The sequence below is a fragment of the Saccopteryx bilineata genome, chromosome 2 (assembly GCF_036850765.1).
Source record: "Saccopteryx bilineata isolate mSacBil1 chromosome 2, mSacBil1_pri_phased_curated, whole genome shotgun sequence".
NCBI classification, from domain to species: domain Eukaryota; kingdom Metazoa; phylum Chordata; class Mammalia; order Chiroptera; family Emballonuridae; genus Saccopteryx; species Saccopteryx bilineata.
In genome coordinates, this window is record NC_089491.1 from 255,636,808 (window position 1) to 255,767,616 (window position 130,809).

The 130,809-nt window shown below is 43.1% G+C and overlaps 1 protein-coding gene across 1 annotated transcript; it reads right to left on the minus strand.

Annotated features, from left to right (window-relative positions):
* Window positions 1-30,611: 30,611 nt before the first annotated feature.
* Window positions 30,612-93,925, minus strand: SLC5A1 (solute carrier family 5 member 1). Its single transcript, XM_066260053.1, has 15 exons — window positions 93,636-93,925; window positions 87,311-87,382; window positions 66,416-66,520; window positions 64,576-64,635; window positions 63,297-63,401; window positions 52,623-52,728; window positions 51,412-51,492; window positions 49,547-49,767; window positions 49,178-49,313; window positions 47,614-47,721; window positions 44,534-44,684; window positions 42,918-43,086; window positions 39,406-39,621; window positions 37,060-37,162; window positions 30,612-32,752 (listed from the first exon to the last, which is right to left on the minus strand). Exons 1-15 carry the CDS (start codon window positions 93,768-93,770, stop codon window positions 32,535-32,537), a joined length of 1,986 nt encoding a protein of 661 aa, XP_066116150.1. The 5' UTR covers window positions 93,771-93,925; the 3' UTR covers window positions 30,612-32,534.
* Window positions 93,926-130,809: the final 36,884 nt, after the last annotated feature.

A 130,809-nucleotide genomic window follows, 5' to 3' on the forward strand; every position in this document is an offset into this window, starting at 1 on the left:
TGACAAATAGAAATATTTCCTGGCCCTGGACAGTTGGCTCAGTGGTAGAGCGTACTGGCATGTGGAAGTCCCAGGTTCAATTCCCAGTCAGGGCACACAGGGCACACAGGAGAAGCGACCATCTGCTTCTCCACTTCTCCCCCTTCTCTCTCTTCCCCCTTCTCCTGCAGCAGTGGCTCAAATGGTTTTGAGCAAGTTGGTTCTGGGCGCTGAGGATGTCTCCATGGCCTCGTCTCAGGCACTAAAATAGCTCAGTTACTGAGCAATGGAGCAGCGGCCCTAGATCGGCAGACCATCGCCAAGTAGGGGACTTGCCAGGTGGATCCAGTCAGGGCGCATGTGGGAGCCTCTCTGTCTGGACTTCCCCCCACCCGCCTCTCATTTAATTAAAAAAACAAAAACAAAAAATAAAGATTTCCTAATAGTTGAGGGGAAGTGAGTGAGAAATGCCTGTTGTAAATATTCTCATAAACTTATTAGAAATTTATTAGCTTCTGCTTTAAATAAAGTCATTCCCTACTAAAAGTTAGCATATCAAGCCATGGATTTTTTTTTAAACCACTTTATTAAAATATAAATTACATATCATAAAGTGCACTTTTTTAAGGGTACATTTCAGTGTGAGTATTTTTGTTTTTTGGGGTTTTTTTGTATTTTTCTGAAGCTAGAAACCGGGAGAGACAGTCTACAGACTCCCACATGCGCCCGATTGGGATCCACCAGGCACGCCCACTAGGGGGCTACGCTCTGCCCACCAGGGGGCGATGCTCTGCCCCTCGGGGGGGGGGGTCGCTCTGCTGAGACCAGAGCCACTCTAGCACCTGGGGCAGAGGCCAAGGAGCCATCCCCAGCGCCCAGGTCATCTTTGCTCCAATGGAGCCTCGGCTGCGGGAGGAGAAGAGAGAGACAGAGAGGAAGGAAAGGGGGAGGGGCGGAGAAGCAAATGGGTAGTTCTCCTGTGTGCCCTGGCCAGGAATCGAACCCGGGACCCCTTGCACGCCAGGCCGATGCTCTACCACTGAGCCAACAGGCCAGGGCCTATTTTAGTGTATTTTAAAATAGTCTTAGTTGTGCCTATTACTACAATCTAAGTTTAGATATTAACAACTTATTTATTGGCATTGTTACTTAAATATATATCTTTCTCTGCCTATTTCTGTGTTGTTTTTTTTGACATTGTAGATGTTAATTATCTCTATGTAAGAATATATACAGATTTAAAACACACTGTTATAAAAGGAAATCAACAAATATGTTTTGATAAATTACACAAAAAATACCTACCTAGGATATTGTTATGAAAATTTAAACAAGTGATGTCACGAAAATGGCGCCGTGAGCAGCGCGTCTGACAGATCTCCCCAAAATCACAACAAATTTATCAACTAGAAACAGAAAAATTTATCCTCGGAGCATTCCGGAGTTCCACACAAACTGAAAGCGAAAGGACTGTTATCACTTGAATCTGAGAAACGAGGGTGTAGAGGAAGCTACCGCAGGGACGTTCATTCAAGCCGTTGAGGGAGTGCGCCGGTGGTGAGTCAGCCCACGCTCCGGAGCGGCGAGCAGCCACTGGCGCGCGCCCAGTCCAGTTACAGAGCGAGTACCGCCCACACTCGGGAGCCCCAGAGGGAGTGTGCCTGCAGTGAGTCGGCCCACACTCGGGAGCGGCGAGCAGCCGCCGGCGTGCTCCCAGTCCGGTTGCAGAGCGAGTACCGCCCACACTCGGGAGTGGCGAGCAGCCGCCGGCGCGCGCCCAGTCCAGTTGCAGAGTGAGTACTGCCCACACTCGGGAGCGGTGAGCCGCCGGCGCGCGCCCGGTCCGGTTGCAGAGCGAGCACCGCTAACGTTCCCAGCGGCCCGCGCACTGCGAGTGAGAGACCCCAGCCACCGGTGCCCGGAGCACCCCATTCACGCGCGTGCCCTGAGCAATCCACGCGCCCAGAGTGCCCTACTGGCCCACACACCCAGGGTGCCCCATTATCCTGCGCCCGGTGCGCCCCAGCTGCCAGCAGTGGGGCGAGTGGGAGAGGCGCCAAGGCGGTCTTCCCTACTTGGGAGATTCTCTCTGTGGGCGGGGCACCTCATCCAGTCATTCAAGCTAACAATCAAGCGTTGGGGGAGGGGCGCTCAGGCAGCCTGAAATACCTTCGGGAGCACAGCTGCGGACCCAATCACTAAAATTAGCTTAACCCATGAAATCTGCGCACCCACGGGTTCTAGTTGATAAGATCTCTCTCAGTTCAGTGATCCAAGACAAGAGGCGTGATATTTTTTAGTGCCTCTCGCTAAAGGGGCGGGGGCAACTTCTGATTGATAGAGCCTCCATATTCAGGGATAAACGCTAACAAGAGGGACTTGGCAGATAATAAGATCTATACTACACTAGTCGCAAGCAGAGACTAGTGCCTCTTCTTTCCAGCCAAAACAGGCTACAAAGTGTGGAAAGCCTGGGTTGAGTGGTCCAACTGAATGCTAGGCGCTAAACAGTCACCTTGACAACAATTGACTCCCACCCCTGCCTGATTACACTGGAGGCTCTGACTGCCAGAGCCTTTCCCAAAGCCTTGCGCTGAGTGGGGATAGAGTGGGGATTTCCCAGCTCTTTGAGCCTCTTATTCCCCAGGCAGAAGCAGTTGCAGCCTTATAGCTGCATCACCAGGATGCTAATTCAGGAAGGGGGGACTAGGAGAGAGAATCCAGGAAAGCAAACTCTCTCATCGTTGGACCCTGCAAATGCCAACAAGCCTTGACTACCAGCAAGACTAAAGCCAATTATATGACATTGCCATAGAATCACATCAACTGCAAATCCCTACCTAAGTGTGACACAGGGGCAGAGCCTGGGGTACAGGGTCACCGACCAGGAAGAGGGAGAGAAAAGAAAAAAGAAAAAGTTAACCTCTCAAAATCAAGAAAAATCCACAGACTTTACAACTTGTTCCACTAATTTTTTGTTGTTGTTGTTTGTTTCTTCTATCTTTTTGCCTTTATTATTATTATTGCTATTTCCTCCACCTCGGTCCTTCTATTCTCTGCCCATCTTATGCTTCCCTTTTCTTGAACTACACTACCCATGAGTGTTACATTTTATTTCTCTTCTTCATCCTCACCCTCCTTTAAGGTTATACTCCAAAACACTTAACTCTCACTCTCCTCTCTTTTGTTTTTTTTTTTTAGTTTTGCTTTATTTTGTTTTTTTCTCTTCCTTTTTTTTTTCTTCCTTTGTTTTTCTCTTTTTCTTATTTTTTCCTTTCTATTCGTTTTTTCTTTTCTCATTTTACTTTCCTCCCATTTAATCCTCAATCACGAACAAATTAGTTAATTTGGGACTCAAGGGTTTTTTTTTTGGCTTTATTTTTCTTTTTCGCTTTTGTTTTTGTTTTTTGTTTGTTTGTTTGTTTATTTTTGTGGCATTTTGGGTACTTTTTACGTTGCTTTTTAACTCACTAGCATTCCTCCCAACCCAAGGTCTACATTGTATTTAGTCTTCACTCCACTTAATACAACAGATTTTTACTTATTATTTTTATTTTTTTCTTCATTAGTATTCTTTTTTTTCCTCCTTTTTTCTGGTTCCCTCTTATCCCTCTCATTATATCTCTTAGTTGACCATCACTTTCAAGCAAATCATCTTATGCTTGTCTAAGATTTTCTTCCTTTTTTTTTTTTGCATTTAGTAGGTCCCTACTCCCTTTTTTTGCCCCTTGAACTTTTCACCCCAAATCAGGCCCTCCATTATAGGCAGTTTTTGTTACATTTAGCATAATATAATTCACAGGTCATCACAATATTTCCCTGAGGAGGGGAGAGGAGGGAAAGAGAAGAAAGAAAAAAGGGGGAAATAATAAATTATTACTGTTTTTTTTTTTTGTGGGGTGTTTTACACTTTTTTTTTTTACTTTTTACTTTTTATTAATTCTAATTAGTGCTATCAACAAGACCACCCTCAGATGCCAATAAGAAAGAGGAAATCGAATATTATGGATACAAAAGAAAGAGAGGTAACACAAATAAATGTGGAAAAAATCTATGGAGAAAAGACTTAACATATTGGAAGCCTTGGAGCTAAATGACAGAGAATTTAAAATAGAAATCTTAAAAATACTCAGAGATATACAAGAAAACACAGAAAGGCAATTTAGGGAGATCAGAAAACAACTCAATGAACACAAAGAATATATTACCAAGGAAATTGAAATTATAAAAACAAATCAAACAGAAATGAAAAACTCAATTCACGAGCTTAAAAACGAGGTAACAAGCTTAGCTAACAGAACAGCCCAGATTGAAGATAGGATTAGTGAAATAGAAGACAAACAACTTGAGGCACAACAGAGAGAAGAAGAAAGAGACTTAAAAATAATAAAAAATGAGAAAGCCCTACAGGAATTGTCTGACTCCATCAGAAAGAATAACATAAGAATAATAGGTATATCAGAGGGAGAAGAGAAAGAAAATGGAATGGAGAATATACACAAACAAATAATAGACGAGAACTTCCCAAGCCTGTGGAAAGAACTAAAGCCTCAAATTCAAGAAGCAAACAGAACACCAAGTTTTCTTAACCCCAACAAACCCACTCCAAGGCACATCATAATAAAGATGGCACAAACCAATGACAAAGAAAAAATTCTCAAGGCAGCCAGGGAAAAGAAGAGTACAACATATAAAGGAAAGCCTATTAGATTATCATCAGATTTCTCAGCAGAAACTCTACAAGCTAGAAGAGAGTGGACCCCAATATTTAAAGCCCTGAAAGAGAGGAACTTTCAGCCAAGAATACTATACCCATCAAAGCTATCCTTCAAGTATGAAGGAGATATAAAAACATTCACAAATACAGAAAAGATGAGAGAATTTATCAGCAGAAAGCCCCCACTCCAGGAAATACTAAAGGGGGTTTTCCAACCAGATTCAAAGAACAAAAGAAAACAACACCACAAGTAACAGCTCCACCAAGAACACAATAAAACCAAACTTAAACTATGACAACAAAGGGAAAAAAGGGGGGAGAGGATGGAGATTAACAGTAGCAAAGGACGATGAAGTGCAGAAATACTCATAAGATAGGGTACTACAATGAATATGGTAGGTACCCTTTTCATTACTTAATGGTAACCACCCTTGAAAAAACCACCACAAAAACACTTGACTTAAAAAAGGTAGCAACAGAGGAAAGAAGTATGGAACACAAACAAACAAAAACAAATGATAGAAAAACAAAAGAGAAGAATCAAACTAGATACAAAACTAACAGAAAGCAATTTATAAAATGGCAGTAGGGAACCCACAAGTGTCAATAACTACACTAAATGTAAATGGATTAAACTTACCAATAAAAAGACACAGAGTAGCAGAATGGATTAAAAAAGAAAATCCAGCTATATGTTGCCTACAAGAAACACATCTAAGCAAAAAGGATAAAAACAAATTCAAAGTGAAAGGCTGGAAAACAATACTCTAAACAAACAACACCCAAAAAAAAAGCAGGTGTAGCAATACTCATATCGGATAATGCTGACTACAAGACAGAAAAGGTACTCAGAGACAAAAATGGTCATTTCATAATGATTAAGGGGAAGTTGAATCAAGAAGACATAACAATCCTTAATATATATGCACCAAACCAAGGAGCACCAAAATATATAAGACAGCTACTTATTGACCTTAAAACAAAAACTAACAAAAATGCAATCATACTTGGAGACCTCAATACACCGCTGATGGCTCTAGATCGGTCATCCAAACAGAGAATCAATAAAGATATAGTGGCCTTAAACGAAATACTAGAACACCTGGATATGATAGACATCTACAGGACACTTCATCCCAAAGCAACAGAGTATACATTTTTCTCTAGTGTACATGGAACATTCTCAAGAATTGACCATATGTTGGGCCACAAAGACAATATCAGCAAATTTAGAAAAATTGAAATTGTACCAAGCATATTTTCTGATCATAAAGCCTTGAAACTAGAATTCAACTGCAAAAAAGAGGGGGAAAAACCCACAAAAATGTGGAAACTAAACAACATACTTCTAAAAAATGAATGGGTCAAAGAAGAAATAAGCACAGAGATCAAAAGATATATACAGACAAATGAAAATGAAAATACGACATATCAGAATCTCTGGGATGCAGCAAAAGCAGGAATAAGAGGAAAGTTCATATCACTTCAGGCCTATATGAACAAACAAGAGAGAGCCGAAGTAAACCACTTAACTTCACACCTTAAGGAACTAGAAAAAGAAGAACAAAGACAACCCAAAACCAGCCGAAGAAAGGAGATAATAAAAATCAGAGCAAAAATAAATGAAATAGAGAACAGAAAAATATAGAAAAAATCAATAAAACAAGGAGCTGGTTCTTTGAAAAGATCAACAAAATTGACAAACCCTTGGCAAGACTCACCAAGGAAAAAAGGCACAGGACTCAAATAAATAAAATCCAAAATGAAACAGGAAAGATCACCACAGACATCATAGATATACAAAGAATTATTGTAGAATACTATGAAAAATTATATGCCACCAAATACAACAATCTAGAAGAAATGGATAAATTCCTAGAACAATACAACCTTCCTAGACTGAGTCATGAAGAAGCAGAAAGCCTAAACAGACCAATCAGCAGGGAGGAAATAGAAAAAACTATTAAAAACCTCCCCAAAAATAAAAGTCCAGGCCCAGACGGTTATACTAGTGAATTCTATCAAACATTCAAAGAAGACTTGGTTCCTATTCTACTCAAAGTCTTCCAAAAAATTGAAGAAGAAGCAATACTTCCAAACACATTTTATGAGCCCAACATAACCCTCATACCAAAACCTGGCAGGGATGGCACAAAGAAAGAAAACTACAGACCAATATCTCTAATGAATACAGATGCTAAAATACTAAACAAAATACTGGCAAACCGAATACAACAACATATTAAAAAAATAATACATCATGATCAAGTGGGATTCATCCCAGAATCTCAAGGATGGTTCAACATACGCAAAACGGTTAACGTAATACACCATATCAACGAAACAAAGAACAAAAACCACATGATCTTATCAATAGATGCAGAAAAGGCTTTTGATAAAACACAACACAATTTTATGTTTAAGACTCTGAACAAAATGGGTATAGAAGGAAAATATCTCAACATGATAAAGGCCATATATGATAAACCATCAGCCAACATCATATTAAACGGCATAAAACTGAGGACTTTCTACCTTAAATCAGGAACAAAACAGGGTTGTCCACTCTCTCCACTCTTATTTAACGTGGTGCTACAACTTCTGGCCAGAGCAATCAGACAAGACAAAGAAATAAAAGGCATCCATATCGGAAAAGAAGAAGTAAAGGTATCACTTTTTGCTGATGATATGATCCTATACATCGAAAACCCGAAGGACTCCACAAAAAGATTATTAGAAACAATAAACCAATACAGTAAGGTCGCAGGATACAAAATTAACATACAAAAGTCCATAGCCTTTCTATATGCCAACAATGAAATATTAGAAAACGAACTCAAAAAAATAATCCCCTTCACAATTGCAACAAAAAAAATAAAATACCACTAGGAATAAACATAACAAAGAATGTAAAGGACCTTTATAATGAAAATTACAAAGCATTGTTAAGGGAAATCGAAAAAGATACAATGAGATGGAAAAATATTCCTTGTTCTTGGATAGAAAGAATAAATATAATCAAAATGGCCATATTACCCAAAGCAATATACAAATTTAATGCAATTCCCATCAAAATCCCTATGAGATTTTTTAAAGAAATGGAACAAAAAATCATCAGATTTATATGGAACTATAAAAAACCCCGAATAGCCAAAACAATCCTAAGGAAAAAGAATGAAGCTGGGGGCATTACAATACCTGACTTTAAACTATATTATAGGGCCACGATAATCAAAACAGCATGGTATTGGCAGAAAAATAGACACTCAGACCAATGGAACAGAACAGAAAGCCCAGAAATAAAACCACATATATATGGTCAAATAATCTTTGATAAAGGGGCCAACAACACACAATGGAGAAAAGAAAGCCTCTTCAACAAATGGTGTTGGGAAAACTGGAAAGCCACATGCAAAAGAATGAAACTTGACTACAGCCTGTCCCCGTGTACTAAAATTAATTCAAAATGGATCAAAGACCTAAATATAAGACCTGAAACAATAAAGTACATAGAAGAAGACATAGGTACTAAAATCATGGACCTGGGTTTTAAAGAACATTTTATGAACTTGACTCCAATGGCAAGAGAAGTGAAGGCAAAGATAAATGAATGGGACTACATCAGAATAAAAAGTTTTTGCTCAGCAAGAGAAACTGATATCAAAATAAACAGACAGACAACTAAATGGGAAATGATATTTTCAAACAACAGCTCAGATAAGAGCCTAATATCCAAAATTTACAAAGAACTCATAAAACTCAACAACAAACAAACAAACAATCCAATAAAAAAATGGGAAGAGGACATGAACAGACACTTCTCCCAGGAAGAAATACAAATGGCCAACAGATATATGAAAAGATGCTCAGCTTCATTAGTTATTAGAGAAATGCAAATCAAAACTACAATGAGATACCACCTCACCCCTGTTAGATTAGCTATTATCAACAAGACGGGTAATAGCAAATGTTGGAGAGGCTGTGGAGAAAAAGGAACCCTCATTCACTGTTGGTGGGACTGTAAAGTAGTACAACCCATTATGGAGGAAAGTATGGTGGTTCCTCAAAAAACTGCAAATAGAACTACCTTATGACCCAGCAATCCCTCTACTGGGTATATACCCCAAAACCTCAGAAACATTGATACGTGAAGACACATGTAGCCCCATGTTCATTGCAGCACTGTTCACAGTGGCCAAGACATGGAAACAACCAAAAAGCCCTTCAATAGAAGACTGGATAAAGAAGATGTGGCACATATACACTATGGAATACTACTCAGCCATAAGAAATGATGATATCAGATCATTTACAGCAAAATGGTGGGAACTTGATAACATTATACGGAGTGAAATAAGTAAATCAGAAAAAAACAAGAACTATATGATTCCATACATTGGTGGAACATAAAAACGAGACTAAGAGACATGGACAAGAGTGTGGTGGTTACCAGGGGTGGGGGGAGGGAGGACATGGGAGGGAGGGAGGGAGAGAGTTAGGGGGAGGGGGAGGGGCACAGAGAACTAGATAGAGGGTGGCGGAGGACAATCTGACTTTGGGTGAGGGGTATGCAACATAATTTAATGACAAAATAACCTAGACATGTTTTCTTTGAATATATGTACCCTGATTTATTAATGTCATCCCATTACCATTAATAAAAATTTATTTAAAAAAAAAAAGAAAATGTAAACAATGCTTTGGTCTTTAGAATTAAATATAATACTTTCCAAAGACAACCCATCTCTCCATCTGCCCCATTACTTTCAAAATAGTTGTTAGTTTAAAGCTAATATTAATTTTTTCTAGTCGTTTGTATGTATGTCTAAATATACTCATATTTCTACATAATGCAATCTGACTTTATGCATTGATCCATGACTAACTTTTTTATATATAATTTATCTTGGCGTTCTTTGCCTATTAGTAGGTATAGATATCCCTCCTTTTGAATAGTCACACATTATCCCATAAAATCATTTACCATAATTTGACCATTTTTCCCCTGAGAAACTTTCAAGTTGTTTTCAATTATTTTCACCAAGAATACTTGACCAGAGAGACAAGATGGCACTGGAGTAGGCGAACGTACCAGCATCTACCTCCCAGAACCAATGTGGATTACAAACTAATTTTATGAACTATCAACTGGAAAAACCAACTTTGGACTAAACTAAAAGGACTCTTCAACCCAGGAATGCTGAAGAAGCCACCCAGAGACTGGTAGGAAAAGCGGAAATGCGGAGAGGGCTGCCCAGCTTCTCGGAGCGAACAGCAGCAGGGAGAGACTCGCGTGGCGGGAAGTGAGTTTAGCAGAGGGGAAAGGGCCCTGAGCCCCAGGAGCAAAGCCCCAGCCTGCAGCCCCAGAGCCCAGAAGAAGCATAAGGACAGTATTTAGCTGGAAACAAGTCAGGATACTGTTTGTGAGAGAGTCTGATTTCTCAGACCCAGGATCCTTCTTAAAGGGACCACGCAGAACATCTCTCTCACAAACACTCACCCGGGGCTCCTGGAGACGGAGGGAGAGGGGAGAGAACCACAGTAACAGGAAGAGAGTGCAATCTAGGAGGCATAGGGAGAAACATTTTTGGGAGATAGCCACTCTAACCCCTGGGACGAGTTACTCCCCAAAGCTGAAGTGAATATTTCCCCCGGAAACAGCAATACCAGCAAAGGGAAGCAGGAGAGCAGCCAAACAAGCTCCCCCGCGGCATTCAGAGCAGAGTCGCATAGAAGGAGGGAGCTTTCGGGTCTACGGTAGTGAGTCTTAGGGTCCGAGCTGCAACGCCCCCACCCACACGGCTGAGGGCGCACCGGAGAGCGGGCGGCAGCGGGAGACAAAAGCACGGTTCTGCTGGCAGGGGCGGAAGCCAGCTGGCCACAAGTGGACTCAGGTGTGAGCTCAATCTTGCCCGGCTAGGGAGAAGGGGGCGTGCAAAAGTGGCTAAGCTCAGCTGCCGGCAGCCTGTAATCCAGCCTCCGGGAGAAGGGCGGGAAACCCAGAAAGGGTAGAAACCAGCCCCGGAGCAAGGGCAGAGGAGCACATCCCTGCCCCGCCTGTGCAACCCAGGCTTGCGGTCTGACTTGGTAGCAGGCTCCTCCCGCGGGGGTGGAGCCAAAAGCCCAGAAGAGGCAGAGTTCCGCTACGAAGCTGAGCTTGGGCACGCAGCCTTTCCTGGTGGTAGAGCCAAGGCTAGCAGCTGTTCCTTAAGTGGGATCATCCTGCAAAGGCAGGGCGAAAGCTCGGAAACAGGCAGAGACCCACAGCTGAGCAAAGGTGCTCGCCAGTGCCCTCAGGACCGAGCATAACATCACACATGGGGGCGGGGCAAAGGCCAAGGCCACCAACCCTTGTGCACCCGAGCACGTGATCACAGCCACTCTCGTGAAGAGAAAATGCGGAGGCAGAGAAATACAACACAAATAAACCAAGAGAAATCCCCAGAAAAGAACCTAAGTAAATCAGATATAACCAAATTACCAGATGCAGAGTTTAAAATAACGATTGTTAGGATGCTCAAAGATATTAGAACCACCATAGATGGCCATTACGAAAACCTAAATAAAGAGATAACAAATATAAAAAAGGACATTGAAATAATAAAAAAGAATCAGACAGAAATGACAAATACAATATCTGAAATAAAGAATACAATGGAAGGAATTAAAAGCAGGATGGATGAAGCAGAGAATCGAATCAGTGAGTTAGAGGACACAATAAATAAAGGCATGGAAGCAGAGCAGAAAAAAGAAAAGAGACTCAAAAAGTCTGAGGAAACTCTAAGAGAGCTCTGTGACAACATGAAGAGAAATAACATCCGCATCATAGGGGTTCCTGAAGAAGAAGAGAAAGAACAAGGGATAGAGACTTTGTTCAAACATATTATAGCGGAAAACTTCCCCCAATTAAGGCAGGAAAATATTTCACATGTTCAGGAAGCACAGAGAACTCCATTAAGGAGAAATCCAAAGAAACCAACATCAAGACACATCATAATTAAATTACCAAAGCTAAATGATAAAGAGAAAATATTAAAAGCTGCTAGAGAAAAAAAGACAATCACCTACAAAGGAGCCCCCATAAGGATGACTTCTGACTTCTCAACAGAAACACTTGAGGCCAGAAGGGAATGGCAAGAAATATTCAAAGTAATGCAGAACAAGAACCTACAACCAAGACTACTTTATCCAGCAAGGCTATCATTTAAAATTGAAGGAGAAATAAAAAGCTTTACAGACAAAAAAAAACTAAAGGATTTCACTACAACCAAACCAAGGCTGCAAGAAATGCTAAGGGACCTGTTGTAAACAGATCAAAGGAAAAAAAGAATATAGCAAAAGAGAAAAACAGTTTTAAAGAAAAAAAATGGCAATAAACAATTACATATCAGTAATAACCTTAAATGTTAATGGATTAAATGATCCGATCAAGAGACATAGGGTAGCTTCGTGGATAAGAAAACAGGACCCGGAGATAACGTCAGAGTAATGGCGGGGTAGGAAGCGATACCGATAAATCTCCCCCAAAACTCAACAAGATCTTCAACCAGAAACAGAAAAACCTATACTTGGAGCTTCCAGATGTTTCACAATACACCCAAAGGTATGATTGAGTGAAAAATTGGCTAAATATATAACCAAACCCCGAAGGAAATAGGGAGTAAGAAATGCTCCTCCTTCCTCACTAACCTAAACAGGGCGGCTTTCTCTGGTAACTGTGAATATAGAAACTGAGGTGGGCAAAGGGGGTGAATAGATCCAGGCCGCCGCAGCACAAACGGCCGAACCAGGCTGTGGCACAAAGATCCAAGCCGAGGAAAATCTGATCCTGTGGCAACCCGGGCAATACAAGCTAACACTCGCGCCGAACCCAAACAAAGAAAGACAAGCAGAGCGGCCATTTTACCCGGTCTCCTGGTCGGTGCGCAGTTAGTGGGCGAGAATTTCTTCCTGGGAAAGCCACGCACGGGAGGGAGCAAGAACTAATTCCAATGGTGGAGATTTTCCGTGCTGGAGGGTGTTTCACTCAGAGGGAACCACGGCCGGCCTCATATCCTGGTTTGCGCACTCAGATAGGGAGTGAGCGATTCCTCCGAGTGCCTCGGCAGTGCGCGCCCGTGTTATCGCACAGAGGGGCAGAGTCAGGGGCCTTTGTGTGGGCCAAAGCAGAATCTCGAGCCGCCCCAGCGCCTTGCAAAAGCCGCGCACGGGGACGGAGCGAGACTCAATTCCAACAGTGGAGATTTTCCGTGCTGGAGGGTGTTTCACTCAGAGGGAACCGCGGCCGGCCTCATATCCTGGTTTGCGCGCGCAGATAAGGAGTGAGCAATTCCTCTGAGTGCCTCGGTAGTGCGCGCCCGTGTTATCGCACAGAGGGGCAGAGTCAGGGGCCTTTGTGTGGGCCAAAGCGGAATCTCGGGCCGCCCCAGCGCCTTGCAAAAGCCGCGCACGGGGACGGAGTGAGACTCAATTCCAATGCTACAACTTTTACCTGCGGTTGGGGGTTTCACTCAGAGCGTGAGACTGCTGGCTGGATATCCTGGTCGCAGACAGTGAGTGAGAGTTTCCTCCAAGCGCCTCGGAAGTGGGCGCCCGCTTGTGTTACCGGACAGAGTGGCAGAGCCAGAGGTCTTTGAGTGGGCAGAAAGCCCACCTGATTATGCTAGCAGCTCTGACTGACTGAGCCTTACCCAGAGCCCTGTGCTGAGTGGAAATAGAGTGGGGAGTTGCCAGCTCTTTGAGCCTCCTACTATCCAGGCAGAGGCAGCAGCAACCCCATAGCTGGATTATCAGGCTAATAATTAAGGAAGGAAAGACTAGGAGAAAGGCTCCAGGAACACGGACTCTCTCACTGTCGGAGCCTATAAATGCTATTGAGCTTCGACTGCCAATGAGACTAAAGCACAATACATGACATTGCCATAGAGACTTATCAACTGCAAACCTCTACCTGAGCGTGCCAAAGGGGCAGAACCCGGGGTACAGAGTCACCGACCAGGAAGAGGGAGAGAAAAGAAAAAGCAAGAAGATAACCTCTCAAAATCAAGAATAATCTGCAGACTTTATAACCTATCCCATTTTATTATATTTGTTCGTCTGTTTCTCTTATCTTCATTCTTGATACTTTTTTTCCTCCTCCAATTTGGCCGATTAACTCTCTACCGGTCTTACTCTCTCCTCTCCTTGAACTACACTACCCATAAGTGTTACATCTCCCATTATCTTTTCTCTTCTCTTCCTTTCTCTCTATGAGGGTTGCACTCCAAAACCCTTAACTCTCTCTCTCTCTCTCCTTTCTTTTTTCTTCTTTTAGTGGTTACCTCTTTTTTTCTCTCTCTTTCTTTTCTCCCTCTATATTAGTTTCTTCTTTTCTCCTTTACATCTCCTCTCATTCAAACCTCAATAACAAACAAATTATCTTATCTGGGACTCAAACCTATGTTTGTGGCATTTTGGGGGGTTTTTACTTCACTTTTTTAACTCACTAGCAGTGCTCTCATCCCTGGCTCTCCATATTATCTAGTTCTTGTTCCACTAAATACAATAGTAATTTTTTAATTTGTCCCCCCATTTTTCCGTTTTCCTCTTATTCCTCTCATCATAACTCTTAGACAACCAACACCTAAAAGCAAATCATTTCATTCTTGACCGAAATTTTTTCCTTATTTGCTTTTTGTGGGTCCATACGCTCTTTTTTTTTCTTTTTTCTTTCCTTTTTTTTTTTTTTTTTTTTTCCCCTTTATTACTTTTCCCCAATTCAGGCCCTCCATCACGGCATTGTTTGTTATAATTCACAGTCCACCACAAGATTTTCTCAAAAAAGAGGGGAGAGGAGAGGAGAGGAAAAAAGGAGGGGGGGAATAATTTCCTTTTTTTTAATTTTTATTTTATTTTTCTTTATTTCATTATTAATTTTTTTAAAAAAAAAACAACTCTTTTCGATTTTTTATTTTTTTTATTGTTATTTTTTTAACTTTTTATTCTTTATTAAATCTCATTAATACTATCAACAAAACCACCCTCAGATGCCATTAAGGAAGAGAAAATCGAATATCATGGATACAAAAGAAAGAGAGGCAACACAGCTAGATGAGGAAAAATCTATGGAGAAAAAATTTAATATATTGGAAACCTTGGAGCTAAATGACAGAGAATTCAAGATAGAAATACTAAAAATCCTCCGAGATATACAAGAAAACACAGAAAGGCAATTTAGGGAGCTCAGAAAACAACTCAATGAACACAAAGAATATATGTCCAAGGAAATTGAAACTATAAAAACAAATCAAACAGAGATGAAAAACTCAATTCACGAGCTGAAAAACGAAATAACAAGCTTAGCTAATAGAACAGGTCAGATAGAAGAGAGGATTAGTGAAATAGAAGACAAGCAACTTGAGGCACAACAGAGAGAAGAAGAAAGAGACTCAAAAATTAAAAAAAAATGAGATAGCCCTACAAGAATTATCTGACTCCATCAAAAACAATAACATAAGAATAATAGGTATATCAGAGGGAGAAGAGAGAGAAAATGGAATGGAGAACATACTCAAAAAAATAATAGATGAGAACTTCCCAAGCCTGTGGAAAGAACTAAAGCCTCAAGTTTAAGAAGCAAACAGAACTCCGAGTTTTCCTAACCCCAACAAACCTACTCCAAGGCATATCATAATGAAATTGACACAAACAAACAGCAAAGAAAAAATTCTCAAGGCAGCCAGGGAAAAGAAGAATACAACATATAAAGGAAGGCCCATTAGATTATCATCAGATTTCTCAGCAGAAACTATACAAGCTAGAAGAGAGTGGACCCCAATATTTAAAGTCCTGAAAGAGAGGAACTTTCAGCCACGAATACTATACCCATCAAAGCTATCCTTCAAATACGAAGGAGAAATAAAAACATTCACAGATACAGAAAAGATGAGGGAATTTATCATCAGAAAACCCCCACTCCAGGAATTACTAAAGGGGGATCTCCAATCAGATACAAAGAACAAAAAAAAACAGAGCCACAAGTAAAAGCTCCAAGAAGAACACAATAAAACCAAATTTAAACTGTGACAACAACAAAAAGAAAGAGGGGGAGAAGATGGAGATTAACAGTAGCAAAGGACGATGGAGTGCAAAAGTACTCACAAAATAGTTCGCTACAATGAACAGGGTAGGGACCCTTTTCATTACTCAAAGGTAACCACCATTGAAAAAACCACCACAGAAGCACATGAGATAAAAAAGATAGCAACAGAGGAAAGATGTATGGAATACAACCAAATAAAAACAAAAGATAGAAAAACGAAAGAGAAGGATCAAACAAGACACAAAACTAACAGAAAGCAAGATATAAAATGGCAATAGGGAACTCACAAGTATCAATAATTACACTAAATGTAAACGGATTAAACTCACCAATAAAAAGGCACAGAGTAGCAGAATGGATTAAAAAAGAAAATCCAACTGTATGCTGCCTACAGGAAACTCATCTAAGTAACAAGGATAAAAACAAATTCAAAGTGAAAGGCTAGAAAACAATACTCCAAGCAAATAACATCCAAAAAAAAGCAGGTGTAGCAATACTCATATCGGATAATGCTGACTACAAGACAGGAAAAGTACTCAGAGATAAAAATGGCCATTTCATAATGGCTAAGGGGACACTGAATCAAGAAGACATAACAATTCTTAATATATATGCACCAAACCAAGAAGCACCAAAATATATAAGACAGCTACTTATTGATCTTAAAACAAAAACTGACAAAAATACAATCATACTTGGAGACCTCAATACACCGCTGACGGCTCTAGATCGGTCATCCAAACAGAGAATCAACAAAGACATAGTGGCCTTAAACAAAACACTAGAGCACCTGGATATGATAGACATCTACAGGACATTTCATCCCAAAGTGACTGAGTATACATTCTTCTCCAGTGTACATGGATCATTCTCAAGAATTGACCATATGTTGGGCCACAAAAACAACATCAGCAAATTCAGAAAAATTGAAGTTGTACCAAGCATATTTTCTGATCATAAAGCCTTGAAACTAGAATTCAACTGCAAAAAAGAGGAAAAAATCCCACAAAAATGTGGAAACTAAACAACATACTTCTAAAAAATGAATGGGTCAAAGAAGAAATAAGTGCAGAGATCAAAAGATATATACAGACTAATGAAAATGACAATACGACATATCAGAATCTATGGGATGCAGCAAAAGCAGTGATAAGAGGGAAGTTCATATCACTTCAGGCATATATGAACAAACAAGAGAGAGCCCAAGTGAACCACTTAACTTCCCACCTTAAGGAACTAGAAAAAGAAGAACAAAGACAACCCAAAACCAGCTGAAGAAAGGAGATAATAAAAATCAGAGCAGAAATAAATGAATTAGAGAACAGAAAAACTATAGAAAAAATTAATAGAACAAGGAGCTGGTTCTTAGAAAAGATCAACAAAATTGACAAACCCTTGGCAAGACTTACCAAGGAAAAAAGAAAAAGAACTCATATAAACAAAATCCAAAATGAAAGAGGGGAAATCACCACGGACACCGTAGGTATACAAAGAATTATTGTAGAATACTATGAAAAACTTTATGCCACTAAATTCAACAACCTAGAAGAAATGGATAAATTCCTAGAACAATACAACCTTCCTAGACTGAGTCAAGAAGAAGCAGAAAGCCTAAACAGACCTATCAGTAGAGAAGAAATAGAAAAAACCATTAAAAACCTCCCCAAAAATAAAAGTCCAGGCCCTGACGGCTATACCAGCGAATTTTATCAAACATTCAAAGAAGACTTGGTTCCTATTCTACTCAAAGTCTTCCAAAAAATTGAAGAAGAAGCAATACTTCCAAACACATTTTATGAGGCCAACATAACCCTCATACCAAAACCAGGCAAGGATGGCACAAAAAAATAAAACTACAGACCAATATCTCTAATGAATACAGATGCTAAAATACTAAACAAAATACTAGCAAATCGAATACAACAACATATTAAAAAAATAATACATCATGATCAAGTGGGATTCATCCCAGAATCTCAAGGATGGTTCAACATACGCAAAACGGTTAATGTAATACACCATATCAACAAAACAAAGAACAAAAACCACATGATCTTATCAATAGATGCAGAAAAGGCTTTCGATAAAATACAACACAATTTTATGTTTAAGACTCTGAACAAAATGGGTATAGAAGGAAAATATCTCAACATGATAAAGGCCATATATGATAAACCATCAGCTAACATCATATTAAATGGCACTAAACTGAAGGCTTTCCCCCTTAAATCAGGAACAAGACAGGGTTGTCCACTCTCTCCACTCTTATTTAATGTGGTACTAGAGGTTCTAGCCAGAGCAATCAGACAAGACAAAGAAATAAAAGGCATCCATATCGGAAAAGAAGAAGTAAAGGTATCACTTTTTGCAGATGATATGATCCTATACATCGAAAACCCCAAAGAATCCACAAAAAGACTACTAGAAACAATAAGCCAATACAGTAAGGTCGCAGGATACAAAATTAACATACAGAAGTCAATAGCCTTTCTATATGCCAACAATGGAACAACTGAGAAGGAACTCAAAAGAATAATCCCCTTCACGATTGCAACAAAAAAAATAAAATACTTAGGAATAAACATAACAAAGAATGTAAAGGACTTATATAATGAAAACTATAAACCATTGTTAAGGGAAATTGAAAAAGATATAATGAGATGGAAGAATATACCTTGTTCTTGGCTAAGAAGAATAAATATAATCAAGATGGCTATATTACCCAAAGCAATATACAAATTTAATGCAATTCCCATCAAACTTCCAATGACATTTTTTAAAGAAATAGAGCAAAAAATCATCAGATTTATATGGAACTATAAAAAACCCCGAATAGCCAAAGCAATCCTAAAGAAAAAGAATGAAGCTGGGGGCATAACAATACCTGACTTCAAACTCTATTATAGGGCCACGACAATCAAAACATCATGGTATTGGCAGAAAAATAGACACTCAGACCAATGGAACAGAATAGAAAGTCCAGAAATAAAACCACATATATATAGTCAAATAATTTTTGATAAAGGGGCCAACAACACACAATGGAGAAAAGAAAGCCTCTTCAATAAATGGTGCTGGGAAAACTGGAAAGCCACATGCAAAAGAATGAAACTGGACTACAGTCTCTCCCCCTGTACAAAAATTAACTCAAAATGGATCAAAGATCTAAACATAAGACCTGAAACAATTAAGTACATAGAAGAAGACATAGGTACTCAACTCATGGACCTGGGTTTTAAAGAGCATTTTATGAATTTGACTCCAATGGCAAGAGAAGTGAAGGCAAAAATTAATGAATGGGACTACATCAGACTAAGAAGTTTTTGCTCAGCAAGAGAAACTGATAACAAAATAAACAGAAAGCCAACTAAATGGGAAATGATATTTTCAAACAACAGCTCAGATAAGGGCCTAATATCCAAAATTTACAAAGAACTCATAAAACTCAACAACAAACAAACAAACAATCCAATAAAAAAATGGGAAGAGGATTTGAATAGACACTTCTCCCAGGAAGAAATACAAATGGCCAACAGATATATGAAAAGATGCTCATCTTCTTTAGCTATTAGAGAAATGCAAATCAAAACGGCAATGAGATACCACCTCACACCTGTTCGATTAGCTGTTATTAGCAAGTCAGGTAATAGCAAATGTTGGAGAGGCTGTGGAGAAAAAGGAACCCTCATCCACTGTTGGTGGGAATGTAAAGTAGTACAACCATTATGGAAGAAAGTATGGTGGTTCCTCAGAAAACGGAAAATAGAACTACCTTATGACCCAGCAATTCCTCTACTGGGTATATATCCCCAAAACTCAGAAACATTGATACGTAAAGACACATGCAGCCCCATGTTTATTGCAGCATTGTTCACAGTGGTCAGGACATGGAAACAACCAAAAAGCCCTTCAATAGATGACTGGATAAAGAAGATGTGGCACATATACACTATGGAATACTACTCAGCCATAAGAAATGATGACATCGGAACATTTACAGCAAAATGGTGGGATCTTGATAACATGATACGAAGCGAAATAAGTAAATCAGAAAAAAACAGGAACTGTATTATTCCATACGTAGGTGGGACATAATAGTGAAACTAAGAGACATTGATAAGAGTGTGGTGGTTACGGGGGGGAGGGGGGAATGGGGGAGGGAAAGGGGGAGGGGGAGGGGCACAGAGAGAACAAGATAGAGGGTGACGGAGGACAATCTGACTTTGGGTGGTGGGTATGCAACATAATTGAACGACAAGATAACCTGGACTTGTTATCTTTGAATATATGTATCCTGATTTATTGATGTCACCCCATTAAAAAAATAAAATTATAAAAAAAAAAAAAGAAAACAGGACCCATACATATGCTGTCTACAAGAGACACACCTTAAATCAAAAGATGCACACAGACTGAAGATAAAAGGATGGAAAAAAATATTTCACGCAAATGGAAATGAAAAAAAAGCTGGGGTAGCAATACTTATATCAGACAAAATGGACTTTAGAACAAAGACCATAGTTAGAGATAAAGAAGGTCACTACATAATGATAAAGGGAGCAATACAAAAGGAAGATATTACTATTATAAATATCTACGCACCTAATATAGGAGCACCTAAATATATAAAGCAGACTTTGATAGACTTAAAGGGCGAGATCAACAGCAATACTATAATAGTAGGAGATTTCAATACCCCATTAACATCATTAGATAGGTCCTCAAGAAAGAAAATTAACAAAGAAACAGCAGACTTAAAGGACATATTAGATGAACTCGATTTAATAGATATCTTCAGAACCTTTCACCCTAAAAGAGCAGAATATACATTCTTTTCAAGCGCTCATGGGACATTCTCTAGAATAGACCACATGTTAGGGCACAAAAGCGGGCTCAACAAATTTAAGAAGATTGAAATCATATCGAACACTTTCTCTGATCACAATGGCATTAAACTAGAAATCAACCACAATAGAAAAATTGAAAAACATTCAAACACTTGGAAACTAAATAGCAAGTTATTAAACAATGAATGGGTTAACATTGAGATCAAAGAAGAAATTTAAAAATTCCTAGAAACAAACGATAATGAGCATGCATCAACTCAAAATTTATGGGACACAGCAAAAGCAGTCCTGAGAGGGAAGTTTATAGCATTACAGGCATACCTCAAGAAGCTAGAAAAAGCTCAAATTAACAACTTAACCCTGCATCTAAAAGAACTAGAAAAAGAACAGCAAGTAAAGCCCAGAGCTAGTAGAAGGAAGGAAATAATAAAGATCAGAGCAGAAATAAGTGACATAGAGGCTAAAGAAACAATACAGAGGATCAATGAAACCAGGAGCTGGTTCTTTGAAAAGGTAAACAAGATCGATGAACCTTTAACAAGACTCACCAAGAAAAAAAGAGAGAGGACTCAAATAAATAAAATTAGAAACGAGAGTGGAGAAATAACAACTGACACAACAGAAATACAAAATATTGTAAGAAAATACTATGAAGAACTGTACGCCAAAAAACTAGACAACCTAGATGAAATGGACAAATTCCTTGAACCATATAATCTTCCAAAAATCAATCTGTAAGAATCAGAAAACCTAAACAGATCAATTACAACAAATGAGATTGAAACAGCTATCAAAAAACTCTCAAAAAAAAAAAGTCCTGGGCCTGATGGCTTCACAAGTGAATTCTACCAAATATTCAAAGAAGAACTAACTTCTATCCTTCTCAAGCTATTTCAAAAAATTCAAGAGGAAGGAAGACTTCCAAACTCCTTTTATGAGGCGAGCATAATTCTGATTCCAAAACCAGGCAAAGACAACACAAAAAAAGAAAATTATAGGCCAATATCCCTGATGAACTTAGATGCAAAAATCCTCAATAAAATATTAGCAAACCGGATCCAGCAATATATGGAAAAAATCATACACCATGATCAAGTAGGATTTATTCTTGGGAGGCAAGGCTGGTACAATATTCGCAAATCAATCAATGTGATTCATCACATAAACAAAAGAAAGGAGAAAAACCACATGATAATTTCAATAGATGCAGAAAAAGCATTTGATAAAGTCCAGCACCCATTCATGATCAAAACTCTCAGCAAAGTGGGAATACAGGGAACATACCTCAACATGATAAAGGCCATCTATGACAAACCCACAGCCAACATAATACTCAATGGGCAAAAATTAAAAGCTATCCCCTTAAGATCAGGAACAAGGCAGGGTTGCCCCCTTTCACCACTCTTATTCAACATAGTTCTGGAAGTCCTCGCCACAGCAATCAGACAAGAAAAAGAAATAAAAGGCATCCAAATTGGAAAAGAAGAAGTAAAACTATCATTATTTGCAGATGACATGATATTGTATATAGAAAACCCTAAAGTTTCAGTCAAAAAACTACTAGACCTGATAAAAGAATTTGGCAAGGTGGCAGGATATAAAATCAATACTCAGAAATCAGAGGCATTTTTATACACTAATAATGAACTGTCAGAAAGAGAAATCAGGGAATCAATCCCCTTTACCATTGCAACCAAAAAAATAAAGTACCTAAGAATAAATCTAACCAAGGAAATTAAAGACTTGTACTCAGAAAATTATAAAACATTGATAAAAGAAATCAGGGAAGATACGAATAAGTGGAGGCATATACCGTGCTCATGGTTAGGAAGAATAAACATCATTAAAATGTCTATATTACCCAAAGCAATTTATAAATTCAATGCAATACCAATGAAAATACCAATGACTTACTTCAAAGACATAGAACACATATTCCAAAAATTTATATGGAACCAAAAAAGAACACGAATAGCCTCAGCAATCCTGAAAAGGAAGAAAAAAGCGGGAGGTATCACACTTCCAGATATCAAGTTATATTATAAGGCCATTGTACTCAAAACAGCATGGTACTGGCATAAGAACAGGCACATAGATCAATGGAACAGAACAGAGAACTCAGAAATAAACCCACAGCTCTATGGACAACTGATATTTGACAAAGGAGGTAAGACAATACAATGGAGTAAAGACAGCCTCTTCAACAAATGGTGTTGGGAAAACTGCACAGCTACCTGCAAAAAAATGAAACTAGACCACCAACTTACACCACTCACAAAAATAAACTCAAAATAGATAAAAGACTTGAATATAAGCCATGAAACCATAAGCATTTTAGAAGAAAACATAGGCAGTAAGCTCTCTGACATCTCTCGCAGCAATATATTTGCTGATTTGTCTCCACAGGCAAGTGAAATAAAAGACAGGATAAACAAATGGGACTTTATCAAACTAAAAAGCTTCTGCACAGCTAAAGACAATAAGAACAGAATAAAAAGACAAACTACACAATGGGAGAATATATTTGACATAGCGTCTGATAAGGGGTTAATAACCAAAATTTATAAAGAACTTGTAAAACTTAATACCAGGAAGACAAACAATCCAATCCAAAAATGGGCAAAAGAAATGAATAGACATTTCTCCAAAGAGGACACACAGATGGCCAATAGGCATATGAAAAAATGTTCAACATCATTAATGATTAGAGAAATGCAAATTAAAACCACAATGAGATATCACCTCACACCAGTCAGAATGGCGCTCATCAATAAAACAACACAGAATAAGTGCTGGCGAGGATGTGGAGAAAAGGGAACCCTCCTGCACTGCTGGTGGGAATGCAGACTGGTGCAGCCACTGTGGAAAACAGTATGGAGATACCTCAAGAAATTAAAAATCGAACTGCCTTTTGACCTAGCTATACCACTGTTAGGAATATATCCCAAGAACACCATAGCACTGTTTGAATAGAAGAAATGCACCCCCATGTTTATGGCAGCATTGTTCACAATAGCAAAGATTTGGAAACAGCCCAAGTGTCCATCAGAGGATGAGTGGATTAAAAAGCTTTGGTATATATATACTATGGAATACTACTCAGCCATAAGAAATGATGACATAGGATCTTTTACAACAACATGGATGGGCCTTGATAACATTATACTGAGTGAAAGAAGTAAATCAGAAAAAACTAAGAACTATATGTTTCCACACATAGGTGGGACATAAAGATGAGACTCAGAGACATGAACAACAGCGTTGGGGTTACAGCGTGGGGGGAGGAGAGGGAGGGGTTTGGGGGAGGGGAGGGGCACAAAGATCATGGCTTTTCAGCATTGGCCATATTCCCCCCTTAATCTATAGACAGACAGCAAATATTTACGTATGGTGTTCCCACTATAAAGACTGCTGTCTTAGGGACAAATGCTGACAAACTATTTCAGCAGTTCCTCCTTCTTCAAAGACTTATATGTAAACATAGAGCCCCATGTTTCATAGGACATACTCAAGCTCACTCCAGGCTTCCTGGTGCTTTAGCACAAGGGAATGCCCCCCCCTTTTTTTTTTTTGTATTTTTTCTTTTATTTATTTATTTTTTGTATATTTCTGAGGATGGGGATGGGGAGGCAAGCAGACAGACTCCTGTATGCGCCTGACTGGGATCCACCTGGCATGCCTACCGGGGGGAATGCTCTGCCCATCTGGGATGTTGCTCTGTTGCAACCGGAGTCATTCTAGCAACTGGGGCGGAGGCCATGGGGCCATCCTTAGTGCCCAGGGTGGATTTGCTCCGGTGGAGCCTTGGCTGTGGGCGGGAGGAGAGGGACCGGGAGGGGGGAGAGGGGGAGGGGTGGAGAGGTAGATGGGCGCTTCTCCTGTGTGCTCTGGCCGGGAATCGAACCTGGGAATCCTGCACACCAGGCCAATGACTCCGACGGGTCTACCGTATCATGCTTTTTACTTAAAAAAAAAAAAATTTACATTTCTTTTGAAAGCTGATGAACAGGAGACACCAAATCTACCTTCTTTATTAGATCTAGCTAATAACACTGTTCTGTCTTTTTTCCAAATAGCTCCAGATATATGGAAAAGATTTATATAGGCGGATGGGGATCCTCAAACCCCTCAGCGAGATCTTCTGAGAATGGCTTTTAAGATACCTAGAGGCAGAAAAAGCCCAATAGAGATCAGGGGGAACTACCAGCTTTTAGGATACACCCTTAAAGGCTCCAGCACCCCAAAGGGGTCTCATAGGATGCCATCTGGGTCCTGCTTCAATAGTGGAAAGGAAGGTCATTGAGCTAAAGCCTGCCAGGCTTACACGCCTCTGCTGTGAGGAAACAGGGACACTGGAAGGTGGGCTTCCCCCTCGCTCCTCTAAGGGAGGGTTCAGTCTCTTCCAGGCCTGCTCCAGCCACCTATGACCTAACCTTGCCCAGAATGCTGAGGTTTGACACTGAAGGCTGAAGGTGCCCAGGGCCGTCGACCTCATCTACGACACTGTGGACGAGCCTAGGGTATTTCTTCCAAGAAGCAGGTAAACTGATCTCATTTGCACAAGGGCCACTTAACTATGTTTTGCCTGAATAGTCAGGTTCTTTATTCTTCCCTCAAAGATCTCTGTCGTGGGTGTTGATAGTCCTATTTTCTGCTGCTTTGCTTAATATATAGTGTTTCCTTTATTCCTCCTACCTCAATGCCCCACTCATATTTCAGGCTGGGACCTACTCTTAATTTAGAGCTCTCTTTCCTCCTTTTGCCAACTTGTATTATGAATTTACCTTTGCCACCCAGCTTAGTGTATCCCAAGGTTCTCTTTACCAGGCCACAGTCACAGAGCTCCAGGGAAAAGCAACCTGGTCTCAACTCTCCAGGCAGAGGAGAACAGAAGCTCCATATCCACGCATGCTGCAAATGGCTTTTTCCAGTCTACCTGAATCATTACCAGCTAGAAGCAGCGGTCATTGGGACTTGGACATGAGCTGCAAAGTATAGAATGGTGACAACAATTCCAGTGCCATGCGGACTTTTCCTGTGGGGAACTTTCCTGGACTCCTGCTCCCTGTGACAGCTCCTAACAGACTGAACTGTGGTTGGGTTGCATTTTTCAGGGATTTGGCATGGTGAGGGGGCCAACTTGGACTTGGGGAACATGTTAAGGACACTACTCATTTATGGATTCTTGCTGTATTGGCCAAGAGTTTGCTTAAAGGCTTTTAATCACTGTAAAAAAAATAGAGGACTAGATGAAGAAGATGGGGCACATATACACCATGGTATATTATTCAGCTAGGAGAAATGGTGACATTGGATCACTTATAGCGGAATGGTGGAGTCTTGGTAGCATTGTGCGGAGTGAAATAAGCGAATCAGAAAAAAACAGGAACTGCAGGAATCCATACATTAGTGGGACATAAAAGCGAGACTGAGAGGCATGAACAGGAGTGTGGTGGCTATGGGGGGTGGGGGGAGGGAAGGAGGGAGGGAGAGGGGGAGGGGAGGGGGAGGGGTACAGAGAGAACTGGATGGAGGGTGGCAGAGGACGATCTCTCTTTGGGTGATGGGTATGCAACATAACTAAATGACAAGATAACCTGGAAATGTTTTCTTTGAATGTATGTACCCTGATTTATTGATGTCACCCCATTAAAATAAAAATTTATTTATATAAAAAAAAAAGAAAAGAAAAAAAAAAGTAAAAAGAAAAAAAAATACTACTAAGCCATAAGAAATGATGAAATCTGATCAGTTACAACAACATGGATGGACCTTGATAACATTATACTGAGTGAAATAAATAAATCTGAAAAAACTAAAAAAAAAAAAAAAAAAGAATACTTGACCAACATAATGTATATTCACCTTTAGCACATTGGATAAGTTGTTTTTCGTTTAATGATTGATTCTTACAAATAAAATACTGGGTCATGCAGTATAAACATTTACTTTTCTGATAAAATTTTAAAATTTGTGGTCCAAAAAGGATTCACCAATTTATCCTCTCATCATTACTGTATGAAAGGCACTATTACTCACACACTCACACCCTTAATTAAAGAGTGTATTATAAGTCTAATTTAATACTTGTCAGTTTGATGACTAGAAAATAATTTTATTTTTTGCGGATTTATTTACAATTTTTATAATTTATTTTTGGTATGTTATATTTTCATTTTTATTTGTTTCAAGATATTTTTAAAGTCTCCTTGATTGTTTCATAATAATTGATTCCTCCCCAGACAATATTTCCTCTTACGTATTATCCACAGGTGACAGATACCTCTCTTACTGCTATTCTATCATAAAATTGAAATTTTGCCAGCCTGAGTTTTGTTTCAAGATACTTTTTTTACTTCCCTTTGATTTCATATTTGACCCATTGGTTGTTCAGAAGTGTATGGTTTGATTTCCACATATTTGTGAATTTTCTAATTTTATTCCTGTCACTAATTTTTAGTTTCATGCCATTGTGGTTAGAAAAGATACTTGGTAAACCTTTAAATTTGCTGAAACTTGTTTGGGGCTTAACATGATGTGTCCTAGAGAATGTTTTATATGCATTTGAAAAGAATGTGTACCCTGCTGTTGCTAGATGGAATGTTCTGTATATCTCTGTCAAGTCCATTTGGTGTGAAGTGTTACTTAAGTCCAATATTTCCTAATTGGTTTCTGATCTAGGTGATCTATTTATTATTGAAAATGCATCATTGTACTTCTTTTTTTTTTTTCTGAAGCTGGAAATGGGGAAAGACAGTCAGACTCCCGCATGCGCCCGACCGGGATCCACCCGGCACGCCCACCAGGGGGCGATGCTCTGCCCATCCTGGGTGTCTCTATGTTGCGACCAGAGCTACTCTAGCACCTGAGGCAGAGACCACAGAGCCATCCCCAGTGCTCGGGCCATCCTTGCTCCAATAGAGCCTTAGCTGTGGGAGGGGAAGAGAGAGACAGAGAGGAAGGAGAGGGGGAGGGGTGGAGAAGCAGATGTGCGCCTCTCCTGTGTGCCCTGGCCGGGAATCGAACCCGGGACTTCTGCACGCCAGGCTGACTCTCTACCACTGAGCCAACCAGCCAGGGCCTGTACTTCTTTATTATTGTTGTATTTTTATCTATTACCCCATTCAGATCTGTTTGTATTTGTTTAATATATTTAGGTCCTCCAATGTCCAATGCATATATACTTACTGTTGTTACATCCTCTTAATGAATTGACCCTTTTATTATTATATAATGACCTTCTTTGTTTCTTGTTCCAGTTTTTAACTTAAAGTTTATTTATCTCATGGAAAATATAGCATGATTTTCACTTTGATGGAAAATTTTGAGACTATATGTGTCCTTGAAGCTGAAGTGAATGTCTTGTAAGTAGCACATAGTTGGGTCTTGTTTTTTATCCATTCAGCTACTCTATGCCTTTTGATCAGAGATGTGAAGTGGCTGAATGGATAAAACACAGGGGCATAAATTTAATGTTAATTTAATCCATTTACTTTAAAAGTAAAAACTGCAGGCACACTAGCAGTTGTGAGGGCCCTGGCTACCAGTGTAGTCTACCATGGCCACTGGGTCTTGCCACAGTTGCAAGGAGGTAGAAGCCAGCGCCAAGAGCCAGGTTGGAGCAGGCTGATACACAGCTGAAGGGGCTAGCTGGAGATGAGCCCAGCGGTGCAGTCCAGGGGCAGAAGACAGGGCCAGATCCAACCCACAATCAGCTGCGGAAGCCCTAGCTGTCAACATGCACTTCTGTGGCTTCAGGCTCTTGCCACAGGTGTGTGCATGGCAATGGATGCTGGTGGGCATCAGGCCAGCAGCACGCGAGTACATACCTAGAGGAGTCAGCCCTAAATGCACACATGGTGGTGGGGATCAGCTTCGTAGGCTGGTGTCCTGTACTCTTGCACAGCCACAGAAGACTTGAGTTGACTGCTAGTGCAGATCTTGAGCCCTGGCAGTGACAGGCAGGGGCTGGGTGTTCAGGGAGCCAGCAGGGATTCAGGTAGCTGTCATCAGTGAATATGAATATCTGTGAGGCAAAACTGGTGGAATCTGTAGGAGCCAGTGGCAGCTATGCTGATCATCAGTTTCTTCAGTGTGCAAAGCTGCTGGGATCCTCTGCAGAGAAGGTCACTGGGAACTACAGTTGCTCTCTTTCAGTGTGGCTGAAACTGGTAGCCTCTGCTTTTCTTCTTTGATCTGAAATGTCATGCTTTTGCACGTCTCTGGATGGAATAAAACTAAAGCACATCCTTTGTGCAGTGCCTTAAAGACTGAAGAAGCTGATCCCTCACTCCACTCTCCCTTTCCGAAGAAGGAAGCTCTTTCTAGTTGTGGAGTTCCCTCTTGCCACTGAGCAGTGCCAACTTCGGGGAATGGGATGATGCAGGCAAAATGAAGTTGACCCTCTATCCTTTTTATGCAGTTCCCCAAGTATTGAGATGAATTGCATCAAATCTCGTGTTCTCTGAGTTGTTCTTAAGACTACAAAAACTGGCTGGGTCAGGGATGCAATGTGGGGCTTTCAGAATGAACAACATTCTCCTGCATCCTGCAGAACCATTCAACAATGCTGCCCAATTAACCTCACCCACCCCTCCCTAATCCCATTCCCACCAACTAACCAAGGCAATGGTGCCTCATTCAAACAGTTCAACTTATCTAAATTCAATATGAAGGTTTGAAGGTGAGGTTTTTTTTGGGGGGAGGGGCAGAGGTAATATTAGGAAACCTCTCTCCTCTAACTAAGCATATAGGTGTTTTTCTCCCAAGGTTTGCTTTTGTGACACAGAACAGGCTGCAGAGCATGTTTAAGAAATGATGACTCCAGCACTAGCAAATAATGAGTTCCAGTGAGTTCCAAAGGTAGAAATCTCTCTAAGTAAACCCCAATGCCTGGCTCAGCTACACAAGTAATCCATGCTCCCAAACAGGTCAAGGGCTCCAGGACCAACTTCACTTTGCAAGGTTGGAGGTCTGTCTTTTCATTTTGGGAGTCATCCATATTTAAAGAAGCTTGTTTTGCTTGATAGGGCATGGTTTTTCAGCTCTATAAACTAAATTTTTCTCTTTTTTTTTCTTTTTTCTTTTTTTTTTTTTTGTTTTTTTTTGTTGTTGTTTTTTTCCGAAGCTGGAAACGGGGAGGCAGTCAGACAGACTCTCGCATGCGCCTGACCGGGATCCACCCTGCATGCCCACCAGGGGGCAATGCTCTGCCCATCTTGGGGCGTCGCTGTGCCGCAATCAGAGCCATTCTAGCGCCTGAGGCAGAGGCCACAGAGCCATCCTCAGTGGCCAGGTAAACTTTGCTCCAGTGGAGCCTTGGCTGCAGGAGGGGAAGAGAGAGACAGAGAGGAAGGAGAGGGGAAGGGGTAGGGAAGCAGATGGGCACTTCTCCTGTGTGCCCTGGCCAGGAATCGAACCTGGGACTCCCGCACACCAGGCCAACGCTCTACCACTGAGCCAACTGGCCAGGGCCTATAAACTGAATATTAATAAACAATCACTCTGCCCCCTAACACCCATCTTCTATTTGAAGAAAAGAATAGATCTTCCCTGTACCCTGAAATTATTCTAGTACAGTTTATCACTTACTGGTCCCTGGTTACCCAAATGGCTCAGTCTGTTCTAACAGGATATTGTGCATTGCAGGTAGAACTACTCACCTCGTGCTTACTAGAGAGTTTGAAATTGAAATCATTCCCAGACTTTGCTACATTTTGTTCTAGTTGCTATGTTCTATCCTCATTTGTCTTGATGTCTGCTTCCTAATTCATATCTTACACCAACTAAAGACACAGTCGGTATTTGTCTAGAATCTCTAGAAAACAGGAAATCTTGATGTCGTGATTTTTAAATGTTTATTTTTATCAAAGTAATACATTGTAATTATGGAACCAAATGCAGCTTAATATAATATCCATATGGAATCTTTTATGTATGTTTCTTCCATCCCCTCTTCTAAGCATCACACCCAGAGAAGGTAGGTAGCTACTATAAGCACCAAGGTTCCCTTTTATTTTTTTAAGAAAAAAATTACACAGTTGAGACAAAATAATTTACCTCAATATACATGATGAATCATTGGCAAAGCCAGACACAGAATCCAGGACAATAGAGGTACAAGATACTTTGTGCCCACTCCACTCACCAGCTCTCAATCTTCTCCCTTTATCCTCTCAAAATGCAAAAATACTACACAAACTCCACACAAAACTAAGTACACTGAGCAACGCTAGCCATGTCAAATTCTCCACTTTCCCCTCTTCTCTTCCTAGCTTAAGGGGAATGTAAAGTTCCCATCAGCTAGTGATCTCTGGGTTTCCTTCCACAAGAAGAACAAGCCACTCCTTCACCTGTTGAACCATTTTTACACCCAGGAACCACTCTTAGCTCCCTAGCTCCTCAGAGCCCAGCTGTTTTCCAAGCTAGCCTGAAATCAGTCAGTACTAACATCGTGACCTTTTCTTCACTTTAATGAGATTATATCACAATATAATTAAGATTTCTCAGGTAGAATTAAAAGAATGATAGGTAACTCATTAAATTTAAGTTAAATTTTAAAAATTTCTTCCCCAGTAAACAAACAGGTTCAACAAGAAATACACTCTACTCAGCTAAAAGTGTTGATCACCACCACCCAGAACAGAGACCACCAACCCTAACCTTGATCAATAGATGACCGCCAATCTAGACAACTGGAAAGAGCAAGGGCTGTGGTCATGTGAACTCGTGGGGAGGAGGATCTCGGGCTAATTGTTTCAGTATTTCAGGAGAGTGTGGCTGCTTTAAGATAACGGAAGTCCCCAAGAGGCATATTTGTTCTGTAATGTGACAGAGAGTCAACTCCTAAACCCATATGTCAGCATCCATACCATGAGGAAGAGTGGCCTCTTGAAAATGCATTCCAAGTCACGACAGTCACCACAGTGTATATTTTGTGCAGCCACAGGAAAGGTTAACCAAACACAAAGCATCTGTTTACAAATAATGCCCATATTATTCATTCAGTCCACAAATACTGCTGAGTGGCTAAAACATTCCAGGCACAGAAAATGCCAAAATGAGTGAAATCCCAAATACAAGGAATCCCCAATAGATATTTTTAAGAAGACCAGAAAATGCTCTCTACCCAAGGGTATTTTTTATCCCCACTGACCTTGACATTTGTTGACAGTTTGCTCAATATTATTACTCTTGACTAACCACCTTTGAAAGATTGTCTTGTTGGTGGTAGCTAGCATGTTGTCTTTTCTCTGACCTCCCTAAGTAGTAAAAATGCCTATCTTGTGATAGCAGTTTTCCATCTGGCTTTGTGTTGCTTTAGGGTAAGCATGACTGTCAGGTCCCAGTTCTCTCCTTCATTCAAAGAGCAAATACTCAGGATAGGAACCCTCACAGCACTCATACTCAGCTTCAAGTGTTCATCAGTTTATCAGATTGATATTTTTCTTGTGAAAAAAAATTGACAGGGATATAATGAGGAGTGAAATTTTTCTTTAAAAAAAAAGATGAGGGGGATCAGATAGGGAAAGTGGCAGGAACTAGGGAGGCCACAACTCTGAAAAATATTGAAAGACCACAATGTTGGCAAGCTGCATCCACCTGAGACAAACATGCATTAGATTTCACAGGGCTTCTGTTTCTTAGTCTGCTTTTTTATGAATGAGTGGATTTTTCTTCTGCAGCTTTAATATGTACAGCTGACTATATCACACTGGCCTTAAATACATAGGTTAGCAGCAGCAAATTAGTTCCTTTTATCCAGTTATCCTATAATTATACATGTACACATTTATCAACCAGGAAAATTTACAACTGGATGGTTTCCCTTCAACCTCCCAGAATGGGAGTCAAGGGAGGTGAAGTAAATAGTCTGGCCTTTATGAGAACAGTCTGCAGCAAAAAGTAAGGCTCAGGCAAAATATGCATGGCAGAAGACGGCCACAGCCAGTAGGATGATGCCATTGATGTTCACCACTGTCCTCCACAAAGGCTTCTCAGAGGTGTCTGTCATCTTCAGTTTCATGGCTTCCTCCTCTTCCTTTGTCATCTTGGGGCCCTTCTGCTGATCCAGACCACAAAACAGGTCATAGGCCTTCCTGCAGCATCCTTTTTTCTCCTCAGGAGCTTCTGTATTTGGGGAAAGAAATAAAATAATTGTTAGATACAGAAGCTGGAAGAACTATGAAAGGTTTCGGGGGGGGGGGAGTTACACAATGGAACATCTGCCAGATGTTCTACAGACATTTCCCGATGGTCATATTCACAGGAATGGAAATGGTACAAATGTTCGAGTGATGAAGTCTACATCCTTATGATCATTTAGCATACATTTTATCTTTGTCAGACCAAATACATGTACATTTTGATTTAGAACCATCAGAAGGGAATAACAGGTAATGGGAGACAAGTGTTAACAATGAGCTGGGGAGCTGTGACACTTCTGAAACATAAAAGTGTATCTGTTTGCTACATCACTGAAAAACAATGAAAATTTCATGACTCAGGAGTTCATTGGTTACACCTGGAAATTCACAGGCTTCACAACAGATCTAGCCATATAGTAAGAACTGGTCTAAACAGGCAGCAGTAAGCAACACTTCCAGGGATTAAGATCTAATATTGTACATCAACACTGCTGACTCATACCATCCAACTGTCCTGTCAGTCAAAGTGGGTGCTCACCAAGGTAACTGATTCTCTCCTCTGACTCCACATATGGCATTAAAGATAGACAAATCAGCCTGACCAGGTGGTGGCAGAGTGGGTAGAGCGTTGGACTGGGATGTGGAAGACCCAGGTTCGGGACCCCGAGGTCACCAGCTTGAGCACGGGCTCATCTGGCTTGAGCAAAAAGCTTTCCAGCTTGGACCCAAGGTCGCTGGCTCGAGCAAGGGGTTACTCAGTCTGCTGAAGCTCCGTGATCAAGGCACATATGAGAAAGCAATCAATGAACAACTAAGGTATCGCAACAAAAAACTGATGATTGATGCTTCTCATCTCTCTCCATTCCTGGTTGTCTGTCCCTATCTTTCCCTCTCTCTGACTCTCTCTCTGTCCCTGTAAAAAAAATAAATTAAATAAATTTTTTAAAAAGATAGACAAATCGGAGTTAGAATGCCAGGTTTATAACTCACCAGATATGAAATGAAGCCCACTGTGCTTTCAGTACCAATGTCAGGGACCATGGCTTTCAATGCTACTATTTTTAAGTTACAGAATTTTAGAACTGAAAAGAAACTTCGTAGTGATGAAACACTTACATATGTCAGAACTGGGACCAAAACTCAATTTTATAACCTTATTACTTCACCTCTCCTCTTCTGTATCTGTAAAACTGGACAATATAATGTCTTCTTCATTATAAGATTGAATGAGCCTGACCAGGTGTGGTGCAGTGGATAGAGCATTGGACTGGGACAAGGAGGCCCCAGGTTTGAAACCCCGAGGTCACCAGCTTGAGCTCAGGCTCATCTGGCTTGGGCACAGGCTCACCAGCTTGAGCATGTGATAATGGACATGACCCCATGGTGTCTGGCTTTAGCCCAAAAGTTGCTGGTTTGAAGCCCAAGTTCACTGGCTTGAGCCCAAGGTTGTGGCTTCAACAAGGGGTCACTTGCTCTTCTGTAGTCCCCTGGTCAAGGCACATATGAGAAAGCAGTCAATGAACAACTAAGGAGCCACAATGAAGAACTGATGCTTCTCATCTCTCTCCCTTCCTGTCTGTCTGTCCCCATCTGTCACTCTCTCTGACTCTCTCTCTGTCAAAATAAAAAAAAAGCTGAATGAGAGAGCATCCAGTATGTAGTAGGTGTTAAGAAGTGTTAGAGTGTCACCCCAATAAAGTCAATTAAAAAGACAAATGGGCTCTGGCCGGTTGGCTCAGTGGTAGAGCATAGAACTGGCATGCAGGAGTCCTGGGTTTGATTCCTGGCCAGGGCACACAGGAGAAGCACTCATCTGCTTCTCCACCCATCCCCCTCTCCTTCCTCTCTGTCTCTCTCTTCCCCTCCTGCAGCCAAGGCTTCATTGGAGCAAAGTTGGCCTGGGCGCTGAGGATGGCTCCATGGCCTCTGCCTCAGGCGCTAGAATGGCCCTGGTTGCAACAGAGCAATGCCCCCAGATGGGCAGAGCATCACCCCCTGGTGGGCGTGCCCGGTGGATCCTGGTCGGGCGCATGCGGGAGTCTGTCTGACTGCCTCCCCGTTTCCAACTTCAGAAAAATGAAAAAAAAAGAGAGAGAAATGTTGGTCTCCTTCTAGTTTCTCTTTTCACTTTCACACACATAAGAAAGAAGGAAAAGCCTCCTTGTACCCTTATCTTTGGTCTATTTGACCAAAATAGGAGAATGGGAAAGTTACTTGACCAGTCCAAGTGAAAAACTCATGGTTGTTTGGGCCATTAAAATGTTGGTGGCCTTGAGAAATTTTCTATGTCTCATTTTATTCATTTCTAAAATTAGAAGAAATATACTTGACTATTAATAGAGTATTTGTAATTAAAATACATTATGATCACATCATTATTTGTCATGATGATGGTAGAGGTGGTAGATAATGATATAAGGGTGAATTCTCATACTGCTGTTTCTTAGTGAATGATGAGGATGACATCCATTGTCTATAAAAGCCCTCTAGAGATCTTAGCTTGCTATACTTTAAGGGCAGGGTGTTCAGTATGATTTCACCATGAGTTAATCAGGAAACAATAGAATTCAAGTACTGCAATGAACCTTAGAAGTCACTAAGCCAATTCTCTAGCTGGTGTGGGAGTCCCCTCTAGGCATCCTTGATAGATGTATACTTGCTCATCACCTCTTTCCAGAACAACTCAGAAAATTTTTCTTTAGGTGCATTCATGATGGTATAGTTACAGCCAGTTCTATTGTGGAGTATTATTTAATTCAATGTTTCCAACAGTGCTAAGATATATGCTATCATTTAGAATACTTTTATGTGATGAGCAAGAGCTTTAGAAAAATTAAATAACTTGCACAGGATAGTAAATAGAGAAGTCAGGATTTAATCTCAGTTCTTCCTGAATCCAAACTCCACACTCTATCTCTATACTATCTTGCCTCTTTACTTTGAATTAAAATTGGATGAGCTCTTTCCAACCATGTCTTAACTCGCCCTCTGGTGCAAAATAATAATAATAATAATCTCTGCTTCCACATGAAAACATTCAAAATACTCCTCATGCATGCCCCTTTAAACCTGTGATATTCTCACTCAATGTGGGGACATTTTTGGAGGTGGGAAAAGTATGAGGCATGTTCATTCCTGCTTGCTCAGGGAAAGCTGGAAGGGGCTGCCATTTTCAGCACCAGGGTCAGCTGCCTATGGCTCCAGCCTCCTTCAGTTCAGCACTTGTGAAGGCACAAGTTTCAGAACCAAAAGCTCTTTAGAGATCAGAGCTGGGACTACCAGCAAAGCCTCTCCATCCCAGGCCCTAAATTTGCATGTACTCAAAATGAGGCAATAAGATCTTAGGGCCCTTTCCAGAGCTAGGAGTCTATGATATTCTTGATGGCCAATTCAGAACTCATTCTGTGCACCCTTCAGACGGAGAGGTGAGACCTTTGGCCCAACGCCAGGTAGAAAACATATGACCTTGCTCTGCCATACCTCTGTACACCAAACATCTCCACAACCACTCTCCAGGCAAGGAAGAAAAGATGCAACATAGAAGTTGAGGAAAGCATTTCTCTATGATCAGGATGAGTCTGTGAGCACTAAGATTTATCTCACTGGACTTCCAGAAAATTTTTTCTAAACCTGATGCTGTAAGTTAGTAAAACATAAGACCCCTGAGCCTCTATCCCATCCCCCTGGTGTCATTAGAACTAACTATAGCTTTGATCCTGTCTGCTTTCAGGTCACAGGCTGTCAGAAGAGCTCTGACTCTTTCCTTGTCCCTGGCCATGCCCCAAACCAAGTCAGAGTGGCAAATTCCTCACCACCCTTAAGCACTGAGCACTGTAAACTAGGAGGGGTCATGGAGCTAGAATGATTCTGGACCTCCCTCCTCCTTTTTTTAAAAAAAAAAAACTTTATTTATTCATTTTAGAGAGGAGAGAGAGAGAGTAAGAGAGAGTGAGAGAGAGAAGGGGGAGGAGCAGGAAGCATCAACTCCCATATGTGCCTTGACCAGGCAAGCCCAGGGTTTTGAACCAGCGACCTCAGCATTCCAGGTCGAAGCTTTATCCACTGCGCCACCACAGGTCAGACCTCCCTCCTCCTTTTGACTGAGCTTCAGAGTGAATGTCCCAAACCCATTTACTTATCTCACACACACCCCACCTCACTCCCCATGCTACTCTATGAGAAAAATCTGAGCTTTGATGAAGGCACTTAGTGAAGGCTTTGGCAAAATGGCCTTGCTGTTGTAGGAGTAACTTTTTAGGGCTTGGGAATAGCCTCTGAGTCATATGTCACCTATTTCCATGGTCTCCTCTGGGGCTTCAGAGATGTGCTCTTCTGCATCCAGGTCAATACGCTCCTCTTTGCTGTTACGCAGGCTCCAGCACAGGCGGTAGAGCTGAGGAGAGAGCAGAACAGGTTAGCAAAGAGCCAGACGGTGTCTTGGGCCAAGAAGTTGGGAGAACAAAGAAATATTCATCAAGGGGAAAAAAAAGGAATGTGGCCTCTCATACCAATAAAAATATAGATAACTGTTTCCATCCATAGCATTATATCTAAACACATCAGAAACTTATATGTAAATCACACATATGTAAACACTATCCCCTGTGACATATGCATACTCTGAGACTAAGGGGATGCCTTGAATACAGATATGTTTTGAATGTATGAACTCTTGCTACATATGACAAATGAATTGTTCCTCTTAGCACTGGTTCTGGGAAGCAAGACTAGTTACCCATATGTCCACACCAGCACTATAAGATCATATTTTACTTATTTACTTATTTATTTATTTATTTATTTAGACAGAAGAAGAACAGACAGACTGGAAGGGAGAGAGATGAGAAGCATCAATTCTTTGTTGTGGCACCTTAGTTTCTCAGTGATTGCTTTCTCATATGTGCCTTGACTGGTGGGCTACAGCAGATAGAGTGACCCCTTACTCAAGCCAGCAACCTTCGGTTCAAGTTGGTGAGCCTTGCTCAAACCAGAGGAGCCCATGTTCAAGCTGGCGACCTCAGGGTCTCGAATCTGGGTACTCCGCGTCCCAGTCCAACGCTCTATTCACTGAGCCACCACCTGGTCAGGCAAGATCATATATATATATTTTTTTTTTAACCAAGACAGAGAGACAGTCAGAGAGAGGGATAGATAGGAACAGACAGACAGGAATGAAGAGAGATGAGAAATATGAATCATCAGTTTTTCATTGCAACACCTTAGTTGTTCATTGATTGCTTTCTCATATGTGCCTTGACCATGGACCTTCAGCAGACCGAGTAACCCCTTGCTCGAGCCAGCGACCTTAGGTCTAAGCTGGTGAGCTTTGCTCAAATCGGATGAGCCCACGCTCAAGCTGGCAACCTCAGGGTCTTGAACCTGGGTCCTCTGCATCCCAGTCCAACACTCTATCCACTGCACCACCGCCTGGTCAGGCCAAGATCATATTTTTGTAGTATGTGTTTGTCATATTATGGGGAGTAAATCTGTAGAGTCATGAGCCATTTAAATAGGGAAGCCTCTGTTGACAAGAAACCAGAAACTTGAAGAAATCTGAAGATCAATGACTGTGTTCATCCCAACCATGCCCTCTTTGATGACTACCTTGCTTCCTCTACTGCAAGAGGAAGCATAAAGCCTAAATGTGTTTGGGGCTGCAATGCTTCCAAAGACTGAACTGTCAGGAAGAATCAATATAACAGAAAGCTTGTGACAGATTCAGCAAATAAGCTTGGTAGTTGTGCTTCTATATGAGCAGTTTTTGTTGGACATTAAGGTTACTCACAGCTTTGAAAATCTGATAATGAAGTTGAAGGTCTCTTACAGACTTCTTCAGTTCGTGTATTTATGTATGTCTAATGGGTTAACAAAACCTATTGTCTTTCTCTATGGACACATATGATCTTGGCTTAACTCTAGCTCTGTTACTTGGAAACCTAAAAAAGGTAAAATGCCAGCTGTATTGGGTTACCAAACTATATCGCATCTGGTAAAAATGGCCTATAATTGGTACTCTTCATCTGCATTGAGAGGGCTGTGAATATGCCTTAAACCAAGGGTGACATCTAGAGCAAAAGAAGAAAATTGTTATTTTTGAAGTTTTGAATCAATTGGACTTTGGTATTGTTTGAAATTTCTTGAATTCTATGAGTAACTGTCTAGAGGCTTCATTGGGAAAAAAAATAATCAAGGGTGAATCATACTTCAGATTTCCATTACTGCGATTTTGTAACTAAGTACGTCCCTTGCTGGGAACCTTGGAAGTTCTGACCATGGGACTGCTACAAGAAATATAAGTTCCATTTTGGGACATGAGCCTCTAAGCCAGGGTGGCCCCTGCACCTGCCCATGTGATCTCATACCCTTGAATTCGAGCTGTCACTTGGGGAATGTGATTCAGAGAATATCCCCTGGATGGAAACATAGAGTGCTTGAGGACTACTGCTGAAGGCACGTGCCTGATACCCCACTGGCACACCAAGCTATCTTGTGTCCTTCTGCAAGACACCAATGGCAAGTATGGGCTATTCAGTCACATGAGTGTAAGATGTCTAACTGAGCTGAGGACAACCAAAATGGAGAATGCAGCATGAATGTGAAACATGAGCAGGACAGGTCTCCCAAGTGAATACTCACATGAACATCTGGAATGGGCTTGGTGAAGAGGGAGATGACCACAATGATGATGATAGAAATGACAAAGAGGATGATGGCAAAGTAAAGGTAGTGCACACCACAGATAATTGTGGGACAGTTGCTAGGCTCCATGCAGCTCCCAGTTCCATAAGCAAACTCAGCAATCATACGGGACACCCCAATCAAGAATCCTATGATCAGTCCCCAAAAGGCTCCCTGTGGAAACAAATCTTGGGTTACCAAATGCTGAACACACTTCTAAGGGACAGATGCAAAAGAGTGAAGGTAAGAGAAACAGTAGCTCCAGGCCACGTGAAGCCAGAACATTGGAATGGTGAGGAGTGTTAGATCAGGCTTTCACGGGGTGTAGTGTTATCATGTCTTAGTGATGTGAGTGACCCATGTCTTAGTGATGTGAGTGACCCATGTCTTTTACCTGGGTCGTAAGACAAGGACTCTTAATATAATTGGGTAAAGTGTCTAACAACTGGTTAGAATATCAACCTTGAAGTTTTCCTTCTGAAAATACCCTTTAACTTTAAGAATAATTTGAATATCTCTGCCTGCAGCTCCTATTCCATCAATCTCCAGATTTAGACCCATTTAAATATACAGGGGGTCCTTGAATTGCTACAGTCTCAACATACAACATTTCAAGTTTATAATGCGCACTTCCATAGAAACTTTTAAAAATTGAAATTTAAGTGTTTAGGCTTACCGTTAGCGGCATACTTACAGGTTACGTGGGCAAACTAGTTTGGTTGTGCACTGTGGAAGAATATGCATTATTCTTTTTCTGTGGCTTAGTTGTGTTTTTATGTTATAGATTATGATTTTACAACTGTGTTAGGATAAGTAAGTGACTTAGGCTAGGGTGTGTTTTGACTTACACCGAAATTTGAGTTATGTCACTGTCATAGGAACAGAACTGTGTCCTAACCCAAGGACCCCCATACTTACTTGTAAAAAAGATTGTATTCCTCAAAGGCATAGGGAAAAAAATGGTCTTTCAGGGATAGAGGAGAAAGGAAATTTTTCATCAGCCCCTTTCATAAATTCAAAGTCGCTGTTTTTAACTTGAGAACATAAAATTATATTATGTGTTTATACATTAAATTTGGGGTTTGCATATTAGAAAAAATGGAAGCCTTTAAGAGACTAGGAAGATTGGGGGGGTCATTTTTCAAGTATTTTAACCCATTTTTTTTCATCCCTTCCTTCTTTCTCTCTTGTGAGGCTTTAGCTATAAAACTAGGTAGGTCTGAATCTAGAGGACACGCTTTAAAGGACTAGTGACAAAGTAGAGTTCATAGAAGGGTGGCCTAAAAGAACCTTCATGAGTTTGTCAAGTGTTGATCTGAACAGCACCTTTGTTAGCCATCGGTGCCCCTACACTTTACATTCCAGGTACACTAAATTTTTTAAACATGTCATGTATGTTTATGTCCCAGGTCTTTGCACAGGTCATTCCTTCTACCAGGGGAAGCACGGGCTTCTCTCTTCCTGGTAACCTTGTTCTAGCTTGAATGTCCGCTCTTCTCCCCAGACAGAAGTGAGTGGGCACATTCTTCTTGCTGTGGCTGTAGCACTGTAGACACCTCCAGCTAGCACTGACCATACGTTCATGTCTTAGTCTTCTCATCTTGCCCAGGGAAAGAACCAGTATTCTCTCCCTTTGTGCTGCTAGTGCACAGCCCCGTGTCTGGCATCAGGAAGTGTCTGCTAAATGAATGTATGAACAAGGAGAAAGGAAAAGATGTTCCCCATTCATTCTCTATACATTTATGTGGTCAAAAAAAGATTTCTTGACTTCAATTTGTATGAATAATATTAATAAAACTTATTAAGGCTTTCCTTCACTTCTAGCAATTAGCCTCTTCCTATACGTTTAGTCTTTGTTCTCAAGAGGTGCTTGAAAAGTCTGGGAGCCTTTGACATTTTCCTCAAGACTTAGAGTCACCCCTCAGCAAATACAGTATCAGACTAGTCCTGAAAATTGCTTTGTAGTCTCTATGTGCTACACTCTGAAGCCTCTAGGTCAGGGTTTCTCACCCTCGTCTCTGTGACATTTGCACTAGATAATTTGTTGTTGGGGGTGGGGGGATGTCTTGCATATTATAGAATGTTTAGCAACATCCCTGGGCTTCATCACTAGATACCAGTAGCATTCCCCAAATCATAACAATCAAAAACATTCCCAGACATCACCAAATATACCCTGGAGAAGGGCAAAATTAATCCCCCCAATTGAGAAGGTCTACAGCCTTATTTTTTTTTAAATTTTGGTCCAATGTTGAATTAAATCTGCTTGTGACCCACTGCAATACCCAGCTGAGATAGCCACATGTTCATAACTTGTACTTTAGAAATCTCCCACAGTGAACCAGCCTCTGCCAATCCCTACTGAAACTTATCTCATTGTGTGCCCATTTCTCTAATTTGTCAAGATCACTTTCTGGTTCAGTTCTATTCTCTCAGGGGTCTTTATCTGTGCACTTGGTTTTGTGTCACAATCAAATCTAGACTATATTCCTAATGACAAATGTCGAATGAAGAGAGACACATATGGTGATTTATGCACTTCAAAGCTCTCCTGTGAGATATTTCCCTGGTATGTATTTGTTTCTCTCCTAGTGGGAAAAAGGGGTTGTCTCCAACCAAACATAAGTCACCATTTCCATTGTTTCAGACAATGGGCTACACTGTCAGCACCCCCATCACTTCCCAACCCTCCACAGGTATATAGATGGTTGGATACAGACATTTATGGCACCCTTGTCAGACGCCATGTCCAAAGAAATCCTTTTCATGACGCTACAAAGCCTGCAAAGGCACCCCACTGATGATCCAACTCTTTGCCTAATCTAACCTTAACCTGCCTCTCCAACTGCGTCTTCTATTGTTTGTGCACACAAACTCAACCTAAAGACAGGTGAGATTCCTGTAAGTCGTTCACTCTCTGCCCTACCCTCCCACTTCCATCTCCAAGTTCTGGTCAATGTTTTCTCTGCCTTTAATGCCCTCTCTTCTCTCTCAGTTTCAGCCCATGTTGATGCAGTCTTTCTAATAATCCCTCCTTAATACCATTTTGTGCCATGTTTTACCCCTCAGTTGTCATCTACCTTCTTGATCATGGGCACGTTTATTGGACTCTGGTAAGTGCTGGCTGGAAAGTAGAGCTCACTGAAGAACCACTGGCGATGGCCTGTGCTAGGACTTCCTCTGGAGCTGTTTGCCCAGGAAATGCCATGTGGTTGGGGGAAATCACCAAGATTGGATGAAAAATGTACATCATTAGCTGGGAATCAGTTTGTAATCTGCAGTAAGGAGCAGAGGGGTGCCCAAGATAATGTGAACCCATGATAGAAGCATTCCCATACAAATCCTCAGCAACACATCCACTCCAGTGAGGTCTCTGGGAAATAGAATCCCTTCCACTGAGAATAGGCACATCCAGGTGGAAATTTCTGCACCAGAACGGGTTTTTCTGTTTATACATGGATGATACCTACCTGCTCATTGACTCTCTTGCAGAAAATAGCAAGCAGGAAGACAGCTGCAATGGGTGGTCCCAAGTAACTGGTGATAGACTGGATGTAATCGAAAAGCTGCCCACTTTGTGCTGACTGTACAACGGGCACCCAGGCGATGCTGATGCCAATCAGCACCAGGATGAACAATCTGAAATCAAAGCCCCACAATAGAGTGTCAATAATTTGGAATCCATTTGTAATCTGCAGTAAGGAGCAGAGGGGAGCCCAAGATAATGTGAACCCATATAGTCCATGGTCCCTGGAAGCATTCCCATACACTAGTCCTCTATTTAAACTATCTGATTCATGGATAATCATGATAATGAGTACACTGGCCCATGTAGCAATGCTTTGTGCTTTCCATATCCTGTTGTGTCTACTAGTCAATAAGTATATATAGTTATATATCTAATATATATAACATAACTAGCATACACACACTTTGTATGACCACAGCAAGGAAACATATTTTGAAATTTTATTCTTGAGGCTTTTTTCTTTCATATTCTGCCTCCTCTGGAAAGTCATCTGTACCTTTGAGTAAGTGCAATACACAAAATGCACAAAAATGTGCCTCAATACAATCTCAGGGTCAAGGGTCTGTCCCAGAGCAAAGCAACAAAATGGCTCTCTTCCCGTGTTCCATCCTGAGCCTTATAAGGAACAGAAAAATCCAGTAAACCCCTATCTGAGGAAAAATTAGTCAGGATAAGTGTTGCTTCCTGTGAAGCCAACCAGTAGACTCTTGCCTGGTCAAGTTGCTCCTGGACACATCTCATCACCTAAGAGTGACCTGTCACTTTTCCTTGACTTCCTTTGCCCTAATCTTGATCATGAGACCAATGAGGTAGAGCCCTTACCCTTTCTGCACTCATGAGGAACCTCTCCCTTGACTGACATTGCAAAAACTTGCTCCACCTGCCCAGAAGAGGTTGACCTGCCACAGCCCCATGGAGAGACATAGAACTCCTGCTAGTCCTGTATTTAAACTATCTGATTCATGGATAATCATGATAATGAGTACACTGACCCATGTAGCAATGCTTTGTGTTTTCCATATCCTGTTGTGTCTACTAGTCCACTGACAATAACAAATGTGCACAAGATTGGTGTTTTCAATTTTACAGAGCATGTTCCTCTGAATAATATCACTTGATCCTGCAAACTGTTGCAGCAAAGGGTCAAGGCATCAGAGGCACCTGGACCTCAAAGATGGCCAGTAAGAAGAGCTGCAATGTGGAGGGCTGAGGAAGGCAGCATAGGGCAGTATAAAGAAACTTGGACAAGGACTCAGTTGGCCGTAACTCATTCCTAACTCCACCATTGTCCCAGCTGCCTAGATTTAGGCAGGACAAGCTTCATTTTGCTCATTAAGAAATTTAAGTTTAGATGAGATAATCCCTGATGTCACTTCCCACTCCAAAGGGGTATTGTTTGATAATCTCCAATTTAAAGTAGATGTCATTGGAGGGCAGATATAACTAGCTACAGAGGTCTCTCCCATTCTACCCAGGCCTCTATTTGTCTTCCCTAGCTTCAGGGACCTCTGAGATTATTCAAGCTTCTGGTGCATGGCAGAGTGAAGCTGCACTGACCTTCCTGCAATCATGAGCTCTTTCTCGGTTGCTCTCTTCCGGATCTTGGTGTAGATGTCCATGGTGAAGAGAGTGCTGGCGCTGTTGAAGATGGAGGTCAGGGAGCTCATGAGAGAGGCCAACATGACTGACAGCATCAGGCCTCGCAGCCCTGGAAGAGAAGGAGGTTCTGAGTGGCACACGCAGCATCTTAGCTCTTTCTCACTTGGAATGTGTGAGGACTCATTGTTTGCCTTCTGAAATCATGCCGTGGTTGGCCTTTATTTATCTTTCCAGGAAGACCAGACATTTTAAGAAATGGACTGTGATTTTTTATTCTTTTGTAAACTCATAGCAATCAACAAAGAGGTCGAGACAAAATATATCTGAGGTTAACACTTTGCAGTTGGATGATGATGGTGATGGTGATGATGATGATGATGTATATGTGTGTTTTCATCTGAGGTAAATTTAAAAGATCTCTCACCCAAAAGATTTATGATATAGCAGAAATATTTAAACTAAGATTCAAGAAAGTAAAAAGACAATCTATAGAATTGAAGAAAATTTTTGCGAGTCATATATCTAATATAAATCTAGTATACAGAATATATAAAGAACTCCTACAACTCAATAATAAAAAGGCAATTCATTTACAAATTGTCAAAGGATCAGAATAGACACTTCTCCAAAAAGATAAACAGATAGTTAATAATCACATTTAAAAATGCTCAACATTACAGAAATTCAAATCAAAACTACAATGAGATACCACTTTGTACCCACCAGGGTAGCTATAATAACAATAATAATAAAGACAGATAATAACAAGAGTGGGTGGGTATGTGTGGAAATAGAAACCTTCAGATATTGCTGGCAGTAATGGAAATTGGTAGAGCTACCACAGAAAATAGTTGAACATTGAGTTACCTTATGGCCCATCAATGCCACGCCTAGGTATCTAGCCAAAAAAAATAAAAGTATGTGTCCATACCAAAATTTGTACATAAATGTTTATACCAGTATTATTTATAATAGCCAAAAAGTCAATAGAAACAACACAATGTCCATCAACTGATAAACGGACAAAGAAAATGTAGTATATCCAAACAATAGAATATTATTCATCAACAGAAAGAAATGAAGTACTGATACCTGCTACAACCTGGATGAACTTTGAAAACATTATGCAGAGTGAAAGAAGCCAGACACAAAAGGACAAATATTGTATGATCTCATTTATATGAAATGTCCAGAATAAGCCAATCCATAGGGACAGAAAGGAGATTAGTGGTGGCCTAGGGCCGAGAGGACTGGGGAGAAATATGGAGTGATGCCAAAAGATACAAGATTTCTCTGGAGGATGACAAAAAAAAATTTTTTAATTGATAGTGATGATGAATACTCAACTCTGTGAATATACTAAAAACCAGTAACTCTATACCTTAAGTAAATCATATGGTATATGAATTATAGCTCAGTAAAGTTATCTGGAAAAAGAACAGAAGGCTCTATTTCCAACTGGCCTTAGGTAAGTCATGCCAACCCATAGGTCTCATTTCTTGATGTGTTAAATGTGTATAATACTATACCTGCCCAAATCAGAATAAGGGATTATTGGTTTAAACTTTTCCTAGTCATGAGAAGCATGGTTGGCTATAATCTCTACTACTCTTTGCATAACAAGGAGAGCACAAGTGTGTCCCTGATGAGGCTGGAAGACCAGGCCATGCTGAAAACCTACCATGGAGAGCCCAGTCTCAGAATTAAAAGTAAACTTAGGGTTCACTAGGTCATAAGCCTACCATTTGTCTGATACATGAATCCCAGCCACATTTCCTTCCCAAACCCTCCAGCGACAGGGGAGCCACTACCCCCACAGGGAGTCTGCTCCCTCTTGGACTGTCCTGACTAGTCTAATATCTGCCTCTTGATGGCCTCAGACACAGTCCTGTGTGCCACGCCTCTTTCTGCCATGCACAGTTTGCTCTAGCACCATGTGCAGAGCCACAGTCCTCACCCAGGGTCTGTCTGCTAATCTACCGAAATAGCATAAACACCATACTGAGGCCGGTGTAATCTGAGCCAGCACTCTGAAAGAGCCATGTGACTCTTCCTAATTGCAACCTTAATTAATAAGCAGCCCAGCTAAGTGGAATAGTTAACTATTACTCCCATGTTTATAGAATTTGAATCTAAATGATTTGCCCAAGGTCATGCATCCAGTCTGTGGTTAAAAATATATAAATTTTTTTTAAAAGACCATCCCAAATTCCTCAATTCCAGCCTTGAGCAGAGTTACACAAGCCAGACACTGAGTTGCCGGGTGGCTTGCAAAGTCACTGTCTTTTTGTAGGCCTCAGTTTTCCCAACTGTAAAACGAAGAGGTTTGACTCAGATCTCTGTTTTCTTTTAGTAATAACATTTTATAGAAGTTTATTCTAAATTTTCCTGATCCAAATACCTGGGAATTTGTGATATCCTGAAACCTCCTACCCTACCTAAATCAGAATGTCTTGAGCCAGAATTAGATTTTTCTTCAATATGAAATATAAAAAGTAACCCCAGAGGTCTATACCAAAACTCTAATCTGGGCTCTATATCCTCAAGCTTCTAGGATAACATATTCTCTATAGTGAAGCCCCTTGTGTCCCATCCATCGATTGCCTTAAACATCCTCATTTTAGAGCTAAAATCACTCCTTGCCTTTCTCTCCATGTTTTTCCTTGGGACAGTCTAGAGTCAATTCATTCTCTGGGTAAAACTCCTCTTAGTTCAAGCTATCATGTTCACGTCAATTGGAGAGCTTGCAAAGACCGTCCAGATGAGCGTGGAAAAGTTGTGTTTTTCCCTAACACATTTTCATATCACCTCCTTTCCTGATTAACAAACAAGTGCCCCGTCTAAGAGCCCAACCAAGTCCTACATCTCCTTCCCACTAAGGGAAGACATATTCAGAAACTGGGGACACCTGAAAGGAGGCTTCCCCTACCAACCTCCAGGCTTGGAACAGCTTGTCCCAGGAGGCCCACAGAACCCACCGACAGCCTAAGCCCAGCCAGGCTCCCAAGAAAGAGACCACCAGTGGGGACGAATCTCACCATCGGGCATGAGCTCCACCACCAGAGTCGGGTAGGCGATGTTGGTACAGCCAACCTTGGTTCCGCAATATTTCTCACATTCGGAGGGAACGGTGCAGGCAACTTTTTCTGCAGAGAGATCAGAGCTGTGTCAGCAAGTAGACGTTAGGGCAATACTTCCAGACAAGACATTTCTATCTAAGGCCCAAAAATGGATCCACAAAGAGTGCAGCTCCTGGCTGGATCCTTTGATGATAAACTCTTGCCCTGCTGGTCCTGACCATCTCCAAGCTCTGACTGAGAAGAAAAGACAGTTGCTAGGCAGAGGAGAGGGAAGCAAAAAGTGCTCAGAGTGGGAAGGGACAGGCACATCCTTAGACGTCAGCTAGCTACCCTGCGGCTCAGGAGTAACAATTGTCTTATTTGCCTGAAGATTAGGTGGCTCCTGATTTTGAAGTTTATTTTAAGCAGCTCTCTCAAGTAGGGCTGAATGCCCAGACAATTGAGGGCTGCCGGGTCATACTTCCAAGATGTGGAAAATCTAGGATAAAGATAGAAAGGAAGTGATCCGGAAGGGGACAGGAACATGATCTAGAGACTTGGAGAAAATTCTAGAAACTTTTATAGAATTTAGCTGAACAAATATTAGGTACCTGTTATAGGTATATCATTTAGGGCTGCCCCTTAGAGCACTGATTCACCTCAAATATTTTTGTGTATTATAACCATTACAATGTAAACTAGGAGCATGCAGCAGCCAAAGGAAGCAACTCCTCTGGACTGTCTCATCTTCATTTGGAAGGATTCTCACCAAACTTTCACTTCATGGTGCTCTCTCTTCTCTCCCTTGTTTTTAAATTTCCCATTATGTCATACTCCAGCAAAGTTTTTTCTTTAATGAATGATTGATTTTTAGAAAGAGACAAAGGTGGAGAGAGAAAGAGAGACATCAATTTATTTATTGTTCCACTTATTTATGCATTCATTGGTTGATTCCTCCTTGTGCCCTGACCAGGGATTGAATCTGCAACCTTGGCAAATCAGGACGATGTTCTAACCATCTGAGCTACTCAGCCAGGGATATTCCAAGGAAGTTTTTACCTACGATGGCTGACCCCCCCCCAAAAAAAAAGCAATAGCAATGCTGGATAGGCCACAAAAAAGCCAAAAAGTAATCTGTCACCCTAGAAAGCAAAGTGCTCCTTCAAGGAAATGGTCCAGGAAACAAGGATCGGAGCAGCAGATAATTAAAGACCCGCTGGAGTCCCCTGGCATTAAGGACGCCGTACACACTACTACAGTCCACATGGAACTGAGCAAGAAGTGAGCAAATATTAGCTGGAAGAAGCTACAACTAGAGGCATATCAGGACTTCAGAGAATTTGCAAAGAACAGGAAGGCAACTCTGTGGGTTCTGTGACCTCAAGTTGCTCACTGACTAGGGGGAGATTGATAATGTTTGGTAATGCATGGCATAAAGGAAGAAAGTGGCAGAAAGGAAAGAATTGGGAGCTTCAGGACTTTTGAAGTGACTCAGAGCTAGGAATGGGAGAGAGTGAACACTGAGTCCAGCAGAAGATATCACCTGTGTAGAGGATGCGGCTAATCATTCCAGGCATCACCATGAGAAACATGGGTAACAGCTTCAGGTACCCACACATCACGCAGCCGGCCTTCACATGGGACATGTTTTTGGCTGAGAGGCAGCGCTGCACAATGACCTGCCAGGGAGAGCGTGGTGAGGGAGGGGTGCAGGTCATGACACTTTCTGGCTGCCCCAGCTCCCCTCCCCCACATCCTGCTTCCTTGGCCCAGCACTCCCATGTTACCAAGGCTCCGTGACACCCCCGCAGACCACGTGAGCCTTGCCTCACCTTTCCCAACCCCAGGAGCAGACAGGAGTCCCCGCCGTGCCCTGGGAAGCCCGTCCTCCCCGCCCGCCCAGTGTGGGTACCTGGTCCGTGCACCAGTACCACAGGGCGAGGATGGACAGCCCGAAGATGAGCCCAGGCCATGGCAGGTCTCCCTTGAGGGGGTCTCGGAAGATGTGGAAGGAGTCGGCCCTGGGGGTGTAGCATTCCTCCTTGATGGTGGTGTTTCCATCAGAAACCACGGTTGGAATGGCATTCATGTACTTATCCACGAACGCTTCATACCCTCCCACTTTCTGAAAAGCTGGAAAACATTAGTAACAAAAATCAACATCACAAAACTCTCCACTTTTCACAGCAGTTTCCTCCTGTGGCCGCCTGACACACTGCAGGGACTTGACGACCGGCAGCCGGAGCCCTTGCTGTGTGGCCTTGGCAAGTCACTCTCCCATTCTGGGCCTCAGCTTTCTCACTCATACAGGGGATTGTTAACCCAGCCCAGCCCCCTCCGGGGCGACTGTGAGGCTCCAAAGCAAGAACCTGTGAAAGGACTCCAACCGTGAACATCTTTACAAAGGGAAAGTGTTTGAATTACTAACAGAAAGACCTTGGTTTTGAACCATGTACAAAAACTCTGGGTTTTTTTCCTTCACCCACCCCCTACTGTCAGCAGTGGCCTTTGGGACCTCAGACACAGACCTAGAGACATGTAGACTGGGCTTTACTGCCCCTGGTCCCAGCCTTGCCGTGGGATGTACAGAGAATGGGTGAGGAGTCTCGAGCCCTGTGGCCTATTGACTGTGTCCTTGAATAAGGTATCCCAGTCCTTGCCCTGGAGACCGCCTCCCCCCAAAAAAAAAAACCCCAATGGAAGCTCTTAGATAACAGAGTATAGAAAGTGGATAAGAGGCTTCACAGGACTCACAGAGAATCCAGACCCCATTAAAAATAAAATGAATTTTATATCCTCCCATAACAAGTACCTCTAGATCTAGGGTTTCTAGTCTCATCTTTAGGATTTTATTTATTTATTTATTTATTGTATTTTTTCGAAGCTGGAAACGGGGAGAGACAGTCCGACAGACTCCCGCATGCGCCCGACCGGGATCCACCCGGCATGCCCACCAGGGGGCGATGCTCTGCCTACCAGGGGCGATGCTCTGCCCACCAGGGGGCGTCGCTCTGTCGAGACCAGAGCCACTCTAGCACCTGGGGCAGAGGCCAAGGAGCCATCCCCAGCGCCCAGGCCATCTTTGCTCCAATGGAACCTCGCTGCGGGAGGGGAAGAGAGAGACAGAGAGGAAGGAGAGGGGGAGGGGTGGAGAAGCAGATGGGCGCTTCTCCTGTGTGCCCTCGCCGGGAATCAAACCCGGGACCCCTTGCATGCCAGGCCGACGCTCTACCACTGAGCCAACTGGCCAGGGCCTCGTCTTTAGGATTTTATAGGCAAATAAAATTTTACAAAATTAGAGGGTCTAACATAGACTGGCTGATTTTTCAAGTTTTGTCAAATAAGAACATAAAGTAGAAAATGATCACTTATTATCATCAATTCATAAAAGAAAGGATATTGAATGTCAATATGTAGACAAAATATAATCTGAAATTTAAGACATAACTTTCGAATATATTCAGCCTGATGGTTATTTAGTCTTATCCTTTTTTCTTTTTTCTTTTTTTTTTTTTTTGTCCAGTTTCTCTGTGGGGAGAAGACCATGTCATCACAGGCCTACAGTGGGGACCACTGCCCAGACCATCTAGCAGGGAACGTAGGTGTTGTCTGGGCCAGACCCACCCTGAGTCCTCCAAGGCTGAGGAAGGTGCTGCCTGCACAGCCAAGTGATGGCAAGTCAGGACTGGACCACTCCCCTGGGGAAGGCAGGCAGAGAAGCTGGACTCGATTTTCTCTCCCTGGGCCTCTACCTCAGGCTGCCCCAGCCCCACTTACCAAACCCGGTCAGAATAAAAGATCCCACCAGCATGATCGCGGTCTGCAAGGTGTCTGTGTAAATCACAGCAGCCAGGCCCCCTAAGCAAACAAAGAGACAATATATCTGATCTCACGTAGGAGAGCAACCAGTCAGCCTGCCTCCTGTCTCTACTGCTGCCTCTCTCCCTCTGCACACCTGCAGAGCACGCCCCTCGGTCACCCGCCTGCCCTTCCTTCCCTCCTTCTCTTGTCCTGTTACAGCAGTCTGCCACCCAGCATGATCCAACATCTCTACCCTTCACAGAAATACTGGGAAGGCCTTGAGGAAAAGAGAAATGTTCCTCCCTAATTGAGGAGGAAGAGCTTAAACCAGGAGATGGCTCCTCTGAGGTAAGAAAAAGCATCTTCCACAAGTGAAGGCAGGGAACAGCAAAGAGCTGACATCTCTACAAGATGCCTGGGGACATTACCAAATCAACACATTTAAAGGGCTACTTGTATGTTGACTCTATTCTCAGACCATGTGGCTCCAGCTGAAAAGCAAGTTCTATCATAGACCCTGGCCCCTGACCGGGGCAGAGTCACACCTCTGCACAGGTGTCCCCATTGTTACTCATGTCATCAGCTTTGCCAGTCACCTCTTGAATCTCCTCTAAAATCTCTTTGCTTGTGTTACTTCCTCCCTTCTTCCCCACAGTACCTCTCAGTCCCTGTCACATCAAATCCAAGACCTCTGTCTGGCTTCCAAGGCCCCTGCCCTGTGACCTCATTTGAATTATCTGCCTTTATCGCCCACACACAGCCCATCAACTACATCCCATAGACCACCCTCCTCCTAAACACATCTGCTGCTCACACCCTGCCCTGACCACACATCATGCCCATTTCTGCCTCCTTTCTTTGCTCTCACCTGTCCCTACGCCAGGCACTCCCTCCTCAATTCTCCCAACTTAGCCAAGTTCTCTTCACAACCTGCAAGGCCCTGCCCTGCCTGCCTCCTGGAAGAAGCTGTCTTGACTATTCCAGTCAACACTGGAGGTTTCTGGGGCAACCTCCATAACTTGTTAGGTTCTGTGATTTGGGACCAAGCAAATGCCCCACCCTTGGACTGTTTCCTGGGCATATCTCTCCTCCTTGAAAGAAGAAGCCTTGTTTCCTACTTTCATTCAATCCTGCCCAACTGCCTAACCTCGGGCTGGGCTTGAGCCGAGTCGTGTGAACGGACTCACCTGTGATTGTGTAGATGGCAGTGATTGCCAACAGGAGAAAGATGGCCAAGTACAGATTCAGGCCCAAGGCCAAGTTGATGAATATGGCCCCAGAGAAGATGTCTGCCTGGAAGGAGAGGAAAGGTGAGTTAGGGGTGAGAGATAGCAGTGGCTACAGGGTCAGGAGAAAAACTTGAAGGGTTTAGAAGCTGTCTCCTGGATAGTGTCAATGCTTGTGATTTCTAGGGTCCAATGTTAGCCCAGGTCCCCTGAAATAGAACAATTAAAGATTCATATTTTTATCCCCAGTTAAGAACGTAAAAGACAAATACTACATAATTCCATGTATATAAGTACTGAAAGGGCCAAATTAATAAAATAAAAGACTAGAATGTTGGTTACCAGGTACTGGGGTGAGGGGGAAATGGGGAGTTACTAGTCAATAAGCACAGAGTTTCAGGTAAATAATATAAACAGGTTCTAGACATGTGCTGTACAGCAATAGGCCTAAAGGTCAACAGTAATGTACACTTAAAATCCATCAAGAAGATAGGTCACTTGCTAAATGTTCCTCCCACAATAAAATAATATTAGAAGGATACAAATACCTGAGAGTCATACTCTATTCCTACATTTTCCAATAAGCTTTATATAAGATCACAGCAGTTATTCCATAGAAAGGAAAGGATTCTATGGTCAAAGAGGTCTGTGAAATACTGGATTAAACAAAGTTAAGGCAGTTTCTTGACCACGCAACTCCTCTGAGCCTCTAATGCACTGTGTGTGCTGTGAATCCCCAGGAGGGAAGCATGGTAAATGACCCCTCACAAACTTATTTAACTATGGAACTCTGTTTGCCAAGAAACAACTATTAATACTTTGAGGTTCCTCCCAACACACCTGTGGATTCCCGCTGTAAGCTATTATTCGCTGTTTACACCTTAGTGTGCAGAGTTTTATCAGATCTATTCCAAACAGCAAGTGTGAGCACTAGACAGTCCTGGGGAGGGAAACTCCAGCCCTACCCTGGAGTGGAGAGAAATTTTAACATCATCATAATTTTATCTCTCCTGTCCAGATGGAGTCTACCTTGACCCTAACACAACCAGAACATCACCAAGAACCTCTTGCATGGCCAGCTTGGTGCTAGGTGTTTTTATCTAGATTAGCTCATAGAACTTGAGGGAGAACTACTCCCTGTTCACCCCTGAATTCACCATTTCTTGCTACAGTTCTTGTTCTTCACCTTGCTTCATTTAGTCCCATGAAAAATCTTCTATGTGGCTGGATGGTGCGGTTGCTAACTTAAGCCAAGAGAGAGCGTTGGAGTTGCCCAAAGTGAATTTTCATGGCATCTCCAAAATACTACCAGGAAGGGTAGGATTAAGGGAAAAAGAAGTGACTCATTTTTGTTTTCAAATCTCTGGGTAGGAAAGAAACTAGACTTCCCCTAGATGCAATGCACAAGTTGCTTTATTGCATAAAACCAAATATATTTCAAGACATATAAAAGGCTACCCATGAATATCCCTGGGAAATGGAACCCTTGCATCTCTTCTCTATTCTTACCTTCCCCCTCTGTGGCCCCTTGCTGCTCCTCAGGGACCTTCTGTCACTCAGGTCCCCACCAACCAAATCTCCTATTCCCTGCCTCTTCATTGTCTGAGAGTTTGTCTCACAGACCAATGCCAAGCCTATGTGTTCATGCATGACCACCTCCCCCAAGATGGACCTCCTGAGGACCCTGTGCCTTGGAGTCCCCTACAGATTCTCTAGCCCATGGGAACCTAATGTCATTGTGTTGCTTGGTGAAGGAGAAGAGGCAGAAATAGGAACTAGGGAGACATGTGGTTACTAAGAGATGGGCCCGCCTCCAGCCTCAGGGCTAGTGGTGAAAGGACTTGGATGTTAACCCCAGCACTGCCACTATAGGGCTGAGTGAATGGATAAAACACCGTGCCTCTCCATGTCTCAGTGTTCTCGTCTTTAAAGTGGTGTTGTGACCCTCAGTGGCCGGAAGTAGGAAGGTCCTGCCATGGAGAAGAGAATTTTCTTCCCAGGTCCTAGACCTGTTCCACCCTGCCCTCCGCAGCGGCTGAAAGAGAGGAGAGGCTCCAGCTGCACCTTAGACTTGCTGAGGGTGAAATGGCCGCTCCTTCCTGATTGTCCACACTGGGCCACTTGAAATTGTGATGAGTAATCCTAACACCTGTCCCTCCCCTCACATGCCTTGTACCATCTCATAAAGTAACTTCAACTTAAGGGCCCCATTCACTGATTATTACAGTAAAATGCTGTTAAGTATGCACTTTTTCTGATTCAGTAGATTAGCAAATAAGTACAGTAAGCAAAATACATATGTATTCCAAGGCTCCTACTGCCTTTAAAATGCCCTTGATTGGTTTATTTTCCAGAGAAGTTAATTTGTAATGCTTTATAATAACATGTCATAGTAGACTATGATAGCTTCATTAATATTTGTCTTGCTGTTATTAGTCACAAATAGATAACACATAACTCTTAAAGTAAGCTATAAACAAAGTCTATAAACACTTATGAGAAGTACTGGGTTAATAGAAGTCTTGTTTTTATAATGCTCTATTTCTGGCTAACAGGGCAGATAAAGAATGCTAAGAAAAGCCTTCTCATGAATAGAAAAAAAACCTGAGATAAATTCTTCTTCCCATGAGTCACTCCTGATTTCAGGGATGAATTCCTTCTGCCCTTGGAACCTCGAAAGCCACCAGGTATGCTTGGGGATACCATAGGAAAGCCCATGTTAGCCTGGGTGCTCTGGCATTGGTCTTTGGATCTGCTAGGTGCCCAAACTTTATCCTGCTTCAGAGGGTATTGTTTCCTTCCACATCCAGGTGACTTTACAGTTTACCAGGAGCTTTTAGACATATGCATTGTTTGGATGCTCAAAATAAGGCGATGGAACAGGTAATTTGGCTCCACTTTTCAGGTGAGAGAAACAAAGTCAACGACTTGCTCAAGGGCTAAAATCCAGATTTCCTGTCTCGAAGTCCAGTGACCTTCTCACAACTTTGAAAGGTAAGGACCCTCCTTTCTAGAATAGAGGGCCAGGTCTTTTTTAATCCAAAAAGAACTTTTTTGTTTTAAAATAAAATCATTTATATATGGTATAAAAACAAATAGCACAGAAAATTACACATTGAAAAGTAAAAGTGGCCTCTTCCTTGACTAGGCCCAAACGTGACCACCATCGAGAGCTTTTATCCACCAGAGAATTTTGAAGATGGCTTTCTGAAAATTACACATCACCAATTCTGTTCCACAGCCTCTAAAAATAGTAATTCTGAAGATGAAACGTGGGAGAACGTTTATAGTTTGATGCTAAGAGGGGGAAAAAAGACCACAAGATGGTGTGTATATTCTGTTTGCAACTTGTGGAAGCATGCACACATGCAGGCAAGGCCAGACTGTGAAAATGTCTGTATTAGAGAGAGAATTATAGGTGCTTGTCCCTCCAGATTTTCTTAAATACCGTTGTTACAATATTTTTACAGTTTTAAAGGTGGGGGAGCAGACGTTTTAAAACACGATATATTCTTGATGGATGTATGGATATACATATAGGTTAAAAAATGCAAAAATGTGGACCAGAAAAATACAAACCAAGTTCAAGACAGTGTTTACCTTTTAAGAAGGAAAGAAATAGGTCAAGAAAGGTACGGGTAAACATTTGGTCATATTTCTAATGTTTCATTTCTTTTTTAAAAAGATGGTAAACTCTTTAGATCTCTAGAATCTGGGTAGTGGCATTTTCTATATTGTAATTTTCTATACGTTTAAAGCATGTCATTACTTGTTATTTATAAGAATAGGGAACTGGATAGGGCATATCCCACCAGCTTTGATATAGAACTCTCCTATAATTTTATGAGACTGTTTCAAAGCTAATCCCAGATTTCTCCTTCTCTAAACTATTAGCCTTAATAAAGGAAGAAAAAATAAAAGGGAGAGATGGAAGAAAGAAAGGAATTTCCCCAATGTTGCTAAGCAAAAACAACTTGAGGTGAAATAGAAAATTATGGTCCTCTAGTTTAGGAGTCAGCAAACTTTTTCTGCAAAGGGTCAGATAATAAATGTTTCAGGCTTTGCAGACCATAGAGCCTCTGTTCAACCTGCTCAACGCTGCCACTGAAGCATGAAAGCAGCCATAGAGTGTGCCTGTGTTCCAATAAAACTTTATTTACAAAAACAGGAAGTTGGATCTAGCCCAAGAGCTTTCTTTTCATCATTTTGAAAATTTGAGTGAACAATTTCCATGGGACTCATAGGAAACAATAAAAACACAGACCCAGCTGTATTTTCGAGAAAAAATCTCTTAGAGTAATGGAGTCTCTGACTGTTAGCCTTCAGCAAGTTGATCTGTGTCAACTCTGATGCTTTGAGATCCTGTGATTTTATGTGTGCTCGTTGCCCATTCTGGTCCTGGTCATACCTGAGCACTCAATAAATCTTATTTGGCACTGGGGTTTGAGATGGGAAGCCCCACTGCTCAAACTTCTCTTTTCATTTGTGAAAGTAAATGGCCCAGGTGATGAGCAATTAAACCTTGAGCAAAAGCCAAAGCTCTTATTTTCACCCAGTGATTCAAAATGGACAGTGAAGCTGTAAAAGTTTATTGCAGTCATGATGTGTGATAATAGGAGCCCAGGAAACATAAACAGGGACATTGGTCATCACGCGTAATTCATAAAATATGAGGCTTTATCACAAGTGATTGTGCACATTTGAATAAGATAAATAATGCCAGGAAATTTTACAGAACAGAATGATTGTCAGAACTCAATAGGACAGGGTGCTCAGGCAGAGCCAAAAATATTCAGAGGAGTGCATGGAGGAATAAAGTCTGGGCCTCAGAGTCATGACCCCACAGGACCACAGCTCGGTGGCCTGGGTCACATCTGGGTCTTGAGCCTGCAATACGTTTCAATTTTCTCTCCCAACAGTTACATACCCACCAGATCCCTTCATCCTTCCCAAGTCTTCCTATTAGGTCCTTGGTTGTTCTCTGTCTTGAAACACGGGGCCACCCTTCTCATCCATCACAAATTATCCAAGCCTCTCCACGCACACACAACAAAATTGATTAATATCTGTGTGCAAGGTAAATACCTGACTTTCTTATTTTGTTGACTAGCAATTTTTTCCTTTTGACCGTGAACCCTGAACTCCTGTGTATCAATGAAAATGCCTAGCAGGTATGGTCGACATCAGCATAAACCTTTTCAAGATTTCAAGCTTTGTGACTCATGATAAACCAAGAGCCAGCTAAGTTTATAAAGACAAAGCCTCACTGTCTGACCCTTCTCTTCCCTTTCCTAATGCTGAAGGTCCCTCCTTCAGCTGCTTCATTTACCCAGTACACAGCTTATGTTCTCTTCTCCCGCCCTCTCAAATCCCACTCTCAGGAACTCATTTATATTGTAAGCTCATTTAACTGCCTATCTTAATTTTTCCCAAGATCTTGAATTTTGACTTACTCTGTACTAAAGAACAGAAAGACTCAGAACATGGGGTGGGGGGAGGAGTCACATACTGTCCAAAGCTTTGGATTCAGTCTCAGGGACCCTGCTTCTCATCCTAGTATTGCTACTGTTTAACCCCCCAATCAGGACCTCAGTTTCCCTATCTGTCAAATGAGAACTTAGGACATAGGACTAGATGACCTATCCCATTCTTTCATCCTATGCATTTATCCCATCCAAGCACAGAGCAGAACTGTGCAGAGAACACAGACCTTGGGATGAGAGACACCCAAGATTCAATCCTGGCTTTGCCATACACCAGCTGTGTGACTTGGGACAAATTTCCTAACGTTTCTAAGACTCAGTTTTCTCTTCCAGGAAATGGAAAATAAAATGAAAATCCCTACGCATGCAATATTCTTATGAGAACTGGAAACAGAATAAGCAAAGCCCCTACTGGAGACTAAGTAGAGAGTGGCACTGAACAAGGAGCAGCTGTCATCCTTCTTGTGCATTATTCAAGGGATCCCCGGCTCCGGGAAGCAGGTAGAGCAGGCAGGTCATTGGGCAAGGCCTCCAGTGAGGAGCCGCAGAAATCACGTGGAGAAGGAGCAGCCTGCACCAAGTTCTACTTCAAAGCAAAAGTCCAAAACAGCTGACTGCCGGGGGCTGGGCTCCACCAGGACCCGTGCTGAGGGCGGCCGCCCCTCAGCTGCCTGGGCGCTCCCATGTCCAGGGAGGTTTAATCAGTAACCTAACAATAGGTGAGGCAATTTGGAAGGAAAGGAGTGAAGTTGGGCACTTCACTTATAATGACCACCCTTATACTAGCTTTGAGGGCAAAAAGTGCCCTTTCCATGGCAACTACACTCCACAGACTTTCACCCAGTTGAACTGTGGACTTGGAGCAAGTCTTGCTTCTGAGAAGGGGAGTCCAAGTGCCATCCGCTACATGTTCATTAAACAGGTGCACCTCACCTACAAGCTGAACTGGGGAACTGTTCCCTTACCAACTTCCAGCAAGTTCCAGGGTCACTCCCCACCCTCCCTGCTTACATTTCGTTTTCTTCTCTTACATTGCTGCCCTTTCCCCCTCACCACCCCCCCAGGAAGACAGGCTTCTCCACCCCTCCCTGCCCCTCACCCCCCCCAGGAAGACAGGCTTCTCCACCCCTCCCTGCCCCTCACCCCCCCCCAGGAAGACAGGCTTCTCCACCCCTCCCTGCCCCTCACCCCCCCCCCAGGAAGACAGGCTTCTCCACCCCTCCCTGCCCCTCACCCACCCCCAGGAAGACAGGCTTCTCCACCCCTCCCGTCCTTCCCAATGCAGTCTCTGCACAGGGATCACTAATGAAACAGGACTGTAACTAAAAACTTTCCCTGAAGGAGGGAAGGCAAAAGTGAAGGAGGCAGAATCATCACACTGGCAGGCAAGCACAGAGATGCCAACCAGGGCTGTAGCAGTTTGAGGCAGAAAGCAGGGGCAGAGGAGGAGCAGTAATCCTGCCCGGCAGTCCCAACTCTAAGACAAAGCTCTATCAGCCCTGTGGGCAAGAGCAGGTTTCCATTGAGTTGTGTAAAAAACACATGTGCAAGACTGATCAGTGGAGAAATGCTAGTCTCTTCAAAAATGGTGCTAGTAGAACTGGATAGCCACATGCAAAAGAATACAGTTGGGCCTGACCTGTGGTGATGCAGTGGATAAAGCATTGACCTGGAATGCTGAGGTCACTGGTTCAAAACCCTGGGCTTGCCCGGTCAAGGAACATTTGGAAAACCACTACTATGAGTTGATTCTTCCCACTTCTCATCCCTCTTTCTCTCTCCCTCTCTCTCAAAAATCAATTAAAAAATAAAAAATAAAGAATACAGTTGGACCCCTATCTCACATTATACACAAAAATTAATTCAAAATGACCTGACCAGGTGGTGGCGCAGTGGATAGAGCCTCGGACTGGGATGTGGAAGGACCCAGGTTCGAGACCCCGAGGTCACCAGCTTGAGCGCGGGCTCATCTGGTTTGAGCAAAGCTCACCAGCTTGGACCCAAGGTTGCTGGCTCCAGCAAGGGGTTACTTGGTCTGCTGAAGGCCCGCGGTCAAGGCACATATGAGAAAGCAATCAATGAACAACTAAGGTGTCACAATGCGCAGTGAGAAACTAATGATTGATGCTTCTCATCTCTCCATTCCTGTCTGTCTGTTTCTGTCTGTCCCTCTCTCTGACTCTCTCTCTGTCTCTGTAAAAAAAAAAAAAAAATTAATTAAAAATGGATCAAAGACCTAAATGTAAGAGCTAAGACTTTAGAAATCTAAGGATCAAACATAAGAGTCAATGGAAAAATTTTTTTTTTTTTGGTGCCACAGAATCCGTGAATTCAATGATAACACGGGCATGAGCAACACAAATAAAAGTAGAAAAAATGAGCTTCATCAAGATTCCAAACTTTTGTGCACCAAACAGCACTATCAGGAAGTAAAAAGACAAACTACAGAATGAGAGAACATATTTGCAAATTATGCATCTGATAGGGGTCTACTATCTAGAATATATAAAAACTCTTTCAACTCAACAGCAAAAAAACAAACAACCATAAAGAAAAAAGAACCCTGTGCACTGTTGGTGGGAATACAGATTGGTGGCTCCACTATGTAAACAGTATGGGGGTTTCTCAAAAAATTAAAAATAGAAATGCATTATGATCCAGCAATTCCACCTCTGCGTATATATTTGAAGAAACCCAAAACACTATTGCAAAAGAACATATGTTCACTGCAGCAATACTCATAATAGCCAAGATATGGAAACAACCTAAGTGCCCATCAAGAGACAACTGGATAGAGAAGATGTGGTACATATACACAATGGAATATTATTCCACCATGAAAAAATAATGCCATTTGTCATCTGAGCTTTAGGTAATCATGAAAATAAAAACACTAGCAGCGGCCCTGGCCGGTTGGCTCAGCGGTAGAGCGTCGGCCTAGCGTGCGGAGGACCGGGGTTCGATTCCCAGCCAGGGCACACAGGAGAAGCGCACATTTGCTTCTCCACCCCTCCGCCGCGCTTTCCTCTCTGTCTCTCTCTTCCCCTCCCGCAGCCAAGGCTCCATTGGAGCAAAGATGGCCCGGGCGCTGGGCATGGCTCTGTGGCCTCTGCCCCAGGCGCTAGAGTGGCTCTGGTCGCAACATGGCGACGCCCAGGATGGGCAGAGCATCGCCCCCTGGTGGGCAGAGCGTCGCCCCTGGTGGGCGTGCCGGGTGGATCCCGGTCGGGCGCATGCGGGAGTCTGTCTGACTGTCTCTCCCTGTTTCCAGCTTCAGAAAAATGAAAAAGAAAAAAAAAATTAAAAAAAAAAAACTAGCAGCTATTTTTTTCAGCACCCTTCCTAGCAACAACAGAAGGCTCAATTCAGATTCAACCTGACTCAGGATTCAGCCAGGAAAAACCTCTGACAGGATGATGAAATTGGTCCAATCTCCCTTTGGGGACTGGAAGGAGGCAGACAAGAAAAAGGAGGAAAACTGACTCTAGCCAGTGAGATGACCCCCTGCTGGCTGAGGGGGAAAGCTGGAGCCACTCCCTGTGAGTTCTCAGAAAATGTCACTTCTCTCTCTGTCCTTGGATTTGGCAATGGAGTCTTAGACATGATACTAAGAGCATCAGCCACAAAAGAAAAGAAGATAAACTGAACTTCATCACCATTTAAAACTTTTGTGCGTCAAAGGAATTACCAAGAAAGCGAAAAGACATATTTGCAAGTCACATATCTGACAAGGGTCTAATATCCAAGATACACAGCCTTCTTCTCTAGCGAGGTTAGGGTGCTGAAGCCATCCAGGGAGCAAGGGTGCTCATGTTGGCCATCATCTTATCTTACATTCCAATGACACTCCATGTTTTTAAGTAAATCCATTTGAATGTCCCCACCACCCAGGGAGGTAGGCAAGGCAGTGCTTGTTAACCCCACCTTACCCACGAAGAAGCTAAGCTCTGGGGAGGTGAAGCAACATGCCACTTGCCCCAGGTCCCTGCTGGTGAGCAGTGGAGCAGACAAGGAGCCCAGGCTTTTCCACAACCGCGTACTTCCTCTGATTATTCTCCTTGGTGGCTTTCTTACCAAGGTCCTATTTTCTTTCTGTTATCCTTTATCATTAACAATATCCTTTCTTTTCACTGCTATTTTAACCTTTATCAGACTGACAATCAACTAGGGGATTTAAAAAAAAAGAAAAGGAAAAGGCTAGGCCAAACTTTTCTCTTCCCATCATCCTTTGGGGAAGAAAAGAGAATACCTTAGAACTTCATTGGTTTCTTGGATCTTTTGCTTTTTTGTTTTGTTTTGTTTTACCATCAAAAGAAGTGTTGATTTGCACACTTTTAAGGTAGGAAAGGTGAAGTAAAGAAAGAATACAGTCTTGCTGCAGTGGGTCGGCCCAGAGCTCTGTGTAGTTCTCAGGTAGACCCCCATAGCCAGACAGTCCCTGAGAAATCTCAGCTCTGCACAGTGGAGCCTGCAGCTCCAGGTTGGTAGGGAGACTGGCTAGATGATGGGGGAGCAAACCCAATAGTTGGGTTCAGAGAGAGTAGAAATACCCCAGAGAGTGAATGACCAAAGGCCCAGGGAGCTGATTCCAAGCAAACATAAGTCTTCTGCACTGAAAAGGACAGTCAGCTGGAGCCAGAGGTCAAGGTTCTATTTCTGATTCAGGATCATGAACAAGGACTTTCCACCCCCAGCATTTTTGTTTCTTCATCCATAAAAGAACAGGGAAAATCTCTGAGGTACTTTCAAGAGTTGTCTTGTCACTGACTGCTCAAGTTTAAGTGCATCAGAAATGTCACCTGGAACCAGAATCTGACCCTGAGAAAGCACAAAGACCACAGCAACCTCTGAGTTTGGGACCAGCCTTCAGACATCCTAATTCCCACTTAATCTTCTATTACAAACAGCTTCCACTGAACCTTCTTGAACCTGTTTACGTGTTCAACCTTCTCCATGGTGGCAGATAAGAAGTTCCATGTGTTGGCTCTTTGAAACATGAACTAGGGCTTTACTTTAAGGAGCAAGACTACTTAAGGAACCAAGTTAATAGAAATGTACAGCGCTGCCCCTTGGTAGACCAGCACATGCTGAAGATTGAGAGTGGGAAGGTTTTGAGACATCTAGTGCCCAGCTTGCCATGCGGTGGACTCACCGAGATCTTGGTGAAAATGTAGAGCAACAGCGACAAAATGGAGAGGTAGACCTGGATCCGCTTGCCTCCAAATCGCTTCCTCAAGTACTCTGGCATCGTCACCACCTACATGGGATGGAAGTGCGGTCACTGCCAGCCAGAGTGACCAGAAGGCCCAGAGCCAGCAGAGCAGTGGCATCCACCATGGTGGCAGAGGTGTGATCAAGGCTTCACCCTTGTTGGTCAGAGAAGTCTGCACTGTGGCCAGATGGCTGTCCTCAGCCATTTGCTCATCTCAGTCCCACATGCCTCACTACAAAGGTAGCTGCATTGATCCCAGGATATAGAAAGTGCCCCATAAACGCTTTTTTAAATTAATACATGACTGCATATAACCAAGAAGGTAGATCCTTGCCCTGGAGGAGGCGGGGATAGGTAAACAGATATTCCTATGCAAAGTGCCTACTGTGAACAAGACATCATAACAACAGCAGCATCTTCTTAATGCACCAAGCCAGGTGGCCAGGCTGGATGATTGTCACCCAGCTCTGCACACAGGCCTTACCAAGGACTGTGGCTGCAGGCCTGCTCAACTGTTCTCCCAGTTCCTTTCTGCCAATTCCAACCACATTCTATCTTGTTCCCTCAGCCCTGAGCCTGCTGTCTCCTGGGATCAGACAGCTGTCACCAACAGCCTCCCATTGCCGAGTCTGCTCTGCGTTTCTTCCATATTGCTTTCAACAGACTCACACATAGTAGGTGCTCGTTAAATCTCACTGAATAGATGATGCTACAGCTGCCTCAGGTAAAATGTCAGAGAGTTTTCTTCAAGAGTCTGGCATGCATTTGATAGTTAAGTACCAGTTGCGTACTCAGCAAACCAATCTGCTGATGTATGTTTGTTTTTTCACATGCTGCTTCCCTTCCTGGGCAGAGGCAGTTACAGATCAGGGGCAAATGCAGGGCAATGCCTGTAAATACATGGCCAGTGCAAGGGGATGATGCTCCAGAGGGCTCTGAGCAGAGTGAGATTAAGAGGGCAGAGAGAAGCCTGAAGAGGGCTTCCTAGAGGACGAGTCATGGCTTAGTGGATCTAATGTCCTTAAAAGCCGTCAGGAACTTTATAACCTGGAAAAAAAGGCAAGGCCCAGGCTTTCTCTGCCATTTATTCTGTAAAGTCTCCTCTGCCTTCCAGGATGACAGAGGTGTGTGTGCGTGCGTGCGTGTGTGTGTGTGCGCGCGCGCGCACGTGCGCACACACATGCACACGTGGACAGTAGATGGAATAACCGATACTTACCCCAGCCTTGATGTAAATAGGGACAAACACCCAGCCCAGGACAACCACCAAAATCAGGGCCTAAAACGAAAACAAAAATGGAGTCAGATCGTAATGCTTGGAGATCCCCCAGCTACTGCAGAACAATCACCCAGCGTTTTCTCTTTGGGCTCTGAGGACAACTCCCTGTGTGGCCATCAGAGCTGGAGGGTCTTTGCTGCCTGACTGGCCCGTAGGAATGGTAGTAAAGCAACAGTGGAGGGGACCCCTGGTGACTTTCTGGTGACATCATAACTCCTTTTTCCTCTTCCCTAGTTTACAAGGAGTAAAGTACCATTTAGAGACCTTTTTAAAAATAAATAAATGATAATAATAATAATAATGGAAATCTGGTGAAGAGCTTTTCCAAATCTCCAGTATGGCTGAAAATGTAGAGGAGTTTCTTGGCCTTTCAAAAGAAAAAATAATATTTTCATCATTTCAGTGGTTTTTCATGCTACTCTTGTGGAAGGGGAGCAGGCCATGGGGCTCCTGGAACTGGGCCCCGCCTTCATCCACATCACAAGGTAGCTGAGAGAGGTCCCCTAACATCTACAACAGCCGAGAGAGGTCCCCTAACATCTACAAGTCAACCTGGTCCCTACTGCCCACTAGTGGGCATTTCAGCTTTCATGGTGGGTGGTAGCGGAGCAACCAAAGTATAAATAAAAAGATAGATTTAACTATAGTAAGTTGTTTCATAAAGATTTATTCTGGCCCTGGCCGGTTGGCTCAGCGGTAGAGCGTCGGCCTAGCGTGCGGAGGACCCGGGTTCGATTCCCGGCCAGGGCACACAGGAGAAGCGCCCATTTGCTTCTCCACCCCTCCGCCGCGCCTTCCTCTCTGTCTCTCTCTTCCCCTCCCGCAGCCAAGGCTCCATTGGAGCAAAGATGGCCCGGGCGCTGGGGATGGCTCTGTGGCCTCTGCCTCAGGCGCTAGAGTGGCTCTGGTCGCAACATGGCGACGCCCAGGATGGGCAGAGCATCGCCCCCTGGTGGGCAGAGCGTCGCCCCTGGTGGGCGTGCCGGGTGGATCCCGGTCGGGCGCATGCGGGAGTCTGTCTGACTGTCTCTCCCTGTTTCCAGCTTCAGAAAAATGCAAAAAAAAAAAAAAAAAAAAAAAAAAAAGATTTATTCTGGCCCTGGCCGGTTGGCTCAGTGGTAGAGCGTCGGCCTGGCGTGCAGGAGTCCAGGGTTCAATTCCCGGCCAGGGCACACAGGAGAAGCACCCATCTGCTTCTCCACCCCTCCTCCTCTCCTTCCTCTCTGTCTCTCTCTTCCCCTCCCACAGCCAAGGCTCCACTGGAGCAAAGTTGGCCCGAGCGCTGAGGATGGCTCTGTGGCCTCTGCCTCAGGTGCTAGAATGGCTCTGGTTGCAACAGAGCGACACCCCAGATGGGCAGAGCATCGCCCCCTGGTGGGCATGCCAGGTGGATCCCGGTTGGGCGCATGCAGGAGTCTGTCTGACTGCCTCCCTGTTTCCAACTTCAGGGAAAAAAAAACATTTATTCTGCCAAACTTAGCGAAAATCCAAAATAAAGTACTTGGTAAGTAATTATTATTATATGCTTTAACTTGCTATAACTCTGCTTTATGAAGTTTATAAAGTAAAGTTATTTCCCTACTTTATAAATCACCATTACTGTGGAACCGGTGGGCAGTTAGAAAATTTTACTACTAACAGAGATACAAAAGTGGGCTGTAGGTATAAAAAAGTTGACTACCCCTGATCTACAACATATACCTTTGAGTGTGGATTGAACTAGTTGAAAGCTAAAGCCCCTTCCAACACCAGGACATGGTGTCTCAGATGTGTAACTCACATTCCATTCAAAGCCCCCGGTGGCAATGCCTGCAGCTGCTCCGGTCCCAGCCAGCCCCACAAAGTGGCCACTTCCGATGTTACTGGCGAAGAGAGAAGCTCCAATCTGGAAACAGAAAGATAAAGTAGGGTGAGGACTCTACGCCCCATCAGGACACTCAGGGGTGAGCCAAGGAGAGAAGAGATGTCAGCCAAGAGGACACAAAAGAGCAGAGGTGGGCCAGGAACAGGGCTCAGAGTCTGTCAGGACTGCTGGTCCTAAAGGTGCTCATGGGGTCTTGGGTAATAATAGTGAAGATAAAAGAAAAGGAGTAAGAAGCGGCCAGTAGGCTGCATCCCCCCATCAGACTGTCTGTGAGTCCTTTGTGAGCTCAATGTACACAGTAAAGAAGACGGGCGAAGCCCCACAGCCCACCACGCCTCCCATAGAAGTCTCCCAAGAGGCTGTGGGCCCAGGAGCAGGGCCTATGTCAATCATCTCTGCATCCTTGCCACTCCTGGCTCAGGACTTTGATCAACATAAGTTCTCAGCAAGTGGGGACATTTTGATAAAGGAACCATTTTAAAGGAAGCCTTTTGGCCTCAGTCCCGTCACTTTTCAGAGAGAGAAGGCATTGGAGCCAATGATTCCCAAGGGACTTCTACCTGTTCAATTCTGTGATTTCATGTGCTCTCAAGTAACAAAAGATGATATGAATAACAACTCTTTAAATTGGTGTAGTATTTTTATTTTCCCAAAGGTCCCAGAGACCCGGCAGATGTATGCACAAAATACTACATTTTTCATTGTCTCATATGTCTCAATACATAGGTCAGAAGGCAGATGGGAAGAATGTATATTAAATACCCAAGAGTAAAAACATGGTGGGGAAAATAGCAGGTGAAACAAGATAAGGCTCTCACACTGACCAGTCAGATCACTGTGCCATCAACTCAATTGCATCTGAGCCCCAAAAGAACTCTAGGAAGTTCTAAAGTCCTCTTATGCCCAGAAGAAGGTATAGCCATATTTAATAAATACCAAACTATTATAATTATCCCCATTCTTTCTAAGCAAATGGTAGGGAGAGGCTTGTAGTTATCTGTCTATCCCTAAGAGGGTCCAAATATGGAACAAAAGACATATTTCCCAAAGCACAGATCATTCCAAAATACCACCCTAACTGTACCAGACCCTACCCCAAACATAAGAAAGTGGGTGCTTGGTGCCAAGTCAGTGTACAGGGAGATCCTTGAAGGCCGGGCTGGAAGGAGATTTCTAGAATGATGGGTGATAGTGGTATAAATATCTCCATTCATTCATTCAACAAATATTAATATAGCATGTGTTCAATGTGTCAAGCACTGTTCTAGACACTTGGGATTCTGCTATGAATAGCACAGGCAAAATCCCTACTCCCAGCAGCTTATATTCTAACAGAAGAAACATAAATAAGTAAACAAACAAGCAAAACCATCAGAGAATGGTTAGTGTTGTGAAGAAGACAGAGAAGGTGTGATAGAGGGATTACTTTACATTGGAGAGCTGGAGAAAGTTTCCTCTGTGGGGGTTAACCTCTATGCTGAAGTCAGAAGGATAAAAGAAGTTGATTATTCTGAGATCAGAGGGGAAGGGTGCCGGCAAAGCAAAGACCCCCTACATGGGAAGGGCATCATGGTTGAGAAGCAGGGTGAAGGTCAGAGTGGCTGGAGTGTGGTGGGCAACCAGAAGGGTGGTATGAGATGAGGCAGGAACGTGGGCGGGAACACACGACATGGGTCCCAGCCAGCCAGGATAAGAGGTATAGATTGTACTGCAAGTGTGATTGACAGCCACTGGAAGGCTTCAAGCAGGGCAGGGACAGGCTCTAATTTGCTTTTAAAGACTGCTCTCGAGCCTGACCTGTGGTGGCGCAGTGGATAAAGCATCGACCTGTAAATGCTGAGGTCGCCAGTTCGAAACCCTGGGCTTGCCTGGTCAAGGCACATATGGGAGTTGATGCTTCCAGCTCCTCCCCCTTTCTCTCTCTCTGTCTCTCCTCTCTCTCTCTGTCTCTCTGTCTCTCTCTCTCTCTCTCTCTCTCTCTGTCTTTCCCTCTCCTCTCTAAAAAATGAATAAATAAATAAATAAATAAAAGACTGCTCTCGAGCATGCGGAAAGTGTAGTGTTGAAGGCAAGGGAGAAAAGAGCAACCACATGGGAGGCTACTGCAGCAACTGGGTGAGAGAAGACAGTGACTTGGTCTTGGTCTTGGGTGGCAGCAGCAGAAACACAGACAACCATAGAAATTAGGGTCTGTTTTAGAAACAAAGTTGAAGGGCCTGTTGATGGGTCAAATGTGGGAAATGAGGAAAAGAGTAATCAAGGGTGACTCCGAGACTCAGGACTTTAGAAACCGGATGGACACCATTCATCTAGAAGGGGAAACTGCGTACTCTGATTATTGCCACTTAACAGTTTTAATCTTTGGTCATCGGTATGTTAAAGGGTGCTGTACAGTGTAGGCATGCTTGCCTTTGTTAAAAAAAAAAAAAATAGGACCCAGCCTGACCAGGCAGTGGCGCAGTGGATAGAGCATCGGACTGGAATGCAGAGGACCCAGGTTCGAGACCCCGAGGTCACCAGCTTGAGCCTGGGCTCATCTGGTTTGAGTAAAGCTCACCAGTTTGGACTCAAGGTCGCTGGCTCGAGCAAGGGGTCACTTGGTCTGCTGAAGGCCCACAGTCAAAGCACATATAAGAAAGCAATCAATGAACAACTAAGGTGTCACAACAAAAAACTGATTGATGCTTCTCATCTCTCTCCGTTCCTGTCTGTCTGTCCCTATCTATCCCTCTCTCTGACTCTCTCTCTCTGTAAAAAAAAACAATAAAAAACAAACAAACAAAAATAGGACCCAATAAAGTTTGCAAAAGAAGTAAATTACTATTGCCTCTGCCTATAAGTGGAATTCTCATGGCATGAAAAGTTATATTAGCTCAGACTGCCTCTCATCCTCCTTATAACATAAACATTAAAATGCTTTGTGTGTTTGAAAAAGAAGAAAAAAGAGAAGGAGGTAGAAGAAGAGGAGGAAGAAGAAGAGCAGGAGAAACTGGGAAGAAAGCAGGCTCTTTAGAGAACTAGCATTTTCTCTTCCAAGTCTGATGGGAATAACAGTCCACTTTCAATCAAAATTCCCTTATGCATGCAGCCTACCTATCCTGACCCATTATCTTTTCATTTATCATTGCTCACTTAATAAATTATTAAGCCTAATGTACTATTAGGGCATAATTATCAGTAATGATTAACTGCATTAGATTAACCATAAGTTCAAGACATTTTCTCCAACATCCCCCCAAAGGGATGTTTTCTCTAAGCAGTTGCAGTCTTTCTTGAGGTACTTCCTCACCACCTGATGGTATGGGGCCAGGAGAGCTTTGGGGGTACCAGATGCAGTGGGCCCAGGTTCAGTTCATTTCCATCAGGGCATGGCTATCCTCCCAACCATCTTAGCCTCACCCTGGACTACCTCACTTTGCCCCATAGCCTGCACTCAATCATTTACCAAAACCATGACAACGTCATGGGAACCTGGCACTTTTTATATTGCCCCTGATAGCTATCATTATCTCTCAACAGGACCATGGTAGTAGGCCTCTAGATGATCTCCAGTCATCCCCACCCATCCACATGGCCACTTACCTCCCCAAAACACAACTCCAATCACATCACTTCCCTACTCAGAGACCCTCTCAGACCCCCATATGGACCTGCCAAGTAGCCTTCTTAGCAATTCCAAGTTTAAAGACATAATCTCTACGAATTCATCAAGGTTTCAATTAAAGTCCCCTCCAATGATATGGTAGCATGAGCTTATAAATTAGAATTTGAATGCTTTATTGATCTCTTACTATCTGGGTGATCATAACATCTATGAGCTTCAGTCTTCTCTCATGACAGGGTCATGCAGGAGTCAAACAAGATCATGAACCAGTGACAACTGACACTCCACTGGCCCTCAATCAGGGGTCCTTTCTCTCCTCCAAGAAGACAATCACTTCACCCTCAAAGATAGTTTACAAAAAATACAACAAACACTATTTTGGTCTAAATTATGTTTCTCCAAAATTTATATGTTGAAACCCTAACCCCCAATGACGATATTTGAAGATAGGATCTTCAGGGGTAATTAGGTTAAATTGGGTCATAAGGGTGGTTCTCTAATCTGATAGGACTGGTCCATGTATACACAGAGAGGAGGCCATGTGAATGACCAGAGAGAAGGCAGCCATCAGCAAGCCAGGAAGAAAGGTCTCACCAGAATCCCACCCGGACAGCACCTTGATCTTGCATTTATAGACTGCAAAACTGTAAAGAAATACATTTCTGTTGTTTAAGCCACCCAGTGTGTGATATTTTGTTGACACAGTTCGCGCAAGCTAATATAGACACCATTACTTGATTGCCTGCACTCCCATGCCAAGATGTCATTCTGCCCTTCCTCTCACTAGAGTTTATTAACAATGCTTACATCACTCTGATTTCCCAAACCTCTCCCTCTCCATTCCTCACCCATTTCATGCCCATTCGGGAATCACGCCCCATCCAAGGAGTCATCCAGCAACATGTTCTTCTCTGTCATTTCCTCCTACAATCCTTCTGAGCAGGATTGTAGGCGTTACTTAAAATTTTCCCAGTTTGACCTTACTTCTGACTAACTTCTTTCCAAGCCTTCCTCATCCCCTGAGGGGACTCAAAAATTCATTACGAGTATGAAGATGGTTTTGCTGTCACTGTGCAAGATGAGCTGGGTCTAACTCAGCCCAGCAGGTTTAATAGCATGGTAATTGGAAAATAACATCCTATCACATCACAAAAGGCAGAAAGTCTGTTTTCCTTTGACTTTAGGGAATTCACAATCACGTTTTACTGCTTCCATTGTCAGTCTTAGAAAGTTGGCAGGAAAGGAAACATACAGAGAAATTACAGAATCCTAGAATCTTCCCGAGTTGGATGGACCCACAGACATCACAGTTTCAATGCCCTCTGCACCCCCCGCAAGTGATGGTCAGCTTCGGGATGCGTACCTTAAGAAACAGAGAACTTCCCACTTTACAAAGCAACTGAGTCCATAATGGAACAACTCTAATTGTTAAAACGTCCATCTTTACCTTGAGCTAAACTCTGCCCATTAGTCCTTGTGCCCTCTGGAGTGATACAGAGCAAGTTAAATCTCTCTTCTACAAGCTAGCCCTTCCAATATCTGTGGACAGAGGTTGTACCCACCCTCAACTCTTCTCCAGGCTAAGCTTTCTCTTCTAATGTGTCTGCTTCTTACTGCCCATGAACTTAAATCTTACCAAACTTGTTGCTCTCTGCTGCCTTCAGTCCCAACTGTCCCCAAGTGGGCCTCAGACCCAAATGGGCCACTCCAACCATGAGCTACCCAGAACAAAGCAGGCCACTCTTCTTGACTTCCTGTCTGGTTTTAACATCAAGTGGTTCCAAATTTTCTTTTAAACCTACCACTCAGCCATGGGGCTTTGGCAGTGTCCAGGACTAAGCCAGTCCCTCTCATCCTCTTCACTGACAGAGAATCAGCCTCTAAATTACTGGACCATTGAACAAAAACAGATTTCCTCTTATTGCAAGCTAGATTCCTGACAATGCTAATTTAGTTTGTCTTAACAATACTGTGACTCTATCACTGAAAATTTTTCTACTTCAGTCCTTCGAGGGTTTGGCATAAGTTTGATGTTTTTCTTATGAGCCTTCTCTAAAGGTAAAACTACTTAAACCATCAAGAAAAACAACTGGCCAAATTTATTACTCTCTACCAACTACTAATGTCAGAAGTCAGAAGCAGGAACTATATCTGTCTCTTGAATTAAAGGCAGACATTAGTCTATGTAATGACCAGCCCTTCAGTGTTTATCTTAGCCCTAGAAATGGGCTCTCTGAACCAAAGCTACTGTTGGAGTGTTCTGCAGATCAGAAGCATCAGTTTCACCAGCTTATGAGAAATGCCCATCCTCAGTGCACATTCCAGACCCACTAGTTCAGAATCATCGGGTGATTCTGTGTACAGTAAAGTTTGAGAAGCATGCCTAGACTGTATTGAAAGTTACTGTTCCCTCCTGAAGCTTGTTTTGACCTCTCTTTGACCTCAGAGCAGGAGCACAATGCCTAACTACAAAATTGAGAGGCTAGAATGTGGGGGATAAAATGTTCGGGGTAAAAGAGGCTCTCTTTCCAAAATCCCTGACATAATCTCCAGAGTTTTAAAGGTCTGTTACCATGGCACTCATGCTACCCATTTTCCCACGATGAGTTTATGTAATTATATAATCAGAACACAATTTTTTAAAACCTTTAAAAATAAAGGGCAGCGATTCAAGAGCTGTTTCAGATTCATTCACACATCCTGAAGCCTGAGAATAAGGCTTACAGGGAAGTTATCTGTTTGTTTGGGGTGGAGGTAGGGGATGTAAAAAAAGACATAAAAATGTCATTGAGTGCTAACTAAAATTATGTTTTGTGTGACAGGAAATAGAAAATAGGCATCTTAGCCCAGGCATCTGATGTTAGAATTATCTTGAAAATCATTAAGGTTAACCTTTCATTTTCAAATAAAAACAAAACAATAGCCCAGAGGAAAAAACTAATTCAAGTTTATTCATTAATTTTATTTTTACTTCTATCCCCTCAGGAAATTGAGATAGCATGCGTACACCCAGGAGTCAAGAATTGCCTAAGTCATGGCTGCAGGTCTTGACCTGCACCTTCTGGGAGGCCCCAGGGCCAGCACACCCAGTAGACAGCTTCAGACCACATAAAAGTAAAAAGAATCCAAAAAAATGAAGATAGTGTAAGGAGCCTCTGTGACAACTTCAAGCATACCAACATTCACATCACGGAGGTGCCAGAGGAGAAAAGAGAGAGAGAAATTGAAAACCTATTTGAAAAAATGATGACAGGAAATACACATGCAAGTCAAGGATGAATCCCAAACAAGATGGACACAAAGAGGCCCACACCAAGACACATCATAACTAAAATGCAAAGGGTTGTAGACAAAGAGACGATGAGAAAAGCAGTTAGTTACCTACAAAGAAGCTCCCATAAGACTGTCAGCTGATTTCTCAACAGAAACTGCAGGCCAGAAGGGATTGGCAGGAAATAGTCAAAATGGTGAAAAGCAAGGACATTACAACAAAGATTACTCTACCCAGCAAAGCTATCATTTAGAATCAAAGGACACATAAAGAGCTTCCCAGACAAGAAGAAGCTAAACCAGTATTATCAAAAATGTTAATGGGTCTTCTTTAAGAAAAAGGAGAAGAATAAGAAAAGATTTAAAAATATGAATAACAAAATGCCAGTGATTAAGTATCTATCAACAATTGAACCTAAAAACCAGAATAAACAAACAAGCAGAACAGAAACAGATTCACTGATACAGAGAACATTTTGACGACTGCCAGGTGGGAAGGTGGTTAAGGGAATGGGTGTAAAAGTTGAAGGAATTAAGAAGTACAAATCTGTAGTTACAAAATAGTCACAGGAATGTCAAGTACAGCATAGGAAATATAGTAAAAAATATTGTAATAACTGTACAGTATCAGTTGGGTGCAATATTTATCAGGATGATCAGTTAGTAAGTTGTACAATGTCTAATCATTGGACTGTATACCTGAAACTAACATAATATTGTATGTCAACTGTAATTGAAAAATAAAAGTAATTTAAAATTTAAAAAAAAGAATTACCTAAGTCAATGGACAACAGCTGTGTGTCTTCCTAGCTTCACAATCAGAGGTTGCCAATGAATTTCAAAAAGCATCCTATAACCCTGGCTGGTTGGCTCAGCAGCAGAGCATCAGCCTGGCATGTGGAAGTCCCGGGTTAGATTCCCAGCCAGGGCACACAGGAGAAGAGTCCATCTGCTTCTCCACCCTCCCTCTCTCCTTCCTCTCTGTCTTTCTCTTCTGCTCCTGCAGCCAAGGCTCCATTGGAGCAAAGTTGGCCCCAGTGCTGAGGATGACTCCTTGGCCTTCGCCTAAGGTGCTAGAATGGCCCCAGTTGCATCAGAGCATCACCCCCTAGTGGGTATGCTGGTTGGATCCCGGTTGGGTGCATGTAGGAATCTGTCTGCCTCCCTGCTTCTCACTTCAGAAAAATACAAAACAGGAAGAAAAAAAAAAGAAGCATAAGGATGTGCTAGATTTCTGAAACTAATACAATTGCTAATATATTTAAATCAATTTTTAACAGTTTGACAAAAAATAAATGCTTGCTGAAAACAAAACAAAACAAAAATCATCCTATATCACACTTGAAAGCATAATTAATAGTGTGGACACCCTCTTCTTGCCCTCCTTCTAAGTACACTGGGAGGCTTCTGACCTGGTCCTAATCTTGGCTCTGCCAGAGCAGATTATGTGACAGTGAGCCAATCACTTTACTGCCTTGATCTTCAGTTTCCTCCGCTATAAACCCAGGATAAAAATCTTCTTAACCGCCTGACCAGGCGGTGGCGCAGTGGATAGAGTGTCAGACTGGGATGCGGAGGACCCAGGTTCGAGACCCCGAGGTCGCCAGCTTCAGCGTGGGCTCATCTGGCTTGAGCAAAGCTCACCAGCTTGAACCCAAGGTCCCTGGCTCCAGCAAGGGGTTACTCAGTCTGCTGTAGCCCCACGGTCAAGGCACATATGAGAAAGCAATCAATGAGCAACTAAGGTGTCACAATGAAAATCTGATGATTGATGCTTCTCATCTCTCTTCGTTCCTGTCTGTCCCTCTCTGACTCTTTCTCTCTGTCCTTGTAAAAAAAAAATTCTCTTAACCTACCTCACAAGGGTGTACCCATGCTTACATTGTCCCAGATGACAACACGAGAAACTTTTGCACACATAGGCATGTGGTGCTTTTAGGGAGTGCCCTGAATTTCCTGAAAGAGTCCGAATGGCCATTTTCCCTTGGAGGGAACAAGATCCTCACAGTTCACATGGCAAATGCACTCAGCTAATTTCAGGAAACTGCTTTCTTTGTTCATGGGATATAATATCCCAAATATCCAGAGCTCTGCAGATGGCATCTGCTCCCAGCTTCTGTCTCCCTTTTAAGAAATCATACGAGGATACCTGAAGGCCTCCTCTCACTCCTTCTCTGGGCTATGCTAACAAGTCCCTTGAGATATCCTCAGACAGTGGTTCTCAAACTAAGCATGCATCAGAAGCTAGAGTAAAAAATACAGAAGGCCATTGAAATCTGAATTTCAGATAATCAATATGCATGAGACATACTTATACTTTAAAAAGTGTTCACTGTTTGTCTGAAATTCAGATTTAACTGGCCCTCCTGTATTTTTATTTGCTAAATCTGACAACCCAAATCAGAGTCAAATGGAGAGCCTGTTAAAACAGAAGGCTGGCGCTACAGAAAACAATTGGGGTTTTCTAAAAAAAATTAAGAATAGAGTTACCATATGACCCAGAAATCCCTCTTGGATATCTCCCCCCAAAATTGAAAACATTTATTTGTAAAGCTATATGTAACCCTTTGTTTAGTGCAGCATTCTACACAGTGGCCAAGACATGAAAACAACCTCAGTGTCCTTTGATAGATGACCAGATAAGGAAGATGTGGTACATGTGTACAGTGGAATACTCCTCAGTGATCAGAAAAGATGAATATTACCATTTGTGACAACATGGATGGATCTTGAAAGTATCATACTAAGTGAAATAAGCCAGATGGAAAAAAGACAAAAAACAATATGGTTTCACTCATGTGGGATTTAAATGGCAAATGAACAAACATCACAAACGAACTCATAGACACAGACAACAAAGGAAAAGGGGGTGGGAAGAGGAGGGGAGGGTAAAGGGGTCAACTATATGATGACAGAGGGAAATTAGACCTTGGGTGGTAGCACACAATGCAATGTACAGATGATGTATTATAGAACTGTTCACTTGAAACTTATATAATGTTTTTTTTACCAATGTCACTCCCATAAATATTTTTAAACAATATGGCTGAGCTCCATCCCCTCAAATTTCAATAGGTCTGGGTTGGGACTGAAATTTTTGCATTTCTAATGAGAGTCTTGCTGTTGCTGCAGGTATGAGTACTGCACTGCTAGAGCCCTGTCAAGGGAGAATAAGAGAGGGACAAAGGATGATGAACTACTACAGAGCCTCCTTTAAGCCAAGTGTGAGGCCAGGCATTTCCTTCACTTGATCTTATTTCAATCTCACAACAGTCCGTGAGGTAGGTATTATTTTCTTATCTTAATTTTACATGTGGGAAAACTGAGGACCAGAGCAACAACATGATCTGCACGAGGTCCTACAGCCCAATGCAGCCGACATTCAAGGGACAGAAGGGGGAGGCCCCAGCACCATGCTGACTTTCATCCTTCCCCAGGAATCCTTCCCTCTGAACTTCTGTGAAGGGGCACAGTAGAGTCAGGCCCCCTAGCCATCCCACTGTAAACTCAGGAACTGCATGTGGGTGTCTGCATCGTGTTTGTATTTCAGATTCCTATTTTCTCATCTGGAGAACTGGTCTGTAACTTAAATTAGCATTATTTTATTCCCTTCCTAAGAGATCTTCTTATGGGGGAAGGTTGGAAAGGTTTGACTTTGACCCTTGCCCTCTCTCAGGGATCACACTTCCTGGTTTGGTACAGAGAGGAGAAGGTGGGGCTTGTATATTCAGACTATTTTATTTCTGGGACGTTAGTAAATATTTAGACGCAGGCTTTGCTCCAGAGTCATCACAATCTCTGTTTACTCTACATCAGCTCATATCTCTCCAAAGACAATGGGTGCCTTCACCATACCTCTCCTTGCTCTAAGAGCCAAAGAAATTAAGGTGCCACTGCCAAAGCTGGTCACTTTCCCACAGGTTATTTGCCCAAAAAACAAATAAGGGTTTCTGTTGGCATCTGTAGGTCAAGGAGGCCAGAGACCATCCTTCTTACCAATTCAGATGAGCTCATCTTTGCGATCATCAGCAACGGGGGGGCCCTCAGCCAGAGGGCTGATTGATACTCATGATCTCTCCCCTGCACTGACCCCTTTCAGTTCAAGTATCCCAAACTCCTTCCCACCTCAGGTCTTTGACCATCTTGTTCCTTGTGGGTAGAGTGCTCTTTCCCCAATCTTCACATGGCTGCCTCCATCTGGTCCTTCAGCTCTCAGTCCACACGCTCAATCCTCCATGAGGCTTTCCCTGACCTTCTTATGTAGGTTAAGAAAGACCCTTCTCCTTCCCTCTCACCCTTGGCTCAAATACATTTCCTGCTTAACACTTACCATTATTTGTCATTTTGGATGTATTTTATAAGAATGTGTATGTTTCACACACACACACATTCAAGCACCTAACACATAATGTGACACACAGTAGGTAATCAACATATAGGTATAGAATGAAGTATTAACAATATACTGTTCTAACAGATTTACATATATTAACTAATTTATTCAAAACAACTTTATGGGGTAGATGCTATGATCTCTATTTTCCAGTTAAGGAAATTGAGGCACAGAGAAGTTAAGTAACTCGCCCGAGTCACACAGCTAGGAATGGGTGGATCTGGAGTTCAAACCAAGGCTTCACAGTCCATGCTCTTAATTCCAACTCTAAACCACTTCTCTAATAGAGCATTCACCCCAAAAGATACATATAGCTGGGACCAACTCAAAACATTCTGTGCCAACCAGTGGTAGACAGGGAAAGTCCAGGTGTCTGTCTTCCAAACTCATCCAAAGACTTCATCATAACTGACAGTGTCAGCGCTCTTCTGACTTCAGCCAACTAGAAATACTTATTACACAGTTATGTGCTGCATAGCGGACCACATATAAGTCATTGATCCCATAAAATTATAATGGAGCTGAAAATTTTCTTTTGCCTAGTGACATCAAATCAGTCTTCAGGTCATGGTGCAATACATTCCTCAAGTGTTTGTGATGCTGCTGGTGTAAACAAACCCACTGCATTGCCAGTCGTATAAAAGTACAGCACATACATTTATGAACAGTATATAATACTTGATAAGATAATAAATGGCTGTGTTAATGATTTATGTATTTATTAGACTATACTTTTATCTTCATTTTTTACAGTGTACTCTTTCTACTTATTAAAAAAAAAAGTCTGGGCCCTGGCCAGTTGGCTCAGTGGCCTGGCGTGCAGGAGTCCTGGGTTCGATTCCCGGCCAGGGCACACAGGTGAAGCACCCATCTGCTTCTCCACCCCTCCCCCTCTCCTTCCTCTCTATCTCTCCTCCTCCCGCAGCCAAGGCTCCATTGGAGCAGAGTTGGCCCAGAGCACTGAGGATGACTCCATGGCCTCCACCTCAGGCGCTAGAATGGCTCTGGTTGCAACGCCCCAGATGCACAGAGCATCACTCCCTGGTGGGCATGCCGGGTGGATCCCAGTCGGGCGCATGCAGGACTCTGTCTCTCTGCCTTCCTGTTTCTCATTTGGAAAAAAAAAAGTCTGCTGTAAAACAGTATGCTGTGTTACACACACCAGCAACACCTGCTACATCTTGTTTCCACTGCATTTCGACTGTCATTTTCTCTTGTGCTTGTGCTGTTTTATACATTTAGTGTAGCTTGAGTGTGTGGTGTCTAGAGGGGACAATGATGCCCTAGGCTTTACATTCTCTCCGCTCACTCACTGACTCACCCAGAGCAACTTCCTGTCCTGCAAGCTCCATTCACGGTAAGTGTCCTAAACAGTTGCACCGTATTTTATCTTTTTTTGTTTTTGTTTTGTTTTGTTTTGTTTTTTAAGATTTTATTTATTCGTTTTAGAAGGGAGAGAGAGAGAGAAGGGAGAGAGAAGGGGGGAGGAGCAGGAAGCATCAACTCCCATATGTGCCTTGACTGGGCAAGCCCAGGGTCTCAAACTGGCAACCTCAGCATTCCAGGTCAACACTTCATCCACTGCGCCACCACAGGTCAGGCTTATCTTTCATACTGTATTTTTACTGTACCTTTTTCATATTTAGATACACAAATACCTACCGTTGTGCAGTATTCAGTCCACTGACATGCTGTACAGACTTGTAGTCTAAGGGCCATAGGCTATACCTTATAGTTTAGGCATGTAGTAGGCCAGACCATCCAGGTTTGTGTTACACTCACTCCATGACATTCGCACAGTGACGAAATCGCCTAATGACGCATTTCTCAGAACATATCCACCTCATCAAGTAGTGCGTGACTGTGATTTACTTTTTCCTTTCTTTGTCTATGGAAGTGCTAATGTGTTAGAAGGTGATGGGACAGCAGCCAGAGGGACAGGAGGAGGCAGGGGCTTAGGTACCAACTAGATGACAGGAAGTTGGCTACACACCAGTCAGCTGACTCCTTAGGAACACAAGGAGTACATGGGGTGGTGAGTGGCTGTGTGTTAACCAGAGAAACTCTGCGGAAGAGACTAAGCCATAGAGAATGGAAGAGAAATGGCCCATCCTAGAGAGAGAGAAGGAGAGAGGGATGGAAGGGGGAGCAAGGGAGGGGGAGAGAGAGAGAGAGAATGAAGAGGAAAGGGCAGGGGAAGAAGAGCAGACATGAGACATAGGAGAGAAGGAGGAGAAAGAGACAAAAGGTGAGGAAAAGGAGGAGACTAGAGGGAACAGGTTGTTCAAGAGCAAGGCAGCAATGGGCATACTAAGCAACAAAAAAGAAAACAACCTCACCACAAGACAGATACACACCATTGGGAATGCCACGCTTCGCAAAAGCTTGACTCAAACGGAAAAAAATCAAATGTTTTAGACAGTGAAGAAGTATGGCCCAGACTTTACCGAGGGGTCCGGTGTGGGCTGAAATCAGGCACTCTGATTTGGGCCAGGCTTGCATTTCAGGCCTTATTATCATGAGCCTAAAAAAACCCTTCTCTGTACATAGGAACAGAGATGTGCAGCCCTGCTGGAGGCAGCCTTCGACTTGGACCCAGCACCCTCCTAGCCTCCTGAATTCTGACTGCTTGCCTATGCGGTGTGGTCACTGCCCTGGAGAACAGAATACAGGCTGTTGACATCAACAACAGGGTCCAGCATGAGGGTCTGGGACAAGGGGTAAGTTCCTCTCCTCCCTCTCATTTATTTAATTCAGGGCATATTTGTCAAGTGTCTGCTAGATGCAAGGCCCTGGACCAGGTGTTGGAAGAGATTAAAAAAAAAAAAAGATAGTGTTCATTTCAGCAGCACACATACCAAAAAAAAAAAAGGTTAAAAAAAAAACATAGGCTTGTCCCTGGGCTAAAGGAAGGCATGCACAGCCACATGCCAGTGGAAAGCCATCAGAGCAAGAAGAGAGGGCCACCTGGACTTGGCAGTCACTTCCACCCAAGCTCATGTATGCCAAGTACCCATCTGTCTTCTGTCTTAACCTTCCTGAGCCTTGCTCCCTTGCTGAGCTAGCTCTCTGCCTCTTCTGTGTCCATTTGCCTTATTTCCTTTCTTCCTCTCTCCTTCATGAGCCCCCTAGGTCTTCGGCCTGCTAGGCTCTTCCAGGATGCCCAGTGGCCCCCCTGGGAGCATCTACTTGGTTTAATTTTGATGGGAACTTTAATTTTTAGAGACTTAAAGATACCATCAGATACATTTTACTCAAGCGCATTTAAGAAGTGTGAGAAGCTGTCTTCTTTTCTCAGAGAAAATTTCCATCAGGGTCTCTGGCCAACCCTAAATGAAAGAATTTCTTGGTTTTCAGGTAAACCTTTTAGACCATACAAATATTGATCGACTTACAACCTATGTAACTTACAACCATTCGACTTTACGACCACAATCGCTAGCCACGACTGCTCTGCGTCTGGCAGCGCAAGCGTTGCCCGGCTGGGCGTAGGACAGTGTGGACCAGCTTCTGGCAGCACTACCATCTTCGCGTGCACCATTTCAACTGTTATCCTAGATTCGGTACAACAATTTGTGTTTTGTGTCTTGGATATTTTTCATCAAACCCCTCCCAAGATGTCTACCAAGAGGAAACTGTCTTTGCAAATATTAAACCAGTTGTACTGGAAATGCAGTGTTTTACTTACACCTGACAAATGTAAAAATAAGAAACAAAATGGTATAGAGATGATACAAATGGCATAAAATGAACAAAAAATTATAATATATAACAATAATGAAATAAAATTATGATAAAACATGACTTAAAGATTTTTATAACATCATTTCACAGTACTGTACATATAGCCAGCCTACTCAATTTACGACCAAATCGTGTTACGACTGGTCTGTCGGAACCAATTGTGGTCGTAAGTCAAGCACTAGCTGTGCCTATTAATCTCATAAATTTCCATCTCAAAGGATAAAGAGAAAGAGACCTGAGTAACCAGATAAACAGAGAGAGTCCTCGCTCTGGCTTTATCTTGTGTGAACTTGGGCAAACCCTGGGGTTAACCATCATTCTGGCTGGATCACTGAGGAGTCAATCAGATTAGTGATATGACAGTCCTTCAACAACTTATGGTTGAAAAAAAACAAGAGCTAAAACCAAAGTTTACTGTGAGCCAGGCACTGCTTGAGACTGTGTGTGTGTCCTCACAACTTAGCGGAGGCACTATTATCCCTGTTATAGAGATAACAAATGTAAGGCACAGAGATGTTTAGCAAGTCATCCAGGGTCACACAGCTAATAAGGGGCAGAGGTTGGATTCAAACCCAAGAAACCTGACTCCAGAGCCCAGGACTGAACAAGAGGTCAACAAGTGAGGGTCTATGGGTCAAATCTGGCCCTCCACCTATAAATAAATTTTTGCAAATAAAGTTTTCTTGAAATAAAGTCATGCCTATCCATTTATGTATTATCATGGCTACTTTCATGCTAGCAGCAGAGTTGAATAGTTGTGATAGAAATCATATAACCTCCAAAAATATTTATAATCTGGCCCTTTACAGAGATAGTTTTCAACACCTGCCCTAAACCACGTTGATACACTCCTCTAGGATGATTCTGTAATAATAAAGGAAAGAAAGAAACTGTGGCTATTGGGAGACACATAGGCATTCCATTTTCAAGACCCTTGCTGGTGATGGACTGACCAGCACGCCCACACCCATCTTCCTCATGCTCATTCCCCCCTCTTAGAATTTTATTCCTGGGGCATCTTTGATCCTCAGCCTGACTGTCTCCCATCACAGAGGAGACTCTGAGACTCAGAGTGGTTAATGATATGCTCAATGTCACAAACCTGGGACAAGCCAAGTGCTTTGGTTCCTGTGAGGTCCCCGCTCCCTTTGGTGTGCTTATGTATGTGTTGAAGGAGGTTGTGGACGGGTCGGCTCAGCCCCGTTGTACCTGCCACTCCTGTGGTCTGTATGACCACACTCTCCTCCAAAACAAGAGTCTTCCGCTGGGTTGTATACCTGGGGCTGTGCCACTCTCAGTAATTTCTGGCACCACTAGCCAAGGAGAGGGGAATTCCCCTTTCCAAGCCACATTCTGCTCTCATATCTCTCCCATCCCACGGACTCATTACAACACAGCACGCAGGCAGCTGTTTGTTAAAGGTGCCAAACCACAGTGCCATCAAAAAAGGGAATCCTGGGCCCTAAACCAGCCCACGGTTACGAAAGCCATAGCTTCATGGTTTCATGTTACTCAGTTGGCTTGGTCAGCCTCATGTGTGACTCAGGTTGCTGTGGGACTACCTGGCTGGCTCCCCTTGGGAGCTGACTCTTCTTGTTATCCAGCCCTGGAATCCTTCTTCCTCCTCTCTGATTGTCTCTCACTTCTCTCCCCAGGCAAAGGCACAAGCCATTTCTCTCACTGAGCCTTATTAACTATTTTAGAAACAAAGTCTTTTTCCAGAACTCCTGGATCTTCATCTGTCACAAGTATCAACCCAAGGTCAACCCAAGTCCTCCCTTCCTAAAATCCCCTAGGACTCTCTCCCAAAACTCTTCTGGTTGCTCACTCCTCCTATAGCACAGAGTAGGGGACAAAGCAGATGAAGGGGGCAAAGGGTCCCATTGGAGGGTTTCTGCCTCGTCCAGTAAGCTGAAAGAGATGTCAGCTTCAGAGGCCTTGTGGCCCTGTGATGTTCTCCTTGGGCCAGCACATTAGAGAGCCAATACTCCAGTTAGAAACTTCCAGCCCAACAGACAGGCTTGAACTGACTTTGTATTTGGATACCAAGGGAAATTTAGAAGTATAGGTTTAACACGGTTTAAACTATTTTTCAGTTTGGGAGAGAAAGTGCTTATATTTGCATTTTCTTGCATACCGTATTTTCCTTTCAAGTATGTATTACAATGTTTTAATCCATTTTAAATTTTAGAATAGAAGTCCCCATGCTTATTTTTCTTCTAAACTAGCAGTTTTTAAACTTCGTAAGTCAGCAGAACCTTGTTCTCAAATGAAATCTTAGCAGATTTCCTTTTTATAAAATAAATAAATGTCGGGCTGCCCCTCAGGCATTTCTGTAGCACCTACAGGTTGTAGTGAACCAATTTTTAAAAACCACTATTTTGGAATACAGCCATACTTTACTGAATCTAAAATGTCAACTATTATTATAAGACATACCGGGAAGTACAAAGAAAGAAAAACATTGTCACTTAAACATGGCACACCCCTGATTGATTGGTACACACAAACCAACTTCAAAGATGTTAAAATGTGGTCAGTGTGCAGTTAGAATTGATGATTTGCAGCAGTATAAATAAATCTGCACACAAGGCATGTTCATTGAGTCACACAGTCAATCTGAAAGTTCACGTAAGTGAAGTGGCAACAATAGCTTTACGTAAATGCTAACTTCCATTTTAGTTCGCAGCAGACAGACACCACCCGTGGGGTGGCCTTGGCATCCCTGGCCTTTCTTCCATGTCAGAATGCCCCCATTTATTGAGCACTTTCCAAGCACAGGGCTAAGTGCTGTACGTGCATTATCTCATTGGCTGGTAAGAACCCTCCAAAGCAAGAAGCTCAGGGAAGTTCAGCCACTTGCCCAAAGTCACGCAACTGGTAAATGTGGCAGGTCAGACATGCTGACTTCAAAGCCCATGCTCATTCTACTTCTTAGAGTAGTCTAGAAAATTCTAGAGTTAAAAGTCACTGGTTTCCCATTTAAGAATCTCTCTTCCCATTATCCCTAACAGATGATGATGTTTCAGTAAGCCTGACCAGATAGAGAAGAGTCTACTTACACCAGTGATTAGCAAACCTGTCTGATCATCAAAAGCCTCTAGGAAGCTTTTTTTTTTTTAGAGGCAGGGAGAGGGAGAGAGATGAGAAGCATCAACTCATAGTTGTGGCACTTGAGTTCTTCATCAATTGCTTCTCGTGTGTGCCTTGAGCAGAGGGGCTCAGGCTGAGCCAGTGACCCCTTGCTCGAGCCAGCAACCTTGGGCTTCAAGCTAGTGACCTTTAGGCTCAAACCAGAGACCATGGGATCATGTTGATGGTCCCACACTCATGCTGGCCAGACCTGCTCAAGCCAGATGAGCCTGCACTCAAGCCGGCAACCTCAAGATTTCGAACTTGGGACCTCATTGTCCCAGGTCAATGCTCTATCCACTGCACCACCACCGGTCAAGCATCTAGGAAGTTTTTTAAAATGCAGATTCCTGGGACCTTCTTGTAAGGTGTTTCTTTTTAAGTAGGTGTGGAATGCAACACAGGAATCTGTATCTTTAGAAAGCATGCTCAGGTGATTCTGATACATGGGCAGGTTTAGAAACCATTAATGCAATCTCATGACAACTCAGACAGAAATTATGATTGGAGGAAGAAAAGTTGAATTATAACCTAATCAAGGAAGCAGTGACTTCAGCACAAAAGAGAATGAAGCCATGTTTCTTTGTTGGTTAGAGTAATTCAATCCTGAGACATGAGTAAGGAAAACACCACTTACAAGAAACCCACATGAACCATTGAACCCTGCCTGCTTTGGGTGGGGCTAATTCCTCTTACCAAACAATTCTCAGTCCAGGCACCAGGGCACTTTCAGGAAGAAAGACATCATTGCTGGTTAAAGTGTGAGGCGTTTCCAAGCCTAGCTCAAAATGCTTATATCCTAAGGGTGGTTCTGCCCCATGCTTCCCCCCTCATTGGCTTCCCTCCTCATTGGCTTCCTCCTTCATTGGCTTCCTCAAGACCCAGAGATTGAAACTAAGATCCTCTCCCAAATAAGTCAGTGCTAGAAATTTTACATGAGAAGATATGTTATCTATCATCATGGGGAGGGGGAAAGGAGAAGAGAAGGGGGCAGACTGAGGCTGGATGAGCATTTGGTGAGTTTACCATAGGGGACACTGAAGCATTAGATGGGGTGGGGGTGCACTGCTTCCAAAATAATTAAAGTAAACATCGAGGTCCTATTTAGCTATCTAATTCAGCAAATCTCAAGCCCACCAAGATTGCACGCCAGCCTTGGCTCTGAAGCCTATAGAGCAGCACTGTCCAACAAAACTTTCAGCAATGGGAAAAATGTTCTAGATCTGCACTGTGCAATATGGTAGCCACTATCCACATGCAGCTATTAAGCACTTGAACTATGGCTAGTGTGATATAGGGGAAAATGTTTACTATTATCTAGTTGGAATTTCCATTTGAATAGTCAATGTGATTAGTGGCTACCATATTGAACAGCGCAGTTCTGGAGGGACTATCCCAGCCTTGTCTTGAACTTTGTGACCCAAACTGCCTATTCAACATCAGCTTTTAGGAATCACCGAAGTCCCAAGATAGAACTTTGACAGAAGTTCGGGCAAAGAACAGAAAGGAGGCATCAGAATACGTGCGTCTCTACCCGCATGCAGTATCAGGAAAGAACACCACGAGGGACCCACCACAGAAATCAGCCTCTGCTCAGTATTCTTAGCCACCTTAAAGATAAAGCAAAAGTAACTTCAGGGCAACCCAAGCAACAGTAGTAAAGCCAATGGTTAAAATTCATCTCAAAGCAACCAAAGGCCAAACGTGACATGATTTCCTCATAACCTCTCTCTGTGCTGTGCATGACAGTGACTTTCCTTTTTTTACTGTATTGTTTCTCTTCCTCCAATCAATTCATAGCTATCTATCTCTTCTTCCTGTATATATGCTTTATTACCCACTCATTCACCAGCTAGTATTGCTTGTATCCCAAGCCCAAGGAATTACACAAATTAGCCAATGCAGTCAACCAGTCCTTTTGGTGAGAACTCTGGATCAAAATGGTCATTGGGTTAAACTGATAAACTGGCCAGAGTTCTGCGCTGATAGGATGGAAGGGACCTCCCGGTTTCTGTATGGTCCATGCATATGTCTTTTGATTGGGATAGTTCTGCCCTCATATAAGCATCAGGGAAAGTGCCTCTTAAATATACAAAATACAAAATTCACTAAGAGATTAAAAAAAACTGTAATTGGGAGCAGTAGAGGGCTCCTCTTTCATCATTCAACAAGTATGTCCCAAGGGTCTTCTGTGTATCAGGCACTGCATTAGGCTCCCACAGTAGGACAGATGGTCTTTCTTCCATGGGACTTATAGTAGCAAAAAGGTAGCAAAAGAGTTACTATATATTGAGTTTCCACCTCATAAGAGGTGCCCATTTCTCATAACACTCCTGGAAGGTAAATATTACTGTCCTCATTTTACAACTACAAAAGTGGAAGCTCAGATTTGCCCCAAATCTCCTCAGTCTGTTTGCAATTGTTGATTCTCTTTGCTGCCTGCTTGTGCATTCTCTTCCTCCATCTCTTCAGATTCCGAACATTATTTTTTAAGGCTATTTCCTTACCACAAGAAACTAAGGCTACCCAGGAGATCCTGTGAGCCAAAGACCCATTATCAGGAGTCTCAGGCTCGAAGAAGGGATCACCGCCACCCCAACTCAAAAAGAATGTTGCCTCCTACAGGTAACATTGTAGTTAAGCAAATGGTATTTAAAAGAAAACTTACCGGCCACCACACCATACTTCGTCCTGCCAGGAAGAAGCCTCCAACAGTCCCACGATTAGTGGAAAACATAGCCTGAGGAGGAAAGGGTCAAAAGTTTAATAGAAAACTGGAACAGGGTGACCTTGCCAGCCAAAAGGACATGCCTCTCATATACTCTCACTTTCTTCTGCCCACTTCACTTTCTGAAGCTCTTCCACATTCCTCACTCCCCTGGAGCTCAGGGATACTCAGACAGAGGAGGCAGGGACTTGATTTGATAGACCAGGAGACTGAGGCTCACAAGGTCTACATAGCTTGTCCTATGCTGACTTAGCAGTGAACTTATGGCGTGGCTTCGAGCTATTCACTCCATCTGGGTCTGTTTGTTTCTCTACAAAGTGAAGGGAAATGGAAGTGTTTATGGCTTTTTTACAAGCATACACAAGGTGCTTGATGAAATATTATAGGTTTTAAAAGCACCATTCAGTATGCAAATTATATCTCAATAATGCTGAAGACAGAAAAAGAAACAGAAAGAGAAAGACAAAGAAGGAAGGAAAGAAGGAAGAAAGGAAGGAAGGAAGGGAGGGAGGGAAGGATGGAGGAAGGGAGGGAGGGAAGAAAAAAAAACCATAGGAATGCACAGTGTTCATACTAAATATTACATAAGACTAAATATTCAAACTCGATTCAAGACTTTCCTCTTTGGGGATGTAGATAGGTGTTTGCTAAAAACATTACTTTTCAATATGTTATGAATTCTGTAGAATAATTATTATTTTTAATACAGAGGAAAGAGGAGATTCATTATAAATGGGTATCAGGAAAGGCTGCACAAAGCAGGCAGCACCTCAGCAAGTCTTAAAAAAAGAAGGACATTTACAAGTCAGAGAAAAGAAGGAAAGAACATTTCAGACTTCGGGAACAGCATGAGTGATGACCCAAGATCGAACCGCACCGGTGTGGAGAGGGGAGATAGGGAATAATATTGTCTGATGGACCTCGTTAAAGTGTATGAATGGGGAAAGTAGTAATAAGTGGAGACAGGCTACAGGCCCTCAAATGCCAGGCTAAAAACTATAAGCTTTATTTCATAAGCAGTAGGGAGCCACTGAAGGTTTATGAGAGAAGGACATGCATTCCAATTAATGATCACCAGCTGTTCTCACAGCTTCTTGGAATGTTGTCTCTAAACCTTCAGCTTATTCCTAGTCCATCCCAGCCTTCCAGCACAAAAGAGAGACAGTGTCTCTGCCCTGGCCTCTTGTCCCCTTGCTCTCTCTGTGTCAATGGCCTTGCCTTAGCTGAAGCTTGCTAACGTCCCTGAAAATGCTAATGGCTAAGAATGACTTGGACCTGTCAGAGGTGTTTTTCATAAGGGACCTCTGAAGTTAAAAGTATCACTGGCCCAAAGGTATTAACCCCTGATGATGGCATTTCAGGCACTTAGAAACCCATCATTTATTCAGCAAATATGTCTGCTACAGATAGCACGTTGCTGCGTGCTCAGACTGCAGAGACGTGCCAGACTTAGTCCTTTGTAGGATGCATCCAAACAATCAACATAGATTTGGTGCACAGCCCTGTGTACTAGGCAGTGCCAGGGAGAGCACGGGGCAGATCTTTCTGGATCCCTGGCAAGGAGTGGACATACTCTAGCGGCCTCCATTATAGTTTTTCTGAGACTAGCAAGAAGACCAACAGACAGATCCAGGAGCAGAGAAAGTAGCTAGGGCTGAAACAGATATAAGTCTCAAGAACCCAGGCCCCAGAAGTTTACTGGGAAAAGACCATTCTGAAGGTTGTACTTAAGTTGGAAAAGGTTGATACCACCACCTCTCCTTGCAAGTTGGAGAGACAGTGGGTTTGGAACCCACACACAACACTTCCAAACTAGTCCGAAGAGCTTAGAAAAAGAATATGAGAGCAGAGACTAGAGTGGGAGGCTGGAACAATGCAGGAAACATGGGGATGGCTAAAGGCTAAGGAGAGGTATACCCACCCCTAGCCTTTTTCTCTCTGGAATAGTCATCACTTTATCAGCACAAGGTTGGACCCTACACACCTATCCTTCAAGGACCCTCCAGACGCCTCCTTCCCCAGGAAGCCTCACGTGGCGCTCTCCGACAGAAGTCTCCACCTCCCCTCCCTGAACAAAATAATCTCTCTATCCTGTGAACATCTAGAGAAGTCCATCTATATCTGTACACACCTCTTAACAATTGTTTTACTTTCTATTATATTACAAATTCTATTTCCAGCTTTGTTAAGGTGTCTTAACAAATAAAAATTGTATATTTTTAAGGTGTACAATATGATGTTTTGATACATGTATTCATTGCCAGAAGCTGGGAGTGGGAACTATGGAGAGATGTTGGTTAAAGGTGCAAAGTTTCAATTATAAAATGATTAAGTCCTGGAGACCTCATGTCCAGTATGGTCACAGTCATTCATAATACTGTATGGTATAGCTAAGTTTGCTAAGACAGGAAATCTTAAGTGTCCTCACCACAAAAATATATTGAAACCATGTGAGGTGATCAATGTGTCAATTAGCTTGATTGTGGTCATCATTTTACAAATATTTAATCCCCCACAGTGCTTAATATAATGCCTTGTATGTGGTGCACATTCAGTAAAAAGTTAAATGAATGGATTCTCAGTTCCTTCAGGCTCTACTCCTCCCCCTTATCCCACCCTAAACACTCTTTATGGAAATGAACCCCCTCCACCCCAGGAGGGCATTCTGCAGTCATCTGTCAGGAGCATTCAGTAGGTGCTTCCTGGGGCATGCAAGACGGCTCAGGTACCCTGCCTCCTTTCTCCTCGCTGTTCACGCCCTACAAATAGAAAGGCACTGTCTCCATGAGCACAGGATGCTCAAAGGAAAGCTCTAAGGTTCCAGACCCCATTTTGCAAACCATGGGTTTGAATATGCCTGTGTACCCTGCAACTAGAAGAGAATGATTTCACTATTGCAAGCCACAGAAGCCAAAAAGCACAATTAGTGCCCCATATGTTTATATTTTCTCAATGGAATAAAAATATCATTGAGCAAAAGGAAGATGCTTCACTTGACCAGGCTGTGGCACAGTGGGTAGAGCATTGGTCTAGGATGCTGGGGACCCAGGTTTGAAATCCCGAGGTCTCCAGCTTGAGTGCAGGCTCACCAGCTTGAGCGTGGGCTCACCAGCTTGAATGCAGGGTCACTGGTTTGAGCCAAAGGTCACTGGCTTGAGAAAGGGGTCACTGGCTCGGCTGAAGCGCCCCAGTCAAGGTACGTATGAGAAAGCAATCAATAAATAACTAAGGTGCCGCAACTATGAGTTGATGCTTCTCACCTCTCTACCTTCTTGTCTGTCCCTGTCCCCTCTTCCTCTCTGTCGCCAAAAACAAAAAACAAAAAAGGCCTAGACCATCCATCCAGTCAGCCCTCTGTATTTGCAAATTCCCAATATAGGATTGAAAATACTGTTTTCTATCTGCAGTCCACTAAATCCACAGATGTGAAATCCTAAATATTCATTGAAAAAAATCCATGTGTAAGTAGACCCACAGAGTTCAAACCCGTGTTGTTCAAAGGCCAACTATACACTAAAGAATAAACTCTAGCCTCTAGCCCCAATATGATAGGATGAGGCACCATTGAAAGGAAAAAACAGAACTAAATAATGTTGGAAGAGATGGGGATGTGATGACAGCGGGACATCAGCTGTATCTTTTCTAAGATGAGGAAGCACAGTGGGGCTGGCTCACTCTGTCTCTGCAGCCCAGAGATCACGCAGGAGTCAGGACCTGTCCCTGAACCAAGCCCTAATGCTCCAGGAGGAAAAGAGAAATGTAATTGGAAGAAATCCAGCACACTGAATGATCAGGGTCCATAGGCACTGATTAATGTGGACAAACATATACTAGCAGGCTTATTAAATAGCATTTAACAGGACAAGTGACTCTGATTTGCAGATATTTGAAAAGTATAAACATCATAATCAGGACTGGCAGGGCTAAATAAAATGAGATTGCTTAAGGGAAATGGAGAATGTTGCTATCTGAGAAACAGGCAATTCAACTCAGCTAGCCAGTGATAGATTCACATCTTGGCTCCAGCATTTAGAAACTGTGGAGGGGTCGGGGAAGGAAGGCAGGCAAGATAGCAAAGTACCTGGTACCACAGCAAAGAGATCTAGTTCCAGGAATAATTCCATGAATTGCAGCCCCAGGCAAATCACAACCACACAGGGCTTCAATTTCCTCTTCTGTAAAATGGGGACTAACATTCCTGCCCTCTCTGTCTTGTGCCTTTTTGTCCAGATGTCTTACTCTGTGGACCACTTTTGTCCATTTTAGTTAAAAATAACAAAAATAATTCATACCCTCAAAAGCAAATAATAATAGTATTTTTAAAGATGCCTAGCATGGGCCCTGGCCGGTTGGCTCAGCGGTAGAGAGTCGGCCTGGCATGTGGGGGACCCGGATTCGATTCCCAGCCAGGGCACATAGGAGAGGCGCCCATTTGCTTCTCCACCCTTCTCCCCCTCTTTCCTCTCTGTCTCTCTCTTCCCCTCCCGCAGCCGAGGCTCCATTGGAGCAAGGGTGGCCTGGGCACTGGGGATGGCTCCTTGGCCTCTGGTTGCGGCAGAGTGACCCCCCGGAGGGGCAGAGCATTGCCCCCTGGTGGGCAGAGCATCGCCTCTGGTGGGCGTGCCGGGTGGATCCCGGTCGGGCGGATCCCGGTCGGGCGCATGCGGGAGTCTGTCTGACTGTCTCTCCCTGTTTCCAGCTTCAGACAAGGAAAAAAAAAAAAAAAAGATGCCTAGCACGGCCTTGGCTGATTGGCTCAACAGTAGAGCATCAGCCCTGTGTGTGGAAGTCCCAGATTAGATCTCTGACCAGGGCACACAGGAGAAGAGCCCAACTGCTTCTCCACCCCTCCCCCTCTATCTCTTTCTTCCCCTCCCACAGCCAAGGCACCACTGGAGCAAAGTTGTCCTGGGCACTGAGGACAGCTCCATGGCCTCCACCTCAGGCGCTAGAATGGCTCTGGCAGAAATGGAGCAACGCCCCAGATAGGCAGAGCATCGCCCACTGGTGGGCATGCCAGGTGGATCCCGGTCGAGTGCATGTGAGAGTCTGTCTGCCTCCCTGCTTCTAACTTCAGAAAAATACAAACACTTTTAAATAAATAAATAAGGTGCCTAGCATCCATAATGAGCTTCCAGATTCTTCTCTGCAAATACAGCAATCTGAGGGAGTCATAATGGTAAGACTGTGTCCATTTGACACTTAAGTAAACTGAGGCTGGAGTGGGTTACACAAAGTCAAGTGTCTAAAACCATGTCAAAGCCATTACTAAAATTGAGACTCCTAGTTCCTAGTTGGACTCTTCTGGGAAGTTGAGGGTTTGGAGGAAGAGTCAGCCATGCCAACTCCTTGTGATACTTGGGGAGGCTTTTAGTCACATCTGATTTCTACAATTACTTTTTAAAAAATCTTTTTATCCCTAAAAAAAAAAATCTCTGTGGCCATGGAAGGGTTAATGTCCACCCTCCTCTCCTCCTGACCTGCCACCCCCATGAAAGACTTTGAGAGTGGCTGGAATTTTTGCAAATTTAAAACACCTCCTCTGCTGGTTACTGGGTGTGCCAAAGTCTGTCACAAGTGAAATTTCCATGTTTCAGGCTGCTAAGAACAAGTTTCTCTAGTTTGGTGTGTCCCCAGAGTCCCAAAAGGAAACTACACCTCTTCCGGGCCAGGCCACCCTCTAGTCTTCCTCCTTCTCCTCCTCCTCCTCCTCCTTCTCCTCAACCCAGCTTTCCCAGCTGGCACTCACTGCAGCCCCTGGGATCCCATGGCACAGGGCCTTCAGCCAACCTTTCCAGGAGGAGGACACCAGGCAGCTCCCCGACCTTAGGCTGCCCCGTGGCACCTGCATCTGACAGAAGCTTGTGTCCTTCCCCATCTACACTGTTTCTTTTCCATTTGAAACTGGATGACTAAGAGGCAGGACAGTAGTCACCTCCTCCCAAGCCTGGGACCCTACCTGCAGCTACAGGCTGGCTCTCTCCTGCCCCTCACAGCCCGCCCCCCCATCTCTCACCCTCTACTCGGCTCACAGGTCCCTGGTGTCCGTTTGTCGTGCTGGCCAGCACCCCTGTCACTTGCTTGTCCTCATACTTTGCCCCTCTTCTTAAGTGTTTCCAAGTCATTTCTACTCCTCTCCACACACCTTTAAGGCCATCCTTCCTCCCCTCCTCGCAGTTCACCCAGGCTCTTGCTCCACCGTGCATCCCTTGTCCCTCCCGGTGGCCCTCGCTCCATCAGCGAGTGTCTCAGGGCCCCCACATACCCACAGCCCGACAGCCATCACCACCACGAAGTAGACGACGATGACAGAGATGTCGGCCGCATTACGGATGCGCTCGTGCGGCGCGAGGGGCGCAGCAGTCGTGATGGTCTCAGGGCTCAAGGTGCTACTCTCCATGGCGGCGGCGAGGTGTCCCTCCCGCCGGGGCCACTCGTTCCTTATACGGCCTCCGGGTTAATGATCAGCCCAGGAGAAGGGCACCTGCAAATTGGCGGCAGCCAGGCGGTGGTGCGGACCCCTGCGTGCGCCGTCGGGGAGCAGCTCTGGACGCACAGCACGAAATGAGGCGCGCGCTGAACGGCTGGTGGGGCGGCGGCAGCCCGCAGGTAAGGGCTTAACTGCCGGCGGGGAGGGGCCGGCCAGGGGGTGGTGCCCGCTTGGCACAAAGGCCCGCTGTGCTCCCGCAGCGGGCACCCAGCCGGCCTCCTGGACTGCCGCGGGGCCACTGCCGGAGCGGCGCCATTGAGGAACTAGGCTGCCTGGGGCCAAGCGCCTACTTAATGTCACCTGCCACCTGTTCTTAAACTAGTCCCACGACCTCCGTGAACCTTCGTTCTCCGCGTGTAAAATGGGTACAGGACTCACTGTTCCCAGGAATCAGCCAAATTCTTGGTCTCCCTGGAAAACATGCTGCGGAGGACCAGTTGTTGGATGTTGCCCTTACAGGTTCAGCACAATTGCAATCTCTTGGCCACTGGATGGCCACCCATCCACCTACCTTCTGACTCCCCTTCCACAGCGTGCAGCCATCAGGCTCACTGTTACCCGCACCGAAAGGAGGAAGAAACTGAGGCTGGGAAAGGGAATCCCACGAAAAGCTATTTCTTTGTCCTATGCTTCGCCCATTAGTGTGATTTGGGGCTCTTCCTAGGCAGACAGGAGGAAAGATACTAGAAAATCCTTTCCAAGGAGCTCAGCAATCCCTGACCTTTCCTACAGACTTAGCCCATGTGGAAACACAGGTCTAAGCCGAGAGTCAGGGCTAAGAATAGAGACGGCTAAGAGAAGAGTCATGACTCGCTCAAGGTCACACAGTGCTCCGGTGATAAATGTGGCACTGCAGCCCAGGACAAGGCAGGCCTAGTTCAGAGGGTGGTTGAGGGATGCTCTCAGGGCTGGTGCTGGAGGCCGCAGAGCAGCCGCTTTTAGAGTGGGGAAGCTTCACTGGGATGATGAGATACAGAAGGGGAAAGACCACACAACCCCTGCCAGGGTGCTGTTCTGCCTGGGGCTCTCCCTCCCCACCACCAGGTAACCACCCAGGGCACAAAGGCCAGCAGCACAGCGAGCTCCTTTGCACCTTGCTGCCTCTGAGGTCCACTTCCCTCATCCTTCATCAGTGCTTGATCTTCCTACTGAAGCTGCAGTCTTCCCTGTTTCCCACTGTCCACCCCCAAGACTGTACACTGTATAAGGCAATGTCCAGGGCTTGTCATAATGCCTGACCACAGGGTGCAGCTCTTCTCTGTGGATGCCTCCATAGCTTGGAGCAAATTGCCTTTCATTGTGTCCATTTGTTCCTGCATTCAGCAAAGATTTTTTTACCTGGCTCTGTGTACCAAGCAGAGTCCCTGCCCTCAGGAAACTTCTGATTTGATCTGGAAGTAAGCCCATTCACAGAAAAAATCCAGCCCCATACCCCCAGCTGCAGGAGCTTGTGGAAATGAGCAAATCTAAAAAGTGAGCAGGAGTGAGGACTGGAAGATGCCTTGACAAATGTTCAACTGGTGATTGCCCAGGGGGCGAGAGGGGTCAGTGGAAGAAAGTATGGGGGATAAATGGTGATGGATAGAGACATGCCTTGGGGTGGAAGACACACAATACAGTGTACAGATGATATGTTGTACAATAGAATTGTGCACCTAAAACCTGTATAATTTTGTTAACCAGTTTCAGCTCAATAAATTTAATAAAAAGGAAAAAAAAAAAAAAAAAAAAAACCTCCTGGCTGGAGGTAGCCAGAGGCCAGCAGACATTGGCTGAGGATCTCACCAGAGCTCTCACCTGTGAACCTGTGAACTTTACTCCCTCACCTTAGCCAATTACCACCCATCCATCAACCGCCACTGAGGCTAGGATTCCAGGAACACAAAAACCAAGCTCAAAAACCCTTGAGAAACCAAAAGACCCATAAAGGTAGCAGTGAGCATGGAAAGTCATTCTTGTATTCAACAAACACTGGTTGAACATTTGCTGAGGCATCAGGAGTACAACGTGAACAAGACAAATGTAGTCCCTGCCTTTCAGAAGCTTAGAATTCATGCACATACTTATTGTGTATGGGGTTAATCTTTGGGGTGATAAAACTTTTTGAAACTGGATAGATGTGAAAGTTTCATGCACTAGATGCTGCTGGATTCTTTACTTTAAAATGGTTAGTTTTATGTTATGTGAATTTCATCTCAATTTTTTTTTATAAAAGAAATGCACAAGGCAATAAGCCAGAGATCATAGCAATTTAATTCCCCACCCAGTTACGTTCTCCCCAACTTACTGGCTGGCCCTAAAGTTTTTATGAGTTTCATTCATTTATTCAACAAGTCACTTGAGGAGAATGAAAAGGTAAGTTTATTTCATCATCAAAAGAATAATTTCTCCCATCTAATGATTGGTCCTGATAATTTTACATGGAGAATTTCATTCATTCATTCATAGTATGCACCTCTACACCAGACACTGGGGTTACAAACTTGAATGAGACAAAATGTTTGCAATGAACATGGGAGTGCAGTTATTGCTACAAGACACTGACTTCATTTCCTTTGGATATATATTCAGAACTGAGATTGCTGAGTTATATAGTAGTTCTATTTTTAACTTTTTGAGCCCCCTCCATACTATTTCTATAGTGGCTGCATCAATTTACATTCCACCAGCAGCAGCACAAAGTTCCCCTTTCTCCACATCCTGGCCAGTGCTTGCTATCTTTTGTCTTTTTAATAATAGCCATTCTAACAGGTGTAAGGAGATATTTCATTGTGGTTTTGATTTGTATTTCCCTGAGAATGAGTAATCTTGAGAACCTTTCATATGCCTGTTAGCTCCTTGTATATTGTATGAGTTCCTTATATTTTTTTGATATTAAAAAATGATAACGATGTGAGTTGATCTATGCATTGTAGTAAGTCATTTTATAATGTACACAATGTTTATATATATATATATCAAACCATCACATTGAATGCTTTAAATATATATAATTTTGTCAATTATACCTCAATAAAGTAAGGAAGGAAGAAAAGAAAACACATCTTAGCAAAAAAAAAGAAAAGGACACAATCTCTACCTTGGGCCCTCCCAGTCCACCAAGGAAAGTATACATCCACAATGCAATGGTATTCCTTGTGCAAGAACACTTTCTCCCTGTTCTTCACCTGCCTAACTCTCATAACCCTTTTATCTCAGCTTAAATTTCTCCCAAGAGGTCTCCTGACTCACACTTCACCACTGGCCTAAAAGCTTACTGAAAACCCTGTTCTCAAGACCTATACTCATCCTTCCTACACCTTTCTCAATTTTAATCTACATTTGGTCATATAACTATACCTTTAATGTCTATAGCCCCCCCCCAGGCTATAAGCAGGAGAGTGGTGTCAGTGTCTCTTGGTCATCACTGTTCCCTAGGACTGGCGCTGGCATATAGTAGATGCTCAATAAACACTAGCTGGGAAAATAAATGAATTAAAATAATTAACATAAACAATTGTAACATAATAGATGCTCTGATAGCGAGGGAGAGGGGCAAAAGAAATAATCATTAAGAATAGGGTATTTGAGCCTGACCTGTGGTGGCGCAGTGGATAAAGCATCGACCTGGAAATGCTGAGGTCGCCGGTTCGAAACCCTGCTTGCCTGGTCAAGGCACATATGGGAGTTGATGCTTCCAGCTCCTCCCCCCTTCTCTCTCTCTCTGTCTCTCCTCTCTCTCTCTCTGTCTGTCTCTCCCTCTCCTCTGTAAAATGAATAAATAAATAAAAATTAAAAAAAAAAAAGAATAGGGTATTTGACCAATGACATACTTCAAAGATATAGAACACATATTCCAAAAATTTATATGGAACCAAAAGAGAACACGAATAGCCTCAGCAATCTTAAAAAAGAAGAATAAAGTGGGAGGTATCACACTTCCTGATATCAAGTTATACTACAAGGCCATTGTACTCAAAACAGCCTGGTACTGGCATAAGAACAGGCATATAGATCAATGGAACAGAACAGAGAACCCAGAAATAAACCCACAGTTCTATGGACAACTGATATTTGACAAAGGAGGCAAGGAAATACAATGGAGTAAAGATAGCCTCTTTAACAAATGGTGTTGGGAAAATTGAACAGCTACCTGCAAAAAAATGAAACTAGATCACCAGCTTACACCACTCACAAAAATAAACTCAAAATGGATAAAAGACTTAAATGTAGGCTGTGAAACCATAAGCATCTTAGAAGAAAACATAGGCAGTAAGCTCTCGGACATCTCTCGGAGCAATATATTTGCTGATTTATCTCCATGGGGAAGTGAAATAAAAGACAGGATAAACAAATGGGACTATATCAAACTAAAAAGCTTTTGCACAGCTAAAGACAACAAGAACAGAATAAAAAGACAAACTACACAATGGGAGAACATATTTGACAATACGTCGGATAAGGGGTTAATAATTAAAATTTATAAAGAACTCATAAATCTCAACACCAGGAAGACAAACAATCCAATCCAAAAATGGGCAAAAGAGATAAATAGACACTTCTCCAAAGAGGACATACAGATGGCCAACAGGCATATAAAAAAATGCTCAACATCTCTAATCATTAGAGAAATACAAATTAAAACCACAATGAGATATCATCTCACACCAGTCAGAATGGCGCTCATCAACAAAACAACACAGAATAAGTGCTGGCGAGGATGTAGAGAAAAGGGAACCCTCCTGCACTACTGGTGGGAATGCAGACTGGTGCAGCCTCTGTGGAAGACAGTATGGAGATTCCTCAAAAAACTGAAAATCGAACTGCCTTTTGACCCAGCTATCCCACTTTTGGGAATATACCCCAAGGACACCATAGAACAGCTAGAAAAGGAGAAATGCACCTCCATGTTTGTGGCAGCATTGTTCACAATAGCGAAGATCTGGAAACAGCCCAAGTGTCCGTCAGAGGACGAGTGGATTAAAAAGCTCTGGTACATATATACTATGCAATACTACTCGGCCATAAGAAATGATGACATCGGATCATTTACAATAACATGGATGGACCTTGATAACATTATACGGAGTGATATAAGTAAATCGGGAAAAAAACTAAGAACTGTATGAATCCATACATAGAAGGGACATAAAAATGAGACTCAGAGACATGAACAAGATTGTGATGGCAACAGGGGTGGGGGTGGGGGGAGGGGGGATGGGGTGAAGAAGGAGAGAGGGGTTGGGGGAGGGGAGGGGCACAAAGAAAACCAGATGGAAGGTGACAGAAGACAATTTAACTTTGGGGGAGTGGTATGCGGCACAATCAAATGTCAAAATGATCTGGAGATGTTTTCTCTCAACATATGTACCCTGATTTAACAATGTCACTGCATTAAATTTAATTTAAAAAAAAAGAATAGGGTATTTGGCCTGACCAGGCAGTGGCGCAGTGGATAGAGCGTCAGATTGGGATGCAGAGGACTCAGGTTCGAGACCCCGAGGTCGCCAGCTTGAATGCGGGCTCATCTGGTTTGAGCAAAGCTCGCCAGCTTAAGCCCAAGGTCGCTGGCTTGAGCAAGGGGTTACTTGGTCTGCTGAAAGCCTGCGGTCAAGGCACATATGAGAAAGCAATCAATGAACAACTAAGGTGGCACAATGAAAAACTGATGATTGATGCTTCTCATCTCTCTGTGTTCCTGTCTCTCTGTCCCTATCTATCCCTCTCTCTGACTCTCACTCTGCTCTGTAAAAAAAAAAAAAAAAAAAAAAGAATGGGGTATTTGGTCATATATACCTCGATTTTAAAAAGGAGATATTTAGCCTGACCAGGTGGTGGCACCAGGCGGTGGTGCAGTGGATAGTCAGATTGCGATGCAGAGGACCCCAGGTTCGAGACCCCGAGGTCGCCAGCTTGAGCGCGGGCTCATCTGGTTTGAGCAAAAGCTTGGACTCAAGGTCGCTGGCTCGAGCAAGGGGTTACTCGGTCTGCTGATGGCCCACGGTCAAGGCACATATGAGAGAGTGATCAATGAGCAGCTAAGGCGTTGCAAAGTGCAACGAAAAACTAGTGATTGATGCTTCTCATCTCTCCGTTCCTGTCTGTCTGTCCCTGTCTATCCCTCTCTCTGTCTCTGTTAAAAAAAAAAAAAAGAGTTAATTCTTGGCCCTGAACAGTTAGTTGGTTCAGTGAATCGAGTGTCAGCCCAGAGTGCTGATGTCCTGGGTTCAATCCCTGGTCAGGCTACACATAAGAAGCAACAATCTTCTCTTCCACTCATGCAGCCAGTGGCTAGATTGGTCTGAATGTCAGCCTCAGGCACTGAGGATAGCTTGATTGATTCGAGCATCAAGGATGGATCCTGGTTGGGAAGCATGCAGGAGTCTGTTCCCCTATCTCCTCTCCTCACACTTAAAAATAAATAAATAAATAAAAAGGAGATATTTGCACAGAGTCTTAAGGTCTAAGTAGGAATTCTTGAGGCAATGCAGTTGGGAAAACATTTTGAGATGTGAGAGCACAATGTATGCACATTCAGAACATGCTGAGTGCTTGTGGTCTGCATGGCTGGGCAGAAACAGCAGGAAATAAGGTCAGAGATGTGGGCAGCAACTGGACCTCAGAGAACCTTGCGTGTCATACTAAGAATCCTAGAATACAGAATTCACCCTACAGAACACTGGGGAGCCACTAAAGCATCGGTTCTTAATTTTAGGCTAATAGAACCTTCAGAGATGGATTTTAAACATCCAAAGACTTCATAAAATCCTATGTACAATTAAGGTCAAATTTGTGTTTTCTTGGAGAGGGAAACTATGGCTTTCATCAGATTCTCAAAAATATCAATGACTCAAAAAAAAAAGGTTAAGATCCACCACCTTCCCTTACCACATTAACCAAACAGCCCCATGCTAGTTCATGACTCTCATAGTACTCATAACAAAATTTAAATATGTTGCTGACTTACTTGTTTACATGTTTATTGTCTGCCTTCCCCTCTATGAGGGCAGGAATTTTGTCTTTCTTCTTGGAGGATCTATCTCCAGTGCCTAACACACATGCCCTGGAATGTGTCAGTGTTGTTTTTCATTGTAGTAAAATATACATAATGTAACCATATTAACTATTGTTGAGTGTAACAGTTTGGTGATATTAAGTTCATTCACATTGTTGTGCAGCCATCACCACCATCCATCCACAGAACTTCCTTCATCTTACAAAGCTAAGACTGTGTACCCATTGAAATAACTCCACATCTTCCCACCTCCACCAAACCCATGGCAAATATCATTCTACTTTCTGTCTGACTTTGACTACTCTACGTACCGCACATAAGTGAAATTATACAGTGTTTGTCCTTTTCTGACTGATTTAATTCATTAGCATAACGTCTTCAAGGTTTATCCACGTTGTAGCGTATGTCACAATTCCCTTCATTTATTTCACTTGGCCTGTGGTGGTGCAGTGGATAAAGCATCAACTTGGAATGTTGAGGCCGCCAGTTCCAAACTCCAGGCTTGCCCTGTTAAGGCACATACAAGAAGCAATCAACTAACAACTAAAGTAAAGCAACTGGGTTGATACTTCTCACTACATGACCCCTCCTCCCTTTGTAAAATCCATAAATAAAATCTTTTTTAAAAATCTCTTTCTTTTTAAAGCTGAATAATTCCATTGTATGTATATGCCACATTTTGTTTATCCATTTACTCATTGATGGAAACTTGCGTTGCTTGTACCTTTTAGCCATTGTGAATAATGATGCAATGAACATGGGTGTGTAATTTTTTTACCCTATTTTTTTAATCTATTGTGTTGACATGGTTCGCCAAACTATACAGGTTTCAAGTGTACAAGTCAATATAACACCTTCTACATACTTCCTCATGCCCCCCTTTTTCCACTCCCATTTCTCCAATGCCTTTGCCTTTCTCCCCTACTTAAACCTCCCTCTTTCCCTCTGTTGTTTGTATCTATGTGTTATGTATATATGTTTTTTAGCTAACCTTTTCAGTTTCTTTGATCCAGCTCCCTTTTCCCCCTTCCCTCTGACAGTTGTCCATCTGTTCCATGTGAATGGGTGTGGGGTTTTTTAGCCCTTTTTGAAATACAAGAAGTCAAAAGATGGATGGATAGAAGAATGGCTGGGTGGCCGGATTAATGATAGACAGATGATTGAATAAATGAAAGAGTCTGAACTGAGAGTTAGATCTGTTTCCTGTCTTGCCTGTAATACTTCCCATCTGCATGACACACCAGGCATCACAGATACTGTGAGGTAAAAAGTGACGCCACTGTAACAATAACAGTAGTATTGAGTTAAAGACGATTTCAAAATATTTATAAGGATGAGTAACACTGTGCTATTTCATGATTACAATTGGCATGTGTCAGTAAAAGAATTATGAACAAGACCTTAAGGCAGTGGTTCTCAAAGTGTGCGCCAGGGCGCACTGGTGTGCCCTAGAAGATTTCCAGATGCGCCCTGTGGTATTCCAGAGAAATATGTGCCTGTTGGGGACCAAAAAACCAACAGGGTTTTGGAGTTTAGATTTTTGGGAGGCAGAGATGTGGAGAATTGGTTGTAAGCTGACAGTCTGCCCAACCCCCCCCCCCCACCTCACTTGCCTGATTAGGTTGCAAAAGGCTGTTAAGCAATGGTGGTGGACTGTTTACACTACCCCCCCATGTTCCCCAGAAAGACTGGAGGCAAGTTTCTTCTATCCTTTGATTGGTATAACATTAAGATGATATGTATGGTGAGGGTTTTCTGCATTCAACATAATTAAGAGTAAAAAGAGAGGAATTCTTCAATGTATTGATGAGAAAATGAGAGTTTGCCTTTCAAATATATGCCCAACCATTGAAGAAATCTCTAGGACACATCAGGTTCATGTTTCTCTTAAACACAAGAATGAAAAAACTTAACACATTAGTTCCAGGACCTGCTGAATTTACTAAATCTTACTAAGAATGTATCTATATATGTAAAAAGATAACTTTTTTGTCATTTTTTTCATTTTTAACCCCTTTTTTACAAATTCTAAAAAGCATAACTCAAAAAATGTAACATAAAAATGTTTTTAATGTCAGAATAAATTTAATTTTGTCATATTTATTTTGTTTAATTATCATAAAAGCACGCTTAGACTTTATATTTTTTCTTTAATATTTAAATTAATTATTATAACATATTTCTCAGAAATTTGTATATAGTGAACATATAATTATTTGTAGGATTTTAAATGTGCCCGACTTCAAACAGTTTGAGAACCACTACCTTAAGGTGTTGCTGACTAAGAAGAATGGGACTTCCTGGAGTGGTAATCCTAAGTAGGAAGGGAGTTATTCATGTTGGGAAAATCACATTCAGTGTCAAATATGGGGGGATAAAAATCTGTCAAAACAGCAGAAACAGAGTCACTGAAATTTCAGGACCTTGAGCAATAGAATTCCAAATATCAAAGAAGCATATATGAATGAAAAGCTCAGAGAGAGGAGATTTTGAGAATATTGCTCTCTGCTGTGAACTGACCCCCAGTATTTGCTCATCCATGGTCTCATCCATTGGCAACCGCAGTAGAAAAAATAAAAATAAATTATTTATATAAAAAGAAATACAGCCTGACCAGGCAGTGGCACAGTGGATGGAGAGTTGGACTGGGATGCGGAAGACCCAGGTTTGAGACTCCGAGGTCGCCCCCTTGAGCGCGGGCTCATCTGGTTTGAGTAAAAGCTCACCAGCTTGGACCCAAGGTCGTTGGCTTGAGGAAGGGTTGCTTGGTCTGCTGTAGCCCCATGGTCAAGGCACATATAAGAAAGCAATCAATGAACAACTAAGGTGTCACAACAAAAAACTGATGATTGATGCTTCTCATCTCTCTCCGTTCCCCTCTGTCTGTCCCTATCTATCCCTCTCTCTGACTCTCTCTCTCTGTCTCTGTAAAAAATAAATAAATAAATAAATAAAATTTTAAAAAATAAAAAGAAATACAAATGGCACATAAACATATTGAAAGATACATGAATTTCTCTCTAATAAGAAAAATGCAAGTTAAAACTACTATGACAAAGAAGGCAAGAACATATAATGAGGTAAAGACAATCTCTTCAATAAACAGTGTTAGTAAAATTGGATAGATATGTGCAAAAACATAAACTAAACCACCTTCTTACAAGAATAAACATATACAAGAAAAAACTCAAACTGGATTAAAGACTTAAATATAAGTTGCAAAAGCATAAAAGTTCTAGAAGAAAACATAAGCAGTAAAATTTCAGACATTTCTTATAGAAATTTTTTTGCTGCTATATCTCCTCAGGCAAGGAAAACAAAGGAAAAAATAAACAAATGAGACTACATCAAACTTAAAAGCTTTTTCACAACAAAAGACACCATCAACAAAATGAAAAAGAAACCCACTGAATGGAGAACAGATTTGCCAGTGATACATCTGATAAACTATATGAAAAAATTATACAACTCAAGACCAAGAAGATAAACAACCCAATCAAAAAATGGGCAAAAGACCTGAATAGACACTTCTCCAAAAAGGCCAACAGACATATGAATAAAATGCTCAACATCATTAATCGTCAGAGAATATCTATCAAAATTATATCGGCCTGACCTGTGGTGGCGCAGTGGATAAAGCGTCGACCTGGAATGCTGAGGTCGCCGGTTCAAAACCCTGGGCTTGCCTGGTCAAGGCACATATGGGAGTTAATGCTTCTTGCTCCTCCCCCTGTTCTCTCTCTATCTATCCCTCTCTCTCTCTCCACTCTCTCTCTAATAAAAATGAATAAATAAAATCTAAAACAGTAAATAAATTTAAAAAATTCAAAATTATATCAAGAGAATGAGAAGACAAGCCACAGGCTTGAGGAAAAATTGCAAAAGACACATCTGATAGAGGACTTTTGCTAAAATATACAAAGAACTCTTAAAATTCAGCAATAAGATTAGGCCTGGGCCTGACCAGGCAGTGGCGCAGTGGATAGAGCATCAGACTGGGGTGCAGAAGACCCAGATTCGAGACCCCAAGGTCACTAGCTTGAGCGCAGGCTCATGTACTTTAAACAAAGCTCACCAGCTTGGACCCAAGGTTGCTGGCTTGAGCAAGGGTTTACTCGGTCTGCTAAAGGCCCACAGTCAAGGTACATATGAGAAAATAATCAATGGACAACTAAAGTGCCGCAACAAAAAACTGATGATTAATGCTTCTCATCTCTCTGCGTTCTGTCTATCCCTATCTATCCCTCTCTCTGACTCTCAACTCTGTCTCTGTAAATAAATAAATAAATAAATAAGATTAGGCCTGGCCAGGTAGCTCAGTTGGTTAGAGCATCATCTTGATACACCAAGGTTGTGAGTTCAATCCCCAGTCAGGGCACATACAAGAATCGATCTATTAGTGCATAAATAAGTGTAACAACAAATCAATGTTTCTCTTTTTCCCTCTTCCTTCTTCTCTTTCTAAAATCAATAAATAAAATATTTTTAATTCAACAGTAAGAAAATGAACACCCATTTTAAAAGTGGGCAAAAGAGGCCCTGGCCGATTGGCTCAGTGGTAGAGCGTCGGCCTAGCGTGCGGAGGACCCCGGTTCAATTCCCAGCCAGGGCACATAGGAGAAGTGCCCATTTGCTTCTCTACCCCTCCGCCGCGGCGCCTTCTTCTCTGTCTCTCTCTTCCCCTCCCGCAGCCAAGGCTCCATTGGAGCAAAGATGGCCCTGGCGCTGGGGATGGCTCTGTGGCCTCTGCCTCAGGTGCTAGAGTGGCTCTGGTCGCAACATGGCGATGCCCAGGATGGGCAGAGCATCGCCCCCTGGTGGGCAGAGCGTCACCCCATGGTGGGCGTGCTGGGTGGATCCTGGTCGGGCACATGCGGGAGTCTGTCTGTCTCTCCCTGTTTCCAGCTTCAGAAAAATGCAAAAAAAAAAAAAAAAGTGGGCAAAAGATCTGAACAGACACATCATCAAAGAAGATATATGAATATCTTCTGATATGCAAATAAGCATATGAAAGATGCTCAGCATCATGTATCATTATATAATTGCAAATTAAAATGAAATATTATTATACACCTATTAGAATGGCCAAAATCCAAAACACTGACAACAACAAATGCTGACAAGGATGTGGAACAACAGGAACTTTCATTTATTACCAGTGAGAATGCAAAATGGTACAGCCACTTTGGAAGAGAGTTTGTAACAAAACTAAACATGCTTCTACTATAGGATCCAGCAGTTGTGCTCCTTAGTATTTATCCAAAGGAGTTAAAAATACATTTGCACAGGCCCTGGCTGGTTGGCTCAGTGGTAGAGCATTGGCCTGGCGTGCGGAAGTCCCGGGTTCGATTCCCGGCCAGGGCACAGAGGAGAGGTGCCCATCTGCTTCTCCACCCCTCCCCCTCTCCTTCCTCTCTGTCTCTCTCTTCCCCTCCCGCAGCCGAGGCTCCATTGGAGCAAAAGATGGCCCGGGCGCTGGGGATGGCTCCTTGGCCTCTGCCCCAGGCGCTAGAGTGGCTCTGGTCGCGACAGAGCGACGCCCCGATGGGCAGAGCATCGCCCCCTGGTGGGCGTGCCGGGTGGATCCCGGTCGGGCGCATGCGGGAGTCTGACTGCCTCCCCTTTTCCAGCTTCAGAAAAAATACAAAAAAAAAAAATACATTTGCACATAAACCTGCACACAGATGTTTTTAGCAGCTTTATTCATACTGCCAAAACTTGGAAGCAACCAAGATGGCCTTCAGTAAATGACTGGATTAAAAAACTGTGGTACATCCAAACAATGGAATATCATTAAGTGATTTTTTAAAAAAGCTATTACACCACAAAAATACATGAAAGAATATTAAATGTATATTAATAAGTAAAAGAAACCAATCTAGCCTGACCAGGCGGTGGCGCAGTGGATAGAGCATCGGACTGGGATGTGGAAGTACCCAGGTTCGAGACTCCGAGGTCCCGCGCGGGCTCATCTGGCTTGAGCAAGAGCTCGCCAGCTTGGACCCAAGGTCGCTGGCTCCAGCAAGGGGTTACTCGGTCTGCTGAAGGCCCACGGTCAAGGCACATGTGAGAAAGCAATCAATGAACAACTAAGAAGTCGCAACGCACAACGAGAAACTGATGATTGATGCTTCTCATCTCTCTCTGTTCCTGTCTGTCTGTCCCTGTCTATCTCTGCCTCTGTAAAAAAAAAAAAAAAAAAAAAAGAAAAAAAAAGAAACCAATCTAAAAAAGCTACATACTCTTATAATTTCAACTATATGACATTCTGGAAAAGGCAAAACTATGAAGAAAATAAAATGATCAGTGGTTGCCAGGGGTTAGAGATAAAGTGGGGATGAATAGGTGAGCACAGAGAATCTGAAATTTTAGAGCCGGGAAATTATTCTATATGATACTGTAATAGTGGATACAGGGTGCTATACATATATCAAAACTTATAGAATGTACAATGCCAAGAGTGACCTCTAATGATGGAGGGGGATCTAATGATAGGAACTTTCTGTACTTTCAGCTCAGTTTTGCTGTGCACCTAAAACTGCTCTAAAAAATAAAGTCTACTAAAAACTTAAACACGCATATACCCTTGGACTCAACTATTTTAGAATTTATGCTCCAGAAAGGCTTACGTAAGGGCAACACGACCTTTGTTCAAAGTTATTTATTGCCGCACTATTTGTAATGGGAAAAGATTAGGAGCAACCTAAATGCCCATCCATAAAGGACTGGTCAAATATATTAAAGTTTATCCACTTAATGGAACAATACTTTGCAGCCATAAAAAAAAAAATGAAATCTCAGTCTAGCATATTGATATGGATTGGTCTCAAAGGTATTTTGCTAGGTTAAAAGGCAAACTGTGCAAAATATATAGTGTGCTAAAATTCATGTAAAATATCAGCAGTGGGGGAAGAATATATGTACATATTTGCTTATGTGTGCATTTTAAAAATCTCTTGGATACACAAGACACTGGCAAAGTTGATTGCCTTCAGGGAGAAAATTTGGAAGACTAGGAAGCTTTCTCTATATATGCATCTGTAGTATATGAACCATGAGAATGTATTACTTACTAGATCAACAGATAGGAGCGAGAGAGATAAAGAGAGAAAGAGAATAAATATCATCCTTGGATTACTGAATATCTAAGCAGTCTGGGACCTCAGAGATCTTCAAACTTGACTCCATAATATATTCACTAATTCAACAAATATAACCTGAGTGTCTTATATACATATATGCACTGTTCCAGGTGCTGTAGATAGCAAGATGCAAAGATGTGGGAGTACACAATCTAATGGGGAAAGATCTTACAGTTTACCAGTGAGAAACCGAGGCCCAAAGAATGGACAGGCCTTGGTCAAGGTTACCCAGATGGCTGATGGGAGAGCTAGGACTGAAATCCATGTCTTCAACCTCCTGTTTGGCTTTATTATTTAACCCTGGGCTTAAAGTACAGCGAAGGAAATGGACTTGATGACACAGGCAATGCTCACAAACGTAAAGATAAACGAACCACAAAACTGGCTTCCCAGGAAGAGCTTTCCTCCCCTACACATGGTTTCTATTGAATAGTAGTCATTGTTCCTGCTGAGACACCAGAAATGCTAAGGACAAGCAATAAAGCAGAGACTCGGCTACAGAATGACCTTCTGTCTGAGCAAGAGGGAAAAAATCTTAATGCACAGTCAAGGGTTCCTGATCCCTTGGATTTTCTAAGGGTGTTAGGCAAACTTCTCAACAAAATTTTTCCAAGTTTGGGCAATCCTCTCAAGAAGCAAGAAAAGAGGAGTGTCATCCTCATTACCTTGAATGAGAAAGATGCAGCAAGCAACAGCCTGGGGCTTAGCCTGATTTTTTAGTTAATGTTGATTCAAGTACATGTTATATAATGTGTACAAAAATGAAACTATATGTACCCAAATACATATAAACATTCCCATGAACATATACTGACATAGACATACACACAAATGTTAACCCCAAAGCCTAAAATAAAAGTCTAAGATCTTCATCCTAGAACTACTCATTCTAAATTGGCTACACTTAGTGAAGGAACCACCATGATGCTCCAAAATGCAAAATCCTAAAATTTGTTTGTCTTTGGAGTGATTCTGTGAGTGGAAGAAGACCTGCTGGTTGACCTTCCAACTTCTATTTGGCTCTGACAAGTAGGGAAAAAAAGGAATTGATCCTTGGAATTCCTCACGGGTGAGAGATGGAAAAAAGTAAAAAAGCCCAAGTAAGGATTTTTGTGTGAGCTCAGAACGTGGATCTCACCATGGGGCCTCATTTTTAATGGAGGGCCACTGCAATGCCCATTTGCTCTGCTCTCCAACCAGCAGTCACCCCAGATGCCAGCTTAAATCTTGTTTTGACTCATCCTGAGTCACTCACTCTCTGCATGTTTTGCACTTCCACTTCTTGAGAAAGTACCTGGGCTGGGAGAGCTTCCTTCAGTATCTCCAAAGTCATCGTTCATGTGAAAGAGCTGTGAGCTCTTTGGGGCAAAGGCCTCTTTAAACTATAACTGCCATTAACGTTGTTACTACGTCCACATAGCCCTGATATGGGAGGGCTGTTTGTGCCTTCTTGAGCCCTGGGAGCTGCTGGTGAATGGCTTTTAGAAACAGTTGTTTTAATGCCTGAATCAGGCATGTGTCAGGTTATTTCCACCACCTCTAAGCATAACAGGCTCTTGGGCTACAAAGAGTTAAGACATTCAACCCACCCCCTTATTTTATAGTGGAAATTGAGACCCAATGAGAAAGGGTGACTTGTCCAAGGTCATGGCCTGGTCTCTGAACTCCTAATCCAATGCTCTGCCCTCTCCAAAATTATTGTTCAAAATAAACTCACAATTTCTTATAAAATTAAACCTATACCTATATTATGACCCTGCAATTCCACTTTTAAGTATTTACTTAAGAAAAATTAAAACATATGCTATGGTCTGAATGTATCCCCCTAAAAGTCATATGTTGAATCCTAACTCCCAAAGGTGATGGTATTAGGAGGTGGGGCTTTTGAGAAATCATTATATCGTGAGGGGAAGCCCTCGTGGTTGGCATTAGTGTCCTACATAAAAGAGGCTCCAGAGAGAATCCTAGCCCCTTCCACCAGGTAAGAACACAGCAAGGAGGTGCCAGCCATAAACCAGGAAATGAACCCTCACCAAAACTTGACCATGCTGGCTCCTTCACTTTGGCGTTTCAGCATCTGAAACTGAGAAATAAATTTCTGTTTTTTATAAGCTACCGAGACTGTAGTACTTTGTTATAGCAGCTCAATCAGCCTAAGATAATATACGGGGGTGGGCAAAAGTAGGTTTACAGTTGTGAGTATGTGAAACAGAGTTTATTCTTGTGTTATTATTTATTAATTATTGTATTATCTTCCATACAAACAACTGCAAATCTACTTTTTCCCATGCCTGTATATCCACACACACACACAAAAAAAAAAAAAAAAAAAAAAAAACTGCACAAATGTTCACAGAAGCTTTTTTTTTTCTTTTAGCCAGAAACTAGATACAACCCAAATGTCTATTAACAGGTATAGGATTAACAAATTGTGGTATATTCATTCACTGGACAATAAAACGGAACAAACTACTGGTACACAAAGCAACATGGATGTATCTCATGGACACTGAATTAAGAAAAGAGGGCAAACATAAAAGTACATACCGCATTACTCCATTTATATGTATTCTAGAACAGGCAAAACTAATTAGTCTATGGTGATAGAAAACTGAACATAGTTGCTCAGGGCAGGAGAGGGGTGATTGGCTGCATAGAGATATGAGAGAACTTTCTGGGGCATTGCTGGCTTTGGTTGGGAAGGCCACCAAAAGTAAAAATGTTATGTAATTGCAGTTCTATGAGGTCGCCAAAATAGGTAAATTCAGAGAGGTTGAAAGTAGAAAGAGGTTACCAGGGTCTTGGGAGGGGGAATGGGGAGCTAGTGTTTAATGCTCAATTAGTATTTGCCACACAAGAGGCAGCCTGGGGTGGAGGCCAGAGTCCTGGAATTCTCTTCCACAGTCATGGGATGTGACTTTGGGTAAGTCTCACCTCTGCCCTGAGCTCACTCACTGTCCTCAGGTGAATCCATGAGGTCAACCCCACTCTATGACACCAAGATTGGGAAGGAACACAGGGCCTCTGGACAGTACTCCTCCACGCCTCCAGCTGAGTCAGGCAGGGGCATGTTTTCACCTGCTCGATTCAGAAGGAGTTTGGTCTAAGAGGATGGTGCCACCCTCTTTAGCTCACACCTGTCTCTGAAGCAAGAAACATTAGTCACTTTATGTGTCTTGTCACACCCTCTTCCTGGGAAATTTTCCTTTTTTACAACAAGAGTGGGGAGTGCAGACACTCAGGGAGCCGCCCAAAAGCACAGGTAGTAAGAGGCAAAGCGGGCATCCGAACTCATATCTGAGTCTGTGCCTTTGGCCTAACCAACCATCATTCAAGTCTTTTATTATTATTATTATTATTATGATTATTATTATTATTATTAATTTTGGAGGAGAGAGAGAAACATTGATTTATTGTTCCACTTATTTATGCATTCAGTGGTTGCTTCTTCTATTTGCCCTAACTGGGGATTGAACCTGCAACCTAGGTATAATGGGATGATGCTCTAACTAATTGAGCTACCCAGCCAGGGCCATTCAATTCTTACCTAATTAACCCCACCCATCAGGGACTCAACCCTTATTGTAAATCTCAAAGCTGGCTTTTCTCAACCCTGGCTCCACATTGTAACCAACTGGAGAGTTTTTGTTGGATTTGTCATAGCTGTTAATACATCAATGCGCAAGCCTCCTCTCTATCAAATTAAACAGAAAATCATGAAGTGAAGCCCCAGAAATAGATTTTAAAACTGAGGAACTGCTTCGAGATGAAAAGAAACTAGAGAGATATGACAACTGAATGCCACGCATGACCTCGGGTTTTCTTTTCATTGGGAAACTTGGTAAAATCTGAATAAGGTCTGTAGATTAGAAAATGGTAATATACCAATGTGAATTCCCTGATTTGTTGTGGTTTTGTAAGATAATATCTGTGTTTTTAGAAATCACACTGAAGTATTTAGGGGTAAAAAAGTGTCATATCTATAATACAACTGGGGTAAAAAGGTGTCATATCTATATAATTATTTTTAACAAGGACAAAGAGTTTTAAACCAAAAAGAGCATGAGATAATATCAGAACAAGCAAAGAGCTATGAGAAAACAGAGAGATTAATGACCCTGGGAAGCTCTGGGAAGACTTCCTGGAGGGAGCAGTTTAGAGCTGAGCCTTGAAGGATGGGTAGGATTTCACAGCCTGAGATAGGATGAGGGAGCAAATGAGCAAAGGCATTGTGTTGTGAACAGAGGAGGAGACTGAGGAAACCCAGGTCACCCCAAGCAGCTGAGGTGAAGGAGTAGAGGTGTGATAGGGTTCCCTCAGTAGATGAGGAGAGTGTTTATACTCTTTTTTGCTGGGAAGTTCTTCAGAAGGCTTTCTGAGCAACCTGGAAGCCACGCCCTGCCTTTTCATGGCCTCACTGCGTATATGATTGTATCTTTCTTTCTTTTTTTCTTTTTTTTTTATTCATTTTTAGAGAGGAGAGAGAGAGGGAGAGAGAGAGAGACAGAGAGAGAGAAGGAGGGAGGAGCTGGAAGCATCAACTCCCATATGTGCCTTGACCAGGCAAGCCCAGGGTTTCGAACCGGCGACCTCAGCATTTCCAGGTCGACGCGTTATCCACTGCGCCACCACAGGTCAGGCTATATGATTGTATCTTATACATACCAATCACTTACTAAGCCAATAAATAGATAGGATGAAAGTGATGTCATCTAAGGGGCAAGAGGGACCTATGTCTCTTAGACTTTTTCGAGAGGAAGGAAAAACCAGATTATTGCCACCCTTTTGCCTATTTTTTAGAGAGCTTACAGGAAGGAACCCAGGGTGTGGCAGAAGGTTCTAGAAAGTCCATATGTGTAAGGTTAGGGTTGGAATTTAGAGCCCCTGTCCTCCTAGTGTAGCACACTGCCATAATTTCAAAGGCACTGCAGGGAAACAAACTTATTTGTAACTGTTTGAAACCTGCAACAGGGCAGCTGATTAAATCATCGATTTAAATTGTGAAGCCACACGTTAATCACAGTTTTATTTGTGGGGTTGCAGGGTGCAGAATCAGACATTTCCCATCAAGATAGAAACGAGAAGCAAAGGAAGCTACATCGCCACCTTGTGATGAGACCCAGTGCTGCACTGAGATACTTCCCCACCCCAAGACCATTCAGCCACCTGTGCCTTGTCTGGGTCTGAAGTCACTAGATGGGGGTGAGGATCAGCAGAAGCTAAGAACTAGAGTAAACAACAGACATGACCAGGAGTCAGAGGGCCTCGTTCTGGGGACTCCTTTGAGGTACTGGAGGCCTCCCTTCTTCCCAACATACTTCAGGCAAGATCAGGACAGCCAAGATCAGAACTCCTGAAAGGTGGAGAAGTATAATACCACCGAGGTTCCCAGGTGATGGAGCAAGCTGATATTGATTATCTATGACCTTCTTGAAAAATAAATTAAGCTTTTTTTCTATAAAAACTGCATGAGAGCAGAAGCAGGATCATCAGCTGCAAATGGTCGATTGTCTTCATCTCAAGTGTCAACTTTCAACTAATTGTTGGTAACTAACTAGAACACGGTATTAAGTAGGATTCTGAGGCAGAGTTAGAGCTCTGCATATCCTAGTGAAGTTTCTATAAATGAAGATCTCGATATAGCTCTAACTTCTCTGAGTCTCAGTTTTTCTCACTATAAAATGAGGATAATTTTGCCTTCTAGGCCTATGATAAAAAAAAAGAGAGAGAGAGAGAGAGAGAGAGACCATGGATCTGACAGGTCTTGAAAGCTCTAAGAATATATATGAGGCTGACCTGTGGTGGCACAGTGGATAAAGCATCAACCTGGAACGTTGCTGGTTTGAAGCCCTGGGCTTGCCTGGTCAAGGCACATATGGGAGTTGACACTTCCTGCTCCTTCCTCTCTTCTCTCTCTCTCTCTCTCTCTCTCTCTCTCTCTCTTTTCTTTCTCTGGGAATGAATAAATAAAATCTAATATATATGCATAGATGGTACAAGTGTTTCTGTTGACTTCCCTGAATGAACAAAAAAGTGGATGACTCCAAACCTGGTAGCTACCTTTCCCAACCTAAACACCCCTGAAAGAGCTCAAGGACATTGTTTCAAAAGTGTTGAGGCTCAACCAGATCATAACACTGAATCGACAAATTGGGTAAACTGGGGTCTAAAGAATTGCCCTGGCTGGATCGCTCTTTTGATTAGAGCTTCGTCCCAATCTGCAAAGGTTACCAGTTCAATCACTTGGTCAGGGCACATACAGAAACAGATCAATGTTTCTGTCTGTCTCTCTCCCTTCCTCTCTCTCTAAGAATTCATAAATATTTTTTTAAATTAAATCATTAGCAATTTTTTAATTTTTTCCATGATTTGAGAGAGAGGGAGAGAGGCAGGGAGAAGCATCAACTCATTGTTTCACTTAGTTGTTCCATTTAGTTGTGTACTCACTGGTTGCTCCTTATACGTGCCCTGACCAGGGAACTAACCCACAATTTCAGTGCACTGGGATGATGCTTTATCCACTGGCCACCTGGCCAAGGCCAATCATTAGTTTTGAAGCTGGTTGCAATTATTTTAGGGCCAAAGAATGGAATAAAATGAAATCAAATAGCACCACTGAAGAACCTTTAGATTAATTCACTCAACAATTACTTATTAGTTATCCACTCATTTGTTCATTTTATAGCTATTTACTGAGCACCTACTACGTACCAGTTCTGTGATAAGGTTAGGAATAGAGTTGAGGATACAATAGTTAGGAATCTGCCCAAATGGATTCACAGCCTAATGGGAAAGTCTGCAATAAACAAATAATTACCATAAAATGATGTGTTACGAAGAGGAATATGGGGTGCCAGGAGAGCATCCTTCCAGAGAAGGGGCTTTACTTGTCCATAGGCCAGCAGATGCAAATTCCCGGCCCCGGGACAGATTCAACCACAGACAACTTGGCCAGCACCATGTTTCAAAAGCACCTGAATGGCTTCAGTGGAACATGAACTCTCCAGTTTGCCACAGTTCCCACCATTCCATACTGTGTGCTGTTCAGTACTCTCTCACGCTGATATAGCCTGGACCCTGAAAGACACACCATAAAGAAGGATGCCAGGAGGTGGAGTAAGAAATGGGGTGAGAAAGTGTTCCAGGTGGGAAAATGCCCAGAAGAGACAGAGATGACAGTGCATCTGAGGGACTGGAAGGTCCAGGTAGCCAAAGTGTGGAAGAGACCAAAGGGTTCAATTCCCTTATGTTATATATGAAGAAACTGATGCTCAAAGAGAAGGGACTTGCTCAAGTCACACAACTAATAGAGCAAGCAACAGACTCAGGACTAAACCGTGTTCTCCTGCTCTCCAATGACAATTCTTTCCATGAAACCCTTTCCTCTTACCCATTTAGGTAAAAATCCCAGGAAATACCCAGGAATTCAGGTTCATTCACACCATCTATTCACAGGGATTCAGACCAATCAGGCATGAGGATTGCCCCACAGCCTCCTTCTCCACATTCTTGACTGTGAGTCAGAGCCGACCTTAGGAGCTGGCAAGTTTCTGGGGCTGGGTTCAGGACCCACCTTATCTATACTTTCCTAGGGGTGTGATGACAGGAAATACCTCTCCCAGACACATAAGGAAGCCTGGCTTTCCACCATCAGATCTTCATTCCTCTGGTCTAAGGCTCTGTCCCACACTTAAATGCAAATATTCTTGGGAAAAGTAACACTATCATGTTAGTGTGAGTGGAGCATCAAATCCAGAAAGCCCAGATTAAAGATTAGCCAAGTCAACCCTCATAGAATACTAATAAAAAACATAAGCCCAGAGAAAAGGGACTGGCCCATGATCATCCAGTGTCAAAGCCAGTGTCCCCAGATTCCTGGCCCAGGGCTCTTCCTACTGCTCCACACTGTTTCTCATTAGATCCTGCTCTAAGAATGTTCTCCTAGAGCGGTGATCGGGAACCTTTTTGGCTGAGAGAGCCACGAATGCCACATATTTTAAAATGTAATTCCGTGAGAGCCATACAATATGTTTAACACTAAATACAAGTAAATGTGTTCATTTTATGTAAGACCAATGCTCTTAAAGTACAATAAGTCTCTGAATTCCTTTTAATAACATTGTTATGCTGTTGCTAACCAATGATGAATAAAGTACTTCTTACCATTAATGCGACTTCTGGTGCTGCATGGTTGTGCTAAAGGCTTTGTAGTCTGGTTGATACGTGGTGAAGTTAAGCTTCATGCAGGCGTTGAGACATCCATCCATTAAACATGATCGTAGGTTGGTCTTAATGTTCTTTAGATGTGAGGAAGACTGCTCACATGCATACGTAGAGCCAAATATTGTCAGCACAACAATACTCACACGCTGCAGTGTGTGGTATGTTATGGGAAGTGCATTCCAAGTTTTGACAATCAGCTGGTCCGCAGGTTGAAGTTATTTCATTTCTCCCCACTTGTGTTTGCTCGCCAACTCTGCTTGTTTTCATGCAAGTCTTTCCAAATCTTCATTCAGTGACTTGAACTTATTCACCCACATGTCTGAGGCCTTCAGGTCAGCAGCTTGTAGTTCAAAATCTCTGACGGAGACACCGGGGATGTAACTCAAGTCAGCGCTGTCCACTGCACACTCGTGTGGATGGGTGATGAACTTAAAAAGAGAGTGTGCTCACAAAATTCTCCAAAGTGCACTTTGAATGACTGCAGGAGACTAGATGTGAAGACCGCTAGCTGCTGGAGATCAAGATGTTGAGTGGGGTAACTTGCTGTGCATACATCTTTAAACTCTCCCAGTTTTTCAAAGTGTAGTAAACGACCTATTTCAGTGTTGGCAATGAAGAGTTCCAGCTTGTTTTCAAATGCAAACACTGCTTGTTGAAGGGATAAGACTGTATTTCCAATGCCTTGCATTTTCACATTGAGCTGGTTCAGATGTTCAGTCATGTCTATGAGATAGTAGAACTTCAGGAGCCACTCAGTGTTAGGTAACTCAGGATACTCGACATTTTTCATTTCAAGAAAAGTCCAGATTTCACTCAGACAAGGCATGAAACAACTGAGCACCTTCGCTCTTGACAACCAACGCACATTGCTGTGCAGAAGCAGACCAGAATAATTATTCCCAACTTCATCCAGCAGTGTCTTAAACTGGCGATCATTTAAAGCTTGGGCAACAATAAAGTTGACCACCCACATGACCAGCGACATCACCTCACCAAGCTGCTTGCCACACATCTGAGCACAAAGCGCATTCTGATGTAGGACACAGTGAAAACTTAGGATGTTCACGAAGCACTACTAATACTCTGTTTTTCCCCACTGTGCACGGAGCACCATCAGTACACACCAAAATAAGTTTATCCATTGGTGGATTTTTTTCTTTAGCGAACTCAGTGAAAGACTTGAATAAATCCTCCCCTCCTGTTGTCTCTTTCATAGGCAAAACAGCAAGACTTTCTTCACATAGTGTGTCACCAACAGCATACCTTGCAATCACGCTGAACTGGGATAAATGGCTTACGTCTGTTGACTCATCCAAAGCGAGAGAAAAGAATGGTGCCGCATTTATGTCCTTCACTTTTGTTGCCTCGATTTGATTTGCCATCATGATGGTACGATCATGAACAGTTCTTGCCGACAGAGGCATGTCTTTTATTCGTTTGATTATCTTGTCTTTATCCAAAAAATCGTCAAAAAGTTCATTGGCAACATCGAGCATGAATGTTTTGGCATACTCCCCATCTGTGAATGGTTTTTCATTTCTCACAATTGCTAAAGCATCAGCAAAGCTAGCCGAATTCCAGTCACCTTGTTGGGTCCAAACACGGAGTTGCTGCTGACTAGCTTGCACTCTGCACAGTAGCTCTTGACATGCTTTCTTCCTGCTGTCCCCCGCTGGATATTTCGATGCAAATGTAATATGGCATGTGTCGAAGTGCCGCTTTATATTTGACCGTTTCATCGATGCAATTTTATCATTGCATATTAGACACACTGCAGAACCTGCTCTCTCCACAAAGGTGAATTCCTCTGTCCATTCCTGCTGAAAAGTATGATACTCCTCATCTTTTTTTCTTTTAGCCATCTTCTTCGTCAAAAGGGTTTCTGCAATTAGCTAGCTGACTACTTGATTAAAAGGAAGGAAGTCTACTTCCTGACCTCACAACGACCCATGTATGTTATGCACTATCCAATAAAAATTTGGTGTTGTCCCGGAGGACAGCTGTGATTGGCTCCAGCTACCCACAACCATGAACATGAGCAGTAGGAAATGAATGGATTGTAATACATGAGAATGTTTTATATTTTAACATTTTTTTATTAAAGATTTATCTGTGAGCCAGATGCAGCCATCAAAAGAGCCACATCTGGCTCACGAGCCATAGGTTCCTGTCCTGGAGCAACAGAGGAGGGAAAGAAACAGGACATCACAGAGGTGAGGAAAGGCATTAGGAGGAAAACAAGAAGAAGGAGGAGAAGGAGAAAACTTAACTAGTTCAAGAATGCTCATCTATATATATTGAAGCATAATGTTGTACACCTGAAACCTATATAATTTTATGTACCAACTTTACCTTTAAAAAAATGCTTATCTAAACTATGTCTAAACCCATACTGAATCTCTTTGGTTTTCTGACTATAGCACCACTTTAAGATAATGCTTTACATTTGAACTCTTTGCCTGGTAAAAGAAGTACATATATACAATGGAATACTATGGGGCTATGAAAAAGAAGGAAATATTACCTTTTGCAACAATATGGAGGGACCTGGAAACTATTATGTTGAGTGAAATAAGCCAGGCAGAGAAAGAAAAATATCATATGACCTCACTCCTTTGAGGAATCCAAGGAATAATGAGAACTGAGGAATGGAATTGAGACAGAGGAGGGATCAAAGGGACCAGAGGGAAAGTGGACAGAGGGAAAGAGGATGATAGGATGGGATAAACCTGAAGGGAAGTGGGGAGGGCGCTGTAGAGAGGGGGGCAAGGGAGATGTTGAAGGGAATAGGGGGGAGGGGAGAGGCATTCAGGGTGACCCTAGAATCTAGGTAACACAATTAATTAAATTAAAAAAGACATCTTTTTGGGTGGATCTTGAAAACATTCAACATTATATGAGGTACCTAGAATAGACAAATGTATAGAGACAAAAGTGATAATAGTGATTACCAAAGGGTTGGAGAGGGGATGTGAAGGGGAGTTAAATTGTTTAGTGGGTACAGAGTTTCTGTTTGGGACAATAAAAAAGTCCTGGAAATAGTGGGGATGGTTGCACAACATCATGAATGTATTTAACGCCATTGACTTGTACACTAAAATGATTTAATAAGTAAATTGCATGTTGTATCTATTGTACCACAATTTTTTTAAAATACCTATTCCTTCTAAGCTGAGGGCAATGGCTGTGGAAGATGTCTCGTGCCGTTATTCTGTAAAAGTTAAATCCATGTTTCTTCCGTTTCTTCCATGGAAATACAGATGGATAAGATCTTTGTGATTAAGAACAAATGCTCTCTAGTCAGAACACAGATGCATTCAAAATTTGCGTCTGTGATTTACTAGTTGTGTGACCTCAGCAGGCTATACCACAAGGCTTCCAAATTTTGATGGGCCTACAAATCCCCAAGGCATCTGGACTTCACCACAGCCTCAGTCATCCTGAGGGAAACAAGGGGATGCTGATATCTATTTGACATAATTGCTATGACGACTGAGTGAGACAGTATATGTAAATTGCTTAACTTACTCACCAGCGCTCAGTGAGTACTCATGAATGGAAATTAATATTCTTATTATTCATTATTTTTTTCACTTAGTATCTGTCCTTCCAAACTTAAGAAGCATCTAAGGGTGTGTGTGTGTGTGTGTGTGTGTGTGTGTGTGTTATATTTTTGTTTTGTTTTTTTGCTATGTGTGCACAATTGGGTACATAAGATCTCTTGCCCATGCGGCAAGTTCCTTGCAAGGCTATTTGTGTTCCAGGAGTATGGGGCCAGTGTGGACACATGCCCTGACAGGCATGAGTCAGCATGTTAGCAGCTAAGCAGGTGTGCATGTGTATCTGTGTATATATAAATGTTTCCTTAGAAGACTCCGCTGTCAATGAAATAATTCAAAAGCCATTTCTTCTTTCTTATCATGATCTCAACCAAGGTTAGTAAGTAGAAAAATAATTAAACATTGATTGGTCAAAGGGGAAGTTTATGTTTTCATGAAGTCTCTTATCCTGCCCAAAGGTTCTAGATATTGAAGAGAATTGTGATGACTAGTTATAAATATTCTGGTATATGATTGGTGTAGGTCACCAGACTATAAATGCCACAAGGTCTCTCAGGTCCCTTCTAGCCTTCTCAGTCAAAGGTAGAAAGGCTGATCAGGATACCTTTTCTGTTGCCTTCCACAGAGGCCCTCTGCAGGTTCAGAAAGGCTAAAGTCTAGAGGCAGAATCCCTGAGTTCTGATCAGCCTCTGTAGCAAGTTCCCTTGGCTATATCAGGACTCCAGAGGGACTGCAGTGTGACACAATAGTTAAGTGCATCAACATTAAAGTTGGAAAAACTTAGCACTGGCCGGATGGCTCATTTAGTTATAGCATCATTACGAAGCACAGAGATTACCAGTTTGATCCCCAGTTAGGGCACATATAAAAGCAGATTGAAAATAAATAAAAGCAGATTGATACTCTTGTTTCTCTCTCTCTTTCTCTCATGCTAAAATCAATCAATAAAAAATTAAAAAGTCAGCCTGACCAGGCAGTGGAACAGTGGATAGAGTGTTGGCCTAGGATGCTTAGGACCCAAGTTGGAAACTCCACGATCGCCCGCTTGAGCACGGGATCATTTGGCTTGAACGAGGGCTCACCCAGCTTGAGCGTGGGGTTGCTGACTTGAGCGTGGGGAACATAGACATGACCCCATGGTTGCTGGCTTGAGCCCAAGGTTGCTGGCTCAGCTATAGACACCTGCCTCCACCCATGGTCAAGGCACATATGAGAAAGCAATCAATGACAAACTAAGGTGCCGCAACTATGAGTTGATGCTTCTCATCTCTCTCCCTTCCTGTTTGCTCTCTCTCTCTCTCTCTCTCTCTCTCTCGTTAAAAAAAATAAAAATAAATTTTTTCAGACAAACCCAGTCTTAACTTCCAGTGCCTCCATCTCCCAGCTAGTAAATGTGTGACTCAGTGACTTCCTCTGGCCAAGACTCCATTTCCTCAATTATGAAACATGGACTTAAAAAAATAAAGGTTCTGTCTCACCATGTTATTGGGGAAATTAAGAACTTTCATTGAAAGTTCCTAGCATAATACCTGGTATAAGGTAATGTTTGAAAAGTAATAATAGCTAATATTTATTGAACAGTTACTCTGTCCCTATCTACCCAAGCATCGTCTTGTGAAGCATTTTATCTTCACAACCCAAAGTGGTAGATACTGTTATTATTCTCATTTTTCAAATGAGAAAACTGAGGTATTAGCTCAAGGACACACAGCTATTTTTTTTTTTTTTTCTGAAGCTAGAAACGGGGAGAGACAGTCAGACTCCCGCATGCGCCCGACCGGGATCCACCCGGCACGCCCACCAGGGGCGCCGCTCTGCCCACCAGGGGGCGATGCTCTGCCCACCAGGGGACGATGCTCTGCCCCTCCGGGGCGTCGCTCTGCCGCGACCAGAGCCACTCTAGCGCCTGGGGCAGAGGCCAAGGAGCCATCCCCAGCGCCTGGGCCATCTCTGCTCCAATGGAGCCTCGGCTGCGGGAGGGGAAGAGAGAGACAGAGAGGAAGGAGAGGGGGAGGGGTGGAGAAGCAGATGGGCGCTTCTCCTGTGTGCCCTGGCCGGGAATTGAACCCGGGACTCCTGCACACCAGGGCGACGCTCTACCACTGAGCCAACTGGCCAGGGCCTAGGACACACAGCTATTAAAAGAGAAATTTCAACCCAGGCACTCTGACTTTTCACTGTCATTTTTAATAGTATTGTCATCAACAAAATTAATAACAGAAAAGATTCCAGTGCCTACACTTCAACTGTGGAGGGAATTGCTTTGCCCTCGGGTACTCTCCAGATCCCTTAAATATTAATATGCGTCCTTGTCTCCTGCTTCATCCCTAGACTATAACTCCCCTTCACTTATTCAGTCAACATTCATTGAGCAGCTGCTATGTACCAGACACTGTGCTTGGCCCCGAGGATTCAGCACTGAACAAAACAATCAAGGTCCCTGCCTTGTGTAGCTGAGAACTAAAGAATAAAAGGAGTCAGCCATGCAGAAAATCAAAGGCCCTAAGATAGAAATGATCTTGGCCGACATGATCTTGAAGTGAGAGAGGGCAGTGTGGCTAGAACAACAAGCAGAAGATGACATGTGGTGACCCCTGCCTCTCTCGGGAGCTCCAGACCACAGTTCACAAGGGGACTGCATACACTTCCCTGGGTGGTGCCCAGACCCCTCCAGGGCAATATATCCAAAACCAGAGTCTTTACTTTCTCTAGTCTACACCGGCCAAGTCGAGTAGCTGTGACAGAGACCCTATGGCCCACAGAACAAGATATTTACGATCTGGCTTATGGCAAAAAAAGTTTGCCAACCCTGCTCTGGAATTAATAAAGAGTGACAAGGAGAGGATGTTAAAACAAACTTCTGTGGCAGCTAAGCACAGCAGGACCTGCTGTGTGTGTGTGTGTGTGTGTGTGTGTGTGTGTGTGTGTGTGTATTTTTCTGAAGCTGGAAACGGGGAGAGACAGTCAGACAGACTCACGCACGCTCCCGACCGGGATCCACCAGGCACGCCCACTACGGGCGACTCTCTGCCCACCAGGGGGCGATGCTCTGCTCCTCCGGGGCGTCGCTCTGCCGCGACCAGAGCCACTCTAGCGCCTGGGGCAGAGGCCAAGGAGCCATCTCCAGCGCCCGGGCCATCCTTGCTCCAATGGAGCCTCGGCTGCAGGAGGGGAAGAGAGAGACAGAGAGGAAGGAGGGGGGTGGAGAAGCAAATGGGCGCTTCTCCTATGTGCCCTGGCCGGGAATCGAACCCGGGTCCCCCGCACGCCAGGCCGACGCTCTACCACTGAGCCAACCGGCCAGGGCCCAGGACCTGCTTTTAGATACCCATGGGTAGATACTTTCCCAGACCACAGTGAAATCAAGAATACTACATACTGCAGACCCAATACTTGGAAATCAGATAATCCTGTATGAGTAGACCAATGGCCCCTTTCTCAGGAGAAACTTAGGGCAGCTGCTCAATGAGTACAAGAGCAGCTACAACTTGGGCACATTGAACCATCTAATAGCCTATGGAATACACTTCCATATTTTGATCTTGTTGCCTCCTGGATTATCAAGGGGCATAGGCGACCCTTACAGCTTATAGGTTTTGAGCCTCAAAATTATTGTTGTTCCTTTTTTCAAAGGATCAACAACAATGGCTCTGGGAAACTTCCACTAAACGGCAAATCACTCTTGCAAATCAATGGACAACCTTATACTGAAACTGTCAACTTAAAATCAGCTCAAAGTCTAGAATTATATGCCATTATCATGGCTTTTCAGCATTTGCCATATTCCCCCTTTAATCTATATACAGACAGCAAATATTTACTTATGGTGTTTCCACTATAAAGACTGCTGTCTTAGGGACAAATGCTGATGAACTATTTCAACAGTTCCTCCTTCTTCAAAGACTTGTATGTCACCATAGAGCTCCATGTTTTTTGGGGTTTTTTGTTTTTGTTTTTGTTTTTTTTGTTGTTGTTTTTTTCTGAAGCTGGAAACCGGGAGAGACAGTCAGACAGACTCCCGCATGCGCCCGACCGGGATCCGCCCGGCACACCCACCAGGGGCCACGCTCTGCCCACCAGGGGGCGATGCTCTGCCAAGACCAGAGCCACTCTAGCACCTGGGGCAGAGGCCAAGGAGCCATCCCCAGCGCCAGGGCCATCTTTGCTCCAATGGAGCCTTGGCTGCGGGAGGGGAAGAGAGAGACAGAGAGGAAGGAGGAGAGGGGTGGAGAAGCAAATGGGCGCTTCTCCTGTGTGCCCTGGCCGGGAATCGATCCCTGGTCCCCCACACGCCAGGCCGACGTAGAGCTCCATGTTTTATAGGACATACTTGAGCTCACTCCATGCTCTCTGGAGCTTTAGCACAAGGGAATACCCTTTCTTTTTTTTTTAATTTTTTTTTTTCTGAAGTTGGAAATGGGGAGGCAATCTGACAGACTCCTGCATGCGCCCAACTGGGATCCACCCGGCACGCCTACCGGGGGTCTCATAGGATGCCATCTGGGTCCTGCTTCAATAGTGGAAAGGAAGGTGATTGAGCTAAAGCCAGCCAGACTTACATGCCTCTGCTGTGAGGAAAAGGGACACTGGAAGGTAGGCTTCCCCCTTGCTCCTCTAAGGGAGGGTTCAGTCTCTTCCAGCCCTGCTCCACCACCTATGACCTAACCTTGCCCAGAATGCTGGGGTTTGCCACTGAAGGCTGAAGGGGCCCAGGGCTGTCGGCTCCATCTATGACACTGTGGACAAGCCTAGGGTATTTCTTCCAAGAAGCAGGTAAATTGATCTCATTTGCACAAGGGCCACTTAACTATGTCTTGCCTGAATAGTCAGGTTTTTTATTCTTCCCTTGAAGATCTCTGTTGTGGGTGTTGATAGTCCTATTTTCTGCTGCTTTGTTTAATATATAGTGTCTCCTTTATTCCTTCTACCTCAATGCCCCACTCATATTTCAGGCTGGGACCTACTCCTAATTTAGAGCTCTCTTTCCCCCCTTTGCCAGCTTCTATTATGAATCTACCTTTGCCACCCAGCTTAGTGTATCCCAAGGTTCTCTTTACCAAGCCACAGTCGCAGAGCTCCAGGGAAAAGCAACCTGGTCTCATCTCTCCAGGCAGAGGAGAACAGAAGCTCCATCTCCACACATGCTGCAGATGGCTTTTCCAGTCTACCTGAATCATTACCAGCTAGAAGCAGCTGTCATTGGGACTTGAACGTGAGCTGCAAAGTATAGAATTGTGACAAAAATTCCAGTGCCATGCAGACTTTCCCTGGAGGTGGACTTGTCCTGGACTCCTGCTCCTTGGGACAGTTCCTAACGGACTGAACTGGGGTTGGGTTGCATTTTTCAGGGATTTGGCATGGTGTTGGAGCCAACTTGGACTTGGTGAACATGTTAAGGACACTACTCTTTTATGGATTCTTGCTGTATTGACCAAGAGTTTGCTTAAAGGCTTTAATGACTGTAAAAAAAAAAGAAGAAGAAGACTGGATAAAGAAGATGTGGCACATATACACCATGGTATACTATTCAGCCATAAAAAATGATGACATCAGGCCTGACCAGGCGGTGGCACAGTGAATAGAGCGTCGGACTGGGATGCTGAGGACCCAGGTTCAAGACCCCAAAGTCGCCAGCTAGAGCACGGGCTCATCTGGTTTGAGCAAATCTCACCAGCTTGGACCTAAGGTCCTGGCTCAAGCAAGGGGTTACTCCGTCTGCTGAAGGCCCGCGGTCAAGGCACATATGAGAAAGCAATCAATGAACAACTAAGGTGTTGCAATGCGCAACGAAAAACTAATGATTGATGCTTCTCATCTCTCTCCATTCCTGTCTGTCTGTCCCTGTCTATCCCTCTCTCTGACTCTCTCTCTCTCTCTCTGTCTGTGTAAAAAAAAAAAAAAAAAATGATGACATCAGATCACAACAAAATGGTGGGATCTTGATAACATTATACGAAGTGAAATAAGTAAATCAGAAAAAAACAAGAACTGCAGAATTCCATACATTGGTGGGACATAAAAACGAGACTAAGAGACATGGACAAGAGAGTGGTGGTTACAGGGGGCAGGGGGAGGAGAGGAGGGAGAGGGGGAGGGGGAAGGAGAGGGGCACAAAGAAAACTAGATAGAAGGTGACGGAGGACAATCTGACTTTGGGTGATGGGTATGCAACAGAATTGAATGACAAGATAACCTGGACATGTTTTCTTTGATTATATGTACCCTGATTTATTGATGTCACCCTATTAAAATTAATAAAAATTTAAAAAAAAGAATACTACATACTATCTTCTATTTATATGCATATAATATACATATCATATAAACAACATCCACATATATGAACTCACACATGTACATTATATGCATACACGCACACAGAACAGGCACAGAGAAGGAACTAGAGGAGCACACACCTGGGTATTAACGATGGCCACCTAAGAGGGAAGGGGCGAATGGGACTATGGAGTTTACTTCTTCTGTTTTTATTGACCTCTGTATCTTCTTATTCTTCTGTAATAAAGGGATACTGCTTTTTCAATAAGAAAAAAGGTAGAAAACCTTTAAGACCCAGAAAAGGCACTAGACTCAGGAGACCTGAGTTCAAATTCCAGCTCTGCCACTAACTCCCGGAGAAACCTCAGCACCTTGATCTGGCCTCTCCTGGCCTCAATTTTGCCTCTGGCAAAGGGTCTGGCCTCAATTTTGCCTCTGGCAAAGGGTCAGGCTTGGACAGGGTGACTTCTAAGGTCCCCCTCAGCTCTGTTCTGGGTCACTCCAGATCCTCTAGTTGTGTGTGTATGTATGCCTGGGACAGAGTCCAAGTAATTCCTAAAGGGTCAAACAATTAACCACTGGGCTGGGTCAGTTCCAGAAAAGACTCAAAAATTAACCTTGTTACTCCTGTTTTCCCTTTTAATCTTTACCACTTGTAACTTTGGTGAGGCACCCTCCATGGTTTGGCTGCCATCCCCCCAACCCTCTACCCAGAGCACTCTACCTTCCCATACCCCTCCCCTAACTAAACCTTGCCAATCCTCACTTCCTCCATGAAACCTTTTCTGACTCCCCAAGCCCCTGTGCCCGCAGCCCTCTGACCACCCCGCTACACTGTACTATATCCCAGGGTCAGGTGCTTAGCACCGACTGCGGGGGTTGCAGGGATCCCTCCCATGGGTGCTTCTTCCTACTTGGCTACTGTGTTCCTGTGGGAAATGAAACTGTGCTGTGTTCAACCTTTTATCCTATGCACAGATTCATTGTTCAGGATGCTGGAATACTTAGAATGTTTTTCACCAAGCTGAGAAATAAGCCCTGGCTGCCAGGAAAAGTTCTTAACTCTTCAAAATACCTGTAAGTTCTCTTTGTCCCTGATTCTCACAGGAACCCTGTGAGGCAGGCTGACCACTCCACTGGAGTGTGAAGCCGTTGGCATGGAGGTGACACAACCTCTTTTTTTTTTTTTTTTTTTTCATTTTTCCGAAGCTGGAAACGGGGAGGCAGTCAGACAGACTCCTGCATGCGCCCGACCGGGATCCACCTGGCATGCCCCCCAGGGGGCGATGCTCTGCCCCTCTGGGGCATTGCTCTGTTGCATCCAGAGCCATTTTAGCGCCTGCTGCAGAGGCCACAGAGCCATCCTCAGCGCCCAGGCCATCTTTGCTCCAATGGAGCCCCGGCTGCTGGAGGGGAAGAGAGAGACAGAGAGGAAGGAGAGGGGGAAGGGTGGAGAAGCAGATGTGCGCCTCTCCTGTGTGCCCTGGCCGGGAATCGAACCCAGAACTCCTGCATGCCAGGCCAACGCCTACCGCTGAGCCAACCGGTCAGGGCTTTGACACGACCTCTTAATGCCACATGGCAAGCTGGTTATAGAGCCCAAACCATGCGCCAGGGTTCTTGCCTCCAGATTGTAGGTTTTGAGGTGTGCAGGATGCAGTGAAATCACAGCCTCATGCCCTTTTTAAGAAATGAAGCCTGGGCCACCCCTGTAACAACATGGGAACACACACACGCACACTTTATAAATACCTTCACACTGGCTCCAGCCTGCTTGCGGCTTCACCCCTTTAGACTCTAGGGCAGGGGTCCCCAAACTACGGCCCGCGGGCAGCATGCGGCCCCCTGAGGCCATTTATCCGGCCCCCGCTGCACTTCCGGAAGGGGCACCTCTTTCATTGGTGGTCAGTGAGAGGAGCATAGTTCCCATTGAAATACTGATCAGTTTGTTGATTTAAACTTACTTGTTCTTTATTTTAAATATTGTATTTGTCCCTGTTTTGTTTTTTTACTTTAAAATAAGACATGTGCAGTGTGCACAGGGATTTGTTCATAGTTTTTTTTATAGTCCGGCCCTCCAACGGCCTGAGGGACAGTGAACTGGATCCCTGTGTAAAAAGTTTGATACCCTGCTCTAGGGTATCATCATTCTCTAAAGGAATAAGAGCCTAGGGCAGTTCCCAGATCGATACATTTTCTCCAAGGGATTATAAGGGGCCTGTGCACCACCTCATTTAGCATGAAGAACAGAGGTGAAAGCTTTGCAAGGTGGACAAGCATCCCAGCTCATGACTGGGAGATGGGTGTCCCAGCTGAAATACCATCTTTGCCTTGTCCTATGTCCCTGGAAACATGTTCTCTCATCATAACCACCACTTTGCTGTTTAGCAAGATCATTCAGGAATCTATAATTATATACACATACACATATGCATATGACTTGTAGGTGCAGGTGTGCATGGACAGGTGTGTTTATGCTATTGTGTTTAGTTTGAGTGTGTGTGTGTGTATGTATGTGTTATAGGCATATTGTGAACATCCATGGGTACCTACAGGTGCCATCCTCAAAATGTATGTACATGTAGATGAGTATGTGGGAAGATGTAAAGGCTTTTCACTCACTATTCACCTGTCAGTCCAAAGAAGATGTCTTAATGCTGCAGACACTGTGCAAGATTCCAGGGATGACTAAAAGACAGTATATAGATGGACATACTCTACTCCAGGGTACATGAGGGGTAAGCCTGTTTTTCAGTACTGTGTAGATGTCTATGAAATCACTGTACATATGTATGTGTACATCAGGGTCCACATCAAACTAGGGAAGTTCCTGACTGCACAAGTGAGGGCACATCTTCTGTTGACACTGACAGATTCTGCTGTGTTCTCTCCCCAAGCTCCAAGCCCCAAGCCTCGGATTCTAGACAGTCCTTAAGCGACAGAGGCCTCCTCTGCCCACCACTGTCCAGGGTGGAAGCCGAGAGTGCTGGGACCCCCTCATCATTTCAGACACTGCACCTTCCCTCCACAGGGAGGAGAGCCAGCACTTCCTGATAACAGGGCACCGAGAGTCCAGGCCGCCAGGAGCCACCGGAGTTTCACGTGGTTTTATAGTTTCACAGTTAATGTTTGGCCCTGGGTCATTTCTACTCTAGGAGGTGAGCCAGAAAAGGCAGGGAAGAAATGGGGGCAGGGAAAATAAGGCACCAGGTCATCTGCAGGAGGCACCTGTTCTGGCAGCCACCTCTGGCACCACAATGCCAGCAGAATTCCAGGTCCTACCAAAGGAAGGAGCCACCCAAACAAAAGAGAGCAAGAGCTTCTGGGAACAGGGATGGAAAAGAAAGGCTTTCCATGTAAAATGGTGCAGCCAGTATTTGGTAATTCCTCAAAAAGTCAAACATAGAGTTACCATATGATCCAGCAATTCCACTCCTAATTATATACCCCAAAGAGTTGAAAACACATTGACCTAAAAACTGGTACATGAATATTCATAACAAAACTATTCACAATAGACAAAAGGTAAAAACAACCCAAATGTACATCAGCTGATAAAAGGATAAACTAAACATGGTCTATCCACACAACGGAGTGTTATTAAGCTGTACAAAGAAATGAGGCATTGGTACATACTACAACATGGATACACCTTGCAATACTATTTTTTTTTTTTTTTTGTATTTCTCTGAAGCTGGAAACAGGGAGAGACAGTCAGACAGACTCCCGCATGCACCCGACCGGGATCCACCCGGCACGCCCACCAGGAGCGACGCTCTGCCCACCAGGGGGCGATGCTCTGCCCCTCCGGCGCGTCGCTCTGCCACGACCAGAGCCACTCTAGCGCCTGGGGCAGAGGCCAAGGAGCCATCCCCAGCGCCCGGGCCATCCTTGCTCCAATGGAGCCTTGGCTGCAGGAGGGGAAGAGAGAGACAGAGAGGAAGTGGGGGTGGGGGTGGAGAAGCAAATGGGCACTTCTCCCATGTGCCCTGGCCGGGAATCGAACCCGGGTCCCCCGCGCGCCAGGCCAACGCTCCACCGCTGAGCCAACCGGCCAGGGCCTGCACAGAGATTTTATATTAGGTTCCAATTCGGTTAGCTTTAGTCTCAAGTCTCCACATTGTGTTATATCCAGCCGATTTCTCTTTTTTACCAGTAAATCATTTACAGCACTAAATCCACATTCAGCTAAAAATGAAGATGGAAACGGTAGCAATAGTTTTCTTGTACATTTGGTTGAATTTGGGTATTTGATTTCTGTTTCCTCACAAAGCCATGCCATCGCTCCTTTGATATTAAATAAAGCTTTAACCGGCTCATCATTTTGCAATTCTGCGAGTTCTTCTTGATACTGCATATTTGATATATCAGACAAATCCACTAACATTGGCTGCATCATCCATGTTGGGAAATCAATTTTTTTTTAATCAGAAAATCTTTCTTTTAAATCAGCCGATAGAATATTCAAATGATTGACAATAACAAGTAAAGCGGTATCAGTTACTTCACATTTTTGGAGCCAATGAAACTGTTTAAAGTTTTTGTTGTTAATATGTTTCTGACATAACTCAATATTGGTAATGAAACCAAATATCTTTGCTTTTGCATCGACAAGAGTTTTATTTGTTCCTTGAAGTTGCTTATTTAATATATTTAGTTTTTCAAAGATATCGGCTAAATAACTCACAAATGCTTTACCATCTATTGTTAACAGATACTTCATTTCAGGTTTGTCGCTTAAAAAATCACTAAGA

What these genes read in the sequence shown, in the direction of transcription:
- SLC5A1 (XM_066260053.1), bottom strand. Translation starts at nt 93,770, where the DNA reads ATGGAGAGTAGCACCTTGAGCCCTGAGACCATCACGACTGCTGCGCCC. An exon ending in CCGGGGGCTTTGAATGGAAT is followed by an intron (nt 64,636 to 66,415) that starts GTGAGTTACACA and finishes TTTTCGTTTTAG; the next exon opens with GCCCTGATTTTGGTGGTTGT. An exon ending in GCAAGAGAGTCAATGAGCAG is followed by an intron (nt 39,622 to 42,917) that starts GTAGGTATCATC and finishes TTGTTTCCACAG; the next exon opens with GGAGCCTTTTGGGGACTGAT.